Consider the following 144179-nt stretch of genomic DNA (forward strand, 5'->3'; position numbering starts at 1 on the left):
AACAAGAGTCTGCAGCCATGCTAGCAGCGGTCAGGCTGTACTTACTGTAGGTACAGCTGTGCTTTGAGTCAGCATGCTACCATTTAATTAACACTAAACACAAAGTGCTGCTGAGGCTGATGGGAATGTCATTAGTTTTGTTTCAAGTACATACATGAAATTTGACCTCTGCATTTAACCCATCCTATAAGAGCAGTGAGTGACTTGGGGTTCAGTGTCTCGCTCAATTTAGTCATGAACCATTGGACAAACTTCATGATGATGTTAGATGAAAAGTTAAAGGATCACCAAATTGATTACAATTCATCTGAAGAGGGACGTGAATATCTGCATCAAGTTCACTGCCATTCACCCGATAGTTATTGAGACATCTCACTCAAAACAACAAATGTGAACCTCATGTTGGCGCTAAAGAAAAAGTCAGAGAATCGCCAAAGTCAGTAGGTTTCATCCTCTGGGAACAAATGAAGGTGTGTACCAAAATGTGTGCCAATAGAGATATTTCACTGGCTAAGTTAAAACTTTGACTTGCATGTGTTGCTAGATGAAAAGTCAGGGGATCATAAACTAAACTGGGAAAAAGAAGTTCTGAAACTTGTGTTTGGTGGATTATTTCTCTGTTGTTACAATGCTAATTGGCATTGTATTTTACATCGTTGGAAAGCCTGTTTATTTACCTTCACAATGATGTCCAACTTGTAAGGATCATGCATTTGTGGGATGAGCAGCACAGCTGATTATCTGGGTAGCACCCCCAAATTTGCCAAAATGCTGTGCCAATGGTAAACAGTGTATTCTCCTGTTGGTGTTGACTCTTGTTTTGAGTTGTTTGGTGGATCGGATGATTGAACTCTCTATCAGTAACAAGGAACAAACAAGACATATTGGCTATTTTACACTTTATTCATTTAATACACCGTCAGGAGCCTCAGTAGCGGTGGAAGATCCATACGCAGCCACAACAGCCTGGCACCTCCTCCTCATGCTGGTCACCAACCTGCACGACTGATATCCAGATTTCATTGCAATTTATCTAATAGTTGCTGGGATATTTCAGTCTGGACCAAAGTGGCGGACCAACTGACAGTCACACAGCCATCATGGCTTAAAATAGTACTAACAGGAGTCAACAGCAGTGGATTGAGTTTGAGTTTGAGAAAGAAATGAAGGAAAAATAAACAAGTTTAGTACACAGTAAAATGGAATCATGTATTCACAGAAACTTCATTTATTCTAGTAGATCCACAGTAGTAATTATAACAGTAGTAGTGAATTGTGTCATGGAAGCTTCTCTGAACGTGAACTACCATACTTTAGGATACTTAAACATATAACCATGTGAGTTATGAACCCTTGCTGGTGGCTCACAGACAGACAGGCAGACACTAGGACCTGCAGCCCTCGGCAGGCAGACGGAGCCAGCAGCCTCTGGGACGCTTCTCAATGACTTTCAGAACAATTTTCAAACAAGTGCAAGACTCAGAAAGGACTGTTTGGGATAATTGACAGAGATATTGTTCTTCCCCTCCCTGGCATCTTGTGGAATTGGACACAAACTGGAATATATTTCAGTGATCCTCGGGAGTCTTGTACATCAGTGGAGAGAAGAGAGAGCTTTTGTAGAGGTAGACTATTTTACCTTCACCTATACTGCATGAATCTACTGTAACTTATACTACTCTATATAAAAAGCAAAGCATTAAAGAAGATTAACATATTTTGCATTACATTAAAGTAATTTACAAAGAAAGGAAAGCATTTTTTTTTTTAATATTGAATAGTCATGGATTTCAAGTTACACTAAAACCTCTGTTAACTATAGGTGAGAAAAAACACTTAAATATTTTCATACTTTCTGTATCTATATTTTATGATAGTTAGCTGCTGATAACTTTATTAAAATAGTTCTGCTTTAGTGAGCTAATGAGGGTTTAGGGTTGAAGATCAGACCCAACAGGGAGCTGATCATCTCCTCCATCCCCTCAGAAACTGCTGGAGCTTAGCCTCGGGCTCATCAGGTTACAATAGCACCGATCAGACCTGCAGCCGTCTCCTTGGGCTAGGTGATATTCTCAAAGCATTCCTGCACACTTTTTGTTATTTGTATGGTATGTGTTGGGTTGGAAACAAGGAGCTGTATAGCTGCAGGGCAGTTTTTACTCAAATTATGTGTACCACACAGAGTTACAACACATTATTGCATTCTTGACATAATAGCAGGTGATTATACTGGAGAAGACTTGCTATGCTATTTTCATAGGTACTTTTTCCAAACTGTAGATTTGTTGTTATGGGGTCGGAATTTAAACACACCTTTTATATGACATGTTCAACAAGTGTTGAATAGTTTCCAAGTATATAGTGAGTTTACAGACAGAGAGAGAGTCTGTGTTTGAGCTTCGTAGTAAATATGGGAACAGAGCAACTCATTTATAAGCTAAACCATATGGCTGTTATCAACTGGCAGGAAAAACAAACTGCCAGATCAATAGGGAGGCTTCTCTGCACTCAAACAAAAGAGGCAGTAGTCAGTTTACAACAACAAAGAGAGTGATGAAATCTGAAGGGGGGTGAGCTGAAGGTAGGATGTTGGTCTTGGTGCTTAATTAAAAAAAAAAGGAAATAACAAAAGAAGATTTTTCTCTTATACACCTCTGATGGTATCTGTGGTTGGGCTAAAGTTTTTTACATCTATCAAATGTTCATCTTCATCAATGGCAGCTTCATTTCAAGGCCAATTCTACTCTCTCTGATCAGGGGCGGAGTTTGTCATCCAGTCTTTTGAGGTATCTTTGAACTCGCGGTCACTTGTTCTGTGCGGTTGATGCTGCCTTCAAAGGGAACCTGCGGTCGTGTTTTTTGACATGGGAAGTTGAACACACAGTATGCTTGGCAGTTGTGGTTAAACTTTCGACTGAAAAAAAGTAAAGTGGACTCTACATGACTCATTCTTGTTTTCATTTTTTTAAATGGTAAATGATTTGGGGTTTTCTGCATTTAAACAAAGGAAAAAGAAAAATGTATATGACAACTTAAAGGCTGCTTTGTAAAAAGGAACTGCTTCCGATGTTTTGAACTGCACAATACACAACAACATTTGACAAAATGAAAGCAAATCTTTAGGAAGCCAAATTTTGCGAGATGCCATGCGAGAAATATAATATCCACAAAACTATGCTAAGTATGTGAATTTTGAAAATACATTTTTTTTTAATCAAAAACATTAGGGCTGTCCACGACCAAAGGAATTCTTAGTCAATTAACACTCGTATGATTTTGTCGACTAATCAATTAGTTGATTTCATCGACAGATCTGTGAAACTGAGTTTCTCCACAAAGAATCACACAAAAGCACCACTTTAAATCTTGTGTTTACCAGAGATGTGCTCATTAATTTCTAGGAAATAAGACATTCAATAAGAAAAAAAGCATAAAAAATGACTAATCATCTAAAGAAATCAATATCGATAATCTGAGACAAAGATGACCGATTAGTCGACTAATTGACTAATGGTCTTTGCACCCCAAGTCCGTATTTGTCATATGCGTTTTTTTAAATCTGTCATTCGATAAAAAACCTTACGCACGGAAACCTTGCACACTGAATCCAATGTGTTTTATTGTTCTATTCATTGTGAAAATCGCAGTGCAAAACAAAACTGAATTAATTACGTAGGTGCAATGGATTGCTCTGGACCAAGACGGGGCTAATGAATGAATGACATTAGCAAGAAGCTATCATTTAGCTGCCTAGAGGACAATCACTACGGTCCAATCTTTACTACATCCTTTGTTTTGCGACCATTCCCGGTTCCAAGCTGTTCTGCAATCACCTGCCACAATCGATCTTTAAATTCTGCATCTCTGTATTCTTTTATTTCCGCGTAAATATGCTAGGCTCAGAGCTAGTCAAGTAGAATAAAAAGTAAGAAAGACCGCGTATGGCGGCCGGGTGGGGAGGTGGATGGGTCCAACAAACACAGGACTCTCAATCAGACCGATGTTCTAAACCAGTGTTATGTTTTGTAAATTATGTTAGTGACGTTTGTCACGTTTTTCAGTGACGTTTGTAACGTGTTTTCAGTATTTATGTTATGATGCTTCAGTACGTATTTTACTTAGTTTACGTATTTATTTTAAGCCCAACCATGACATTTTTCCTAAACCTAAATGTTTTTATTGCCAAAACCTAAGTGAGTGGTTTTGTTGCCTCAAACTAACTGAGAACGTTACCGTAGTTTTATTGCATGGCGTACAAATGACACACAAAAAGTGTCATACCAATGACATGCGAAAAGCTTAATATGCGTCCTCATGACATGCGGAATGTCTGTGTAACGTGCTATTTACACGCCGCCTTCCCGTGAGACCGGGTTGTTTGGTGGATGTTTATCAGATGCCATTGTGGATGATGACGTTTGGTTCGGAGTGCTCAAACAACCCTCTTTTGTCTTTTAACGGATGCAAAAAACGCAGAAAATCAAACCTGTTCTGAAAACTTTAACGACGGACGAAAGTTTCAGAGTCGGCGTGTAAACGTGATTTCAGAAAACGTGAGGTCATATTTATATTTACACGTTGAAGGACTTGATGTGCAAAGAACTTAAGAGGGGGCAGCCCTATGCTGTATATTTCACTACATGTTTGATTTATGCACCATGACTACCCAAAAGCCACACGGGTCTACATGCATCTTTCTGTGTGTCGTGACTTATAATACTGTGTTGCACATTACTTGAACATCGAGTAGTGAAATATGCCTAACCCTCCCAAACTAAGGTGGTGGGGCTTTGGAAGGTGCTTTCCAGTGGCTTATCCTCAGCTGACATGTCTTCCTGACTCTTCAATTGAGAGGATATTGAGGCATAAACTCTGTCGATTAGTTTCATGGAGTCTGCAAACTAGGCCTGCACAATTAGTTTTTATTATATCAGATAATCTCTGGATTACCTTTTCAATTAAATGACCAATTGTTTAGTCCATATAATGTAAAAAAATTTCCATTATAAGTTCCCAGAGCCAATGGTGAAGTCTTCAAAATGCTTGTTTGTCCACCAACAGTTAAAAACTCAAAGATATTTCATTTGCAATGATGTAAAACAAAAAAGTAGCACATCGTCACAAGCTGAAACCAGAAAATGTTGAGACTAAAGACTAAATCTTTCAGCACTACAAACCTTCCTCTCCTTAACAGAAGTGCTGCCCTGCAAAAAGAGTGAATTAATATCTTTGCTCAACTATATGTGACTAAAAAATTATTATCAGCTTGGCCAAATACCGCAGCATTATCAGTCTGGAAAATGTGCATTATACTGTATTTACATATGTGTAACTTCTTAGTGTCGTTTGATCCATGCTGCCAAAATTCTTCTGTTTTGGATCTGAGAGAAATGTTTAAATAGCGACACATGAAAAGTGTCTAGTGGAAACAGTAAAGACTGTCAGTTCTGGTTCTAATTGAATTTAAGACCACACATTGTAACTCAGATCTGTTCACATTTCTTTTTTTCTTTTTTTTCTTTTGTTTCATGAACAAAATGTGATGTATTCAATGTTAGACTTGAGCTAAAAGATGGAAAAAGAACTGGTCTTTGACCATCTCTTCTGGTATGCAGAGCAACGATGTACATCGGTGGAGCTTTTCTACATTCCTCATTGCTGGACAATCTGTTCCACAGGTGGATGATCCGGGTCTGGCAGACCAGACTCGGACTCTTAAAGACAGGTTACAGATGCTGTATGGTCCATCTGAGTAGAAGCAGGGTGTAAAGCCTTCCACATGCCTAAAAACAAACCTGTTCATGCAAAGAAACATAGGTCTGCATTGTACAGTCTTTGACACCTTTTTCCTTTTATTTTGTAATACTTCTCTTTTTTCCATTCATCTGACAGACACCTGACAGTTTGTCTTTGGTTCTGTTAGGCTGTGCTATGTAGGAGATATAATGAGGTCCAGCCCTTCCTTGCAAGACTTTTTTCCAGAGTTTGAACTACAGTACTTTTATCAAGCAATAGATTTATATGGTTAAAAGATAACCTTTGTGGTTGTTTAACAAGACAGACGGCCATCAACTCCAAACCTCAATAAAAAGGGTCTTTACATATTAACAGTGCTATATCTTCTTTCTTGTAATGTTTTTTTAATCTACATCTTGCACCACTTAAACATGCACTTTTTTATTCTGTTCTCACATGCCTAACCTGGTGGCCCACTGGTCATAATCAACACTTGCTCAGCAGCACCCCAATAAAAGCTTTTATAACACATACAATACGTACAAGATGGATAGTTTGTGCAAAGTTATCACAACCTTTATTTTCCTCTGATATTTTCTACCATGTAGAGTAAGTTACACAACCCAAGGAATTCAGAGATGCCCAAAATTAACATTAAGTTAAGTGGACAACAGCATATTTGAGGGTCAAAGTTCAACTGAATTCAAAGTTCAAATTTCAATTTAGTTGAATTTTGGCAGCAAAACCTGGCAGAAATTCAGTTAGTGCTGGTCACTATGGCTCTCTCCGTTGTAAAGGATGGCAAAAGGGAGCAAATCAGAAAACAATAACGTGCTGTTCGCATGTTGCGTCTAAAAACACGCGGAAAACGCCAGCCGTGACGCTTTCATTCTTTTATCCAAGGTGCTTTGGAGGTTGCGCTCCTGTCGCGTCTGCCGTTACTGAGCAGCCAATAATGCATTGCATTATTGCAATGAAGATGAAATTACAGTAATTTAGCAGTAAGCTAAACAAAGTCAAAACTAACAAATGGATTTCCAGCATCGTAAATCACACATAGTGGCTTTACTGCTCGATTTGTCTGTCAATTTCTGTCACCTTTCAACCCGATGTTGGAAAGGGTGGAGCAAGTACAATAGTCCGTGGGACAGATCATAAAGCTCTGGGTAGCCCTGCACTAAAATCGTTGACTTCTCCTCCATATATTTACCGTAGACCGATATTTACAGAAGACAGAAAAGATATCTGCCAGCTGGGATTGGTTGTTTGTCATACTTTTGTCACACGGGTTAAAAAAAGTTTTTTATCTCAGGGAACAGAATAAACAGCGAGAGTAGGAAAACTTAAGGTTAATGTCAACTACATTTTATTGTGCAATTTTATATTGTATAATGACAATAACACCTTGAAATCAATTCAAATCAATCTATTGAAAACCTACAGTTTCTTATGTTTAGGCGTCATAATAGATAAGATGAATATTTTGATAATTGTCCTCCTCTCCATGTCCCCCAAAAGAACAGGACTGTAATTGCCTACAATTACAGAAGCTTGTGTTATCCCTCCCTTCACTGGCATCAAACCCGATTAGCCACCCTTCATGTATAATTGCATCAGCATCTGTGCTTCCATGCAGACATGTCCCATCATCTCTTGCAGCCTCAGGCACAGGTGAACATGGTACCCACTTACAAAACTTCGAAAGAACAACAAACTACTGTTCAAACCAACTGCTGCATAACGACAGTGTTATCTCTCTTAATAACTCAGGAGGAGTACCTCTCTGATATCACAGTTGACATTATTTTGAAAATCTGTCCATGTACTAAATTTATAACTGAACAGAGCTGATTAAAATGTCATATAAAACGTTGTAAAAGTGAATATCTGTGATGATAAGCAGCAGAAATACAACAAGCCTGTGCTTGAGCTGTATTACCCCTCTCTACTGAAGAGCCCTGCTAGCAGGAGTACCTCATCATCTGAGAGTGTGAGTTACAATAAGGCCACACACACAGTGTGAACTGTGAATCACTCTCCTCATCCAGCACGCCAACCACAACTCAACCCTGTAACCCAACTATCCATCTGTAACTTCAGCTCTTTCAGATACGTCTCGACGCCACGTTGTTATGAGAAGGGAAATTCTCATAACATTTGCTGCAAAACATACAATTACTTTTACATTTAAATAAGTGTTTCAAACATAGACTGTATATAAGAAGTGGACGTTGTCACTGTGACGTCACCCACTGTTTTGTGGACTGCGTTTTTTTTAAGACTCAAGTTTGGTATTTTGGCCGCCGCCATCTCTTTTTTTGGCCATCGCCATCTTGTTTTTTCAACCAGAAGTGACACGAGAGGGTGGAGCTAAGTACAACGGAAGGCTGAATAAGACATTTTTAGGCAACCAGAATATTAAAAATAAACTTTTATGAGCTGAAAACACACTTTGAAAGAGTTAAAGTTGTAAGACGAAAACACGGACATCTCCCAGACCGGACAACGCCGTGGTAGTGACCTGTCAATCACAAGGTAGCCACGCCCTAAAGCATACTCTGCTTTATGGTCTATTTGACTCTAAATGGGACCATAATTTACTAAATGAACATCATGCTGTATTGAAGAAGACTTGAAACTAGTGATTGAGACCATAAACTCATGTTTACTGAGGTAATAAATCAAGTGAGAAGTAGGCTCATTTTCTCATAGAATTCTATACAATCAGACTTCTTTTTGCAACCAGAGGAGTCGCCCCCTGCTGGCTATTAAAAAGAATGCAAGTGTAATGTACTTCATTATTGGCTTCACTTTTCGGACCTGGAGGTTGCCCACTGTTTTCAAACCAAAACTGTTTCCACAATCTGTAGACTGCTACACAAATCAATGGGCTTGCCCGGTATCCAAATTTGTATTCTTACTCCACTTTCTCAAGCATGTAATTTCATCATAGGGATAGAGTGTATACTAATTGAGTAAAGGAATCTTCTTTTTGATTTGAGCCACTAAAATCAAATAAAACAAAAGCCCAGACAACCACTAACTGCAACCGGATACAAACAGTCAAATTTGCTTGAAACAGAAAATCTCAAAAACAGCACACGTATGCATTTTCTGCATACACACCGCCACTTCCGTGGCGTCATTTTATTTACCCTATCATAACAGCAGGGGTGAATTTATTTGGAGAAGGTGTAACCATAATACGGAAATTGCAGTGAGGAAAACAAAGGCTGCAGTAAAATAGAGCCACAAAGGTGTCAGAGGGTATGTGAGAAGCTGTTTGATTGGTCGTAAAAGGTGCAGATGTATCGCACGCTCAGTGAAGCGAGACTTTAAACAATCAATTTGGAAAGAGTTTCCCACAAAATGTCAAAGCAGAGATGGAAACAAAAAGTAGAAAAGGAAATGGAGTCCTGATTCCACAAGGAGATAGTTTAGATTGTGACGTACTTGAAGAACTGAAATAGTTCAGCTAAAGAGGTTCAGCACTTAACAAAGTCCAAAGCCAATATGTGGTACTTTTACTGCAAATGCAAGCTTTCTTCTATAAAAAACTCATTATGAGCCTCTTTGGTGAAAATGAAAACAACAGTATTTAGGACATTTGGTCACAGAGTCACCACAACGGAACAGACCACAACTCAATATCTTACAAAACAACACAGGGACTGCTGGATTGTTCTAATAACAGGAAATAACTGGGGATAAGGTTTTCAAACCAGCATGAAAACATATAAACAACATATTCAAAACAGTTTGAACTGGTGCTCTTCTATAATACTGCTGACAGACACAAACAGAGCTGTAAACTTGGGAAGGCTCGATACCACTTTTTCATTCCCGATACCGCAAACTCGACTATCTGCTGATATCGATACCAATCCGATACCATCTTATTCCCTCTCTTAAACAACTAAGCTTTTAATAATACATTTGTATCATGCACTTTGCTTAACCTCACCCAGTGGTCTAGTGGAGGGTATACGCAGGTATACGGAGTATACAGTACAGTATACCCTCCTTGGTATACCCAACATCATTGGAATATAGGAGAGTATACCCACTTCCTCCTGAGTAACCTGTAGGCTACCATCTAGTACACCCACCTCATCAACGACCACTACACCACTGACCTAGCATCTAAAAAACATCATGCTCAAACTGTGAAACAAAGAAATACATAACCCCCAACATTACAATTATGATTCCAGTGTGAAATACTGGATATAACTAAACACTCAATGAGCCTTTACCTCAATGGCAGTTGTTGACAGATCGTTTAGGATAATGGATCGTATCGGATTATACTTTTTTTCTGATATTTGATCCAGTGATTTTGGCCAGTATCAAACCAATATCGATAATAAGTATCGGATCAACACATCCCTAGTTTACGAGAACTGATACTGAACCAATACAGTACCAAGTTAATGCCAACATTTTGAAAATGTGATGGTACTCGTTTTTCTACAGTATCGCAGGTACCACAGGTACCAGGGATCAGGGCTCAGGACTAACGGCGTACAATAAGATGTGTTAAAGGTAAATTGTAACGTTATCCTTGTGGTGTGCAAATGTAATCTGGTAAAATTTAGTTTTTGGCAAGAAGCTTGAGGCTGATCATCAAAGATTAATAATAAATTTGCAAAAAACAGTATGCAAACAGTAATAAAGGAGTGTATGTTGAAGTACATGGGATTTATTGTTTAGTTTTTTACCGTGGTGTCAAATTGGGTATCGAGAATTGTGGACTTTCACTGGTATTGGTATCAGCTACTAAATTTCTGACAGTGCGACATCACTAGTGTAAATTGATGAATCCTCTACAGCAAAATAGTTGAACTATGAGGAAAAATGTCTTTAATGTTTTTCAGCAGAATCCCTGAAATGTAAATAATGTGTCTGGAGCTCCGTTTTGAAAGGATCTGCATGATTTTTGATATGACAGTAATACAATCAAGATCAGCCAAGTGTGGACACAGGAGGATGTAAAAGTCTGGCCAAATCATGTCCTTAAGTGATGGGAGAAATCAAAGCTGCTATTCTGTACCAGCATTGAAAGCTGTATCTGATCTGGCATCTGCCGTTGTCCCGTCCTCCAATAACGTAATTGGCCGTAATCCTTAAAAAAACTGAAAAATCACTTGGATTGCACTCATCTTGAGACAGCACCGGGTCTCCGAGGCTGTTCAACTCTTAAACTGGGCCAAAGTTAATTCACAAGTAAAATATAATGTAAAGTTCATCTCAGGAGACCGAGGTGAGGTCTGCCGAGGTTTGATCATAAACTGCACGACAACACACGTCGACCCCCTTTGAGTCCTCGTTGTAAGAATTTATTTAACTAATTTGAGTGCTAAAGCGGAGCCTGTTTCTCCGCTGAGCCTGTTGTGTTTACTTACGTTGTGTATAGAGACTGGGCTCAGCTGTGTTTCCTCAGCGCAGTGAGACCAAACACAGACATCAGTGAGTAATGAAACTGTCCTTGTTAAATCTGGTATTTACCATTCTCATGCGGTGGTTTCTGTCATATTTTGCATAGTTGGGTTCGGGCGATATAAAGAAAGTTGACATTCTTTCTTTAACTAATTTCACTTGACGTTGTGAAGTTCAATAGACTTTGTGGCGTGTGGTATAATCTGAGTGGTTAACAGGAAGTTAAGTCCTCTTGCGGGAACTGTTTATGAATACTAAATCATAAAAGCTCCATTATAATTTCTGCAGGTTGCGTATCCGATCTATCGCAGGAAAGATAAACAGAGTTAAGCTGCTATTGTAATCCAAATGTTCGATTCAGAGTATCCACTCCAGTTTCTATCTGTTGCATCACTAAAAGCTTTGGATTCCAGTCTTTGAGCCTAGATGTTGAATGACTGGCCCTCCCTGATCCGGCTCTTTGGCATCACTCAGTTCGGTCTCAGTTTGGACCTGATGTGGTCTTCAGGTCTCAGCGCCAGGCAGACTTTCACACATCTGCCTTAAATCACAACCGACTGCCAGCAGAGGCCCCATTTCCCAACCAAAGGTCATATTTTGTTGGAAACAGTTTCCCACATAGTTGTCTGATAACAGTAAAACAGAAAATTGCCTCAACTAGATGCAACAGGACAGCAGTCGGGGGGGATAAGAAAAGGGAAATTATGTGCTTCAATTGCATGCTATTATCCCTCTTAACATGTTTCCTTTGACTTGTTGCCAAAACGACAAAATACGAGATTTCACTACAACTCGAGGACAAGCTGAGGCAGGTATGCAACGGCTCAGAACCTTAAATGTAACCTTAAATCATGTGTTGCAATTTTGACATTTGTGTCGGAGCAAACCGATCCGATACCCGGTGTGAGCATGTCTGGTAACATGAGGTAACGGCAGTAAAAAAACATTTTATGATGTAACTTAATAAACGTGTTTGAATATGTTATAGTGGTTTTGGGGCTTTAAAAATAAGCCTGTTTCCATCCTCCTGTCAGCTCTTTACTCATTTTGACTTAAGAAAATAAACAAAATCTAACTCACATAACGCCAAGTTAGTCTGAAGATCTGGTGTGGTATCAAAAACGGCAAATGATTTATCTTAATGTTAAGGAGGACATTCTTTTCACTGGAAATTTCCAAAATTGATCTTAACTGACATTTATTGACCTCATCCTGAAAGCTGCAGTCTGTTTTATTTAGATTTTATTCCCAAAGTGAAGCATTCGATCTTCTTCCACTCATGTTTCCCAGTATTTTCTGGATAAAATGGCATTTTTTGCAGATTCAACTTAACACAATCAGCCATGTTTCACCTCTCTGCAGTTTGTCTTCAACAGAAATTCAATGTCTTACTGTCTTTAGCCCATTGCCAGCTATCACCTACTGCTGCGCAGGGTGTTGGTATGTGGGTGTGCGCCGTTTTTTGTCGAACAGACTCCAATTTGAATACCCTGAGGGCTGCCTGATGCAAGATCCGTACTCTGAGAGAACATCATTTCTCTACAGGGCCGAGGGGAGAACTGAACTATCATTCACCTCTTTGCTTTGGACTACAGTCAAGAAATCCTTCAGTTATCATCAACAGCTCTCACTGACTGTATTAAACATAGGGCTGACCCGAATGTAGGGATGCAACGATACCGATACTGGATCGCATATCAAGCCGATAGTGACTCAAATAGGTGGATTAGGTATCGTGACAATGGGGCCGATCTATTCAATTCTACTGTATGTTTATATACTATATACATTATATATTGTAATTTGAATTCCTGTTTAAGTTTTGACCAATTTGTTGCTGCAGTCAGATCGGTGCATCCCTACCCGAATGCTTCAAAGCTTGACTGTTGTCATGGTATTCAGCCTCCAAATCACTATTCGAATGCTTCGATTTTCGAATACCTTTGAATATTTCTCAGTGAAGCTTGGAAGCCCAAAAAATGGTATTCGGAACAGCCCTAATTAAACTCTTCCTCTATTTAAAGTTTATTTTGTTGCCAGGGAACAAAAACATCATTATAACAAATTAACTGAACTGTCTTCACTCTTAAAGTCACCTCTTCATTCATATCTTGAATGAGCACAAATTAAATCCATCTATCATCTGCAACCGCTTATCCCGTTAGGGGTCGCGCGGAGGGGCTGGAGCCGATCCCAGCTGACATTGGGCACCAGCCTATCGCAGGGCTGACACATAGAGACAGACAACCATTCACGCTCACATTCACATCTACGGGCAGTTTAGAGTCAACAATTAACCATCATGTCTTTGGACTGTGGGAGGAAGCCGGAGAAACCAGAGAAAACCCACGCTGACACTGGGAGAACATGCAAACTCCACACAGAAGGGCCCAAAGCCAGATTCAAACCTGCGACCCTCTTGCTGTGAGGCGTCAGTGCTAACCACTGAACCAATGTCATCTTTCAGCCCACAAATTAGATCATAAACATTTATTAAACAAGCTTTAAAATAACCTTCTTGCACATGAAAAATAACTGCTTCAAAAGCCCCTTTAGCCTGTACACAACTACCTACTCAATGAGAGGAACTTATTTTTCAGTACTGACATAGCCCAACAAAAACATTTTGTGTAATTAAATATAATTAATACGGCAGCTAACAACACAACATTTAACCGGCACAAAATGAATGCAACACAACACAAACACCGGCCACTGCCATGGGTGAATTTAATCTTATTTGCCGATAAACTGATTGTAGTCAACGAGGCGAAAATCAGCCTATAGCGATGTTCGGCCGTTAAATTCAAAGTAGAATATAGCTGCACAGCTGTGTGTATACTTTCTATTGTCTCTGCCCATTTCTTCACCATGCCTCTTAAAACAATGTTTCCTCCCTTGTAGGCCTACCTGCTTGTGTGACTCATAAAAAAATACCCTCAGGAAGGATTATGCTGTACGGTTCCCACAGCAACAAAATTATGCTCTATTTACCTCTGACTGAAAACACTCTTCAAGTTAAGAGATGTTTATCATTCCTGCGTTTTCCTGTCTGTCCTTGTGTATCTATGAAATCACCACAGCACAGCTGTGTGCACGGTTAATTGATGGATTCCTATCCGTCAATTAAGATGCGAGTGGCTCAAGAAACGGGACGTCCTGTAACAACGGCAGAAAGGCTGAAACCTAAAGCAGAAACTGAAGTCTAATTATAGCGGCACCCAGCAATACGGTGACAGTCTAGCAATTTGGTCACAAAGGAGAGAAAATGACCAGAAAGTTTCAGCATTTTTTTTCAGAAATGATGGTTATGATTGACGACGGCACGGTGGTTAGCACTGTCGCCCCACAGCAAGAGGGTCACAGGTTCAAATCCGGATTGGTGCCCTTCTGTGTGGAGTTTGCATGTGCTCCCCGTGTTAGCATGGGTTTTTTCTGCGGGTTCTCCGGTTTCCTCCCACAGTCCAAAGACATGCAGGTTAGGTTAATTGTTGACTCTAAAAGTGGTTACAGATAATGGATGGATGGACTATTGAAAATAACACTTGCTGTGTGTTATTTATTATCAAATGCAAAACAATTATAGAAGCAGTTGTTGTCAATGAAAATCTTGGGTCTCAAGAACGATGCCAACAATGCTATAAAAGAACATCACACAAGTAAAAAACTAAATGAGAATCTAAGACATAAAATAGTGCAAGTTAGAGTTTAGGGATAAAAGAGATCTACTACATGTCCAGCCCGGTCACACGAAAAGGTGTATTGCTTTAGGCGTGTCATTTGTACACCATGTAGTCTGTACTGACTGCAATGTAAATGCTTCTGTGTTAATATGCTATACTCAGAGTTAGTGACATAGAATACAAAGTGAGAAAGACTGCTTATGGTGGGCGGGAGGGGAGGTGGATGGGTCCAACAGACACAGGACTTTCAACCAGGAGACCGGTGTTTTGTTTTGTAAGTTACATTAGTGACGTCTGCGATGTGTTTTCCGTACTCATGTTACATTGTTTCCATACGTATATATTACACTTAGTTTACGTACTTATTTCAAGGCCAACCATGACATTTTTCCTAAACTTAAGTGAGGTTTTGTTGCCCCCTGCTGGTACAGCACCTTCATGCATGTGTGTAATAATCACGCCTCTGCGAGGCAAAACGTGACACTGAACCGCTATCCTCTGGTGGACAGGCGGGTTTATTACACGCTTTGGCGTGATATCGCGTTGACATGTCATCTAAATTTGAATAATTAAATTAATTGAAAGTTTCATTATAAGTTAAAGGTATAGAATCAAAGTCATGGACAATTTGCACTATGTTGCAGTTTCAGTTTCTCCTTTGGACCTACATTTTGGTAAAACCCTCAACGCTGTAGCACAAATGGCGAACTGTTTATGATTTATTTTTTTTGTTCTAAAGTTTGAATATTTGCCATAACACCACCACCAGGAGAAATGTCCCTTTATTTGAGCATATGCTATTCAGGTCCAGACTACATGGGAAGGGAGTTTGGAAGAAAGGAACGAGGGAAAAGAAAAGAAAAACAGAAAGCTTTAAAAAAAAAACATACTAGTTTCTATCATAATCAGAGACGACAGCATTCATGTATTTCATAAAGATCCCCACATTTTACTGCGGCTGTCATTCCAACAACCTCTGAGTTTGAGGGCTTGAATTCAGCACAAAGCTCTGCAGTTTTGCATGAATGACCGCAGCAACGTAATGAGCAGCATGTCATTCAAAGCCCACTGGTGGCTTTCAGATAAAGTCACCTGCACCTCCCGTCCTCTCTGAATGAGAGCCAGCCCCGGTGGATCGGGTTACTAGAAGGGCTGTGTGACTTTTACCATATGAATGAAGCCACTGCCACGTTTTTTCAGAGGGAGGTAGATTGTTCGTGGTCCTGCAGACTGGATTGTGTGCCACCAGGCTGCTTGTCAAGTCATCCCAGACGGGGCTCATTAAACTGACTCCATTAGAGCTAATGAGTTGTAGGTCAGTGGTTGTGGGTGGCCTCTCCATTCAGGGCTAACAGACCGCATAACTGATTCAGTTAATTCACACCGGCAAGGGAGGAACTGTTTTGTCTGCCTCCACTTCCGTATACCTGCATCTACAGGAGCCTCACAAGCAAACACCGAGCTCAGAACAACAGGCTCAGCACAGCAGAGATAATAAACTCCCCCAGGAGGACTTGGACTCTGCAGGTGGATGCTGGGCTGAGGCTGAAATGTTTTATGAGCAACAGCAGAGTGAGCAGGGCAGTGACCGTTTAAATAGACCACAACATTGCAAAGTAGGGCCGCAACCAGTGTTGTAATCAAGACCACCTAAACCGAGACAGAGTCATGACCAAGACCAGAGTGTATTGAAACAGAAACAAGACCAAGACTATGAGGAGTTGAGACCGAGTCAAGACCAAGACCAGACCAGTGCGAGTCCCACACTGCATGACACACTTACAATAAAATGTGGAACATGCAAACACTCCTCAAACCTGAAAGATCCACCTTCCCATAAACACACAAATGCATAATTCACCTTTTTATTAGGGCTGAATCTGACAATACGATACGTATTGTGATACAGGGGTTACGATCCAATATATTGTGATATACTGCGATACTGTAAGCAAGGCGATACGTATACTGCAATTTTTTTAAATCTAATTTTAGGAAAGCTGTCGTAGTATAAAAACACACAACCATATGCATAAAATCTGAGTAAAAAACGGTACTTTTTCATGCAATCATAACAGTTTATCACAGTCCCTGTAACTTCCAACATCATAGCATTACTTTGAGAAGGCACATACACTAAGAGGGCGCATCTCTTTGCAAAAGAAATAAAGTATTGATTGAGTTAATCTTTACATGTAAACTATTAATTAAAAATCAATTCAGTATTTTTGAGAATCGATACAGTATCACAAAACATAATATCCCGATATTCGATATTTCTGATAATTTCTTACACCACTACTTTTTATTGCCATATATACAGTATAAATGTGTGTGTATCTATGAGTGTACCATGAAAAATGTCAGACAAATCAGACACTAAACTAGCAGTTTAGTGATATCCCCGCAGTTGTGGTCTTGAAATTAAATCCCAAGTCCTTGTCAGTAAGTGCAATCGATTTCTGAGACGAGACCTTCAGAAAGTGGTCTTGAGACCGATCTCGAGTACTACAACACTAGTCACAACCAACGATTTGTTCCATCGATTAACCTGCCAATCATTTTCTCAATTAATTTGTTGACCAAATGATTAATTTATTAATCAGAAAAAAAAGAAAAATGTCCACTACAATTCCCCAGAGAACAAGAAGATGTATTCCTATTCATTGTTTTGTCAAACCAACAATCCAAAGCACAAAGATATTCAGTTTACGCTTATAGAAAACAAACAAAAGTAGCAAAATAATCTTCATATTTCAGATGCTGGAACCAGGAAATATCTGGCATTTTAGCTTGAAATATGATTAATTAATTATCAAAATTGTTGCTGATTCATTTTCTGTCAACCAACAACCAACTAAATATTCCAATATATACCATATGCATAAAATCTGAGTAAAAAAAGTTTTACTTTTTTTATTCAATCAGAACAGTTGGATCTGCATTTGCATTAATCACAGTAGCTCTAATTTGAGAAAGCACATATACTGAGAGGACGCATCTCTTTGCAAATTAAATAAAGTATTGACCGAGTTAAATCTTTGCATTTAAACTATTAATTAAAATATAATACAGTGTTTTTATGAATCGATACAATATCACAAAAACATAATATCACGATATTTGATTTTCTTTCAATATTTTCTTACACCCCTAACCTCACAGAAACTGGATGTATTATGTGAAGACAGAGTAAAGACTAGATATTTGGCATCTAAGTTCTGATTTCATCACTTCATCCAAGCATACACCAAGCTCAGTACAGCAAAACATGTGCACAACTAATACTACTAAGCTTCATCCCCTAAAAACATATTAGACACAGCAGCTATTATGTGGCACCTATTAAGTGGACTCAACAGGAAAACTCAGACTGAGGAGATTGAACCTTTTAGCCACTAGGCTATATACCCATCAAAACATCTCCAACTATTCCAGAAATATAATATCTACTTAATCTAGATGGATCTAAACCCAGTCCCAGACCATGTTCAAGGCTGCAGGTCCAGGACTATAGGGTATTATTGTGCATCATGCTTGCTGAGTGGCTCACTGGGCACTTAAATGCAACACTGTTATGGTTAAAGTGTTCACCTGACACATATATGCAACAGAGCTGAGACACACAAGACTTATGAAACAAACAATAATGATATGAATAATATTAAAGAAGTTGTTTCACATGTCCATTATTAATCAAGTGTGTTGAGACCAACAACAACAACCACAAAGGAAAAAGCTGTAAAAATGAGTTCAGCCCCAGGAACACTCATGAATATTCTCATCTCTCAGCAGCATTAAAATACTTGTTGTGACCAACAACAACCAACTAAAACTGAGCTCAGAAACAACAAGTAATGAATGCACAATTAAAAAACAACATAGCAGATATCAGCAGCCTGGAGGCCTCATGGCTTGTTCATTTCCAAGCACACAAACACCAACCAAACAAAGCCAAAACATCAATAAGCATGTTAGCATCATAGGTTAGAATAAGAAGCAGTTACTTAGCTGATGAAGAGAAGCATTGATGGAGTTATTGAGCAGCCAGGAGGTCCAAAAAGTTTGTTTCCAGGCCTGAAGTGACATTTAAGGATTACAGTTGCAGCTGAGAGTGTAGTCCTTGAATGCAGCACAATAATCTCATAATGCAGCATGATGGCTGTTGGCAGGGGGACTAATTTATGTTATTAAATGTTATATTAGTAGACTAGTCTCTGCAGCAGTTAGTAAATCAGTAAACAGTGAGCAGGGCGGTGACAGTTTAAATAACTTCTTTCAAATATTGTACTACCCTTGAGCCTTAGCTGCAGAGATGGCTGTGGAGATTACATTGTTTTCATAACCTCCCTGTATCTCCAGATTTGGTGATTTTTATGGAGATTTTTTCTAATAAACTGAAGGATTAAGTGTTCTTTTATAGGCTGAGAAATTATTCTACTTAAACAAAATATACTGTTTTTTAAAACCCTTGGATTAGCTGGAAAGAAGGCTACAGCTTACTTTTTATTAGAGATAGGCCTTTAGTTCTCACAGGACAGCGGCACTACAAACATATGATCTTATAGAATATAATGCAGTAGATTAAACTACCCAACAGCAGACTATTTAAGGTAGTTAAAATTAAAAAGGCACATTAAACATCAACATAGGCCTTCACATTAATGCAGCAGTAATATTAATCAATACATATATATATATATATATATATATATATATATAGTATACTGTATATTGGACCTTTTGACCATATCACATGATCCTGCCAAGTACTTGTAAATAGATGTTCAAATGTATTTATTTTTTCCTGACCACTCATCAATTTTAGCTAAAAAAGTTGAGTTGAAAAATAAATTATATTATATAAAATAATATAAAAATCAATACAACTGTCATGATCCCACAAGTATGAGAACAGACGTACACAGTATTAATAACTAGACAAGGCCTACTATATACATTAAGAGCATAATATAGGAAGTATGAAATATGAAATATATAATATGTCCATTATAGCCTATACACTCTACATATATATTAACTACACAGTGTATTGAGACATAATTATAAATAAAGTGAGGATATAGGTTAAAGAAGTTGTTAGTAAAGGACTGTAATTATAGGCGTTGGGTATAAGGTGTCTTGTAGCAGTGAAGCATGAAATACAGTTCATGCACTCAAACACAAAACAACTCTCTTTGCTGTATATTTCTCAACTTTTGTCCCAAATAAAAGAGGAGAGCCCGACCCCAGAACGGCCAGCAGAGTTTTAACAACGCTTTGGAAATGCTCCAGAAGGATCTTGTTCCTTCTGATTCAAGATCTCTTCCTGCAGTGTTATCATTGGCACATTGTGCATCAAACATCCTGTTCAACATCATCCCAGTTGTGTTTTATTGGATTAGGTCTGGGAAGTGACAGGCGTTTTCAGGAACTATTCTATATACTATACACAGAGGGGGCTTCACGGTAAGATATCCCACCTCCCTCCTTGTTCAGCATCACCGTTATCTGACCAAGCAACATTTTTCCAGTCATCAGGTGGTCGTGAGCTGCTGTAGCCCATCTGCTTCAAGGCTCAATGAGTAGTGCGATGTGAGATGCCCCAGTGCACACTAATGTTGTACGGCACAGCGACGTTATGTGCATATTTGTAGCCCACCTAGTAGCTTGAATGAATGTTGCCATTCTCCTCTCGCCGCAGGACGAGACTGCTGACTGCACGTTTCTTAACCACTGAGTGGCTGTTACAGCTGTGTGTCGAGGGCCAAAAATCAGATCCTCAAAATAACTGAGACATTTGTTTTCTATTAACATGATCGCTCTTTTGCATGTAAATAATGTTGCAGATTTTAAATAACAGAATGAAGCAAAATATTCACATCTTGTCATCTTCATAAAACACAGATTGTGCTCTTTATGCTCTGAGTTTGTACTTGTGTATTTCTCTTCAGCTGTAATGCAGTTGATCTATGACACATTCATTGCTTTTTCATAGTGACTTTCTCATATTGATTCATATTTGATCAGCTCTGCCTGGTTTGACTGTTTAATCGGAGTTTGTGAGTGATTGAGAGCTGCCTCTGTTGAATGAACAGCCAATAGGAACGCTCTTTCTCTCTCTCTGAAATTACCTGTGATTGGCCAAAGTCTCCCGTCACGGGCTAGATTTTTTAAAGTCTGAAAACAGAGCCATGAGGAGGTGCAGAAGTCTAGCTATCTCTCAGAAGACTTGAATTACAATATGCTGAAAGGTTATTATGGCATTTTTTCCCAATGATGTCAAAAACGTTCTGCCTACTGCAGCTTTAAATCTCGTAAATCATTGAGGTTTCCCTCATTTGCAATGATGAGGGTAAACAAATCAAAACAAACCGAAGAAGGACAATACTCAGTGAAAGCAATTGCACACTGAGGTGAAGTGGTTTAAGATCATCATCTTGAATTGTCCAGGCGTAGTGAGAGTGTCGATTAAATCACGGATATCACTTTTAACATCACACAACATTTAGTAAAACTAAAAAAACGTTTTGTGTTTGTGCCAAAGTGTGCACAAGATTAGGTGACTTTAACAACATTGTTTTTTCTTTCTTGTACACTACTAGCCTTAAACGAATTATAGTTTGAATACTACATAGAAGGTGAGCAGTCACAAAATGTCTTCTTCCAGTTTATCCTTTTATTAAATTCTTATAACACTTACAGACGTTTTAGAGGCCGACATACGTGTGTGCTGAGGAAGGCAATTTCCAAAACGTCCTTGGGTATTATGAACTTAGGCGAATAGGCTAATCTAATAAAAAAAAAAAAATGTGAGAGGAAAATGTATGAGTTCTTTGCCTGTATGTGAATTCAATGGATTTGTATGGAATTATTATAAAAGGCAATGAGTTGAGCCTGTTTCTCCTTTGTTTTGATCAAGGTCTATGTACAAGCTTTATATCAGCTTTCAACCACATCACAGGGCGCATGGAGTTTCCTCAGTTGTCATGAAGATGGATCTGTTGACAACAAATCCGTCTCCATGACTACTGAGAAAACATCATCCACTGATGAAGACTGTGTGATACAGCTGAAAGCTCCAGAAAGAGCCAATAAGTCAACCCTGATTGTGTTGTCAAACTATTTCCAAGGTAATAAAATGAACTTTAATGCTTAAAATATATATTGTGTGTATATGTAGCTTACTACTGTATGCATGGAGGCTTTTTCTAAAGACTGTTTTTCAGTTATGTTCCTTGAACATACTCCAGTAGTGTCAGTGGTGAAAAATAAACATGGAATACACAGCTGGAGTTGACGTCTTGTTAGTATCAGGTTTTACACCAGCAGCAGTTTGGTGAGTCTTCAGTCTTTGTGGTATCCAGCAGTTAATGGTTTTGCATTCTGCAGAGAAGATGAAAATGGCTTACAGTTAGATTCCTTTACTAGATTAGAGAGCACAGACACAAACAGTCATAAAAGCAGGGCAGCTCGTTGGTTAAACAGCCCGTCCTGCGATTGAAAGGTCACAGGTTTAAAGCCCATGACAGCGAGAGAGACCACCGTTGTTGAGGTGCCCGTAAAGCGAGAACACTTCCTGTGCCGGCGTAGATTCTTTACAGGAGTACACCGGTGTCATTTAGATTTACAGCCCATTTACCTCTGTTTATGTATAGCTTACATTCCTGTCATTTTGCAAGCAAGCCATATAACATACTCACTGTTTCTGACCTCCTCAGCCACGCTCGAAAGTAACTATACTTGCAAAGATATCCTGAATTTAAAGAATATACTGTATATGAGTATGATGGAGTTTTGTAAGGCAAGATGTTTTCAGGGGTTATTTCGCAGCTTTTGTTCCCGTGGGTGTCAGGTGATTGAAACTAAGTAAGGTGTAACATAACACCGAGTCTGATGACACTTAACTCAAGCACATTTGAGCACAGTGACACGGTGCTAAAACAAAATGACAAAACAAAATGAAGGCTTCTGGTTAACTGTGATGGATTGTCTTCCTCGAGTGGTGGCTGCGTTTCATCACCGCGCAAAAATGAATGATGGCACTCTGGATGAAGGAAATCAAGCCTGATGGAATCATTTAACAGATGGAGACAAAAGCAGCTGACACCGGCCGAAGGCGGGGTACAGAGGTACAGAGCTGACACATAAAGCAGAAGACACAAAACAGTTCACTCTCACATTCACACCTACGGGCAGTTTAGAGTCAGCAATTAACCTAACCTGCATGTCTTTGGACTGTGACTGAGGCAGACTCCACACAGAAAGACCAAAGCTGGCCAGTAGGGTTGAACTCAGAACCCTTTTGTTGTGAGGCAACAATCCTAACAACTAGGACGAAAAGGCCAAAATCTCCTGTCTCAACATACTGTAGGTCATTTCATATCTCGATAACAATATATACTCACGATATAGCACGTTTTCGATATGGCATTACTAAGTATTCTAAGTTATCTAATAAATAAATAGTCTATATGAAATAAGCACATGGTAAAGCCTATTTTTGCATTCTTCTGTGTGAATCACAGGTACCCTGTGTAGGATTTGACAGCATCTAGTGGTCAAGGCCTATGGAAGGAGGCTGGGACACGGGTCCTGGGGTATGGGGTATAACACATGTGCAGTGTAACTGAAGCTGCGGTCGTGCGTTGCGATTGGTTCAATTTCGGCGAGTGCAGACCAGATTTTACTGAGCATGTGTTTTACCCCAAAGATATGACGCGTTGATGACGTGTGACCCAGCCTCTTTCAATAGGCCTTGCTAGTGGTATGGTTGCAGATTGCAACCAACTGAGATCCCCTCCGCTCACTCCTCCCTTTCCAAGACTGCGATAACGTGAGCCGCCAAGTGCAAAACCCTGGTAACGCCATTCGCCTCCCTCAGAGGCCATCCTTAACCATATTAACACTATTTTAGGAGCAACGGGGGTCAGATGGCGACTAGCAGTACCACGATTTTGCAGTCTGCGGCTCACATTACCACGGGTTCACAAGAGTGTCAGAGAACTATAGTGGCTTTCAGGTAATGTAAAAACGTGAAAGGCTCTCTCTAGAGCCACTGTTTGGTTCGTCCGTTCTGGGCTACTGTAGAAACATGGAGGACTCCGTGAGGAGGATCCGCTCTCTATGTAGACATGAAGGGCTCATTCTAAGCTAACGAAAACACGACGATTCTTATAATAACTATATAATATTATATTTAATATCTGCTAATAGATCCCCGATATGTTACACACAGTTCCTTTAAATACTTGACAAATGACAAAGTGCTGAGTACTTTCTCATTTACTTGAGTGCAAAAGTGCAAAACAGTTCCAAGTGAAATTATAGGGAACAAAAAATAATATTTCCAGCTAAACTGACTATGTTTACATGCATGGACATAAATAAAGAGTAATCAGATACAATAGTTTGATTTAACTACACTGTGGTATTCACATAAGCACAACTCTAATCAATTCAGATTTTCTGAGTAATTTGAGTTAGTGCCTGTTATTATCAATTTAGTCGATGTAAATGTGTATCACGATATCTCGAAATATGATTTCATCACGATACGATTCCATTGAAAGACGATAAATTATCATATTGAATTATCGCCCAGCCCGACTAACCACTGCACCACCGTGCCGCCACAACAATGAACAGCGATATCAATATTTAAGAAAATGTAATGTTGAGAACACCTGTGTGTGTGTGTGTGTGTGTATGTGTGTGTGCCTGTGTGTGCGTGTGTGTGTGTGTGTGTATGTCTTGCTACATATCTGTTAAGGTACAGGAGTGTTTAAGTCTCAACAAACCTGTCAAAACATATTAAACTAGCCGCCATGTAGATAATCTACATTATGCAGGTCTTCTTTATTTCAGTATGTTCGGTATGTGAGGATCTGGTGAGCGGGAACAACACACTGTTTTAACTTTCTCTTCCCAGTATCGGCCTCACAGAGAATGTGTTTACAGTGGGTTTATGAGCCGGGTGAGACACTTTTTCTGCTTGTCTCTCAACAGGGATACAGAGCGGAGGAAGAGGAGGGCAGAGGTGTGCTGGATGGGGGCCACAGCCGGGCCTGATGGCAGGAGCCCAGAACACAGTGAGCTCTAATCACGTCCTCTAGAAACCGCTGAGGTGCTACAGTTCACGTGGAGACACTGAAAAGGTACAGAGACAGATGGACGGTAGCCTCCAAACAAAGATCCGCAAAATGAAAAAGTAGTGTCCTATTAATGGATGTAGCAGCAGATAGACCAAACCTTGTGTTGGGTCACAAACACAACATCAAACAAGTTGTGAATTTGACCTAATTTTGCCACGATTAAAATATAACTAGACTGTGCTCGCTCACAGAATAGTTTTGATTTAGGGGAGACTCGCCTTGGTCGAAATTATATATTATAAACAGAGTTTCACAAAATCAGACTCAGATCTAAAATAAGGAAATGAATGCTGCAGAAATTCAAATCAACCTCATTGTTCATTCTTAAAAGTTTTGTGTGAAATCCTTAATAACTCCAGGGTGGCAATTAAAAACAACCAAGCAGGGAGCAAATAATTCTACTGCTGGTAGATGGGTTTATCAGAGAAATCATATAATAAGGAGAATTTAAACAGGACCTATTATGCTTTTATGCTTTTTCCCTTTCCTTTAGTGTGTTATATCGGTTTTTTTTGTGCATGTAAAAGGTCTGTTAAGTTACAAAGCTCAAAGACCAGGCCAAAGGGAGTTACTCTCCCCCACAGGAACGCTGCCCCAGAACTGCCTGAAACGCCTTGCTTGAAGTCCCGCCTTTTCTTCTGTAATGTGGTGATGTCACCAAGTAACACAGCGGAGCTGGACTCCACTCCAGCTCCGCTGTGTTACTTATTTGCTCCCCTGATAAATGCAATAAAAAAACAAGGATAAGTGGATGAACTGTACAAATCGAATGCAAGTAATTGGCTAAAAAGACCATAGTCTGTATTATAAAAGAAATTCACTTTAGGCAGTTTGATAAATACAGGCCTTGATGGGGGGGAATGAGGTTATTGCAGGGCAGCTGGGAATGTCCGGATCTGAAATGACATGAGTTAGTGATATGGCAGGTAAACACAGAGCAAAAACATGAAAGGTGGTATTGAAGTCATTTTTGCTCACACAAATCTCCAGTGGGCCTCTACGATAATAACTGACATATTTGCCTTTCATATATATATGATGCATGTCCTATATAGTATTAGTGAAATGATTCAGGAAGCAATTTAAGCATTAATTTATTTATAATTGTCAAACTAATCTTGGTAAATTGATATAATTACCTATTTAAAAAAAGAGACCATGGATCCTTTGTATCCTCTGTCTCATCACTCATTTTTGTCTCCGTCTTGTTGCTCGTTACTTCCGTTTTCATAAGAGATGTTGCCACTGGGGAGCCACTGCGCTCATTTAAAGTTGTCTTTTTTTCCTTTTCATCAGCTTTGTGCTCGAATCCAAAAGAATTAGCTCTTTTTCCGCTGGATGAATGTTTCCTGCTTCCCACTGTAAAGCAACCATCCTGTGTGTCCTAAAGCAATCCAGAAAAAAGAACAGACACCAGCCTCCCCTGCAGTCGGCTCGTCTGTTTATGTCAATTATACTAATCATGCTGAAATTGATGCAGTAATGTTTCCCCGCACACAGGAAGAGGGAGCCGAGAGGTGAGCTGTGAGGATTGACACTAAACTGAGTTGGACCGACCTCACAAGCATTTATTGATGTAATCATAGCTCACATCATGTACTTCTGTACAGGCTATGATTTTTCTTTGATTTCTGTTGTGCCAACAATTTTAATCCACAAGCACTCGCCCTGACACCTGAGGCAAACACGACGTATAATGTACCGACCTGACAGAGCCTGCCAGCAGAGCCATCGCAGGTGTTAACACGCCTGTTGCACTGTGTTAAATGCAGCACACACATTTATGTAGGCCGGTGAGGGGGACAGATGTTGTGATGTGTGGAGTCACAGTGTGATGGAAAGGATAATGATGGGATGTCACAACAGTGTCTCTTAGATTATCCTGTGGGTAATGTGACACCTACTTCCATGGATACATGTACAAGATCTATTATATATATTGTATATAATATTCCTTAGTGTTCAGCTCTGTTTCTGGAGATTTATACTATATTCTTCCTGCTTACCCGGAGACAAATCATTTGATTCCCTTTTCATGTCTGTGAACACAGATTGAAGATTATATTAAAACAGATCAGATCGTGGATTTGGTATCAAGACACTTCCACAAAAACTGATCAAGCTTCAATTTATTCATCCTTAAAATCATGGAAATGATGCTGAATACAGAACATAATACATATCCATAAAATAAAAACAGAGTAAAAACAATAGCATAAAAACAAAATGTACATGTTTCATATCCCCTGTTAAATAAAAAACAGATAATACCATTTAGTGTGTGTGACACAATGTCTGAGTCTGCCGCTGTGTTCAATAACACAATCATTTAAGATAAGATAAGATATACTTTATTGTCCCCAAAGGGAAATTGTGCTTGAGCAATAGCGCTGCACACAGCTGCAATTAGCTTAGAAATAATACATAGCCAACAAGACAGTACATATCTGTCTGTCTGGGAAGTGGAAGCTGAAATTCCAAGAAATTCATGTAAATCTCCAGTAAAACTGTCAGACACATAATTCTGTCTGTAGTGTATTTGTAAAAACAGTTACTGCTAAGCCAATGAGCAGTAAGTATCAAACCCTCAGGTGTGTTTACCACTTTAAAGAGGAGCTGCTCCTGTTAGGTCAGTCTCACTGTTCAACATGTTGCACCTTGAAACTGAAGGGAAAATGGGGAGTATCCACTATCCACTCATTGGATTAAAGACAGTTCTGCGCCACAAGTGTTTGAAGTGTTAATCCAGCGTTTAAACAGTCTTCATTGAATCTGTTACTTTGCGTAAATACAGAACGAGATGTGCATACAACTACCTGTGTGCACCAGAACATAAAAAACTGTTAATTAGACTGTTATTAAATCATTAAATGGAGCGTTATCAGTGGTTATAATCCTCATCAATTTGGGTCATTAGCGCCCTGCTACACCCAATAGAGGTTTTATCATCGGTTCACATTACAGCGTCCTCTAGCGGCCATAGAAATTATTACAGGAGCAAAAGTGGAAGTCAGGCGCTGTAGTAGTGCAGCCCGTTCTCATTCCCAGTGCGTCAAATACAGATGCTTTATCGCGGCCGTCAGTGTTCGATACCACCGCACAAAGCACCCTTTAGTGGCGATATGCGACGCACCGGGCTTCCCATCAACTACAATGTAAACCCATCCGCAGCAACAGTAAACACTCAGTGAAAGTGCTGTGGTGACGTAGTTTAAAGAGTGGAAAGACACACACGTGTGGGTGGGAGTTTCCAAATCTTTTTTATTGTTTTTTTTGCAGACATGGCAAAGGTCATCTTATCAAATGTAGAACATAACTCAGTGTCCGTGACATGAAATAAAAACAGAAAAAGACCACCCTTTCCCCTCCACCCCACCCCACCCGTGTGTTACGTTTTACTTTCACTTTACAATCAGCTGTTTGTTATTGTCCCGTTTTCACATCAAGTCACATTTGCACTGTAAAAAACTGGTAATTTTAAGCCCAACCATGTTGTTTTTCCTTAAACCTAACTAAGTGCTTTTGTTGCCTAATCCTAAGCAAGTGTTTTTGTTTAATTCACAACATTAAGCATGTGTTTACTGCGACCGAAAAGTGACACTGAGGGGTCTGACAAAGCGTCAGTATGTGACAAGTTGGGATGAGAACATGTTGAGTATAGATGGTGTGAAACTCCATATGTGGTGGAGGTCAGGGGCGATGGATGGGGACTCACATCCTTCGGATGGACCAGGGTTCATATTCTGTGTGAAAACAACATGAAGTTATCTTTGTGTTCACAAGCGTTTAGTTTCACTTTTAAAATGTAATTATTTTAAGCCGAAACACAAGGTTTTTCTGTGGTTTTGTTGCCTAAACCTCAAAAGCTGTTTTGTTGGTGTTTAAAACGTAATGTTTCATTCAGATTTACGTGTTAGAATGTGTTGCTTTCACTTTTTCAATGTAGTAGGCGTACTAGGCCCCTACTGACCCACATCTATGAGGCTTATAGCGAGCAATAACGCACATGTCAAATTGGGTGCAGCAACGGAGTATTAAATTAAAGCACTGTGTGAGAAATACAACATACCAGTACAAGTGAAGCCTACTGTATATCTGCAGTAACGGGAGTGTTTTCTGTACTTCTTGACGCCCTCAGGTGGTGTGCCCATGAGGTCGTCCATGCTGGTCCTGTTCCTCCTCTTCAGTGCCCAGGCTGTGGCCGCCATCGGAGGAGCAGCACAGCAGCAGGGTCCAGGCAATAACTCCAACTCCATCCCCTCAGTGGACCCGAAACTCTTCACCAAGCGCCGCTACCTCTCACCCCGAGTGCTCTTCAGTGCTCAGCCGCCTGATGCAGAGCCGGCGGAGTCCCAGGGTGCCGGCAGGAGGCCCTGCAGGGCAGCGGGGCAGCCTCAGCACCGTGGAGTTTACTCAGTGTGTGAGAGCATCAGCGTCTGGGTGGGCAACAAGACCAAAGCCACAGACATCTCAGGCAACGAGGTGACAGTGCTGCCAGACGTGAACATCAACAATGTCAACAAGAAGCAGTACTTCTTTGAGACGACGTGTCACAGCGCCCGCTCTGGCAACTCCGGCTGTTTGGGAATCGACGCCAGACACTGGAACTCCTACTGCACCAACTCACACACTTTTGTACGAGCGTTGACCTCGTTTAAGAAGCTGGTGGCGTGGAGGCTGATACGCATCAATGTGGCCTGTGTGTGTGTGCTGAGCCGCAAGTCATGGCGTCAGTGAAGACTTTCCATGCACCGAACACACTCACACAGGATCACACACTCAGTCAAATACAGTACAAACACAGACACACTCATCACCAAAGACTTCTCACCCTCTGCACAAAGTAAATTATTGGTATATGTCAAAGTATCAGGACTGCATGTATATATACACACCAGCCCTGGGTCAAAGAGTATCTGTTTATAGCTGTTGTTTTTACCTGTTTAAGAGTACCAGACATTAAGCTGTTGCTGCTGTGTCACTGAGCATCGCACCATCTCAGCTACGGTTTATAACAGGCTCCGTTTGCAGAGGTTTAAAAGGCACAGGGCCCGTGTTTATCAAACTTATAAAAATTACACTTAAAGGCGATCCGATTTTACCCATCAAAGTCTGTTTTCAGTCACCTTCTACTGGGCAACCTCCGGGTCTGAAAAGTGAAGCCAATGCTGAAGTGTCTTAAACTTGCATTCTTTCTAACAGCCAGCAGGGGGCGACTCCTCTGGTTGCAAAAAGAAGTCTGATTGTATAGAAGTCAATGAGAAAATGAGCCTCCTCCTCTCTTGATTTATTACCTCAGTAAACATTGTAAACATGAGTTTATGGTCTCAATCGCTAGTTTCAAGTCTTCTTCAATACAGCATGATGTTCATTTAGTAAATGATGGTCCCATTTAGAGTCAAATAGACCATAAAGCAGGGGATGCTTTAGGGCGTGGCTACCTTGTGATTGACAGGTCGCTACCACGGCGTTGTCCGGTCTGAGAGTTGTCTGTGTTTTCATTTTAGAACTTTAACTCTTTAACAGTGTGTTTTCAGTTAATGAAAGTTAATTGTAACACTTTGGTCGCCTAAAAATGTCTTATTCAGCGTTTGGTTGTACTTAGCTCCACCCTCTCGTGTCACTACTGGTTGCAAAAAGCCAAGATGGCGACGAGCAAATTGCCGAACTCAAGGCTTCAAATCAGCAGTCCACAAACCAAAAGGTGACTTCCACTGAGGTTAGCAACTCAAGACTACATTAGTGTTGCAGCGTGGGTAATGTAGGCACCAGGTTTTGATAAGAAAGAAGAATGCATTTAATAAAAAAGACGATGTCTCTGGTTCTGCTGCATCGATTTTGGTCCTTTTTATTTTAAACTGTCCATTGTGAATCTGGAGTGCAGTGCTAAGAGTGGAGTACTCTTATTACGAATGCCATAAAAGGGAGTGTGAAGAATAAGACAAATTTATCAAGCGACTTACTCCAGTTTACAGTTAAGTATACGAGTAAACTACAAGAGCAACTCTGAAGTGATTGTCTGAAATTACTATGTGAAATAACAACAATCAAATATATTTATAATAGCTAGATAAATATAGATCGATACATGGGGATTGAATAATAAAAAATTGGCTAAAATTAAAACAAAAAAGAAAATCAAACTAGAATAGGAAAGAAAATCTGATGCTGGTTTAACAATTTAGGAGAATCTAGTACCACATTGAAGATGCATGAAAAGTGAATCCAACTAAATCAAAGGCAGCTTTATACTGACATGTTCAGTACAATCATGAAACATGTCTGTGCCCTAACCTCTGTTTCTGTGCTGCAGTCGTCCATCTACTCTTAAGAGACGTCCTGAGCGCTCTTAAATTTCAGATCATTTTAAAGTAGTAAAATCTTTTTCTCTTTTCGCATAAAGATAACAACCAAAGCACAGTCACAGCTACAAACGTTTACGAGACAGAGACCATCAGACACTTTAACGGTTTGATAAGTGCAGGCCCAGCTTCAGCTGAAGCACAGCTAAACTGTGAGAGATCAGCCCTACAGCCACAGGTTGTAATTAAGAGGAAATTAGTTTCAGCTGTCTGATTTTCCGTTATGACGAACTGCTAAGGAAATACATTTAAAACACCACTGGAAAGTGCATTTGATCAATTATCAGGCTAGTTCCACATGACCTTTGACCTCCTTTTAACCTCTGCAGCACATTTAATTCAGACCTCAGATACGATGACCTCAAGTGGCATTCACGTGACCACTGCAAGACACAGGAACAGAAACTGGACTTAAACTAAACCACAGGTGCATTTTAAAGTGCAGCTGGTGAAGACGCAGCAGCTGGTGTTCAGGAAACTACGTGATTTTGTTAAAGACATCACAGGTTTAAACCTGTCTTAAACCGCAGCTGAGCTAGTGACAGAGTTTCAGCACCACAACTACCACCCATTATATATTCCTATAGCACACCCCACTCACATAGACTGACAACACAACGCACACATTGTGGAAATACAATTTGACCCAGGTCTGATATAAGCAAACCTTTTGTTAAAATGTTGTTGTTGATTGTTATTTATTAAACACTTACATACATACACTGTGTGTTTTATGAAGTTTATTGTACAGCCTGTTGTTCCTCAGAGACTGAAGACTGAGTAACCCCTTAACACTGAAAAGAAATTTACTTTTTTGGCCTAGATGGAAAAAAAATGAAGAGAAAACCCATATGGCTTCATTTTACTGGCAGTAATTTGGTGTTTTGGCTTTGCTTTGTGTTTTTCTCCTGCTCTTTATTCTACAGGAGATATGAAAGAAAAGCACAACGACACATAAACATGAGATTGCCTGTGATTCGTCAGCTAATTCAGCTGATAACATCACAGCTTTGCCAATGTCTTTGTTTTGGCAGTGACATTTCAGTGTTGTCACCGTACAACAAATTGTACTTGAGGAATCCCGTCAGTGTCTAGGGATTTTTTTAGGCTCAAAGCCCAATCTTTGTATCACGGCTGACATTTAAGATGTCAGATAGCTTGGGAGGTAAAACAGAAACAACAACGCTGCTGACTGAGGTTAAGTTTCTGGAAAACCAGACTTTTAAGAGAAGTATCTCCCTTTGAGGCGTCTACCTGCCAACTGTAAATGGCATTTTTCAAAGCCAACTTGTGTTTAGTTTACTTCTGACTTGTTTACTTCAGTCTCAGGCGTCTCCAAAGCACTGCTCCAAAATAAAGTACAACACTGCCCTCTAGAGGTCAGAGGGTGGAACATGTCAAATATGTCTTCAAATAAAACTTCATAACATTGGATCAGATATTGTTAACATGATATATTTAATACTTCCAGTCAGACAGGCAGATCTATTCAATTACTTTTTATAGAAGGTCCAGATTTGAAAAAAACTGTGCCAAGAGGCCAGATATTTACATTTACTGATCTGCAAAGCAATTTAAATGTGAAAACAATACACTAATAAACAAACTTTTGCCTTTAACATATATATTATATTCAGGTTGACTCTCCTAAATTCCCTCTGCTTAAACAGCTTTTTAACAAAATAAGTATTTCTGCTGAACAAGACATAAATAAGGAATGGGCTAATTAACCTACTAATACAATTATGATTTTCTGATAATTAAACAATGTAAACACCCATAAACTTGGTGTTATTTAAATAAAAACACAATGATATTGCTTATGTTTTTCATGAGTACTAACCGTGTTTTACTAGAAAAATGTTATGAAGCCTATCTAAACTCAATTTGTGACTATGTGTATTGTGCATGCATCCTGATGAGTTCAAGGTCCAGGTGATGTACTCGGACAAAACATCTTTTTTTCCAGAGGTAGAAGTAGTCTACTCTGATCTTTTACAAGTAATTTTGTATGTAAATGTTACTTAAGTAAAAGTGTACATGTATTTGCATCAAAATATAGGCCTACTTAAATGATCAAAATTAAAAGTAGGATATTCATTCAGCAGAATGAGAGATTTCAGAATCATGTATATTATAGCTGGATTACAATTATCGGTGCATTAATGTGTTCATCACTTTAATGTTGCAGCTGGCAATGCTGGAGCTAATTTTAACTACTTTATATGGTGAAGGGCAATTAATCTATATTAATACATCACTTGATTATATTTTGTATTATAGATCAATAATCTGCAAAGTACTAAAGCTTTAAAAACAATGTAATGGGAGTAAAAACCACAACACATTTTTAGGGCAGATAAAGTGAACGTAGAAAGTAAACAATGATGATTAATTGAGCGTGATTCTTGACCTTGGATATAGTTTGACAAAATCTCATGTCTTGAAGACCGCTAAATATGGTTGAAAGCTCCAGAAAAAGCTAGACCTTGTGCTAAGATTGCTTTTTGAAAAATAATGAAAGTGTAATTATTAGGGCAGTCAAACGATTAAAATACTTAATCGAGATTAATCACATGATTGTCCTTGATTAATCGTGAATAACCGCAAATTAATCACACATTTGTTATTTGTTCAAAATGTACCTTAAAGGGAGGTTTGTCAAGTATTTAATACTCGTATCAACATGGGAGTGGACAAATATTATGCTTTATGCAAATGTATGTATATATTTATTACTGGAAATCAATTAACAACACAAAACAATGACAAATATTGTCCAGAAACCCTCACAGGTACTGCATTTAGCATAGAAAATATGCTCAAATCATAACATAGCAAACTGCAGCCCAACAGACAACAACAGCTGTCAGTGTGTCAGTGTGCTGACTTGACTATGACTTGCCCCAAACTGCATGTGATTATCATAAAGTGGGCATGTCTGTAAAGGGGAGACTCGTGGGTACCCAGAGAACCCATTTTCATTCACATATCTTGAGGTCAGAGGTCAAGGGACCCCTTTGAAAATCACCATGCTAGTTTTTCCTCGCCAACATTTAGCGCAAGTGTGGAGCATTATTTAACCTCTTTCGCGACAAGCTAGTGTGACATGGTTGGTACCAATGGATTCCTTAGGTTTTTTCTAGTTTCATATGATGCCAGTATCGTCACTCTAGCACTCTCTCCTGAGCGTGAATGCGTTAAAACAAATTTGCGTCAACTTGACAGCCCTAGTAATTACTAACAAATAAGTGCAGACAGCAAACAAATTATGATAATTTAAATATTTATGATTTAATAATCATATTAATTTCTATGTTTACTTTGTATGAAATGAATTAAAGTAATAAAATAAACATTAAAATTGAATGGCACACGAATGTAACTGGTCACATTTGGGAAAAGTAACAATAACACCCATAAATCCAGAAAGTCCACAATATAATACAACATCATACAGCTAACAACCAGCTCTCCCTGAACGTCTCAAAGACCAAGGAGGTCATCGTGGATTACAGGAGGGGGGGGTTGCACTCACCCCCCAGTCACCATCAACGGCACAGCGGTGGAGAGGGTGGACACCTTTAAATACCTGGGTGTCAACATCCATAAGGACTTTGACATGGGCTACCCACACCACCGCTGTAGTCAGGAAGGCCCAACAGAGACTATACGCTCTGAGGCGACTCAAGACTTTCAGACTGAAACCACAAATCCTCAGGGACTTCTACCGAGGCACCATAGAGAGCCTCCTGACAGGCTGCTTCACCACATGGTACGGCAACTGCACCAACGTGGACCGTAAGGCGCTGGGAAGGGTGGTGTGATCAGCCCAACTCATCACTGGGTGCAAGCTGCCCGGCCTGCAGGAGATGTATACCCAGCGGTGCCTCAGGAAGTCTCTGAGAGTCATTAAGGACAACACACACACACACAACAGCCTGTTCTCCCTCCTGCCCTCTGGTAGAAGATACAGGACCCCCAGGACTCTCACCAGGAGACTGAAGAACAGTTTTTTCCCCCAGGCCATAAGACTCCTGAACAGATAACTCATACGACTCTCTCTCTCTCACAAAAAGTGCAATTCTTAAATCAATACAATATGTGCGATATATATAATAAATACCAATGCAATATTTTTTATAGTATCCAACTCTGCTTCTATATTTATCTCACTGCCTCTTATATGCAGTACATACTGTATATATGTTCTTAATATGCCTTTGTACAAAGTATTTCCTTTTATTATTGTAATATGATGTATTCTTTTTAATGGAGCTTCCCAGCAAAAAGTATTTCTCACGATTGTACTTGGATAACCGGTGTGACAATAAACATCTTGAATCTAATTGACTGTGTTTGTAGTTATCTGTCTGTCCACTAGATGGAGACAGTGATATGACCAAATATTCAGTCCCATAATGCTTCAGTGTGTCTGTCTAGTCCTGGTAACTTCCAAGTTTTCCATTCGGCTACATTCTCTTGGTGATGCAAATAAACAATCCTAATTTTCTGATGTTGATGCACATTGTCAAGACACTGAGGAGAATTGTAATTTATAAATTACTTACCGGCCTGTATTTCATAATAGTCACAACCACAATGATTTTAAACTTGTTTAATTATTTATATTCATCTAATTAGCACGGCCTGTCCTCATAAAAGTACAAAATTCAATAAATTATTTTTGATTGTCTGTCACGTCACCTCTGATGTGTCTTGGATCATGAGGATGACAGTTGCACCGGAGATCAGGTTACGTTATTGCACCAGATTTACATATCAAGCACAGCAGAGGAGGGTGAGGAGAGGGAGAGTGCTGCTGTGGAGGGATAATGGGATTTAGACTCTATTATATGCAGAGGATATGGTTTCAGTTTGGGTGTACTTCCACTGTGATAATTACAGCTCTGAATTCATGACAGGATAGGATGACCAAACTGATATTAGGTTAACATCGATGCAGTTCAGTGATCTCATTCAAGGTTACACGGAAACTATTAATCATTTGTATTTCAACAGGGTACAATGCTCTATCCATCTATCCATGTATCCATCTATCTATCAATTTATCTATCCGCTGACTATTGGTGGAGTTGTCATCTGATGAATAAAGAGGTAGGCAGTCAGTGATGTGATGTGTCTCATGATCTGATCCTCACTGATACTCTGGCAGACAAACAGGGGGTCGCTGTTTCCCTCCCACATCAGTGCAGCAAACAAAGGCAGCACAAACATGAGAAGCTTGACTGTGAGAGCGGCTGAACCCGAGCTGACCCCCCGTCCGACCCGCAGAGAAGACACACAAGAGCTTCGTATGCGGCCTTCGTTCATGGGAACTGGTTTACATATAGGATACCGAGTACAATTTGCATATTAAACAGGTATAAAAGCCGACAGGTCACTGTGACATGCAACACAAAAGAATACACTACAACTCAGGGCTGTAAGGACACTGAGGTCATGTTCTTGGTTTTGGTAAGCTTACATTTTACAGTTAAAACTAACACTTATCTTTTTAAGGCTCATATTTCTTTTGAATATTCGAATAGATTTCAATACACTGTATTTACTTTTAGGCCAATTGTAAACAAATCAAAGATTCAACGGATCCCCTGAAGTCCTGACATTTTTTTTTAATCATGTGTACACCGATCCAAAACAAAATACTAATTTTAATTTAATAATACTGTAGAATAATCCCAACTCAGGAGGACTCTATGAGGGGTATGCTGATTACCAGGTGCTGTGATTAAAACTATGGATGTGCATTCTGGCACAGTGAGACACTGGAAGAGTCCATTTACTTACCAATTATAGACATGGACAGGTGGTAGGGCAGGTGAGGCTGGCACAATCGATGCTGGTTTTATCTAAACAGAAAATATGCACCACGTATTATCACCATACACTAAATTAAATACAAACAAAGAAAATATCTGGCTACCCTATAACTGACAGAAATTAACACAATGTACATCATTCAAACTTAAAGGTGCTAAATATGAGATTGGGAGCATTTCTAATGCCTCCACACGGCTCTCAATATGGAGATGGCTGAGCTGGTGGCTCGCAGCCAATGATGCTAGCGGTGCTAACAGTGGAAACAAGGCAACGCTGCCTACAGAGCTAACAGTGTTTATCTGGGGGGGAACCAAAGGATGGGTGCTAGGCTTCCATGAAAACACCGTCGGTCAGGACGGCGTTAGCAGTGCAGAGCAGCGGCAGTGAGCTAGCCAGTGGGGCACGCTCACATGCACTAAAAGGCACGTGCGGCTGGCCCGGCGTTGTCAACAAAGCACGGAGAAGGTCAGATTACAACACACACACACGGAGGGAGAGTGACTTCATTTTCTGCTCAGGTAGACATTAGCATGCATTCACACCAGATCGGGCGTTGGGTTGGCAGGGTTGTGTAGCAGCATGGGCGAGTCAATTTAATGGCCCATTGAATGAGACGATTAACGTATTTTGTTCCCTCATGGCTGGGTTGCACAGCTCTGGATCTCGGGCTACATGATTGGCCACCGCAGCGTGACGTCGGGTTGTGTTTCTCCAAAAGTTGATTCTGGCCGCAGCAACCACAGCCCAAACACACTACCCCCATTCAAAATGAATGGGAAGACTTCCGTTTTTGGCCCAACGTCTGATCTGGTGTGAATGCAGCCTAACTCCGCTATATCTTTAAATAGCAAATAGTTGTTTGATGCTATTTTAATGCACTGAATTTCGTATAGAGCACCCTTAACATAAATAAGTCAAGCATCAAGGTACTGCAAACATAAATGTTCTAAGAGCAAGGAAACTCACGTTTTCACCAACAATTGTTGCCAGTAGAGAGCCCAGGGTTCCCCTCAGACAGCTCCGCCTCCAGTCCTGCTCTTCACAACAAATAATGTGTTGCATATCCTGTGAACACAAATTATTATTATGTTTTTCTTACAAGATAACAAGACTCAGTCTACAGCCATGCCAGCAGCTCCATAAGACTGTACTCTGCACAGTGGTGCTTTGAGCTAAACACTAACATCAGCATGCTAACGTGCTCACAATGACAATGCTAACATGCATGTTGGCATTTTGAACGTTACCATGTTCACTATCTTAGATTACTGTGACATGAGGCTGATAGGAATGCTTTGCAGGTATTTAGTCATAAACCAAAGTTTCAGACACATTTTAATTTTGAACTGATGATGGTCCTCGATGAAATGTTAAGGGATTATCAAAGTTTTAAAAGTTTACAATTCATCCTGAGGGGATCATGAATGTGGGCACCAAATTTCATGGCAATCCATTAAATTGTTGTTGAGATGGTGGAGAAGTGGTGGACCAACGGACAAACCGACATTGCCATCCATAGAGCCACCAGCTAAAGAATATCATGTTTCAGGACTTTAGGGCTCCGTAAGATTCAGCATTGTCTCCACTGTTAAGAAGTCTTTGAAACTTAACACAAACAGTATATATATAAACAGTTACTGATTAAACAAAGAAAAAAGAAAAACTGTAATAATATAAATATAGACTGCTTTTTTTGTGTCTAGTCGAAATCTTCTTTCGAGTTGGGAGGGACTAGGCTTCAGTATTTTTAAAATGTAATCCGAGGCCCTGGTGCAACTCATTTGAATTGTGCCAGACTTATCTCAGGCACGATGTGTTTTAGGTGCATACATACTTTACTCAAGTTCCCATATTTCCATAACAAACACGGATACCAGTGGCTCGATGTAGGGTGACATGCAGGTTTAAAAGCGTTGATAAGCATTTGTCCAACTTCTAATGTTAAGGTCACAGAGGTACGAGAAGTGAAAGTGAAAATGTCATTGGCCTTAAGCGAAGGTTGTCAGAATATTTCTGGCATCAAAAATTCCATAATAACTTTCCAGCATATTGTAATTCAAGTGTTCTGAGAGATAACTAGACTTGTGCACCTCCTCATGGCTTTTTAGAGAGAGAGCGTTCCTATTGGCTGTTCATTCAACGGAGGCAGCTGTCAATCACTCCCTAACTTTGATCAAACGGTCAAACTAGGCAGCGCTGATCAGTGCTTGTTATATCCTCAACTGGATATTGATTCATATTTGATCAGCGCTGCCTAGTTTGACTAGTTTGATCAGAGTTGGCGAGTGATTGACAGCTGCTCAGAGACGGCGAGGCTCCAGCTCGGCTCTGATTGGTTGTTTTCCTCCGATCTGTGAAATCTTGCAGATGCCATTAGGACACGAAGGCACATGATTTTCCATGCCCACTGTCAGAAAATAGTGACCGTTTTATAAAGATAACGTTTTAAATCATATTTAATCTCGCTTATACTGCTGCTTTAAATGTATTGCTCAGTCCTGCGGTGGTTCCTAAAGACCCTTACGAGATCAACGTGGAGGCTCTGGGTGTCCTCAGCACAGTTTAAATTCATTATATTTACTCAAAAGTAGCAGGAAAAAATAGAGAGACTGCCAACAGATGGCCGTTTTTCTACACCAGTTTCACATCTCCCTCCCACATGGATTACATAATTTGGTATTTACTCATCTACACACACACATTTCCTTCACAAATTAGGTTTATTGGACAAAATGTAAATTTAAAAGGTTCCTGCTCGGTGGATTTTATCTTAGACATAACATTTGCTTTAAACTATGCCCTTATGAATGAATGAACGAATGAAAGACTTTTTATTTTGAACATAAAAATAAATAAAAAAAGATACAAAATAATAACGAACAAAACAAGAGTAACAGTGTCCGAAAAAGGAGTAGGTAGAAGTAAAACTTATATTTCCCTACCCCTTTCTCACTTCTCCTCTATTAACTCATATATCATAAAATGATAATATAATATAATGTATAAACTATCCCAGATTTATTTACATCCCAAATTAAATATATGAACAGCATCCCAAGTTTATTAACAACCCACATATACATCCGGAGTTAAAAAAGTAGATATAAACCAACCCTTAACGCAACTAATCACAACTCTTCCTCAACCATATACCTCCAAAAAATATCTTTTTTGTATAGCTTTTGAAAGTGATTCATATTTGTGCTCTGCATCAACCCATCACCTAACCCATTCCACAAACCCACACCACAGACTGAAATACACATACTCTTCTTTGTTTTGTACGAACACAATGCTTTTTAAAATTCAATTTTCCTCTTAAATAATAACCCCCCTCCCTGTCACAAAACATTTTTTGAATATTGCCCAGAAGTGAATTATGTCTTGCTTTGAACATAATTATTGCAGTTTTAAATTTGACCAAATCCATGAATTTCAATGCATGTGACTTTAAAAACAGTGTGTTCGTGTGTTCCCTATATCCCACATTATTTACTATCCTGATTGCTCTCTTTAGTAGTATGCATAATGGTGTAAGTTGCTTTTATAAGTGTTACCCCAAACTTCCACACAGTAATTCAGATATGGTGGTACAAGTGAAGAATACACAATGTGCAGTGATTTATGGTCCAGTATGTGTCTTGTTTTATCCTAAAACTGCTAAGCTCTTTGCCAGCTTTGTTCTTACATAATTTATCTGAGGTGTCCAGCAGATTTTGTATTGTATTATTATCACTACCCCAAGCAGTGATATTACACACTGAACTGAACCTGTTCCTTATGTTGTTGGGGGACTTCCCATTGTCCCTGAACCCCACCTTGGGTACCACGACACACACGCACACACACAGACACGCGGATGGGCGGTGTGAGTGAGCGTGCAGCCAGCCAGCCTGTGCAGCAGCTTTGTGCGCATGTTCTCATGTCTCGGATGGTGTAGCTGTGTAGCTGTGTGCAGGTCAGCATCATTGCATGGTTGATGTCCAACTGGAGGACGCGAGGAGGATTTGCAGAAGAATAGCAGCGTTCAAAGATCATCGGAAATATCGACACATCAGGTGGCATCATGGGCAAAGTGACGGGAGGGATGAAATGCGTGAAATATCTGCTCTTCGTCTTCAACTTCATCTTCTGGGTAAGTCACTAAACGGTTCTTACTGTATGGAAACGTTATTGCTATTTCTAAATCACCATAATGTGGACATCTTTTATTATTTTTATTTCTCAGTTAGAGGAGCTTAGTGAAGGATATGTGTTTGATTTATTCATTTAAATCTTTGTTTGCATGTGTAAAACCTGTTATTGTAGTGTTTACATGTTCAACACACTGCAGGCTGATGTTGATGTTGTCAGATATGGTTTTTAATAACCTGCATGTGGACTTGATGGTGCAGATTGCTTCTATATCCACCTGCTTGGAGGAAAAAACTCCTCTCTGACTCCTCTCAAAACCAATCCTTCATTATGTTATAAATCACCTTCTTTCCATTTAAATCCAGTATAAATACCACATTACAGCTCTTAAAACACCCTCCATCTGTTAAATGTTTCTAATAATTAGTGAATAAATCAAATGAGAGTGTGTGAGCCACTCATCCTTTTAACACTGGTGTGATTTATGTTGTGTATAATGTACTGTGGTCTTCCATCCTGCAGCATCAGAGCTGCAGTGTGTTGCCACTTTTCCAACACAGCCACTGTTCAGATCCTCTCTCATGATCTGGCATTGTGCTGAGACTTTCCTGCAGCAGGTCTGGGATCTGGGAGTGAGCAGCAGGATGTTTTTTAACAGACAGGGGTTTAATCTGTTTTGTGAACATCAGGTTTTGTTTTTGGTCTGTTATGCTACATTAGATCTGCTCAGATAAGGTTACCTGTGGCTCCGGCTAACTGTGCGGTAACTTTGGATTTTCTGTGCAGTGACTTATCATCTGACATGATGTCAGGTTGTCTATATGATGGGAATACATGGTTTTGGCTTTGGCTTGTAACCCCTAAAACAAAGCTATACTGTCCATGGGTTATGGACACATGCAACCTGTTCAGCTAAAGAGTGAAAGGAAGATTATTCCTTTTCAGGCTGTTTTATTTTGAAAGAAGTAGAAAGATTATTAATTATCAGACAGTTTTATTTTGAAAAACTAGAAAGAATATTAATTTTCAGACCGTTTTATTTTGAAAAGTTGAACAATCATTCCTTTTCAGACTGTTTTATTTTGAAAAAGTAGAAAGATTATTTATTTTCAGACTGTTTTATTTTGAAAAGTAGAAAGATAATTCTATTTCAGACTGTTTTATTTGGAAAAACTAAAAAGATTATTAATTTACAGACTGTTTTATTTTGAAAAAAGTAGAACGATTATTCATTTTCATACCGTTTTATTTTGAAAAGTTGAACAATTATTCCTTTTCAGACTGTTTTATTTTGACCAAGTAGAAAGATTATTCATTTTTAGACTGTTTTATTTTGAAAAGTAGAAATATAATTCTATTTCAGACTGTTTTATTTTGAAAAACTAGAAAGATTATTCATTTTCAGACTGGTTTTTTTTGAAAAAATTTAACAATTATTCCTTTTCAGACTGTTTTATTTTGCAAAAGTAGAACGAATATTCCTTTTCAGACTGTTTTAATTAAAAAAAAGTAGGAAGATTATTCCTTTTCAAGTTGTTTTATTTTGAAAAAGTAGGAAGATTATTCCTTTTCAGGCTGTTTTATTTTGAAAAAGTAGAAAGATTATTTATTTTCAGACTGTTTTATTTTGAAAAGTAGAAAGATAATTCTATTTCAGACTGTTTTATTTGGAAAAACTAAAAAGATTATTAATTTACAGACTGTTTTATTTTGAAAAAAGTAGAACGATTATTAATTTTCATACCGTTTTATTTTGAAAAGTTGAACAATTATTCCTTTTCAGACTGTTTTATTTTGAACAAGTAGAAATATTATTCATTTTCAGACTGTTTTATTTTGAAAAGTAGGAATATAATTCTATTTCAGACTGTTTTATTTTGAAAAACTAGAAAGATTATTCATTTTCAGACTGTTTTAATTAAAAAAAAAGTAGGAAGATTATTCCTTTTCAAGTTGTTTTATTTTGAAAAAGTAGGAAGATTATTCCTTTTCAGGCTGTTTTATTTTGAAAAAGTAGACTCACAACGCTGCAGAATTGTCCTGCAACCCATTGGGGTCCTGAGGTTGCAAGCCATTGCAGGATCTACATGCATTCTGTTTAAATGATTCCTTTGTGTTAATTCAGCACTAGTTTAATTTGCAACAGGTTGAAATAAATAAATTCAATTAGATATAAGCAATAAATGAAAGGGCTGCAACTAGCGATTTTTCTCAATAATCTTTTGGTCAATAAAATGTCTGAAACTAGTGACAAATTTGCATCACAGTTTCCAAAAGACAAAAGTGACATCTTCAAATTGTCTGAAACACATGTGAAAACACATCATCACGTCTGACAAGCTGGAAGTAGGTCATGTTTGTCATTTTTGCTTTAAAAATAACTTAAATACTGCATCAGTAGTTACAGATTCAAACTAGATGCTATTATAGACTAACAGTTGTTGTGGATGGGTGCTCATGTTTTAACTGCTGAATGATACAGTATATAGTATATGGATCTGAACGGCTGCATTGACTCATCTGTGCTCTGTAAGACGATTACTTGTGTCACCCTCACGGACAGCGGCCTCTTTGTTTTTTGGGAGTTTGGGGACTGAAAGCAGATCCGTTGTGGTCGCAGCCAAAAAGGGCGTACAGTAGGTACGCTGTCATTTTGGGGTGTGGAGCCAAACAGGCAACCAATGCCAGCGTAAGTTACATCACCCAGGCACTGTGAGGCTGGCACAGCCTGTGGCTGAAATGCACCATGGGAGATGGAGCACTGATGCTGTGATGGTGATGGTGATGGTGCCATTAAGATCTGATATTCTGATGGTTCATATGGAAACAAGAGCTGCGGTCTTCCTACTCCTATCATTTTTACTCTGGCATAAGTCTCCTCGTTTGATATGTTTTCCACACAGAATTTGATGTTTTTCATAGAGTACACTGTTAAAGGTTTAAATATAATAATATAATAATATATAAGATATAGATAGAGAAATATGGGTTGTAATTTACTTTTCAACTAGTTAATTATTTGTTCACATTTGGATTTATTGTGTAAAATGTTGTAAAACTGAATGTCTGATATCCACCAGTACACATTTAGTATTAAAACCTTTCACACGTATCTTAATCAAATACAACATTGTCAGTTTAAACCAAATGATGCTATTTCGGAGCATGTAGAAGGTCAGAGGGATTAACTTTCTCAGGGTGACACCTGGTTTCAATCGATCGGTTTATTTCGGGTCAAACTCTCCCAGGGAGCGATGATGTCGTCTTAATGTTGTGACAAACTCATCAGGCACATCACATCGGATGCTAAATCTTTCAACGTAGGCTGTACTTCAGCATATCACCACTAAAAAGAAGATTATTGAAAAAGTTCCATTGAAAAACAAGAAGTTTAAACAAGTCTAAAACTTTCAGTAGCTCAAGTGTTGATGCATTTACATCCCTGGCAGCAGTTTGTTTGGACTAAACAGAAGTAAAAACGGACAGCGAGCATCAGTAGCCACCCTGCTGACGGGACAAAGACGAGAGTGCCACCTGCAGAATATTAATCAACAGAAGACCCAAAGAAAAAAAACTGGATGGGTCTCAATGATTTCTGGGCAACAACACTGAGAGCTTCTCACCAGAGACATCACTTAAATCCTAAAAATAAATAGGGAGCACAATTCAAGAAGGTTCAAACATTGTCCATTAATATTCTGCAAAAGTGTGTTATTATGACATGAATATTGATTATGTGATGGTTCCTCAGCTGTCGGGCCTGTTGGTGCTGGCTGTGGGACTTTGGCTCCGGTTTGACCCAGAAACAGTGGAGCTACTGACCGGTGACGGCGCCCCGGACACATTCTTCATAGGTACGTCCTCCAATCATCTCACATCTACAGATCCGAAAATATTGTGCAAATCAAATGTTTAATTTACTATATTGTGATAAACTGTTGGATTATCTTGATTCAGTGAAGGCATTGTAATAACTCAGTGGTGCCAGTTCTGTGTAGATCGACAACTCAACAATGCAACGATGCAGATATGGGCTGCAGCTACTTTTCATACAAGTATGAAAGATGCTCAAAGACATGACTTTTCTGGAGATTAAGACACGTTTTCAGCTATAAAATATAGAGATGCACCGAATCCGATATCGGGCCGATACTGACTCAAATAGCTGTATCGGGTATCGGTGACAATGGGGCCGATCCGTTCAATTCAGGTCTATGTTTATATACTATATACCCTATACAGTGTGCTGGAATTTTAACTCCTGTTTAAGTTTTGACCAATTTGTTGCTGCATTAAAAAGGTTTACACCTGAATTGTAATTCCTGTTAATTTTGAAGATTCTTTACCAAGTTGCTGGTGTACGATTTATTATTTCAATAATAAATAAAAATTCAGTACATTTATATCTATGTATTTATTTGTTACATTGTGTTTTACAAAATTAGAAAAACAACATTAAAGTGAAGCCTGATGTTGCCTTACACATAAAACAACGATCCCAGTCACTTCCACACAGTGAGGCATACAGCTTATTAATTAAACACTGGTATCGGCCGATACCCAAAGCAAACGTATAGCTATCGGTACTGAAAAGTTGTATCATCCCTAATAAAATGAATCAAATGTAGGCGTAAAAACAAAACAACCTTCATGTCCTCTTCAGAGAAACCAGAGCAGCACCAGATGTCATGCCGGATGACCTCAGATTTAATGGAGCATTGTAATAATCATTTAACAAACTTCCCCGGGGGGATTCCCCACCGCCATTTTAACTGAAGGCCCTCTCAGGGGCCGCAGGTGTTACTGAGCGGTAATGAACGCTTAACGGGCACATTTTACCCTCAATGCATTGTGATGTTTCATCACTTCCTCCTCGCTACGCACGATGGAAGCTCACTTTTCTGAGTGCTTTTAATCATCATTTACATCCTCACTTATTCGGCCCGTTTTGAAATGTGCCACTTCGCTCTGAAGGGCCGCCGCTCACGTGACGCGTGGTGCTGAGGGGAAGTGAAAGAGGACATGTCAAACCGTTATTGACATGCACCATTAGTGGTAGTGCTCTGTTTTATGGGGTTATCGAGAGAATTGCTCATGTTTACAAATATTGATTAGATTTTCCTTTTGCTGGAATAATAGAAATTGATCAATCACAGATGCTCGAGCAGACAGAGAAATGGAGCAGCTCTGTCTCTTTGCTGAAACATCTCATAAGTTTGTATATACGATATTGAATGTTGCTCTGCAGAGCTCAGAATAAAACACACACAGTAAAGGTGATTAAAACATACAGTAGAGTCAACACACAAACAGCCGTCAGTGTGTAGTAGCGGTGCAGTATACTGCATACAATAGGCCCTCTCTCTCTCTCTCTCTCTCTCGATCTCTCTCTGCGTAGGAGCAGATGATCAGAATGAAGCCTATTCTTGTTACTCCCGTTTAGACCATGACCTAAAATGGTGACTTCACTTCATCAGCTCTCTGCTGTGCTTTCATGGGACTGGCTGCCTCCCTCAGGACATGAGGAGCAGGTTGGGTGGGGCAGGTGACAGGAGTCTATCCTGATAATCATGATACTGTACCATGCAGTGCGTCTTTATAAGCAATAAAGCAATGCTTCATACAGTAGCTTGTACAAATGTGAGGGGGAAAGGCAGATAGGGTCAAAATACTACCTACAAACATTACTGTAAATACAAAACACACAATATAAACTGGACATTAATGCTGTCATACAGGATGTTATTCAAGAGATCACTGAACTGAAACATACTTGTGTTCTCACAGTTTTTCATCCGCTTATGCAAACTACTGTGGGTGAGATAAGTTCCGTTCAGTTTCGCTTCATTTGACATGCAAAATGATCACAGAGCCTCAACTTGTCACACATCTTTAATATGTACAGTACATTCACTCAAGTACCTCATTGTACTTCACTACACATTTCAGAGACAAATAGTCTACTTTTCACTCCAGATGCAGTTACTGTGCAGATTAAGATTTTACATACAAAAGATATGATCATCTTATAACATACAGTATGTCGCATCTTTTTATAGACTGAACTGTCCAGCAGGATATAAATCGGTCAGACTAATGTCCATGGTGCCCAGCTTTAACATTAAAGGAACAGTGTGTAACATTTGGGGGATCTATTAGTAGAAATTTAATATAATATTCATAACTATGTTTTTATTCAGGTTGTTCTCATACAGTTTGTTACTATACCTACAAAAAGTGAATGTACTGTAATTGGTATATATATCCCACAAAATCAATTCGTATGGACGTAATTGTAAACCGGGAAGTATAAAGAGCGGCAAACGTTGTGTATGGAGAAGGTCGGGTGGATGAGTAGGTTTAAAAACTCTGCACTTTTGCCCAGGAGACCGCTGTTTGTACCCTGAAACCAGAGGTCAATGTTTACTTATTTGTCACGTAACTTCCGTCCTTAAGTTACGCCACTTCTAGTGTAGCGTAACTTGACCACGATCTTTTCCTTACCCTAAGTAGTTTTGTTGCCTAAACCTAACTAAGTAGTTTTGTTGTCTATTCCTAACGAAGTTGTTTCCTGTGAAGACGGAAGTTTATTTTGAAAAGACTGGAGCGTAAATTGATGGTGGACATTCGAAGGAAAATGAACGAAAAATGAGGAATAACTTTTCGTAAGATATCATACAAACTGTTATATGAGGATACGTTGTTTTATTAATGTAGAATCACCTGAAACTAAGAATCGTTTTGTTTTTGTTAGCTTAGAATGAGCCCTTCATATCTACATAGGGAGCGGGTCCTCTTCACGGAGTCCACAATGTTGCTACGCTGTGTTTCTACAGTAGCCCAGAACGGACAAACCAAACACTGGCTCTAGAGAGAGCCTTTTGCGTTTTTTTACATTACCTGAAGGCCATCGTAGTTCTCCGACACCTTTTTTGAAACTGCGGTAATGAGCCGCAGAGTGCAAAACCGTGGTACCGCCAGCTGCCGTGAGACTTCCGTTGCTCCTAAAGTAGTGTTATTATGTTATGGATGACCCTTGAGCGAAGTTTACAGCATTACCACGGTTTTGCACTCAGCGGCTCACGTTACCTCAGTCTGGAAAGGGAGGGGTGAGCGGAGGGGTACTCAGTTGGTTGCAATCTGCAACAACACCACTAGGTGCCGCCAAATTGTATCGTCTTTCATGCATCAGCAATAATAATCCAGTAGCGTATAATGAAACACTGAAAGGGGAAAATCTACAAAATAAATGTCTGAATACTTCCTGCACAGGTGTTGATCAGCTCTTACTGTTAGGCAACAACAGAACAGAAGTTCACATCAGCGTATCTGTAATATATCTGAATGATCCTGCAGAGAGTCGATGGTCTCACAGAGGAGCCTTAGCAACAAAATAAACATCATCATGAGCAGAACGGTGGAGCGCTGCTGCCTCAGTTCACCCCCAGCAAAGAGCCTTAACACAGTGATACCATAACAAGTCAAAGTGGAGGCATTCCCTGTGGGTGAATCACTTTCCACTCTGCCACCTTTGTTGCTCTGGGCTCCACCATGTAAACAGCTATTATGTGCATTTATGAGAGAAACATAAGAGACAGCGAGATGTATACTCTAACATGTATCGCTACCTGCTATACCAGCATTAACAAGCAGGAAGTGTTCTGCGAGATATCACCAGTTTCACAACGAGGAAGTGCTAAAAATATCACCAGCCAGGACCAGTTGTGTGTAGACACTCTGTATACAGTAGAAGCTGTCTTGGCCCATTATATTTTCCATTGCTAACCCTCTGCTTTGAAGCGTACCAGCCCTCCTTTCAGCTATTCGCCTGGTCTTTACCTCCCCTTTTGTTCAGGAAAACAACAGCTTGCAATCCCCCCATGTGGATTAATTAAATTGCTGCAGTGGTTGCCGTCTCTGTCACCGACTAGACCCTTAGCGGGGACCTCGGGGACGGGTCCGGTGTATGGTTACAGTGTGAAGGGCTCGGTAGTGAGGGCTGGGAGCAGGGGAGCAGACCGGGGAGGTGACGACATCGAGACTCGTGGGGGTGGTTGTGGGGGATGTAGTCTAATTCTGCAGCAATCAAACACCCTGAAAATTAGATTTTGCCTTTCTACCACACAGATGGCATCTGTTGGGCTGCTTCACCCTGCAGGACCATGAATGCACAAGTAATTGGAAAATAACACCGACGTATCAAAAGAGTGAGCTTGAGGCCTGGTTTCTCTATAGCTCCATCAGCTCTAATTCAAATTCAAATGGTGATACTGCACAGAGTCTGACAGCACCTCTGAGACACAGATGAGTAGGATTTCCAGCTATTTGCAGCTCGACTGCAGCAGGAAAGAGTCCAGCGTCTTTTTTTGTTCAGCACACTAAGAGGGATGGACAGATGGTATTTATTTTCAGGGGGTTTCAGTTATTGGACTGTCTCAACAAACGCTCATCCATCCAACCAATATATACATAATTTAGACACAATGACCACGAAGCAAGGACACAGCATATGCACCAACTCTAATCTGACAGATTAAATGCACTCATTGATCACTCATGATACACCAAGAAGAGGCAAAATGACAAAGACAAACTATTTTAAGCAGCGAGCCGAACGAAGAAAAGGTGCCGTTTTTGTGAGAGATTCTTTTTTTGTGCTTCTGACTTCTTTCATCTCAAAAGCTTTCAAATTCACAAGTGGCCGGACTGAAGGAGTGGGCTGATAATCGGGCTCAATTGTGGGCGGCGATTCTGAGCTTTTAGGCAACTAAAAGAGTTCCCACCTACACTTTTCTGCTGCCAGTCAAACACAACAACAGTCCTTTTAGACATTCTGCTTCAACAAAGACATGGGAGCAGTTGGATCATGCTGCCATCCTCAGTTGAAGCTGTGAACTGCAGTCATGTGACAGAGCACACTGTGATTACATTCTCCAGTCTATTTAGGCCAGTGGTTCCTAACCTTTTTCTTTAGGGTCCCCTTTTCTGTCATTGAGTAAACTGACTACCCCTGACTAAGTGACATAATTATGAATATTTCATATTATATTCAATGCATAACAATAACAGTGCAGAACAACTGATAAACTATACAATTAACCTAAATAGTGAATGCAATAACTGCAGGAAGTTTGTGTAAAATGAGCTATTTGGATGAATTTTGAGCAGATTATTTCCTGTGAATATTGCATCAGAGATTAGTTTTCCTGTTATTTTAGGAACTTTTAATTCAATTCTCTGTTTGTATTGTGTATTTTTTTTTTTTTTTTTTGAAACTTCACTTCACCATGCCCTTATAAGATAAGATAAGAGAAGATAAGAGAAGATAAGAGAAGATAATCCTTTGTAAAATGTGTAAATGGGGAAATTTATCATGTTTATATCTTAAATAATCCAAACTTTAAAAATAACAATTTCATTAAGTTTTCTTCACATAAATTAATGAAATCCTGAGATATAGGCCAACTGTAAATATTTTTGAAAAAAGTTCAATCAAGAAGGCCTCGCGATGCCCCATGAAGCTTTGGCGACCCCTAGTGGGGGTCAGGACACCCTGGCTGGGAACCAGTGATTTAGGCTATTAATTCCTCTGTCGTCAATATGAGAGGATTGGTGTATTGTTCATTTCCTGATTTATTTCTACAGAGTAACACAACACTAATCTATCTGCCTTTTCTCTCCTCAGCTGTGTACATCCTTCTCGGTGCAGGAGGGTTGATGATGATCGTCGGGTTCTTCGGTTGTTTCGGGGCCGTACGTGAGTCTCAGTGTCTTCTTGCATCGGTGAGTTCAAGTTCTCTAGAGTGCCCGCTCTTGTGGTTTTATTCACGTAATACAGTGGCGTGTTTTTGATGTTCCTTTACTGGTGTTTCAAAGATATACTATATGTGACATAATCTCTCTGAATTTTGATGGTGACGCTTTATTTTTACTGATCTCTCATTTTGAAATAATTTAGTTCTAATAATTTCCATGATGTTCATTGGAAACATCTACAGTATGTTCAATTTGGTGCTGATTATGGGGAAAATAGAGTTTAAATTGGTGTACTTCCTTGTCCATACTTTTTTTTTATCATTATACTTTTTTATTTATTGATGTTGTTGATGAAAAAGGAAAATTAAATTATTATTTTTTTGTTGATATACTTCCAGTTCATTGATTCCAATGAACTGTGAGGGTAACCGAGAGTCTTTTAGTCAGTTCACAGCAGTTGAAAACAATATGAAGTTTGTCTGCAAACAATTTAACAAATATGGAAAATAAAGTTTCTAATGATAAATAAATAATGGATGAATATTTCTTTTGGTTTACATGGATAGTTTTTCTTCAAAAGGACATTCCTATTTTCCCTATAAGTAAAGTAGTACCAAATTACATACTTCTTTCCAGGAAACTTCCTAGGAAATGATTGGCCCTCAATAGAAGGCAATGATAATAATAATAATAATAATAATAAGCCTCTCTTCTGTTCTGCAGTTCTTTGCTTGCCTTGTGATAATCTTTGGAGCAGAGATTGCAGCTGGTGTGTTCGGATTCATAAACAAGGAACAGGTAAGTAATTAATTTATATAAATCAGATTGTAATGTGTCTTCTAAATTGCCAGAAGCAAAATCCATAAGTATCTGATTTCATCATCATCTTTTCTCAATAACAGATTGTTGAGGAAGTCCAGAAGTTTTACAGCAGCTCCATCGCTGACGTCTCTAATCCAAATGACACCGCCATCGCATTCATTTACCACAAAACCGTGAGTAAAGCTTGTCCTCCTTCATATGTTTATCACAATTAACGCCACTGGAATCACAATTTTTTTTTGTTTTTTACTTTTCACATCTACAGCTGAACTGTTGTGGAGGTTCCACATCAGACTTGTCTAACACACTTTGTGCAGAGGCTGAGGACAACACCCAGGTAAACCCTCGGGCCTGCTATAAACCTTTATACCCACATGGTGGCAGTATAGCGCTGATTTAACATTACACGATTTGCTGCAATTTAGTGTTAGTATGCTATTGGATCAGCAGGATTATAATAACAATATGAATGCTTTATTGTTGTTTTTAGGACTGTCTCACTGCAATAACAGACTTCTTCAATGAAAAGCTGCATATTATTGGATACATTGGGATTGGCATCGCAGGAGTGATGGTGAGAATTTACTAAAACCTTGAATTTAAAATTCATAAACCCGAAATAGGGATTCCAGTTCGCAATACTTTCTAACCATTTAACCTCGCTGATAATTTGCTGGCTACAGACCTTTTTATTGTCATTCTGTTGCTAGGCAACAGCTTGGGTCCAAGTTTACTTCCTGTCAGCTACTGCATTAACTAACATTGCAACAGGAAATACAAACGGGCTTATTTAGAAGGTTTATGTTGAATGTATGAAAAGGTTTATAGAGAATGGGTATGTGACGTCATCAACAGGAAGTCAGACTTTTTTTTTTAGGGTATAGTATAAGAGTGCCACCCACTGGCCGTTTACTGCAAGTGTCAAAAGATAACAAAACACCGCACAGTGAATAAGATTCAAAAGCCGAATTGTGAGTATTGAGTATTCCATTAGCATAACATTAGCTAGCTTATCTTTGTCCGGATGATTGTGTAGTTGGCATTTGGCTTGTAGATCTTAATGTCATATACTTACCCGTTGGTAAATTGGACATGAGCCTCCAAAGATGAACATATTTTGAACTTCTGACAGGTAACGGCAAAACACATCAGTGCCCTTCCCAAAAAGACGTTTATTCAAGTGTGCTATTAGTATACTTCTTTTAAACTTAAAATAACAGAGTATAGTTTCAGTTTGCTTTTTATGTACTTATCAGAGATATACTTAACAAAAGTATGCACAAGTATACTTGGCTCATACTGACAAGTATACAGAAAAGTCTAAGTATACTTGGCTTATAGGCCTACTTGTACCTAATCTTTTGATCGAGATATACTTAAGAAAAGTATAATTAAGTATTCATGCCGTATAGGCCTACAGAAAGGTATACTTGGCTTGTAGTTGTGCTTACTTTTTGATAGAGTCGCCTATTTAAGTGTGTGACTCTAATGGGTGGCAAGGTCTTCCTAATTGTTAAGGATTGATTATTTCATTATTATTATCATTAACTAACTTCAATGTTGTAATATATCGCCCCTTTGCCTCCGTCAGCTTTTCCTTGTATGGGTTTCTGTCTTTTGCACATACAGTACTTTATACATTTCTAATGATGAACGACTACCGTAGCTCCGTACGCTACCCTCCAAAAATAGCGGCACACCCCCACGATGCTCTGCGATTCCCATTCCCTATCGACCATTTCACAGTTGTAAACATTCCAAATGTGGCCCGGTTTATTTCCTGTTGCAGTGTATGTGAATGGCATCAGCTGACAGGAAGTAAACATGGACCCAAACTGTTGCCTAGCAATGCAATTCCGTCGAAACGGTCTATACTGGGTTGTGCTATTTAACATGAAGCTCTGTAAATGTTTTAACTTGTCCCCAAACATGTGTCTGATTTCAGATCATAGGGATGGTCTTCAGTATGGTGTTGTGTTGTGCCATCAGGAACAACAGGGAGGTTATATAGACGGTGAGTTGACCCCCCCCACCCTCCCACCCCCCCACTAGCCAGCCAGCCCACTGATCCCTTCATAATCAAGATGTCTGCATAAAGAAGGGAAACACCAAAGTTACATTTCAATGTCATTCCTCATAGTCCAGATTGATCTGGTGGGGGAGGTTCAGAGTACAATACATCCCACTCGTCCACGGGCCAAATTCAACACGATACGCTGGATCGTCATCTTCACACCTTCTCCTCTACTCCACCAGCACTGAACATTTATTTCTCTGCTTTTTACGACGTAACACACGCTCTGCTTTTTGGCACAACTCTGTGACATTCCTCAGTTTTAACATGTTTTTGTTACACAGCTCAGTACACCAAGCCTTCTTTGACACAGGAATGTTGTGACTGCTGTAAATATAGAACAGCTATTTTATGCACCTGCTGTTAACACTATTTATCGTGCCCCTTTCTAGCCAGTTTTTATGTAATCAATACTACTACTGTGTGCTTAAATGTTTTGAGGACTAGCCTACCTTTGCTGAATAGATTTCCATCACGTGCCTATTTAGTCACACAACAAGCCTCCAGCTATACCGCACTATTTACCTATTCCTTGTGTTTTCAATATGTACATAAGCTCCCTGCCACCACTCTCAAGTATTTCTACTTTAAAGCACAAATAGAGGAAGTGTAGATATGATATCAACCCAAAGGGTTAGGGAAGGTCTGATGATAAACTGCCACTCTGTGATTCTCCAAATTCACCTAAAAAGGTCATGAATAACAATACTGTAAGTCTCGAGAGCTCCTCTGGAGCACGTGTGAACTGTAACAGTGAGCTAGTTTGCATTTTGTGTGAATTATTTTGGATGTAAATTTTGTTGGTGTGCCAATAAGATGTGAATTATAGGATAATATAGTTTATGCCATACTGTTAACCGTAATACAAATAAAATGGGTGCTTTTATTGATGTTTGGTTGTTTCCCACCGTTGAAGGGTCGGAATCACAGGGTTTTTGCATCTTGTGTGGTGTCAGTGATTGGTAATAGACAGACAGACAGACAGACAGATAGATAGATAGATAGATAGACAGACATATAGATAGACATACAGATAGATAGATAGACAGACAGACAGACAGACAGACAGACAGACAGACAGACAGACAGACAGACAGACAGACAGACAGACAGACAGACAGATAGATAGACAGACAGATAGATAGATAGACAGACGGACAGATGGTATGATAGAAGCAGAGCAGTGGTGTCTAAATTCAGTCAGAGCTCTGTGACAAGAAATGGCAGCCATTCAGATTAGCAGCACAATGCTAAACATGAGTTAAGTAATGCTGGCAGATGCACACATTACCCAATAGAACACCACTGACAGACAGACAGGGCAGGCCAGGAGACAAAATCATCTCTGCAGGAGGCCACTCACTTACTCATATGCATTAACTGTGATTTCTTTATATTTCTTACCAAACGTTTTAAGCACAATGTTGACATCAAAGACCTTTGACTAATGAAGTCCATTGACAGTTCTTTTCACTATACATTTTTGATTTTATTTATTTATTTATGGTTTATTTGGTGGGGACTGATACAAAATACAAACTGAAAACAGCTATCCAATGCAATGTATCACAGAGTTTATAGCGAATGCCAATTTGCAACACCCGTCCCCTAGAAGGGTTTTTATGAAACTAGAACAGTGAGATAAAAAAATAAATAAGAGGTTTTAACAGGATACAGTGAGATACAATACAGCAGCACACACTAAACCGTTGCTGCTTTTATTATAGGGGCTGTACAGGCATTAGCTTAGCAGGAGTTTAAGACCGGTTTAAACTAAGAGTCTGCAACAAAGTAGCAAGAATCTTCATATAATTTATGTGGAATAGACCTGCAAACTCCAGTGGGATGAAAAAGTTGAGTTGTTTGTGATGCACTGTTTACAGGGCGTCGTCGCTGGAACAAACAAACGAAATGGCTATTTTGCATATTCCCCTCGTGTAAACAGATACTGGTTTCTCTACATTTGCATTGCTCTTGTTATACAGTCAAATCAATCCACGAACACAGAATGAGTACATTGCAAATTTTAATGTTTATATATACGGTATGTACAAAAAGGATCACAATCACAAAACATGGTCAGTCACAGTAGTAATGCTTTTTTTTTTCTGGCCAAGCGTGTTAAAGCATAAACCAAGAAAAAAAAAAATGTTGCGGTTCAGTTATGCATGTTAATATCTATACTGAGGTCACGGTGACAAACACATACATATATAATGTGCATGAATGCATCTCAAGTTTTTGCAGGTATTAAGATACAAACACTGCAGTAGACTACTAGACAACTGTAGGGCTAATATCAAGTATATAACAGGACACAGTTTACCGTTTGGCAAACCATATGGTCCCATGTCAGTAGGAAGGTTCATGATCAGTGAAATTAAACACTCGACAAATCTCGCTGAAAATGTATGTTAAAAAAAACAAATTAAAAAAAGATCCCTTTGGGTCCCATGTGTCTCCCGTTTGAAGCCTTTGTTCCAACTTGAAGGCTTTGTAACATGAGACAGCGATGGAAAAGGAAACATACACAGTACTGCAAGCTGCTGCATTCAGCAATTCAAAAATAAAAACTAGCATACAAAATAATATGAAAGATGATAATATGGAAGAAAACACAACAATAGGTCTGTCTCTTTGATGGAGTGAGCTCCCCTCCCTCATAGAGGGAAACAGAACAGGACTGTCTCGGGGACAGAGAAAGAATAACACTGCAACTCTGAGTCCCCCCCAGACCTGTTAGGCTAAACAGCTCCAAGTGCAAACATTGGCTACAGCCTACTGAATAAGTCACAAAAGTGTTTAAGTGCAACACAGCTGTCAGAGGATGAAATCATAGGTCTTCATAAGCCTTTCTCTGACTGTCAGAGAAAGGCTAGTGTGATATTTTTGTTGTTTTTGTGAGAACTGATGGTATGTAGCTGCCAGTTGTTCCGCCATCTACGCTCAGAAGGTCCTACGCATAGCCAGCGAGTTGATGTGCTCTCATGCCGACAGGATGTTCAGAGGTGAGTTGTCCAGGATGTATTCGCCAACTCCAGCGAAGTACATAACCTGTGCGATGCCGAACAGAGGAGCGATGACCAGAGCTCGACAGCCTGCTCCTTTCAGGAAGGCAGAGGGCCCCTCCTTCCGCATTATTTTACTGTGGAGAACCAGAGGGAGGAGTTTATGTATACGAACACACACACCAAAAAAGGAAAGGTAGTCATGTAACAATGAATCATTCAAGTGTCTTACCTCACGCAATCCACAACTCCACTGTAAGTCTCCTCACTGGCTCCTTTGTTCAGTGACTGCAGTCTAGTCTTCACAACTGGAAAAAAGAATGACAAATATTAAGATTACGTTCCCACTCTTTACTAGGGATCATTTTCAGTGACGATCTAGCTGGTATGACTAACAGGGATCGCGCCGTAAACTCATATGTTCCTCTCTGTGGAAGTCTGATTTAAAAAAGTGTTCACAGCGTATATTCTCTCCATACTCTCGTCCATAAACTACCATTTGAACGTTAACATAATCCTGAACATAACTTAACCCTTTCGCATGGCTCTGATAGATAGTAGTTCATTTTTTGGCTGAAGGAAAATAGGAGAACGTTGAAATCATTTTCCTGGACTACACAAGATTTTCCTGGACAGTTTACTTTTTTTCTCTCATTTTCCACATGTTTTCAATGACTACAAAAATTGGTCAATTGTTTTCTAGGTTTTCCAGGACGTGTGTACTAATAAACAGGACACATCGCGCCTCTCAAAAAACTCACCGTCACAAGGGTTAACAGCCACAGCGGCGGCAGATCCTGCAGCGCAGCCTGAGAGGAAAGCCCAATAGATGGGCGACGACTCCTCGGGGCTGGGTTTGCCCAGGCGGTTCAGGTTGGCAAACAGCGGGAAGTAGACCATAGAGAAGGGAACATCCCTGAAAGAGATGAAACAAAAGAGTTGTTTCAGACTGAAAACCTGATACCCAGAAACTGGTCTAACATGTTAATGTGGTTCCTCTTCAGGAGGGAAATGTTTTACCTAATCAGCGTTGCCCCTAGCCCTTTGTAGAGCCCCTGGATGCCCTGCGTGCGGAGGAGTTCCTTTGCGATCTGTGTGGCAGATACAGCTCGTGGTGCCGACACCACCGTGCCGGAGTTGTAGGAGCGGCTGAGCATGGTGTTAGTGGCCACCAGCTTGGTGGGAGACATCATGACAGGTTTTTGCTGCTGGGCCGCTTTGGACAAAAGACAGAACATGTTAATATACACACACACGATGGCAGTATTTTTGAGTTAAATGTACATATATATTGCACACATATATTAAACATTGTATTCTTCTCACCAAGTCTGCCTGCATCCTGTAGCTGTATCTTGAGCATTTCCATGGGGGTGGTGACAACGACCTGGCACATGCCGGCACCACAACCTGCCAGCATCTCTTTAATCACCGTCAGCCCCTTTCTGTTAACAGATAGGAGTAATATTAAGGAACACAATTGACGAGATGCTGCATTTTCCTAAGATTCTGTTTTTGATGATTTCATGAGATGATTTTGCTTACCCGTCCTTGGACAGGTGATGTCTGAAGAAGTCATTAGCAGCCAGCTTGATCGCCTTCTCTGGGGTGACCAGGGTCAAATTTACAGCAGCGCCTGATGAAGAAAAGAAGCAGAGTTAGCATTGAAGTCACAATCCCGTTTTCATTCAGCACATGTAGAAAAACATTCCCTGCCACTATCATTACAATGTAATTAGTCCATCGTATAGCCAATCTACACACAGACAAGACAAATGCTCAATTTAAAAGTAGCTTCAGTCATAATGATGGAGGGAGATTATGTCAACAGAAATTACAATAAAAACATGTTTCAAAAAGGAAAATGACAATCAATCAAAAAATACACAAGACAAGAGGAGAAATGAGGAGGGTGATGAATGTTCAGAGGAAGATGCAAACATCAAGTCTATGAAGTACAGTGAGTACAGTGAGGCCCACTTTGTGCAGAGAATTTTAAAGAAAGGAAATATGTGTTTCTATTGAAAGGCCACAAGTCAGTAGGTTAATGACAACAAGAGAAATAAAGATATGTTAGTGAAAGGACAGACTGAATCCTGGACTATGTACTGTGTGTGCAGACTTCAGGCAAACTTAAAAACTCATCTTTGAGACTGTTGACCATGTAAAATAAACTTTAGTTCACCAAAGATTCATTTTCAAGATCAACCAAAGTCTGCAAGGACACATCTTCATAGTCTAGAGAATGAGGATCCACGACAAGTGGACAGGACAGTGAAGAGACAGCCAAGTAGTTATTAATGAGAAGTCAAATTACAGAACAAAACAGATGGCAAAACAAAAACTTGTGCCTATAGTTTAAATAGAGCAATATAGTAAGAACCATTAAATGATTTGCCTCCAGCGTGGCTGCGCCATATCGGCTAGCCTTCAATATCCCAGGGGGACCCAAGTCTGTAATATGAAAAACACAGATGCAACAACAGCATTCCTCACACAAGCAGAGACCCAGACTAAAAGGTCTCCATTTTCCTAGTATGCAACTATGTTCCACAAGATATCACTTTTTCTTTTAGACATTCAATGAACAAAACTGATAAATAAACAATGTGTTTTCTTACTTACTGCATGAATGCTATTAAAACACCAGCTTAAAGCTGTAAAACCATTTTGAATGAGAGCAGCTTTGGCCACTTCAGTTTCATAACTTATTCTGTTATTCTCATTACTATATTTTAAATAAGCAACCCATCATGCATTCAAAATATACTGTATCTGAACCAACCAACAATGTTCAACCTCAGCATAGAAAGATCTTACTCTCTCCGACATTTAATCCTGTCCTACACGTTTGAGCCTACTGGTTCTTAATATTCAGATGTGCATAACTCTTACCTCTGTACATGCCAAAAAAACCCTCTGATCGAACTGTCTTGACAAGGCAGTCCATCCTACGGAAAAAGAAAGCGAGGGAAATATTAGTGGTCTGGACTATTTAAAGCAGCGTTATTCATCACGATGACAGCCTAACAAAAGTCAGGGATCAGTGACTGCTCTGAGTAAACATAGATGCTCGCTGCAAGAGCAAACGGAGCAGTACATTTCCACCCTTCAAAAGCATTTGGACCATCTCACTGGAGAGGAATGACGTCAGGAATGTCACTAATCTATACATTAATCATGACGTCCTGCTTGTGTAATTGTGGGTTTAGCAAGAATAGTACTGGATAACAGTATGGGTGTATTAGTTAGAGTGCAAATAGATTTGGCAAACAGGGTGTTGTCGTGCAAGACAACAGTAACCAGCGCTTAACAATGCAGCTTAACAATACGGCTTCCTCATGGCAAGTAAATTTCCACGTCGGGATAGTTGCCCCATCAGGCAAGTGGTAAATGATGATGAAAGTATAAGGAGTGAGCCTTCTTATATATTGTTGTTTTACCACCGCACAGCACTTTGGTCAACTTTTGTTGTTTTAAAATGTGCTCTATAAATAAACTACTTCCCACTTCCCTCTCATCTCTGTTGAGAGTTGCACATGCAGTGTATGGATCTGGCACGAGCATTTCAATTATCCTGGAAACAGGGTTTTAGCTGGGTGGCATGAGAGAGGATGTGGATGAAACTCCAACTATGTATTGTGTAGTTTGCTGCAAGTTTGAGAGAGAGGCGGATAAAACAAGACCATTAACTTTAGAACTTTTAAATGAAAATTGACTTCGGGCAAGTAGATTTCTGACCCACTTGCCTGGCCGGGCAAGTTAAGAAAAACAAACAAACTCTGAGTAACTAGAAACACTTACATGCTCTTGTAGACCTGCTGTCCTTGTCTCTGATTCTGCAACCTGGTCTTTACCAGGTCAATGGGGAAGACACAAGTAACCCCAACAATACCAGCAATACCTCCATTAATGAGCTTGGCTGGGAGGCTGAAAGGAGACAACAAAAAACATTGGTAACCCTTTAATGTGGAAATTCATTATGTCATCGGGAAAAATGAAATGAAGGTAGGCCTATAATTAGGGCTGGAATGTTTCTAATCACTGATTAAGATGCAAGCCATTTTCTAGATTAATCACTTGAACAATAAAATCCATGTTTTCCTAAGGCCCATGGTCTTTAAATGTATTGTTTAGTTGAACCAACAGACAAAAAACATTTTTACTTTTAATTATGAAAATTTAATTATCTATCTTATTATTATTATTATTATTATTATTAATTAAAGATCACTGATTATTGATTGAGAACATACAGTACATATGTAAATTGATTGTAATGTACAATGTTGCATTATTTGATTTTATGTAAGATGTGCTATTCTATATTTATTTTTTTTAAATGTATTTTCTTTTTCTTAAAAGCCTAACCAGGGACATGGTCTGCAAATTAGCTATGGCTATTGGCTATGTAATTAAGTGTAACAATGCCTATGTATTGTCCCTGTCAAATAAACTAATAAATAAACAAACTCACCTGATCTGCTGCTGAGACATGATGACTTTGAAATCCGTAAAGATAGAGGTTCAAAAATGTAGTGATGTATGTGAATAGTCCTAGACAGAGAAAACAGGGGGAGTTAACTTCAGATAAATGATGAGGTTCCTGAGAACACACAGACTCTTATATGCACAGATCTTATCCCACCCACACAGCAGGCATTTGGCTTATGCAGGCGCCTCTCAGGGTCACAGGACCGTGAAGCAGCAGCCCTGCTAGTGGGCGGGCTCTAAACTCGCATACCGGAACACCATACATGGGCATGCCATTCATTCTTGATACTAATCTTTCGTGCAGGCTGAATTTACAAAGAACTGGAATGTAGCGGCACGAATTTGGAATTTGGAATGCGTCTCATAACGGTTAAAGAGACGTTGCTTTCACATTCGATAACTTGTTTAAATAGCTAACGGTCGGCTATGGTAACCAAAAGCTCACATTCAGAACAATAGCGTCCCTAAAAGCGAACAAACTGGCTACCGAGAACAACTTAGTGGGTTTAAAACACGTAATAAATAAGTCAAACATAAATGAAAATATTTTACTCACCAAAAGATTGTCTTGTGGTAGTTCTGTAAGGTTGTTTAGAGCGGTTAATGTCTGCCTCTGTGCGCCTCGCCGGTCTGCTGATATATACTAGAGAGAAGAGAGAGTGGAAATTTCCATTGAGTTTTAAGCAGGGGGCGGGACCACCCAAGTCTGTCCTACCATCAACATACAACGCTTCACCGCACAGCTCATTTGCATATCCGGAGCTGATTGGCTATTTTGGACGTCTTCTCTTGTTTCATTGGAAGACCCGTCAGTCAATCCGCCCAATCCACCAATCACACAGCTGCAAAGATGATGAAGGGTGGGAGATGAAAGACACCATTGTTCTGTGAACACTTTCAAGATTCAAGAGTTGTATTTGCCATTGTCACCTATAATTACATTGGAATTCTGAGCAGTTTACACCGAGTCAGCTTTAAGAAAAGAAAAAAGGTAGAAAAGGCACAAGGTAATTACAGTACACAATTACAGTAGCACATTCAACTCAAAACAATAAATAAATACATTATTAAAACATAAAGCGCCCTCCTGTAGTCAATAAATAAACTAAACTACCCTCTGCATAGGAACGATACCCCCAGAATACAAATATACAGTATATATGCTCCATGACCATGTTAAAAGAACTTGTAGCTCTCATACAAATATTATATCATACAGCTGCAAAGATGATGAAGGCTGGGAGATGAAAGACACGATTGTTCTGTGAACACTTCTTTCAATTATCATGGTTAAAAGTAAAATGAATACTTACATTTATACTTTTTTTTTTTTGGAAAGATTATCCTTTAGCAGCTCACAACAAGAGCATGCTCAGACTTGCCAACAGCATCTCTTCTGATCCCTTACATGTTTTAATAGGGGAATATATTTTGTACTGTAATTACCTTGTGACTTTTCTTAAAGCTGACTCGGTGTAAACTGCTCAGAATTCCAATGTACTTATAGGTGCAAATGGCAAATAAAACTCTTGAATCTTGAATCAACTTCTGCCCTCCAAGAGGCGATTCAGAGTCCCTACATTTAACCGCATCAGGTTAAAGAACGCTTTTGTCCATCAGACTATCTAAATAATAATTAATGTGCTGCAAAAGACATGTCAATCCAGAGGACAGATGGTCATTTTGTAATGGGTTATGTATGAATAATTGTGATGTGTTTTGTTTTTTGTCTGATGGGTCTTACTTGTATGTCTGTCTATGGTAACAGTATGTCTATTGTATGTGTACTTTTTCTCAAACTGAGCTGCCTATGGATGCAAAATGAATTTCAGTGCAAACTGACAATAAAGTTGTATCGTATCGTAAACGGCTGAAGGGGTCAATGCACTGTGTGCGACCTTTATTTATATTTTCATTGCTGTCCTTTCTTCGTCCAGCACAACGGTTTAGGATGCGCATGACCACTTTACATTGTCAGGTTTTAAACGCAGGAATTTACTTGTAATGGAGTATCTTTTGTTGGTCTCAATGCACTTACACAGAAATAAACGTAAAGGTAAAACAAGGACAACGAAGCTGAACAAATCTCCTCCCCTCTCTCATTCCTCGAAAGATGTCCTCGAGCAAGACGCTGAACTCGCTTGTGCGTTTCTGTGGAACTGTGTAGGTTAAAATGTTGCCTGGTAACCAGACAAACCTGCAAGCTCCTGTTTTATTTGCTCTGGGAGATGCCATTTAATTTGCATTTGCGAATTGGTCTGGGATTTTAAAGTTAAAATAATCCTAGTCCCATTAACTTCCTATTAATTACCACTTTATGGACTGCACATATGTACATTTATATTACATTTATTTATTGTACATACTTCATTTATTTATTGACGGACTGTACACACTATGTTCACCCATTCACTCTGTATCTTTTATATCTTTATTATTGTTTTTATAATTTTTGTTTATCTTTACTATCTCCTCTCTTTCACTCTGTTTGCTGATGTTGCTGCTTTGACACCTGAATTTCCCTCCGGAGATTAATAAAGGTTCATCTCATCTTATCTTATCTTATTGTAAATCTATGAGGTAAGATCATCATGGCATTAAGATCTTTCCAGATCATTCTGGTAAACTTGTTTGAAACACCAGTGAGATCTTTCCAGATCATTCTGGTAAACTTGTTTGAAACACCAGTGAGATGACATCATCCTAATCTGTGCTACTTTGGGGTGGACAATTACTGACCACACCTACTGTAATCAAGTACAATTAAAGTACACAGAGTGACATAATGTAGGCTATTGTGGGAAAAATACAGTACACTGTTAAAGATGAATTACGCAACAGTACACCACATAGTTACAATTAGCTCCCTCTTTTCCTGCATTATGAGTACTTTTAGTTTCGATACTTTTAACTGCATTTTGCTGATAATACAAATACAAACTTTTACTAAGGTAGGTTTTAAATTCACTTGCGGATGTGCAATTAAATTGCACTTAAGGGAGCTACAGTGTGCGGCCTTTATTTATATTTTCATTGCTGTCTTTTCTTCGTCCAGCACAACGGTTTAGGATGCGCATGACTACTTTACATTGTCAGGTTTTAAAAGCAGGAATTTACTTGTAATGGAGTATCTTTTGTTGGTCTCAATGCACATACACAGAAATAGACGTAAAGGTAAAACAAGGACAACGAAGCTGAACAAATCTCCTCCCCTCTCTCATTCCCCAAAAGATTTCCTCGAGCAAGACGCTGGACTCGCTTGTGCGTTTCTGTGGACCTTTGTGGGTTAAAATGTTGCCTGGTAACCAGACAAATCTGCAAGCTCCTGTTTTATTAGCTCTGGGAGATGCCATTTAATTTGCATTTGCGAATTGGTCTGGCGATGTCAGGTTATACAAGAAGCAGGTTTTGCTGAGAAAGAGAAGCACGGCCGTGACCTCACCTTAGGTAAATAAATGTCAAAAAAGTATTGATGTGGTAATACAAACATGTTCTAACAGAAGGTTACCTATTGAATTACTCAAAGGGATTTGTCCAGGGTTTTATCAGACCATCTGGTAAATTCAATATGTTTCAATTGCAGGTGCTCACTAAGTCTTGGGTGCTGACTAAGAAAAATTACCAGGTGTATGCCAAAGGCAAGAGAGCACTTGTTAGGCTTGAAACTGGTTTAACTGTGATGTTGGGTTTTCAACACATTCCAGTGCATAGAACCTGTCTTTCACTGGCACGACTTAAACTGGGGAGTTGTGTAACAGTGGGTGCTACATCCTTTCCCAGGGGCAACATACATTACATCTCGTACTTGCATAACTATTCTATTCTTTTTGATTAAATTCTATTAATTCATACTTGGGTTATTTTGATCAGTATCTTTTGTAGTTAAATGTAGCTGAATCAGGAATCAGATAATCAGGGATCATATTAACATTCATTATAAACCCTGTTGACGCCAAAAGACGAGCAGTAACTCAGATAATTTCTCCAGGGCTTGGACAGTCTGTGTTCAGGATCTTATTATAAGCTGCATAATATAAAAATATTCAGTTCACTAGGAAAACTTACAATGCTGATACTGAAGAACATTTACAGTACAGTTGTGTATGCGCTTGTACCAGTTTGTTTGGTCTTTTTTTATTATTCAAACAATGCTGGAACTACTGTGTATGTTACAATGAATGTTGCAAACATTATACTTTTGTCTTCAACAATATCTCTCTATCTGCTCTTGTGAATGTGAAATCTAGCATTTAAAGGTGCAGTGTGTAAGATTTGGTGGCATCTAGTGGTGTGGTTGCAGACTGCAACCAACTGAGTACCCCTCCGCTCACTCATGCTAGTAGCTCTTGAAGGAACTGGCCTTCTACCTCCGAGAGGTCAAGGCCCAGTTACGTGCTGGTTAATCTTGTGTGACAAAGAGATTTTCCAAACAGACGGGTTAAAGCATAATAATACAATTTATTCCGAACAATTAATGTTGCATAAGTAAGATAACAGAGTTTACAGAAATCTGGATCCAATCAACGTGTCCCTGACAACATACAATGCATGGGTCAGTTCGCGAAGTCTGAACCCCGAGCTATCCCTGATCCAGCGTTTTTATGGTTTACACAATATCAATAGTCATGAGCTTATGGCACGTGATGTTTTTGCTGCATATCTTCTTTTTTGTTTCTTCTTCTGACTCCATCCTCCCGTGACCTTCTGAAAAGAACAGAACATGCAGTCCCGTGTGCCTCCCCCCTGTCCTCGCCCTTGAGTAGTTCAAAGCCTCTCCAAATGCTGCCGGCGATTATTACAATGTGACTATATAGAAATCTACAGTCACCGAATCACCTCCTCAAGGAACAAAACTGAACAGCCCCAAGTCCTTCATTCCTTCACCCTGAGTTATGCCCTTAGAAGCTAATAATTGAGAGACGGCGGCGGTAGACGGTGACTACCCTCCAGTTCCCGCTCTGGTAAACACTGCTACCTCTGTCAACACTTTCGCCATTGTTTGCACTGTTAGCACCGTTGGCTGCGAGCCACTGGCTCACCATCGCCATGTTGAGAGTCATTGAGAGGAAATGGAAATGCTCCCAATCCCATATTTAGCGCCTTTTAAGGTATCACCAAAGTTATTACAATCCATCCTGAAGGGACCATGAATGTGTGTACCAAATTTTATGGCAATCGATGAAATTAGTTGTGGAAACATTTCACTCCAAACCATAAATGTGAATCTCATGACGCTAGAGGAAAGGTGAGTGGATCATAAAGTCATTAGGATTCATCGTCTGGGAGTTATGAATGTTTGCACAAAATTTTGTTCGAATCCATCGGGTAGGTGTCAATGTTGAGATATTTCACAGGGTAAATGAAAACTTTGAGCAGTCATTAGGACAAATCGCCGGGGCACCGTGAATATCTGTAACAAACATCATAACTATCCATCCAATAGTTTCCAGACAAGTCACTAAAAACCAAAGACACTAAAGGCAAAGTCGGAGGATCATGTTCATGAATGTATATACTAAATTCAATCTTAATCCATCCATTACTTGTTGAGATATTTCAGTCTAGACTGAAGTGGTGGACAGACCAACCAACCAACCAACCGACAGACAGACAGACAGATCGACAACCCTAGTGCATGGCTGGAAAAAAAAATGGCCCATTTTTTCTAGTTGAATAAACACAACACAAACAAAACTGTACGGTTTGTCTGAATGAAAGAGTGATCGGTATGTGCGTCACATGGCTGGTTCTCTTGGACTGCTGATGGAAGCAAATTCCATTTCATCCACTGCTTTTTCCATTTGGGTATTCGGGTTTTCAAAACACCACTACACGGGGAATTTCAGCTGGGCAATTCAAACCATTGTGCCATACCAGTCTGATGATTTTAGAGTTATATAAGGTCAACCGTTCGTATAAAGTTATAAAGTATACACCCCAATTAACCCTCCAGTTATGTGGGTTTATGAGTAAAGCCATGCTCGATCATATAGACTCATTGTACTCATAGGACTCCTTTGCATAGTTATATACTACTGAATTATATATTGACTAAAATTAAGGTATGAACAAGCACTAATTACAAATGCATAACTTGATGTGAGGAGTAATGCAGATGGTGATCACTCCTGTTGACTGATGAAAGCGAGACAGAAAATAATCCTCGCCCTTTGTGCTGTCCCTTCAAAGTTGATGTTTTCTGGCCTTTAGTTCACCAGCTTTCTATTCTGTTTTATATTTTACTAAATGTGAGAAGCTATCAGAGCTGCAGAAGGCTGAGTTACATATAGTAACCATTAGAAAATAGTTTTTTCATCAACACAGAGACACTTTAATATATAAACTGTCACTGGCAGAAGAATGCTGTATATACAGAAGAGACAGAATATAAAATTAGGTGATGACAGAGCAGTGTCACCACATGATGGACTTCTCATACATTCTCCCACTCTGAACTGCTGCACTATTAATAAGCTCCAGCTGTCTTCCCAAATTCCCCTTGTGAATGGGGAACTACACATATAAGCTCTACTTGGGATGAGACAAAATGACTCAACATACAAAGTCACACTGAAATGATGGTGTTTGGTGACTCTTCTGTGAGCTTTGTGCCTGCTCTTTGGGGCTCAACACGCTCGCTGGTAATCCATTTAATAAGAGGAGGAGTGTCAACAATCATGTGCCTTCCAGAATGACTGCTGAGGCAAATATAGCCAAGTATCCCGGGGTGACATTGAAGAGCGTCACGGCCTCGTGTGTTTATGTAGTAAACAGAAAGCTACAGTATGGTTTATGCGATTAAGTCAAGCACGGCTTAGTCAGAGAGCTATTTAGAGACTTCAGCTTTAATTGAGTTGCATTCAGAGTATCCCTTTCACAGTAAACATGATATGTCTGGGAGTCACACACACGCACACAAGTGTACAGGTGGATAAATAATGACGCCGACAAAAATACGCACCAGCATCAACCCCCCCCATTGTAAATTGAGAAGCAGAGCTGCAGCACACACGCGTTGGGCAACAAAGACACAATAAAACAGGCTGGTACAATAGGTACCAGTACAGACAGTGTAGATTTCACTGTATCTATCACAGATAAAGGATGACGTCTGTCTCTTCTAAAAACATTCACGGATCATGCAGTTTCAGCTTTTTAACAAGATGATAACAACAGAAGAATCAGAAAGGGATCATGTAGTTGCTCTGGCCAGGGTATGGGTAGATGCGTCTTACTGGTTTGGTACACCTCGCTCCGTCCACGCTGGCCCGGTGCGCGCACTCGTCGCTGTCAGTCCTGCAGGCACCGCAGTGGCAGCTGAGAGCCATGGGGTAGGTGAAGACGGCGTTGGTGTCAATGGGACAGCCGGGCAGTATGGCTGTGCGGTATTCCACCTTGTCATAGGTGCAGCCTCTCTGGATGAGGAAGCGTGGGCCGATTATATCCCTCATGTTGCTGTCCTGCTCACCACATACACAAACAAGAGTGAACTTATAATACATTTCAATTCCTTGAGAACACAAACATGTATTTAAGGTGCTTGTTTTCAACTAAAAAGGGAACTAAATGGGCTCAACATAGTTATATTTTTATGTGACTTGTACCTAATGTTAAACACAACTGTGAACTTTTCATGTTGTACTTATGGTAAATGGACTTGCTTTTATACAGCGCTTTTCTAGTCTACTTTACACTACATGTCAGCATTCACCCATTCACACACTGATGGCAGAGACTGCTAAGGTGCCAACTTTGCCCATCAGGATCTAATCTAAATACTATTCACACACCGATGGCTATGCCTTCGGGAGCAATTTGGGGTAAAGTGTCTTGCTCAAGGACATATCGACATGTGACCCAGAGCAGCCGGGGATCAAACCACCGACCTACCGATTTGTGGACGACCTGCTCTACCCTCTGAGCCACATCCGCCCTTATGTCAGGGATAATACCCAAAACGTTGTATGTTGACACGGGGACTTTGAAAAGGTTTGCTGTATTGTTGGTAAAAACTAAAATGAGTCAATAATCTTTTTGTTTACGATTTTAACTTTACTTTACTTGGGCATAAAACTGCTATTCGTACAAAAAATCTAAACTATCCTATGGCTGTTTATTACAATCAAGCAAGACATGGGAGTCAATCTTCACTGAAAACTGTTGCCCTCAAAGTCATACCTAACCATATAAAAGGTGGCGATAAACTAAGAAAACACTTCCAATGAGAAACATTTTGGATTGTCAATTTAAAGGCTACTAAGCCTCCAGGACTGAATGATGAAGTAGACTTTTTGCCATTCCGGTAATATCCTCTGACTTTCTAAACATCATGTACATTTAAAGTCCAGTGACTATCTTTTAAACATTGTTTACAATCTTTTTACATATCAACATTCTTACTATTACTTATTTGAGCATTATGCAATACTCCTTGACCTGACAAATTGCGATATGCCGATTTATTTCTTATTTATGCCAATTTTGTATTTACAATATAGCATAATCTGGTTTGATTATCTGTATTAATTATTAGTTATTGTGTTTTGTCCTGTTTGGGAAAATGTCTCCATTTTATTGCCTATGCTCCGAAAATAAAATAAAATAATAATCACTATACTGTATATTTTTTCACCTGAAGATGGAGCGCCTTAGGACGAGTTATCTAGCAAGACTTACTCGATTCTGTCTCTTATAATATATTTAAATTCCGTGAGATAACAAAACTTTATTTATGGGCTTGTTTTCAACTGAAGACGGAAAGAAATGGACCCAAAATATTTACATTTTTATGTCACTTGACCGTATGTAAAACACAACTGTGAACTTTTCATGTTGTACTTATGTCAGGAATAATACCTGAAAAGTTGTCTGTTTGAAAAGGTTTGCTGTATTTTTGATAAAAAATAAAATGAATCACTCTTCTTTTTTTTTTTACAATTCTAACTTTACTGCCAAATTTTGGTCAGATTTTAGTCATTTTCAACATTATAACCACATTTTAAACCTTCTGTTAAGAAGATGTCATAATATATTTTAAACATAAAGACCCAAAATTAATTTTGTTGTAAATGTTATGATTTTAATGGGAACATTTTTGTATTCATTAATGCAGTTTATCTAAACCACATACCTATGTTTCACTCTTTCATTTTCCATATTTAATATATTCTAAAATGTAATAAAATAGTACATATGCTTTTATAAGTTACAACTAAATTTTTTGAAAATACTTTCAATGTTTATTTTTCTGTATGATGGTTTTTCTGTCTTCTTTTTTTCCACCTGAAGGAATGAGTGACAATCTAGGACTTATACGTACCCTTGAGTAGCAAAATCCCATGCAGATGGTCGTGTTGATCGCCACACAGTAGTCGCACTCTGGCCTCTCCACGTACAGGGTGAAGTCGGTGGGTAAACACATGGGAACAGCTGGGCTGAACAGCAGAAAGAGGAGCCAGCAGGTGAACACTGCCGTCTCCATGTTAAGCAATGTTAATTTTTCCAAATCAATTTGGGACCTGTATGGGGAGGAAAGATAAAGAGACAAATTGACAACCATTTAACAGAGAGGATGAAAAGTTTTAAATATCATATGTGCTCCCCTCTGCATGTGTGTGTGTGTCACCTGCTTGAGAGATGCGGGCACCTGCAGGCCTGATGATGCTGTGAGTCTGAACATCCCTGCTGAACGGTATTTATGCAAACATTTTATAATCCACCTGCATCCAAGGTAGCAGTTATCTTCTATCTGTGACGAACAGGAAAAACTGAACTCTTAGTCCATTATATGGATGACATGAATTAATGATTTCCTTCAAGAACAAAGTCCATGCAATAACCAAAGGAAATTGACGCAATGGATTCTGCACCAGCTGAAAGCCTCTCTGCAACTTGTGTATCTGATTCGGTCCAAAGTGGTCTGAAACAGTGTCCACTAGATGTCTCAAACTGCCCAAAAGCTTCATTTCTTGCTTGAAAGAATGCATATTTTTACATAGAGCCTCTCAAATTTTAACTTGAGTTTTACTTCATTTTTCCAAAACAAACCTAATCTGTCTCTAATTTGGATAAAAATTAACTGAAGAAGCACTTATTTTACAACAAAACACGTCAGAGCACTTCCTGAAGGTGCATGTTGAAATGATGCTTCGGTGCATTGTAGATTCTACACCAGTCAGCAATGTGCACAATAAATGATCACAAACTGTTCCAGTCCAAATTTGTAATGAACACGGGTAGAAAACATCCAGAGTAGGCTTATCTAATCTGCTCTCATAGAGAGTGAATTAAAAACTGTTGCAGTAGCATTCATCTCTGAACACCACATTCTTCAGATACAGGCGTCAAACTACTGACAAGTCAGTACCTGGACTTAAAAAGTGAGGAGTACAATTTTCTAGCCAACTGCGTAGGAATTTCCTTATCTATATTTTTGTTTAATGATTGTCGAGGGTAGTCAAAGTACAGTAAAGCGGTTGTTTTTAATGCTATTGTTGTGTTTGTTTTTATCTCTTTATCTATAATTTAATAGAAATCCTACAAACACATTTTTGTTGGCATTCATGGGGTCTGTTATAAATACAATGGACAGACTGATTTTCTTCTTTTTCATTTCAATCGCAGGCTGACATGTGTAGTCACGTGTGTAAATGCTCGCAAAGAATATTACAATACAGTGAGTCAGTCATTGTCCAGTTTAGCAGCTCATTCCTTCGCCCAGCTCTTACTCATCTTTACAAACATTAACAGTATGTGCCATTTTACATTAACTTGTTTTAAGATTTGACTGGAACTGATGTTCTCATCAAGAGCGACTTAAATGAAATCAACCATAAAATCTCTATTCAATAGATTTCTAATATTACAAGTAATTAGACTTAATATCTGTTGTACTGACATAAAGGCACCGGCCAACTGCTTACACCTACTTTTCCACTATTTATTACCGTAGTTGTCACATATTTCCCTCGACCCCTACGTTTTTGAAATAACATGCTTCCCTTTGCATTACTGGAGTGATAATCAAAGATAGAGATATGCCAAGTAAAGCAATGTAATCACATTACCCCGAGTTACCCAACCATAAAGGTTTAACCGGTCCTGCCTCCTGAAATTCCTCACATAATGAATGACTACTGAGTAACCTGGAGTTGTATAAAGACCCCTCCTGGGTGTGAATGGAGACCCTTTGACAGCAGAAAATGTCAGAACAAACCACTAGATTATCACCTTTTACGATCACTGTAATTATGGCTGACTTCAGTACCGTGTGTCCTTGATGGATTATTAACTAAAGCGAACTAATCTTTAGAGTCTGCCGAAAGCATCAGAGTGGACCAGATTCCTGCCAATTGCAGGACTTGTACGGTGGTTGAAGTGTCTCATTCTTCTACTATCAGTCGGAGCGACTCTGATAGTTGATGGTTGGATTGGAAAAAGCCGAAAACAACCGAGGGAGGACTAAAACCCTGAAATCTTTGGATTGATCTATTCTTTGTTTGAAGGTTTGAAGGGAAACTTTTAACATGAGAGCAGCTGATTTAAAAACATCTCGCAGTTGAAGTCTGAAATGCACTGATAAGAATTTTTCTGTTTGTCTTGAGTGTGTATTTCTGCTGTTGGTATTGGTATACAACTGGAGTTGAGGACAATTTCAGGATAAGTTAGAGGGAAGAACATTAAACGTTAGCAAGCTTGCATAATACAGAAGTATTCTTAACGACAGTTCAGAGAGAAGCTCCTTCTGCTGATCTAACCATGGTTGGTACAGGTGGTCAAGTGGCCACGTTCTCTGTGTGGGACTATGTGGTGTTCGCTGGCACAATTGTCGGGGCAGCTGGCATCGGCCTTTTCCAAGCCATCCGAAGCCGCAAGGACATCAGCAGCGCCGAATTCCTGCTGGGAGGACGGCAAATGACAGCTGTGCCAGTTGCCATGTCGCTCACTGCCAGCTTCATGTCTGGCATCACTGTCATTGGCACACCTACTGAGGCCTACCGGTACGGAACTGCCTTCTGGCTCTTCGGCTTCTCCTATGCCATCATGTCTGCCGTCACTGCTGAGATCTTTGTCCCGCTCTTCTACAGACTGCAGATCACCAGCGCCTATGAGGTGAGCAAATGTCACAGACTGTAAATGATTATAATGGTACAAAGGCTGGCTAAAATGTAAGGATCAATAAAGCGAGGACGCTTTAATGATAGCTCCAATAAAGCAAGCCAGACTTTTACAAGTTAATGTGGCTAATGATCCATCCACTACAGTTGATTTAAAGTGATCTGGGGTTAATGGCCATCAAAGGCTGTACAGAATCCAACTGCTACAAAAGTATTTCCTTCAAAATGGAGAAACAAAAACAAATTGTAAATAAGGATGTTTAAATTAAACTATTGTGTGTGAACCAAATCGACGTTTTTTCTTTCATTTCTAGTACCTGGAGTTGCGTTTCAGCCGGCCCATTCGGATAATCGGGACATCAATGTACATCGTACAGACGGTAACTAAAACATTTTTCTAATATTCAATGACCTTTTGTGTTTAGATAATTAAAAATAAAAGTTCATGAAGAATGGAACAAGCATTCGTAATCAACATGTAACATGGTAAAAAGCACCTGTTCTTTTTCTTTTTGACTTTATGTAAAATTGATACCAATTCCAAGATTAATATGAATCACAAGCTTGTTGTGTTTCCATCCAATTAAACTAATGGTGGCATCCTTCGTCAGGCCCTGTACACCGGTCTGGTCATCTATGCTCCAGCTCTTGCGCTAAATCAAAGTAAGTTTATACATGGGCTGTTCCCGCAACACTTATGAATAAAAAGTACTTTATATGACGCTTTAGTCTTCCAGAGGTACCTGTGTTAGTGGTAATTTGATTTGTCCTGATAACAAAGTTTATATAATACCAAGTTGTTATAGCTGTGCTTCTTTCTCGTTAAACACAGATTGAACCTAGGTGGTTCATGTCACGGTGACCATGTCACGCTTGCTTCTGTTTTAAATAAAGGGAAAATGTATCGCTATTGTCAAGTAAAAAAATATGGATCAATACATCATTTCAGAGAGGTTATGTGGATACTTTGGCTTGAATTTACTAAAACTGTCACATGTTATGCCTCAATAGGTTTATTTTGAAATCATAATGGAGCTTGTTTTTTGTGATTTCTCAGTCACAGGACTTGATCTATGGGGAGTGCTGGTGGCTACAGGAGCGGTGTGCATCCTCTACTGCACTGTGGTTGGTATTGTGCATTTCAAAAAGTTAAGAAGAATTAATAATCTGCATGCCGAGGAGTATACAATAGGGCTGCACGATTTAATAAGAAAAAATATCTAATTGCGATTATTTTGACTGATATTGCAACTGCGATATGATTTGCGATTTTAGAAGGAATGATCATTTTTACATCATTATTCTTATTTTCATTGAAAAACATATTAAAATGATTGTGGTGTGATTTTTGGGGGGATCTGCAAACAAAGTCTGTAGAATATGATGCGTAGGCCAGGACATCTCTGCAGCACCACAATATTTAATTTAAAAACGCTATTTTGACACACATTTCACCTTTAACAAATTTTGCGATTTTATCCTGAGATTTGAGAATTGCAGTAGGCAATCTTGCAATTTCGATAACATTTGGATTAATTGTGCAGCCCTAGTATACAAGTATGTATACCTGTATACAAACATTGACTGAAATCCTCGAGTTCAAGTGTGCTTGTATTTGAAAAATAGTACACTAAAAGCAGTCTGGTAATTGGCTTTTAGGACCAATTTTTGGTACCACTTTGGTATCATCATCCACCTATTTTACTGTCTGATTTGCTTGTGAAACTAAAGCAAGTTGTTCTCTGCATGATAATGTGCAATCGTACACAATTTAACATCACAGCAAGCCTCAACTAGCACTAAATTGGAAAGACTTCACAAATGGAAATGATAAGCTGACTCCGACATGGGTTTTGTTTCAGGGCGGTTTGAAAGCAGTAATCTGGACAGACGTGCTGCAGATGGTGATCATGCTGGCAGGTTTTGTGGCTGTTATAGCTAGAGGAGCTGTACTGCAGGGAGGCCTGACGAAGATCTGGGAAGACGCCGGCCAAGGAGGCCGACTAGAGGCGTTTGAGTAAGTGCACAAGCAGAGTTGTCCAAGATAGCATTTGTTGTTAGTTTGTTTCAAACCATTAATTATGATACCGCATTGGGTGGGGCTTCCTGAATCAGAAAAATTAGATTGCAGCCACAGAAGAAAAAAATCAGCTTTACTTTCCTATAATTGTTTTCTGTGACTCCACAGTAATTGCTCTGTAGAAAGAAGGTTCACTGTAAACTGTTCTGCACACAATCATCAATAAAATTGACTATCAATTCTGCTTATTGCCCCAAAAGTGTCATCTCAAACTTTTACACGTTTTATCACAGTTTTGACCCGGATCCTCTGAAGCGGCACACTTTCTGGACTATCGTAGTCGGTGGGAGCATCATGTGGGTGTCCGTCTACTCAATCAACCAGTCCCAGGTGCAACGCTACATCTCCTGCAAAACCTTGGGACATGCCAAGATGTGAGCGCTCCCATTATGCTATGCAATTGGTATTTTATAAGCTGTGAGCAAAGGTTCGTGCACCGACATGTCCTCTTTTGTCCCTCAGGTCTCTGTATGTGAACATGGTTGGCCTGTGGGTGACTGTGAGTCTGGCTGTGTTTTCTGGCCTCACCATGTTCTCCATTTACAAGAACTGTGACCCATTTACAAACGGCGATATAACCACCCAAGACCAGGTAACTGCAGCTGGAATTGTCTTTTTACTCATTAACACATGGGCGTCATTCTGTTCGTTGTGTTAACAGTAAAAATGGCTTATATTTGCAAACCAGCTGCTGCCCTACCTTGTGATGGATATTCTGGCAGACTACCCAGGAATCCCTGGCTTGTTTGTGGCTGCTGCATACAGTGGGACTCTTAGGTGAGACCTGAGACAAGCAAACAAGGAAAAATTTATCATTTTACTTCAGAGTTAGAAATGCTGTGTGGTAAGGAAATGATCTTGTAGATAAGGTGTTATGGTAAGGAAAGAATAAGCTGACAATACCTGGCTTATATTGTTTCCTGAGAAAAGTCCACATCATTGTTGTTGTAGTCATTTTATTCATGCATGATGCACAAAACGACCATCTGCATGCTGCTACCTGAGACTTATCTTATCTGTAATCTATTCATTCAAATGCATCAGTCTTCCTGTTCTGTCCGGTGACTAAAAGCTTACTTTTGCATGTTTTCCAGCACGGTGTCCTCCAGCATTAACGCCCTTGTTGCTGTCACCATGGAAGACTTTATTCTTCCACTGTGCAAAAACCTCACAGAGAAACAGGTGTCCTGGCTCAACATGGGTCTGAGTAAGTTTAAAAAAATGCTCTCACAGTAGCCCAAGAATGAGCAGGCATCAGCAAAGCGTAAAGCAATGAGTGACTAATGCTAAGAAAAAACTGTTACGGTACATTCTGATCATAAATATCACAATATTGTACAGTACGACTCCTGGAAGCTCACAAGATACCAGTACACAATAAGATAACCAGTATCTTATCTTGTTATTTAAAGTGTTTCCAGTTGCACCGTACGAGTTACGACATGATTAGAAGCGTGTAAACAATAGACGGCCTGATAGCTGTGAAAAAAGAAAAACTTGTTACTTTAACGACAAAATGAAATCATTATTTGTGAAGAGTTTCTAAAAGCAGACTTCAAAGGGCTCAATGTAAAAGCAGTAGTTAATCTGTAGTGTTTCAACAGGTAGATTTACTGAGAGAAACATGAACAGGCAGGCACATCTACCATATGTCTTTTGGGAGTAAGATCGAGGGTGTGGCTCCATGGTGTATTTAAACAAGATCATAATGTTCTTCTTCATTTGTTGATTAGAGTGTTATTACATAACACTATTTAATACCTGTATCACAGCTAAGAGTGAAAGTTTGATGGAAAAAAACAGTGAGGATGATTGGGCCTAGGAAAGGGACAAAAAACAGATGGAGGGATTAAACACTTAAACTGTATTAATTTCATTTAAGTTTTTGCTAAAAGTGACACTTGCCTGTATTGGAAGATGAGCATCCTAGCAACTGCAGCAAACAGTAGTAACAGCACTTGCTATATGTCTGATAGTGCTGATTGAAACGTCACAAAAAAGATCTGTCTCCTGCGCACACAGACCACTGTCGCAACAATCCTACTTTCAGTTTATGTATGTGTCCCGGCAGCCCGTAATCGGATACAGAAATACTTTATAACTAATAGGGCTGTCCCGAATACCATTTTTTGGGCTTCGAAGCTTTGAGGAGAAATATCGAAGGTATTCAAAGCTCCGAGGTGTGGTAGGCTGACATGTTCTTCTGTCTGTCTGTCTCCATCTCCCCCGTTTCAGTGCCCGGGACAGTGCCGCTGCCACACTACTGTACACACACACACCTCTACACACAACAAACAGTGATATCCGTCTGAAAATTACTAATAATAATTCATTCTGAATGTGAATAATGAATAATGTTGTAGGATTATTCCATATTTTATGGGCTATTTTGGGATTTATACATTATTATTACATACTTATAAAAAAACAAAAGCAAAGCATTTGAATACTGATTTGGATGTTGATTACCATGGCAACGGTCAAAGCTTCAAAGCTTTGAAGCATTCGGGTCAGCCCTAATAACTAACACGACTGTCTATGACAGGTAAGAGACCTTTGTAAGGCCTTTTTAAAAACTGAATTCAATGTATTTTAAGACTTTTCAAGACCTGTCGATAGCCTGGATAAGCAAGAAAAACGGTTTTTAAAATGCACTGAGCCCAAAAAGCACTATTTACTATCAACCTCAGTTATAGCCATCACTACATTTTCATGAGAACATTTAAATGTCGAGAAAACTTAAGAAAATGTTTAGCTAACCTGCCATATAATTTGCACCAAAGAATGTTTGGATCTACTCTTTGAAAGCTGCACTTTCTTTTATTTCAATATTGTTGAATTTATCATCTCCCAGGTGTATTATTTGGTGCCCTCTGTATTGGGATGGCTGGAGTTGCTTCAGTGATGGGAAGCGTTTTGCAGGTAAGTACTGTTATTGCTCTACAGCACCACCTAGAGCTGAACACTAAGAACTACAAGCCTGACAGTTTTCTGTTTCCAGGCAGCTCTGTCCATATTTGGCATGATCAGCGGGCCTCTTCTTGGTCTTTACCTTTTAGGCATGCTGTTCCGCACATCGAATTCAATAGTGAGTATTTTCTTTTACTGGAACATCTGCTTGCCAACTGCACCCTCTGACGGCACAAAGAAGTATAGCTAATAAAACAACTGTGACACATCCAGGAAGTATTTGACTGCAGTTGTATTGACTTTGCAGGGAGGGCTTGTGGGAATGATCATTGGTCTAGTGTTGACCCTGTGGGTGGGGATCGGAGGCCAGATTTACCCACCAACAGTTGGAAAGACAAATCCTCTCCATGTCAGCACGGCCGGCTGCAACAACACAATGGGCCAAAACTACACAACGACAGCTCCGTGGACAAGTGCAGTGCCTGAGTGAGTCATATTACATGAAACATACGACCATCTGCTGTCACTAAAGCACATGATATGGTCACAGTATGTTAGCAATTTAATGTAGCAAATGAATACAGAATTATTTAATGCTTTAAAAAATGGCCTAAAAAGACTTACATTTGTCAATTCATCACGAAAAGAAAAACTTAATAAACATATAAGTAAAAATTAATAGATTTTGCTGTCATCAAGGTAAAACCCGCTTACACAGGGAATACTCCCATTGGAATGCTACAACGCTATATCACTATATCCAAAAACTTAATTAAACTAGATCAAATATGCAGCACCCACTGCTTTTCTGGACTACATTTCAGAAATGTATTTTTGTATAGGCTTTAAATGCATTTCAAAATAAATTCTGAAACACAATTGATGTGCACAGTGATCGAGTGAAAATCCAAATCCAAAGACATTTAATCTAGAAGTATATGTATACCTGAGCTGCAACAACTAGTTGATTAATCGATTAGTCGATCAACAGAAAAGTATTCCGCAACTCATTTAACAAGCGATCGATTCCTCATATAATATTTTTAACATGGTGACGGCGAGCCAGCGGCTTGCAGCTAACGGTGCCAACAGTGCAAAAAACAGCAAAAGTGCTGACAGAGATAACAGCGAGGGGGAACCTGAGGGTGGGTGCTACACGGCGTTATCAGCTGTAACCGCTGTATAAGAGCAGTGCAGAGCAGCGGCCGTGAGCTAGCAAGTGGGGCAAGTTCACATGCACGAACATGCACTAAAAGGCATGTGCGGCCGGCCCGGCTATGTCAACAAAGCACGGAGAAGCTCTGATTACAACACACACAGATGGAGAACGACTTCGTTCTCTGCTCAGGTAGACATTGCTCCTCTATAACTTTAAATAGCAAAGTCTTCTGCTTTTTCTCTGTTTTATATCATTGTTAACTAACTATCTTTGGGTTTTGGACTGTTAGTTGGACAAAACAAACGATTAATCAAGATCTTAATCTGCAGATTAACTGATTAAAAAGATAATTGTTAGTTGCAGCCATGCTTCATACAGTATATCATCAGAAAGAAGTGGCAATCATGTTGGTGTTACAACAATGATTTCCTGTGTGTGTCAGTGTAAGGCCTCCTCTGGCAGAGACCTGGTACTCTCTGTCCTACCTCTACTTCTCTGCCTTGGGTACACTGACCACAATCGTGTTTGGACTGCTGGTGAGCATGATCACAGGTGAGACATTTCCTAACATCTACCTCCACTGCAGACATATATAATATGGAATATCATAATCTAAATCTACCATAAAACAGTTATGGGAATATGTCTTTCTTTTTAGGAGGATGCAAGCAAGAAAAAATGAACCCTGATCTGTTTGTGAAGACGAGTGACCTGATCTGCTTCAGCAGATGTAGTAAATCAGAGGTAGGAGACTGACACTCTTGTGGATAATTGGTAACAAAGTAAGGATATATTACATATATACAGATATATAGATTTTGTCATATGTTATTAATAGTTTGTTCTCAACCCACTACAGGCATCAGATGTCACAGAAAAGGCTGCAACAGATTTTCATATGGAAGCTGACAACCCAACATTCACAGACTCTGACGTGAAGAGTAAAGATGCTGAAAAAGCCACCAGACTGTAACGCTGCTATTATCGATACATTTTTCCTTCGTGGATACAATTTAATGCAATTGTTTTTATAAACATATAAATGACAAGTCACAATTGTTTTGCTGCTAAATCCCTGTGGTGCATTTGATTTGCAAAAACAAATAATTGTAGCTCCATTAGCAGCATGTGCCTATTTATGTTGATATGAATTATGATGTTTGAAACATGTTGCTTGAATTAAAACACTAAATAATTCAAATTTCACATTAAGAGCTTGACAACTACTGATAAAGGTTGGCATAACTAAAACGGAAATTTAAAAGGATATAATTGAAATTACAGAGCTTGCCTATTTATGTTGCTACTCTACTGAGGTGCTTAAACAACAGAAAAAAACAAGAAATGTACAGCAGGAAAATCTTCTGCAACATATGGTGGGATAACATAACCCATTAATTAAACTACAGCGTTTCAGCTATCATAGCCTAATATTCATTAGAACAACGGGGGAAAAAAAGCTTTTAAAATAACACAAGGTCACCACATCATTTGCCCCACTATGACTGAGCTGCTCCCATTTCCTGTTCAGCAGCCATGTGGCAACTTTACTTTTATTGCCCCTTTGTTCAATTGTTCTCCCTGATAGCAGCTGCTATGTTGTCTATGTGAAACGTTTCCTCCTTCATGTCACGCTGACACAGACAAGCACACTGTTTGATATTTTACAATATGTGTGAAGGCATTACTGTATTGAAGCAAACATTGAGTAACTGTTTGAGTTGTGTGTTTATTTGTTATTTTTATATGGAAATTGCACACAAATTTATGAAATACCTGTATGAATTAGTCACAAATTCTACTTGTTAATAAACATTTTGTACAAAGTTCAACCGTGTTGACTGAAAACACATACACAAGCATACAAATTCAGCACAGAGAACTCCAGTGAGTGTAGTATGACCTTTGTATGTTTCTGAGATAGAATACAGGAGAGTGAAGCCAAGAAAAATAATTTTACAGTGCAGTTAATGCTTTGGCAACGCAGTTACTCTTCTACTCAGGGCTGTAAAATGTATTTGAACTGAGCAACAAGGGAGAGGCCGACAGAGGGAGAGAGAGATTGAGCTTTGGTCGAGGTAATAACCGTGTCCTTTGTCTCCTTGGCAACATACAATAGAGGAAGTTTACAAAGACCTGACCTGCCCACTTTCACCTGCCACTTTGCCAGCAAATCAACACGAGCTGTTACAGGTTTATAGGAAGTGGAGAGTCGTCCGTGACATGGAGGCAGACTCGCTGACAGGGAAGTGAACTGAGTTACTGTTTTCACTGATTCGAACAAAACAAGGTGAGTCTGATCTGTCGTTTACTTCTTAATCGAGGTTTGGACTCGCTACATATTTCGCATGAGAGGAAGATTAGGAATGTTTCCATCGACGTAACTACAAAAGACTAGAAAAGAGTTATGTGTTTTCTTAGTGCGTACACAGTCATGTTTAGCATGTCTGAAGTTGTTTCCTGCAACAGAGCTGTTATGTAATACATGTGACCTACTTTTAAAAGGTCATACACCATATTTAAGGTATTGTTTTCACTGCACAGTGTTTAGGTTCAAACTGAATATTACTAAGATAAGGGAACAGTGCATTTAAGTGTTTTTCAGCCCATGTCTTGTTTCCATGTACAGAACTAAATGGCCATGGATTCCACCTTCGCTACCCTTGCTTGTTACCTTCTGGCCCTTTCTTTTGCTGTGGCACAAACACAAATTGGAAATTCGACCGTCGCACCTACAATAACAACCCCTGGCTTAAACCTGACTCAGACAACGATATCTTCATCCAACTCTACTGTACGTGTAACAACTGTTACCTCAAACATGACTGAGAACACGACTCCATTTACCAGCACGACCAGGGACAATGAAACATCCACCGAAACTACAGCAGTTACAAATGAGAGCACAAGTCACCTCCAGACGTCTCAGTCAACAACCATCACGACTCCTTTAACAAACAGTACATCACTGACGACCACAACACCTGGCACTCCAACATTTACTGCACTGACGACACCAACAACACAGACCACAGCAGGTAACATAAGTACAACTGATACTACAGTAGTCACAACTGCAAATACATCTCACACTGTCAACACAATCACCGATTCAACGGACAGAACCACACATGGTAAGCATCAAGCTTCGGTTTTATTAATTATCTAATTGCTCAATGTAAGTTAATATTTAACTTGTGAATGACTTTAATTTGTTCCCTTTGACCTGTGTTATTAGGTTTGGGACTAAACGCTTCAGAAAAGAATATGACTATTGTCTTCAGCGTTGCTCTTGGAGTGTTTGCTCTGGTATTGGTTGTGTTTGTGTTTCACAGATGTAAACATAAAATCCAATACTTGCATCAACCTCTAAACAACACTGGTGACACGGGTAAGGACCTCCCCTTCATCACACAATCAATACCTACTATTTCGTCTGTCTATTAGCAGTTCAAAATACCTATTTCATTTTCATCAGATGAATTTGTGGCAGACGATGACACACTCGTAATTTCTGGAGGACTTTATGACGGCCATCCAATATACGACAACGTGCCAACAGCCCCAGCAGACCAATCTCAATTCCGTCTCCAGTTCCTTCATTAAGGAGAGAGAGTTCCTGCAGTTTGAGGTGTGACCTTTGGCGTCTGACAGGATGGACAGAACCCAATTTTCCTCATCCACTAATTAGTACAATTTCAAGACTGTGAGATTTAAATTCTTCATGAGAGGCTGACGGCAGAGAGGAAGGGAACATTACGATGGGAAGAACATTCAAACAAGGACAATGCTGATTGATTTGAACATTACATTTACTTATATCACTGTCTATACTAGGATACATTAATATATTAAATCTCTTAAGATAGTAATAAATAACTACACCGTTTTCCAAACCAACAATATAAATTTGTGCAGAACAAATAAGATTTCTTGTGAACACCAGTAAAGATAAATTATTCAATACAACATCGCAACAACAAACAGATTTTTGTTCAAAATACTTAAAAGCGTAGAGGGTGACTCTGTAGTCACTTAAAATCTAACTCCAAACCCCAAACAAACTGATACCTATATCATTCTGTTGTTAACACTACTGTTTAACTGATCCATAACAATACGTTCAATGCATGTTAAGAAATAAATTGGCCTCTTATTATTATTACTACTGCCTATTTGATCCCTAACAGTGCCTTATATGCATGTCAACAAATTTGGAATATGAACATCTGAACCTTTCTAATAGTATTGTGATTACAGTTTATCTGACCTGTAACAGCACTATTTATGCAAAGATCTTCTCATTGGTCGTCTTCTTTTTTTTGTCACAGCCAGTAACAGCGGTCCAACCAGCATCTCTCATCCTTTTCATTGCAGCTAATTTCAAGGAGTTCCCTGGTGATTTCTGAGTGACAGGGCTCTGGATCTGAACAAAATGTTGATCCAATTTTTTTAAATAAAAATTACCAGTCACCATTATTATTTGTTTTGTCCATGAATACAATGCAATGAATCTCATTTCTCAAATAGCATGTTACCTTTTTGAAGATGTTGAGTTTGCAGTGTGGAGGAGAGTAAGTGGGTGCGGGTGCACTTACAAAGGTCTGCCAAGAAGAGAAAGAGAAGGCCAATTCAGCTCTGCTGGCAATCTTGCACAAATGATAAAAAAACAACCCACACAACCGAGGATATTGCATTCTTTTGACAAAAAAAACATCAACCTATAAAAATACAACTCACCAAGAGATCATGTTGATCAGAGCTGTCAGACTTGGGGTCAAACTCTATGATGCCCTTCCCCCAGCGTGCTGCCTTTTCAGCAGCAGGAGGTGTCCTTATTCTGTAGGACTGTAAAGGAATTCAAAGAGTAAATGTCAGCAAAAGTCATTCATGTTTTCATTCATTTTGGAAAATGTCAGAATAATACTGTATATTACTTTGATTTTTGATGTTCCGCCAATCCTGTTTGTAATACTTCTTGGGGTTTTCAGGTCCTCATTGTGAATTTCCTATGATGCAAAGTCAATGCCAGTCTGAGTTTATGAATGCTATAGTAGTAGACAGAATCACGTAGACTAAACTCTGATGTTATACTGGTCTCTATCATCATATCCAATCAACATTTACTGTGTAAATAGATTAAACTGTCATCTACCTTGGTCTTTGGTGTTGTTCCACGTGATGTTCTGATGGATTCAGTGTCAGATTCCTTAACCACAGAAGACATAAAATGTTATCATAGTTTAATTTATCTCTTGGCAACCCAATATCATTCAGTAATAATGTATAGTGACTCATTCACAGCGCTTTGACATACAGTGCATAGTGAGAATGACACTTTTCCTACACATGGATGCACATGAGAATACACAGTGGTAGAAAGCAACTAAGTACATGTATTCAAGTACTGTACTTAAGTACAATTTTGAGGTACTTTTACTTTTGAGTATTTCAATTTTATGCTACTCTATACTCTATACTTCTTCACTACATTTCAGAGGGAAATATTGTACTTTTTACTCCACTACAGCCATCTGACAGCTTTAGTTGCTTTACAGATGAAGATTTTACAAACAAAACATGTGATCAGTTTATTTATAAAATATGATACTGTACTACAGATTAAACAATCCAACTATCTGAGTAGTTTAAAATGTGCTCCACCTCCACCAGCTGTCACATTAAAATGCTGCTTATGTGTTAAAGCATCAGTCATAATATTCCAATAATATGATATGTAATAATATAAACTCTCTGAAAGGGAAAATTCTGCTCAACAAGTACCTTTACTTTATGTATATTTTGATGCTAATACCTTTGTACTTTTACTCAAGTAATATTTTCAATGCAGGACTTTTACTTGTTAGAGAGTATTTCTACACTGTGGTATTAGTACTTTTACTTAAGTAAAATATCAGAGTACTCCTTCCACCACTGCAAGTATACGGCCTTTGTGTGCACATGCACACACCAAAACATCTTCCATTATTTTTCTTCAGACACAATTTAGGTGAATAATGGCAGTGTGTCTGTATGAAAAGGGCAAATACTGCTGAATGGTTATAAGTCGACAACCCTGATGGGAAGATGGTCTGAATGGGACTAACAGGTGAGTTAATACACAATGTCTACAGTATTTTTACCCAACCTGAACATCAAAATTCATCAAAAATCCAGAAATAATTATGTAAGAATGTAAAACGAGTTAAGACAACTTTATTTGATTTCCAACTCGCCTCAACAATTATGAATGTGCCTGAAATAAGATAATTTTCTGCATAAATCTAAAAACATTTGGTAGATTAAACTCACAGCTTTCCTCATAACTGCAGTCCTTCCATCATCCTTGCTGTAGGAGGGAGTTTTCCTGGCCTTGGAGAAGTCAAACACGTGTCTCTTTATAGAGCTCTCTTTTGGAGTCTCGGAGCATCTCCCTTGTTTATAGTTTGAGACGGGAGACTGGAATTTTAAAGATTAATTCTTGGTTAAGTACATGTGATGTCATCAGTGGCAACCTATTTGCTTATGTACAGATTTTGTACCGGCTTGTTCTTTGCTTCTGACAGCTGAGCGTTTTTCATTGATGACATTTCTTTCTTCAAGTCAGTCAGCTCCTTCTGTACATTTTTCTAATAGCAATGAAAATTGTTTAAAAAAGAATGGACTGTCTCTCAAAAGTTTAAGTACAAGCTGTTTCAGTAAAGAGAAAAAAGAAAACTAGAACATACCTTCTCTGTTATTTCTGTCTTCAGCTGTTGCTTCAGCTGATCATCATCTGTCTTGTGCTTCGCGAGATCCAACTCCTGATTTAAAGAATTTAGATTTGGATATAATTATTCATTATCTAATAATATATAATCTGGTTTCATATGTTACTAATTGGTAATTCATGATTTTAAAGCATCTTACCAGAGATCTCCTATGGGCAACAGCCTCTGCCTCTTTCTTCTTGTTCTCCTCAAGCTCTGCATCCTTTTCTTCAACCATCCGGTCATACTGGCTCTATTAATAAAAAGTAAAGTTCCTTCCAATGCAACATGTGTTTGGATTGACAGTCATGCTGAAAAAAGACCATTTTCAGAGAGTAAAACATATACTTTATGATGACCTTACCTTGTGTTTTTCCATCAGTGTGACCATATCTGCTATCTTGTATTGACACTTGAGTTCTGTGTCTTCCTTGTTCTTGATGGCCTCTGCTGCTGTTAATCTGAGCTTTTGTACCTGTAAGACAAGGCGTTTTTATCCTTATTTTTTGATTATGAAGAGCTAAAAATATGGTAAATAACATAATATATAAGTAACCTCATTCTCAAGCTCTGCTGCAAAGGTTGATTTGGACTCTAGATCCTTAAGCAACTTCTGCTGGTCTTCTTCGTTCAGTCTTTTAAGGTTCTGGGACTCTTCGTGAAGATCGTTGATCTAAAGACAAAAACAACCATCTACATCAGACAGGGTTATACTTGGTAGTTTAAATGTTTTATATAAATATTAAGAACTGGAAGATAAAAAAAAAAACATCACTATACCCCAATTTCAAGTTGACTGGATTTTGCATTCTCCTTTGCTATTTGTTTCTTAAGCATTTTATTCTGAAAATATACAATTCAACTGTTAGCTGAATACATAACAATACCATTACAGTTTCATAGTCATCGCTAACCTCTTTCTGGTATTCCTCCTGGGCTCTAAGTTTAATTTCAAATTTCTTCCTGAGATTGCACAGCTAAAAAACAAAAAACAATTTCTTGTTATTTCAATAAAATCAATAATAATAGCATTTCACATTTTCAGCGTTATAATCACCTTTGTTTCCACAGATTTGATCTGTTTCTCTTTTTCTGTAATTTCCTCCTGCAGATGTTCACACTATACACAAAAAAATCACAAAGAAATCATCATTTCAGAACATGCATCATTATGAAGTATTGTGTTACTATTGATAATTGGTTTAGTTGGCATACTTACATTTTCTTCAATTTTCTTCTGCAGAGTCTCCGTCCCTTGGCTTTTGGTTTTAATGGAGTTTACTTCCTCTCTATTTAATAAAAATATAAAAATCTTAATCTCAAAAATGACACAATGTCAAACCTCTTTAGGTCTCTAAAGTCCACACTCACCGTAAACACTGGTTTTCTTCTTCCAGTCTTTGAATTTCTCTTGTGAGATTCAGCGCCTTCTTCTCACTTACCTAATCGGTCAAAACAGCTTTCAGAATGTGTCATTCATATGATAGTCAGTAATAAAAAAATTAAAAAAACTGACACCTAATGCAAACAGCTAATGTACACAATGAATATTGTATATCACATTTGATTGGATAATTCAAACCTTTATGTTTGCCTCAATAGCTTTCACATTAGAAGATCCACTCTCAAACTGCTGTTGAATGGCCGTCTTCTCAGACTGCAGCTCATTAAAGTTGGATAATAGCTCTTTGTACTTTACTCTTAAGAATAACATAAATAAAACATTTAGATTACAATAGTTTAATATAACATTTGATATGCTAATATTATGGAATGGCTGGCTATTAAGAACTCACTTGTGCTGCGTGAAGTCTTTCGTCAGTTGCTCCATCTGAAAGGTCAGTTCTTTGTTCTTCTTTGTTTCAGTAAACAACTGTCCCTCCAGCACCTGCACTTTGATCTGACGGTATATAAAAAACATAACGCAGTGACGCTATGTACTGTGTATAATACACCATATTATTGAATATAAAAAGTTTACCTAAAAAGATCTCCACAGTGGGTAAGAGATGATGAGTGCAGTAAGAAAATCATGTAAAAACCTCGGTCTCTGTGGACTTCTCCTTTAAATTGTCTAGTGCATTTTCAGCAGCTTCACAAGCCTTCTTCAGTAGATCTTTTTCTGCTTTCTCAACCTCTGCTTCATTCTGTATCAACAAACAATGTTATCTAGGTATCTGTAATAATGGAATAAACACCTCTTTTCCTTCTGAGATGAAGCATCTACTTGTATCACCTTAAACAGCTGGGCTTCTTCAGTTTTCCTTGAAAGCTCAGCTGTGAGATCCTCCACTCTAACTTCAGTGACATCAATCCTACCCTTCATGGACTGAACGGATTTAGATGTTTTGTCCTAAGAACAACGATAGCATACAGTGAGTGTCTTCCAGTTCTATTCTGTAGTGTTCGGACTGCGATGAATGGTTGAGAAGCAAAGAATACACTCTTCTATAAAATTATAATGCACCCTACCAGTTCATCTTCAAGGATTTTGATCTGCCCATCTTTCTTTGCACTCTGCTCCATGCTCTCTCCTGTTAAGTAAAACATTTTCTTTCAGCTTAAAAGAGCATCAAATAAAAATATCTACATACTTCCTCAGTGAGGCTTACCTAAAAGTGTGTTTCTCCTTTCAAGTTCCTTGTTGTTCGCCATGAGTTTATCCTCCAGTTCCTTGGCCCTTGAAAATCATTCATAACAGGAACATAACGTAATGAGGACATTTGTATTTTGTTAGAAAAATGCTCTGAATTTTCAGGAGCTAATTATACCTCTGTATCTCTAAGGCGAGTGAATTCTGTAGCTCCTGAATGGTTGTCTGAATCTGCTCCAGCTTCTCCGCTTGTTGATTTTTAACTCTGCTGAGCTGCTGCAAGCTCAAGTCTCTGTTTTGAATCATCTCTACGTGTTCCCTTTTGCTTTGTTCCAGCACTCCCGCAATAGCTTCACGATTTTTCTGAGGGATAGAACACATTTTTAATCAAAGCAGTCGATGCACGACAGAGCCCAGCTTCACTTAAAATGACTAGAATCTCAACACACTCACCTCAGTCTCTTTACAACACTGCTCTGCAGTGTGCAGCTTTTGAAGAAGGGATTCTTGTTCAGTTTTTGAGCTTTTAAGAAGTTCATATTGCTCATCTGTAAAGTTAGTAAATATTTAATGATATCATCTTTGGTATCTTTCTCTAGTGTTCCTTCAAATAACGTGTACTAATACATGACAAATGTGTTAGAATTTTATAGTAAGGCCTACTTTTTCCACTTTTAGTGTCATTTTCATAAGTAGTTATCCCAAAATACTGATACATTTCACACACAAGAAATAAGAACCATTATAACATTAGTAATAATTAGGGCTGACCCAAATGCTTCGAAGCTTTGACCATTGCCATGGTAGTCAACCTACAAATCACTATTCGAATGCTTTGTTTTACATTTTTTGTAAATATATATATATATATATATATATATATATATATATATATATATATATATAATAATGAAAAAATCCCAATAACCCATGAATAAGGAATAATCCCACAACATTATTCATTATTCAACATTAATAATTATTAGTTATTCTCAGAAGGCTATCACTGTTTGTTGTGTTTAGAGATGCACGTGTGTACAGTAGTGCGGCAGACATAGCCTACAGAAGACCATGTCAGCCTGCCACGCAGCGCTGCTCCGCAAAGCTTCAAATACCTTCAAATATTTCTTATAGAAGCTTCGAAGCCCAAAAAATGGTATTCGGGACAGCGCTAGTAATAATATTTTATTGTTTATTGATGTCGCAGTCAAAGCTGCTGTAACATATAAGACAAAACCTAGAGAACCTAGTCATGGGTTCACACTGTGACCTTCATTCAATCATATTGTTTACCAGATGAGAATTCAGTTATCACTATAACTATTATTATTTTTCAACTAAACCTAATTGATCCTTGAACATTTGCATTCTCTTTCTTACAACTGCTGGGAATGTTATTCAAAACATGGTTGACAAAAAACATTGTTGACAAAACACTGAATGTTGTTTAACAGGAAACACTGTTTTGGTAAACAAAACAATGTTTACAAAACAAAGTTCATCAAAACTTATTTTTTGCAAAATTCTGAATCTAAAAATATACAGCTATGAGCAGCTAATCTTGAAATCTAATCATGAGCTTACTTGTTGCCTCCTGAAGTTGTTTGCAGTGGTTCTGGGTTTCATGAAGGTCAAGCAGCAGTTTTTGGAGTTCATTTTCCTTATCTTTAATCTTTGTTTGAAGCACCACAACCTGTGAATGTGAGTGACAATACTTGAGCTGTTTGTTTCAAAAGTTCCCAAATAAACAGATCTGAAGAGAGTTTTATTTTACGAACCTCTTCCTCTTTCGTGTTATATTCCTGATGGTATTTCACTTTTAGATCTTCAAATTGCAGCAAGGCCTCTTTGACTGGAAAAAGATAAAATGATTAATTTTTCTTGCTTACATGTTCTCTTAATTGTAATTTATCCTATGCCATTTAATTGTTATTTCTGTCTGATTAAAATATCTTAAGAATTGGAGTTATTGTAGTGAAAAGGCTACAGTAATAGTAAAAAAAAATAGAAAATAAAAAAACCTCTCTGCATCTCTTGTTGATCAGCTTCTGCTCGAATACGAAGGCTTTCGAATGCTGCAATCAGTTTCTACAAAAAAAGTTACATGTAAACTGACTATCAAATCTTTTGTAGTACTGCTTACGGACTCCTGTCCAAAAAATTATTATTAATAGTAAATACTTCATTATGATGTAGATTTAGAGGTGTTTTACCTGAACACTTCCAGAATTTTCCATAAAGAGGTGATGTGTTTCTTCTCTTTCGGTTTCAACTAGAAGAAAATATAAAGATTTGTTATAAAATATGCAGCAATGTGTCCTTATTTTCAGCACTTTAATAATATGGCTGGATAAGACATATATTGGGGCAGAAAAATGTGAAGCACGTTTTACTTACATAAATGCATTTTATCAGCTGACCGCTCAAAAGTATCCTTGAGTATATTACACAGGTTCCTTGTGGCGTTGTTTCTGTATTTCAAATTTGATATTAACAAGACATTATGTACAGACAAAACATGTATATTTAAAAATTAGATCGTCATGTTTGTCTGGCTTCTACAGAGTATGTCTAGTGTGTCTCAGAGCATTTTTCAAACAAAACCCATACTTGTTCCTCAAATCCTCATTTTCACTGATCTGTTCCACCAGCTTTACGCTGAGACTTTCATTTCCAAACTGTAAAAACAGAACACACACAATAGATACCAATATACTAGATATCAAAGGGTTTTAGAGTATGCTGCTCCTCTATTATCGATAATCTTTTGATAAAAAAAATGAATATGTGGTTAGAGAGACAGAGAGAGAAAAAGACAGATAAAGAAAACTTGTCACTGAGGTACAAACCTGCAATTCTTGAATGGCTTTGCGCTGAGTTTCAATTGTTCTTTTGTTTTCTTGGAGTGTCCTTTCCTTTTGCACAGTGTCAGAGTCAACTTTGACCTTCCAACACTTGACTTTCTCAACTTCATCAAACAGCTTGGAATAAAGCTCTCCAGGACTGCAATTATACTGAGGGAATATTCACAATGATGGGAAATAAATTGACATACCATTGAATAAACACCTAATCACCAAATCAATCCTATATTCATGCTTCACATTTTTGTACAATGAAAATATTACCTCGCCTTTTTCCATTAGTGGCACAACTTTCATCTTGGGGAAGTCTTTAAAGGGGGGACAATAATCAGTTTATTACAACGTTTAAGATTCTTGCCAACTTTTTGTGCTGAAATGATATAGCCAGAAAATACCTGGTCTGGTTGGTTTAGTTGGTGCAACCACGCTTGTATTGGGGAAAGGCATGCTCTGCTCCTTTTCAAAACCTTTACTGTAACCCTAGGGGAAAACAGCAATAATGCTTAGTCATCAAATGATAATGACTACTACCTCTTAGACAGCCTACAACAATGAAAACAATGGATACAAGTGTACATGTACAGGCTGCTCCACCCAAGTGTGTGAAGGAGCACTATCGCAGATCCTTCCTTTCTGCAGCTGTCAAGACTATACAACCAGCACTGCTCCCAGTAGACCACAAACAGCACTGCTCCCAGTATACCACAACCAGCACTACTCCCAGTAGCCCACAACCAGCACTGCTCCCAGTAGACCACAACCAGCTCTGCTCCCAGTAGGCCACAACCAGCTCTGCTCCCAGTAGACCACAGCCAGCACTGCTCTCAGTAGACCACAACCAGCACTGCTCCCAGTAGACCACAACCAGCACTGCTCCCAGTAGACCACTTACACGCCAAAAAACTGCCAGTAACCTGATATTTTCAGGCGGAATTTCATTCATTCTCACTGTGCAATATCATTTTCCACTTGTGCAATTTTGTTAATAGTCTGTTTATTGTCAATACTGTATATACTGCTCCTATTTTTATACTTCCTTCTATTTAAATGGTTCATATTTTGTTACACTTTGTTTAGCTCTTTTTTTTTACTGTGTTAGCTGATGCATCTTGTTTTTTGCACTATCCCCTTTGCTGCTGTACACTGCTAATGTCCCCACTGCGGGACTAATAAAGGAATATCTTATCTCTTATCGTATACTGTATGTTTAAGACTCTCATTGCTGGTAAGAAAAAGAAAAGCTGTCTTATTACTGTACTCTGTCAGAAACTGAGCTAGCATCAGCGTTTTGTCTTGATTGTATTCATTAATATGTACTGGAGGTTATTGGTAAATGAACCTGTTACCTGCTGTACTGTACTCATGAAGTCACCACAGCTCTCCTCACAGATCTCCTGAGGTCGGACAGCAGACACCTGTCCGTTACTCACCCTGGGAGGAACCAGCAGCTTGAAGTTAAACCCTCTGTCTCTCTCCATCCTGAAACCACAGACAGTGTTTACACGTGTTATGTCAGCCTTATCTAGCTAGTTAACAACGTACAGTAACATCACTGAGCTTCACTAGATAGTAGCTAGATAGTTAACTTGATAGCCTGTTAGCTATCAAGTTAACCGACGTCACTCGACGATAGCTTATTTAACGTTAACATATAACCGCTAATTTACATTCACTTAACGTTAATTCCCTCCAGACAATCACAAAACAGCTGCCAGGCAACACATGTAACGTTATTTAGGCAAACAGCGGCCGACTAGTCACTAGTCACCTACCTATCGACGGACATGTTCAGAGTTTAAAGCATTTAACGTTACTACGACCTGAGCCGTTAGTTAACGGTTAGTTAACGGTTATACACTGACCACTGTATGCGGGCGCGTGCAGGGACTTTACTGTTGAGTTCAAGGAGTGAGACGTTAACGGTTTATTTCAAATGCAGTGAGACCTTAAAGGTTTATTTCAAATGCAGTGAGACATTAACGGTTTATTTCAAATGCAGTGAGATGTTAACGGTTTATTTCAAATGTAGTGAGACGTTAACGGTTTATTTCAAATTCAGTGTGACCTTAACGGTTTATTTCAAATGCAGTGAGATGTTAACGGTTTATTTCAAATGTAGTGAGACGTTAACGGTTTATTTCAAATTCAGTGTGACCTTAACGGTTTATTTCAAATATAGTGTGACGTTACCGGTTTATTTCAAATGTAGTGAGACGTTAACGGTTTATTTCAAATTCAGTGTGACGTTAACGGTTTATTTCAAATTTAGTGTGACGTTAAAGGTTTATTTCAAATGCAGTGAGACGTTAACGGTTTATTTCAAATGTAGTGAGACGTTAACGGTTTATTTCCAATGTAGTGTGACGGTAACGGTTTATTTCAAATGTAGTGAGACGTTAACGGTTTATTTCAAATGTAGTGAGACGTTAACGGTTTATTTCAAATTCAGTGAGACGTTAATGGTTTATTTCAAATGCAGTGTGACGTTAACGGTTTATTTCAAATTCAGTGAGACGTTAATGGTTTATTTCAAATGCAGTGTGACATTAACGCCCAACTACCGGGAAGATTACAATACAGTAAGTGTCATGTTATTAAAAAGAAGTGTCATATCAGTATAAGTCTAATGCAGTGCAAAAGTGAGCCAAAGTGAAAAATGTACAACGGAGTATTAGGGCCACATTGAGGGAAAAAAATCTGAGATTTATAGAATAAAGTCATAACTTTACAAGAAAAAAAGAAAATAACGTAAAATTATTATTTTATAATATTATGACTTTATTCCAGAAATCTCAAGATTATAATGTTTTCCCTCAATGTGGCCCTAATACTCCTACCGACGTATGGTACCGTCGTACCATAGACCTACAACAATGATAAATAAAAATGAAAATGTAAACAAAAAACAGTTATGCATTTCCATTTTTATAAATCCACAGGGAGCCCCTGGAGAGGAGCTAAAGAGCCGCATGAGGCTCCGGAGCCGCAGGTTGCTGACCCCTGGGTTAGGGCATATGAGCAGGACATTATGCAAATTCAGCACAGAATGGGGAGCATCTGCACAAGCCGACACATGGAACTGGTAAGGGGAGGGTGAAAACAAGTTTGCTGTAATAAGTTAGTTTAGTAAGTACGTTTTTTATTTGTCTACAAATATATTGACTGAATCATTATTTAAAAGTTTTCTGAATCTGCTCTTTCAGGGCAAACATTTCCAGAAGAATGAAATGTTCAGACGAAGGCTGTGATATGTGTTAATAATAAAACAATAATTTAACTAGTTATAATAATGGTTCAAAATTATGTAAAATTGCATAGTTTTAAGTCAAAAACCTTCACATTTCCTTGGGGGAGGACCCCTAACCCCAATATCTCCTAGTATCTTTTATTCACTGTAGAAACTCAGAATAATATCTCTTTATCCTGCTGCATAATATGTAGGAGCATCCTGACTGGGACACTGCTCCTAAAACCTGAATGATACCCTGCTATAGGCCACAAACAACACAGGAAAGCACTTTAACTATTAACACTAAACACACCACCTTAACTCTGTAATATTATTATAGACCTACTATGCATAGTATAACAATATAGCAATAAAAGCACAACTGATTATGATTGACACATTATAACATGCTTAAAGAAGTGATGAATAAATAGGAATAAGTCGCAAAAGATTGCAGATAGGGGCCGATACACACGCCAACATGTGAATAAGGGGAGTAGGCCTACTGGCACTTACTTACTATTACTGGTACTTTCCACTTCAAGCATGGTACAGATCTTTTTATATATATATATATATATATATATATATATATATGTATATATATATATATATATATATATATATATATATATATATATATATATTTCTCAGATGGAAAAAGCGTGACTGAACTGTTTAGCACAGAACAATGCATCAGATCTGGTAGCATGGCCTGACTAATCCTTTCTGAATGTATGATGGTGTGCAGGTGTAATATTTGTATGCAGAGGAACAATAATGAGGTCCTTCACAGCACTTCAGTCTCATCGAAAGCAAGATACAACTACTGCCCTTCTCTTAAAACATTACTCATTATAGTAACAATAGGAAGGTGTGTTTTCCTTTCTGTCTTTGTTATATAATTACTAGAAGTTAGTTATTATTAGACACTCATAGGACTATTCTGTCACATCCTACATTTTCTTAAATTAAGTTATGCTGCAAGAGAAATACTTGATTACTGCTGAAAAGTTGATTCCTAAGTAGACCTTTGGCACCAAGTGACGTCTTAGTTCTGCTGGTTGAATGTCATTCTGTTTAATGAGAGGTGCAGTATTGTACTGATTTGTATCTTTGAAATGATCAACAATACATAATTAGCTTTGAACGTTAAGATTACAATGTTCAACCAGCGAAAAATAATGTCAGAGGTTATTATTGTCTAGCAAATGTTATATTAAGCCTACTTTATATATAGAGATTTTTTTTTTTTTTTTACTTTGGCTGTTATAAAATGGCAAGAGCATAATTTGATAAAATAACTTAATGCTGTGGAGGCATTTGTCTTATGAGACAACACAAATGACTATGCAGTAAATCAAATAATGCACTTCCTCCATCCAGTCTGTTTAATAAAGGTTAATGACATGATACTGGTATAGTTTCTAAGAAAATAGAGTCAGTGCATCTCTAAAGAACAAACATTTTTCGGATCTCAGATTTATGAGAAACACAGAATACAGACGACTTTTGTGTTCTTGTCAAATGACAGTTTATTCCATTTTCTGACACGTGTTCAATATACAGTAACTTGCAGTCAGTGGCACATTTTCATATCATGTGAATACACAAAGCTATGCGACGAGGTTTAATGCCCTCAGAATTATAGATAATTCCCGTCATCCATCATCCAAAATGGACCAATAAGCAAAACACGTTTAAAAGAGAAATAGAGAATTAGTATGAATATATTTGTGGAATATATAAAGTGATAGTGGCACCAAGGATGTTTTTAAACCTTCCAAAACGGCACTGAGTCAGCAGGTCCTTGTAAACAGGAAAACTTCTTTATAAATGTGTTTTGAAAGTATAGTGAGGTGAATACTATAATTATGCACTTTCACAGAGAACGTTCGCAATCGTATTTAATTTTTTTTTAGCTCTGCACTTTGCATGTTCCCTATTGAAAAGTAACTATTTGACGGCACATTTTAGAAGGTTAAAATGCCAGAAATTGTGTACTTCAGAAAGGTTATACTGATACCATCGGAAATAAAAAAAAAATACCATTAATATCCTTACAATATAAGTGACATAAAAGCCTGAGCAAACTTGAATAGTCTTCCAAACAATCCCTATAACAATATTAGAGGTATTTTATTGGAGTTTAAAGGGCTTTAATAGGTGTGTAAATGTTTTACATTAAATTCCAGATGAGGCTTTCTGTGGTGGTCTTCAAAAACAACTAATCATGAAACAGAAGAAGAACGCTGTCCTGTTTCACTCAACCATCGGTTCTTCACACCCACCCACACACACACACACACACACACACACACACACACTTGTATATATGCCTCACAGACAAGATTAAATTGAACAAACATGTAACCTAACCTGGTACAGAACATTAGACAGTGTCTTCTGTGTTCCTAGCTTCTGCCATCTCCTTGGAAGCAATGTCCCTGTTGGACTTTTGTTCTCTACCTCCCACCCTTGCCTTCCTCTCCTCCTCTTTCTTCTCTTTGGCCAGCAGGTGATAGTTGAGTCCCATCCCTGCAAACAAGATGAAACTGGAAACGATGAGGAGGATCCCGCAGCCCTGGTACGTGTATTTGTAATCATGATAGACGTCTTTGAACTTCCCTGTGAAGAGAAAGAGAGTTGCATCATTTTTAGACACGACACGGAAATAAAATCAAATGGGTGACCGTGAACTTCATATAGAAGGTGATGTACTCACCAAGCAAAGGGGGTCCTAACAAGACAGGACCACACTCCACAATAGTGACCAGCCCGACAGCACTGGAGAAGCGCTGGGCTCCCACCAGGTCCATCAAGGTCTCAAACAGCACCGAGCTCAGCCAGCCAAAGGCGAACCCAAAGAAGATGGCATAAATCACAAAGCCCTTGTAGTCTGTGGATATCGGTGCTAGAACGTGGCAAACGCCGTTGTACAGCACGGAGGCAGCGAAGAAGTACTGTATTCTGGGCCGGACCCACTTGGTGTTGGCCACGATGCCCATTGAGGGGCGGGCGATCATGTCCACAATAGCCAGCACAGACAGTAAGAAAGCAGCCTTGTCTTTGGGGATGTCTTTACTCTTTGCATAATTACTGAGGAACACCAGCGGCGCAAAGAGGCCGAAAAACATAATAATGTTGCCAATGATGTAAAGCAAAAAGCCTCGGTGCTTGAACAAAGAGAGGTCGATGAAGCTGTTGATGGTAGACGATACAGTCCTCCTCTCCGTGCTCTTCTCTGCAGGTTTGGGTTTTGGTCCTATGGGCCGCATGAGGGAGCCGGCAACACAGCAATTGAAGAGCACGCCGCCCAAGATCAAGAAACTTCCTCTCCAGCCAAACTTGTCAAAAAGCCAGGTGTTGATAGGAGCCATGGTGGAGAGAACGACGGGGCTGCCGGCCATGGCGATCCCATTAGCAATGGGCCGCTTATGGAAGAAGTACTTTCCAATCATAGTGAGGGCAGGGTTGAGGTTGAAAGCCAATCCCAAACCTAAAAGAATAAATAAAAAAAAAATGCGTGAGTGTACTTGACATCTATAATTAGTAAAAAGGGAAGATTAAATTGGAGATTCAAAGCATTTCTTGGTGTTTTTATTTTTGAAGAACACTAGATGGCAACAGTGCGCAGTACAAAAAGAAATAGGTGACTCATGACCAGACTCAAAAATATAGAAAGTTAAATTTAGGTACCTCCCACCACACCAATACAAAAATACAGTTGTTGGACAGTATTGCAGAAAGAGGCAGCAATGAGGCCCAATCCAGACAGGCACCCTCCCGCCATCATGACAGGACGACTCCCATATTTATTAACCAGCATGCTACTGATGGGACCTGAAGAGCAAGAAAAAACAATGCACAAACACAGATATTAGACAATGGTGATTTCTATCCAATCATCAATGCACAGGTCACTATATTTAACCACCAGAGGGCTCTAGTGCCACAGCTGTGGCTCGGCAAATTCAAACAACTTCTGCAATCATTTTTGTCAGTGCTGCACTGCAGTAGATGTGTTCTCATGCCATTAATAATGCGATGTGTCAGGAAAAAACACCAAAGCTGGAATGAAATGAGCATTTATTTGGTTCAGAGATTCATAAAAATTGACAGAGGAATAATTTGTTGGTGGATTCTTCTTAAATGGGCTTTAAATGCATTTGAAATGATTATTGGTCAGTTCAGATAAGCGGGTGGGTGTATAAGTGTGTGTTTTGAAGGGACTGGTGTGTGTATGGGGTTAAAATAACAACTGGTATCTTCTTAAGTGCAGTTTTTGGCACCTGGTGCATTACTTTCACAGACAGAGTGACAGAATGAGGTAACAGTAAATCAACTTATTAATATGCATGCGGCTTGGATTCAACATCAATTCATGAAAATCGGTATGACTTGTAAATAAATGACTAAAAATGTTCAGGTCCCCGAAACACCATCTCCATCTACGGCTTATAACAACCGGCCTAAATGAGTATGAGGACCCACATGGAAGACACTTCTGCCTTCCTGCCAAATCCCGGCACCGCCCGATGAACCCAAATAGAAACTGACAGTTTTTGTTTAGAGGTTGTCCAGACTCATTTGCCAGCACGGTGCAAGACAAAGGGTTTTTAAATTGTAATGCAGGCAGTCTCCGCACCAACAATGAGTTCTTTCCTTCCGCCTCGCAGGGAGAGTTGCTCGGGATGAAAAAGGTTGGAGACAAACCAATGTAGAATATTATGAATGTAATGAATCAAAAATTGAAGGAGTACAGAGGTACGCAACAGTAGCTTGTTAATGAACTTCTCCTGCCGATGTGCTCAGAATGTTTAACGCAGACTCGGCTGTCATCTACTCACAGCGCTGACAAACATTTCCACGCTTTAACTTTCAATTACCATGCGTAGCTTGCTTTCAATTGTGTATATTTACATCTAAACATTAGCATTAATTAACAGTGTTACACCTGAATATGCATGTTGAGTACACTGTGACTCATAACTTGTTAGGACATGTGCGTATCTCTTTTCTACAGCCATGAAAAACCCACACAAGCTGATAAATACTGCTATTAAACAAAGACAAATGAGCAACTCGGTGACCTTTAACCACTGCAGGGAATGTTTTGCTGAACAATAAGCAGCATTGATTCCTTTAGCATACTTCTTGTACAGTAAGGACGGCTTAGTTTTGCTCGCCTTTGACATGTAATACTGTTAATGTTAAAGAGGACCTATTATGCTTCTGTGCTCTTTCCTTTAGTGTATTATAGATTTTTGTGCATTTAAATGGTCCGCAAAGTTACAAAGCCAAAAGTCCACACCAAAGGGAGTGAAGCTTGGTTTATGGTCGCCGTAGTGAAGCCGGCGCGAGGTGCGTGCGCCAGAAAATTACGTCATCACGGCTTTCGCGTAGTGGGCGAAGGCTCCACAAGTTGTTACAGCACTTGGTCGTGCATCTCTGAATTTCTGTAACTACGCGCCCACTGCCCCAACATGGATTCCTTCGAGGTTCGCCTGTACAGACAGCTGTTCATTGAGAGACCACAGGGACAGTCACATGACATTAAATTCTTGGAAAGAAATAGGCAACACACTGGGGAAAGAATTTTTTTTTTTGACGCGGACTGTGAAAGAATATGAGATTGTTTTGTAAAAGCTAAAAAAAAAGGTCAAATGGAAAGAGTGGTGACCCGAGGGGAAGCACCGAGACAAGGAAAGTAATTTTGACTTGGAGATAAGCGACAGTAATAATTAGAGTACACAAATGCAATGTTCATGTTCATGTTCATGTACGTCCACGTTATCCACCGAATATTTTGCTTGTACGCCCCCTGGCATTTTGGAGCATATTGCAACGAACAATGCGTTGAGCATAAACGCCTCTGTGCATGCTTGTAGAGCGCGCGTGCGGCAGCTACGGAGGCCTGCTCCGCGGTGTCTCGCCTTTTTTTCCGTAACGTGGTGATGTCACCAAGTAACACATTTCTATAGTAGCTGTCTTATGGCTAGTTTGGCACGCCCTCAAACAAGCATTTCAGAGAGCTGCAGAAAAGTAAAGCGTCTTTTGAACAATAAAGCATGTAAACATGTTCTAGTAGAAACCCAAAATACAAGTATGCACCTGAAAATGAGCATGATAGGTCCTCTTTAATAGCAGACATTTGGCAACTTACTTTTATAGAGGTCATGTAGCAAAAAAGATAGTTTAGATGTAATATGTTCAACATTATGCACAGTTGCAACACTAGCAATAAAATACCATATCCACTTGTATTTTATTGCTTGCAGATCTTGTAAATATATTTCACGCTCAGGCCAGAGTAGAACATTTGATATAAAGTAGTTTTATATTGTGTAATAGTTTAGTTTGGCACACTGAAGCAACTTTCCTAAAACTTCCCTGAGATTAGACAAAGATGCCTAAGTCATAATTTTTCCAGTTTATCACACGTTAGAGTAAAGAGAACTGCAGCGTTTTGATTTCAGAGCAGACGGTCTGGAGGGACGAGGACAGCTCCTTTGAACTCTGTTCTCTCCGTGTTGAATATCACGTACATGAATAGCGCCTTATCATCACCTGACCGGCCAGACCTGTGTGACATCACACAGCGCCATCTCATCAGTGCTGGGACACAACCAAACCCCTGGTGGTCTCCCACTCTCCAAGCACAATGAGAAAACAATAAGCGGGTATTCATGTGTTCCAGAGACAGATAATGCTGCACTTTCATAAACAACACTTCAATAGAGGAGTTAGAGTATTGATTTATCTCAAATGTTTGATTGAAACCGCGCTATAATTCAGAGAATGTCTGGCCTCAGTCTTTGTGGACAGACTGAGGCTGAAAGGCTACAATACAACTCTGTATTTGAGCAATAGATTGACTTTTAACACTCCGGGAATAAATCTTTTACAGTTGTGCTAAGAGCCAGAAATGGATTCCATCTATAAATCATCTTGATGTCCTAAATGTCAAGTGTTAACAAACCCATGTTTGGCAGGTTGAATTTTGGGTCGTAGCTCACCTCCGCCGTACATCACCGCTAACATGATGGAAGAGATCCAGGACACCTGGCTGCTGGTCACATCGAAGATCGCCTCAATCTCTTTGAAGAAGACAGTGATGGACTTGGGGAACGCATAGGAGAAGCCGATAGAGATGAAGGCTCCGGCTACCACCATCCATCCCCAACCACCCTCGGGAGGTGTGTAGCCTACAGGACCACCGACGGCGGGCGCCATTTTCACTCACAAAACTTCTCTTCAGTTTCAACACGTAATACAGATACGAGGACCTGTTCAGGAGAGAACAAAACAGTAAAGAACATAACTTTAGTTACTTAGACTTGGTGTTTTGTCCTCAGCTTTGAAGCATTTGACATCAACAGCTCTGAACGTTTTTGGATCAACTCTGTGAATGGAAAACATCAGCAACAAATTAAAGGGGCTCTATACGATATTCAGAGCATTAATATTGCTGCGAACAACTATTTGCTATGTAAGGGATAATGTGCAGCGAGCCGGTCATTGTTGTGAAATAAACCCCAACAGGGTGATGCGTCAGACCTCCACATGAAGCGGAGGGGTCTTGCATCGCCCTGTGAGGCTTTATTTCACAACAATGACCCATTAACTGCATTTATTACACTGCTTTTTACTTCAAAAATCAATAATTTGACACAAAAATTATCTCCCAGAGTCCGAGATCAGAATTGCATCCATAGCAACGATCTGTTATACATAGCAGCGCTCTGCTATAAAGAAATAACAGACTGTAGAACGCTGTGATTGACCAATCAAAATCAAGTATTCAACAAAGCCGTATAATAAGTAAAAATATAGAGGGCCGTGCGTGCATTTTAGTGCATCTGAGTCTCTCTGTTTTGCCCCACTGGCGAGCTAACAGTCGCGATTACCAGCACTGTTGCCATTGTTTGCACTGTTCGTGCTGTTAGCATCGTTAGCTGCTAGCTGCCGGTTCAGCTGTCTCCATGTTGAGAGCCGTGTGGAGGCAATAGAAATGCTCTAAATTCTGTATTGAGCACCTTTAACCTGGTAGTCAAGATGATCTTGTCACACAAAATGAGCCTTGCAAATGGTTATATAGCCTTTCATCAACTGATATCTAATTGGACAATAAAAAGAGGAATTAAAGAAACTAAATACATAATAAATACATTTTATGACAATTTTAACATGCAATGAATGTTATAGCTGAATTCAAGACAATTTATACAGGTTTAAAAAAAAAAAAAAAAGATTTATTTTAACCAGTGGGTTTTCCATTTATCTTGTCTCATTAACAGTGCACTGTGGGTGTTTTCTAGCAAAGGTGTGTTAATATTGATGCTACAGTCTGATTGGTGGTATACAAACAGGAGCTCTTATTGGCTATCACCTAAATGCCTACAGACTCAACCTTGAACTTTCCATGATGGTAGAAAATGTATCACAGCTGTGATCTGGGGCTCAGATGTTTTTATTTTTTTCTATTTTCAAGGTTCATTGAATCCTAACTTTAGCTTCCCATTTGAAACCTCAAGGTGAATGACTCAATGTATTCATTTAGGTTTTAGATAATTTTCTACAAATTGTGGAACCTTTTTCCAGTGAGTTGCCTTACAGCTCCCAGGTTCCTCCTAAAAGGGTATACATGTCGTGTTTCAATGAGCATGAATATGGGCAGATGACGCACACCAGTTAAACTGTGGCTGGAGGTTTTCATTTGCAAATTTGATACAAAGCTGTTCAGAGCTGCTGAATGTTTCAAAGCCGAGGAGAAAAGACTGTCAAACAGACAATGAAAGAGAAGCAGTACAAAGAATAACAAAATTGCTTCCGTATAAGTAACTATGTTCACCATTTATTATCTTTTTAACCCCCGGTGAGTGCTTGTCACATCGTTTAAACTCTTTCAAAAATGTTTTACCTACTATGTTGAAGATATCTATGCTGATTGTTGTCAGTATTAATCTTTGTCTTTTTCCATCTGTCTCATGCCGTCTGACCTGTGTGTCTCATCTTCAGTACTAACTGACCAAACTTTTGCTATATAAATTCTCTCTCAACATGTGCAAACTGCAGTACATGCTCTGTATACTGACCTATAAGTACCTCTGAGTACTTCTGCTTTGCAGATACTGCATTTGGAAAGAGATCAGATTTGTCTAAAAATATTTCCCCAACTCGATAAAAGAGTTTAAGATTAAGGATGCCGTTTTTGGCCTTGTTCTCTGCGTGTATCCACTGAGCTCCCACCCGCTGAGCTCCCACAGTCTCACTTTAGAGGTGATGAATAAGAGTCCATCTGCAGAGTCAAACAACTTACTGTATTGTTTGCACAGGGGAGACTATCCAGAGAAAGCATCGATCACACCACGAACACTGGTTGAATAGCTCAGGGCTATGCTCAGTAGTGGGGGATGATATAGTGTTTTTCAGCCGAGGAGGACTTGATTTGGTTGATGAATTGGTTTAGTGCTCTGAAAACTTATTGGCTAAGCCAGTTGTGTGCAGTGAGTAGTGAATATTTAATGTGCTAAAGAACTTTTTTTATTGAGCTGGGATTTTAGCTGCTGCTATGCAGCTGTAAATGTGCCTCCTGCATTATTCTACAGATGCAATAGGTAATGGAGGTGAAATAAGAACGTATGTCTTTTATTTATTCATACAGACAACAAGGGTCACTCACAGTAATTAGATAGTAACCACTAGGATGTAACAAATTACATTTGCATATAGATAACATATAAAGAATATTTGAATACAAAGTACTGTGTGTTTATACAAGATTACGTAACAGAGGCATATTTGCTGTTTCAGGCTTTTACTTTTACACCATCATCAATACGAGGTGGTTGTTAGGAACAACAGCTGACACATGCTCTTTGTTCAATAACGTAATAGTGTCACAGCCTGGTGATTTGTAAGATAGAGCAACATAAACAATTAACAACTGTAGATGCTTTCAGACCAGTGTTCAGGAAAGGTTTGTACCTACCAATGACAAAGACTACTAAGAAATAGTCAATTACCCTTCAAATCAACGTAGCAGGATGGTCAAATTGGCAGCCATTTTTATGCGTACCGTTGCCATCATCGCAACCGTTGCAGCAGACTAACCTAACTTCTGCATAAACCGACTCTGGGCAAGTCACGGACTCACTCATGCCGGCTTGACGTTTAAAACAACAGCGTCTGCTGCCCACTTAGCGGCGAAGCGACACACTTTCACCATAACAAAAATTGTTTCAAAAATGTCTTTTGTAGTCAAATTACCACAGCAAACAGATCAATGTCCGTTCTACTCCTTTTCCATTTCTATGGTTGACATCAATCTGTGTGTTGAGTTCTGACCTGGTGTAGCTAACTTAGCTTAGCATAAAGACTGAAGCTGGGGTAAAACAACTAGCATGTCTCCGTCCTAAGATAACAGTAGGAAATACAACAATATGTAATCCACATGTATTTTATTTGTTTAATCTGTACAAATCTGTAACATCCAACTTCCATGGTGTTAAATGGTTTCATTTCAAATGATTAGATTATTTAGAAATTACCACTCTCTATCAGTCTATTAACTGATGTTATTTAGCAATCAGCTGATACACCTTGGAGCTGTCATTCCTGTACCTCCTTCCTGGTTTTAACCAAGCCCCCAGGAAGAGCTCCAGACTTTGAAGTACATTTTTGTAGTGGCCAAACAGCGGTACTACAACTTCCATGTCCATCACGTGATGCCATTGGGCCCAAAAATACTTTTTCACATAGACTTACATTGGGAAAGAGACGTCTGTAAAACAGCGGGTAATTTTTTTGTTGCGGTAAATCAACTTTCCAGTACGAACACTTGAATAGCCCTTATTTAAATCATTAGGTCCTAAAAGTTGTAAAATGCACTAATAGCCAAATCCAGAGTTATTTCCCTTCCTCTGTTCATGTGAATGATACCCAGACTGAGACCAGCTCTACGGGCCCAATGGATGAAGATCTGGGTAGTTTTATACTTGGTAGTCAAACGTTTTTTGCTTCATGCACCACTGAGCAATTTAAATGAACGGGGCCTCGTCTCCGATGCTGTATCCAGTTCTCTTAATACATTCATAGTTTTAAAGTTAAGCCAAAATATTCCTCTGTCAATGTTTATACTTCTTGAATATCAGTGGAACCACTGTGTATCTTTGTTGGTTAACATAGGCTGCATTAATGTATGAATGTGATTTTTGTCATGTGGTGGTTTATTGTAACAGTTATGAAATTGTTATCACCTTTGATAAATAGAAGAGCTGGATGTTCCTTCACACCTGTCACGTTTCCCACTCTGGAAATGGAGGTTCTGCACAATCACAAGAAAGGTCAGTTTAAAGATTTTCACTGTCTAAGAATATAGTGACCACACATCCAGCAGGTGGCCTCTCAATCAGGACAATATGCTGGGGAAATGTTCTTAACTGGCAGCAGAGACAGCGCTGTGTTTTTAAAAGAATGACAAATTCAGGGGGTTGACTTTAGATGATGAATGGAGGAACGAGTTAAGACAGACAGGACTCCAGATAACACGGCAAAACCTCAGAAATAATGAATAAACCGGATAATTTCATACTAAGGATTGATCGCTTGGCTCTGAAATGGAGAGAAAAGCATCAAACAACTGTGTGAAAACTGCAGAGTCGATTGAATTATGCCAGGTATTGGAGAAGGAAATAAGTAGACAAAATGGGCAGAGGCACCAATGCTAACCCCCCGTCACATTGTAAAGGTCTAAATAAAGCAGTCAAGTGCCACTTGACGACACAGACATACCAGCAGAAAGTATTGTGGGCTCAGCAGGGGAGATTGCATACAAGAAGATTTTGTGTATAACCTGCATAAAAGAAACATCTTCTTTGGGATAGATTTGACTAACATGGGTCACTTAGTCACAGCACTGTCGAGACCCTGAGCTTTGTATGTGAAGCGATGAAACCCTGTTGTTGGACCCTCCATATAGAAATATCGTACTAAATCTAGCCCATGACGGGAGACTTTGGCCAATCACAGGTCATTTCAGAGAGAGAGAGAGCGTACCTATTGGCTGTTCATTCAACGGAGGCAGCTGTCAATCATTCACAAACTCCGATAAAACGGTCAAACTAGGCAGCGCTGATAAAACATTAATCAATATTCTGTTACTTTAATGTCTATTTCTCACCTCAAATGTTTTCACAAACATCTTGTAGTGTACTGTTTAGATGTAAATGAGAAAGTTTGCTCCAGCTGGTGGGCAGTGCTTGGTATTTCCTCAACTTATCTCAACATGGTGGACGGGTATGCCGGGTATCAATGAAATCTTGAGATGCCATTAGGAGCAACAGAGGACACCAGAGAACATGTTTTTTTTTTCTCCAGATTACCTGTCTCATGCACTACTGTCAGGATATAGTGACCATTTTATAAAAACAACTTTTTTTTAAATCATATTTGCTCCATTTCTACCCACTGCAGCTTTAATCATGAACTACACTGAATTGGATAGTCAAATAAAATTGTGTTGGAAAGAATCACAACAAAAGTAGCTGTTGAATGAACATGAAAATGTACGTCTTTGTGCTTCTAGCAAAAGAGTTTTCATTCATTCTCCCTGCAGCCACGCTCTGGGCCTTTTACGACCCCAGGTTTTTCTTATACCACTTATTAGATCTGGTAAATTTGTCAGATTAATTATAGATGCGAGTAGCTTGTTAAATATTTGCTCAGGGAAATCACACTCTCACATAATAAGTATTGTTAGAACAACTGACAAAGCACTGCATCTTTCATGAGTATCCAACTGAAAATAGCCTACTAATGTGAGTAATTACTTATAGGGTGATAAATGTTAAATGTGCACAGTGTCAAATGTCTTACCTTGACAGGAGCTCTTGAACAGGGCCAGATGAGCTCTGCAGATAAACAGCAGTCTCGGAGGCACGTTAAGTCGCTGCAGACATCATTGAAGGGGACTGAGCGTCTCTGAATATGTATGAAATATTAAAAAAAAATCGCTGCATATGTTTCACAGATACTCCAGGTGTTATCTGTTGGTCTATGTCCGCTGTGACAGTCCAAAAGTTGCCAGTGGCACCTCGGCCTCTGACTTAATCTAAAGTGACTTCAGTGAAAAGTTGAGTTCATTCTGTGCCCACATCAAACAGCTGGACGATCTGGACACTATGGTGCTAAACGCTGAGGTCGGTCAAGCTCTTATTGGCTGTGGGAGGCTTAGTGACATGCCCCTACAATACTTTCTCCACCCCTCTGTCATGTGCTGAGCTCACACTCAAAAAGGTTAGAGTAATTCACTGCACAGCCCCTATAGTATGTGTGAGCCGAGAGGATATCGAATAATGTCTGCACTCTAAGAGATAAGATGCTTTCTGAGACGCGGATTTCCTGCATTGGCTGATTTATCAGTGCTATTCAATTGAATATTGCGCCTATAAGAAATCCGGACATTGTTAACCTCATCCACCTGAAAGAAAGATTTCTGAACACTTCAGGGGTCAGGTCTGGTTGAGCCTTTCTCCTAAAACTCCCCGAGGTGCCATCAATGCGTCTGTATCAGGGCTTGGGAAAGGAAAGGAGTACAGCGTGTACTTGCAAAGTGACGTCAAATTCTTGACACCCTTGAAACATTATTTCTCTTTGTTGCGTTGTTCTACGTTGTTCCCCTCATTTTTTTTTCCACTCCAATAAGGACTTTTATTGCTTTTCAAACAGAGGATGCAGTCGAGCACCACCTACAATTCAGTGTTTTCTCCTGGGCCAGCATTTATTCACAAGTGCAAGAGTGTGAAGAATGGAAAGGCATTTGGGACACGCTCACTCAAAAACACACACACACACACACACACACACACACTTACACACAGGCATGTATTCATGCTATCTGCAATTTCTAAGAAACTTTTATTACATGCTTAAAAATGCAGGCACCTTTTCTTAAATCTCTAACTTCTAATTTTTAAGCCATGCTAGCGACAATGCTCTACAGATGCCAATGTTGCTCTGTTGGTTGGCTGGTCAGTTGGTCCAAAGTGAAATATTTCAACAACTATTAGGTAGATTGTCCTGAAACTTTGTACCATAGACTGTATATAAGAAGTGGACGTCGTCACCGTGACGTCACCCATTGGTTTGTGGACTGTGGTTTTGAAGCCTCAATTTGGCATTCTGGCCGTCGCCATCTTGTTTTTTTGGAACCAGAAGTGACACGAGAGGGTGGAGCTAAGTACAACCGAACACTGTGTTACAATTAACTTTCATGAACTGAAAATATACTGTGAAAGAATTAAAGTTGTAAGACGAAAGCACGGGCAACTCCCAGACCGGACAAAGGCGTGGTAGCGACCTGTCAATCACAAGGTAGCCACGCCCAAAAGCATACCCTGCTTTATGGTCTATTTGACTCTAAATGGGACCATAATTTACTAAATGAACATCATGCTGTATTGAAGAAGACTTGAAACTAGTGATTGAGACCATAAACTCATGTTTACAATGTTTACTGAGGTAATAAATCAAGTGAGAAGTAGGGTCATTATCTCATAGACTTCTATACAAACAGACTTCTTTTTTGCAACCAGAGGAGTCGCCCCCTGCTGGCTATTAGAGAGAATGCAAGTTTAAGGCACTTCCGCATTGGCTTCACTTTTCAGACCCGCCGCCTGCTTTGTACAGACATGCATGGTCCCCAGAGGATGAAGACCTTGGTGATCCCCTGACTTTTCCTCTAGCGCCACCATAAGGTTGACATTTTTTTGTTCGTTATTGCAATATCTCAACAACTATTGGATAGATTGCTATGGAATTTGGTACAAACATTCATGGTCCCTTAAGGATGAAATGGTTAAGGCACCATGAATGTTTGAAACTTTGATCTAACAACTTTGCATGTAGCGCCATCATCAGGTAAAATTTCAAATTGTCCAATATTTTGGTTTATGACCAAATATCTGCAAAACTTCCCATCAGCCTCAGCGGTACTTTGTGTTTAGTACTAATTAGAAAATAGTAGCATGCTAACACCCTAAACTAAGATTGTGAACATGGTAAAAATTATACGTGCTTAAGATCCACATGCAGCATTGTTGTGTGTTGTTGTTTGCATTTAGCTCAAAGCACCACTGTGCCTAGATAAAGCCTCACAGAGCTGCTGACATGCTGTAGACTCAGTCTAGTTTGCTCCTGTTAGCTACTTTGTTGCAAGAATAAGGAATGCAGCACACGCAGATTGAGTGAGGAAGGTGCTTGTGACGTAGTGTACGATGACGTACTTTAGTTCAAAATTATTATCTTGCAGTTGTGGCCGAGTGATGAGTGAAGACAGATGCTTATAAAGCTTAATAATTATCATTCAGCTTTTTTAATGAATCTTAATATTTTCTCTCTGCCAGGGAGCAGTTCTGTTCTGAGGTCTGCTTCAGTCTGCAGCTCTGTGGTTCGGAGCCACTGCTGCAAATGACCTCATAGCGTTGTCAGAAGGATTAAAATTGATTAGCTCAGCTATGCGAAACACAGCTCCTATACAGTATATAATAAGCTAGAGTAACTGCTATACGTTCTCAATCAAACTAGGACATTCACAGTCAACATACACCACCAGTGTTCTTTGTTCATTACTAGGAGCTGCCTTGATCTCCAAAGCAATGCTTTGTACTGTATACCCCACCTCGTCAAGTGCACAGCATGCACCTCCTCTTTTACTCAGATATTACCAAATAAATCTGCCATATAATAGGAGCATGAGGTGTCTCATTTCTTTTAGTTATTTTACAAAAACAACACCAGCAGTGTTACCAGGAACCAAATAAACATCGCACCACCTCCAGCTTCGACTGGTCTGAGCGTAATTGCACCGAGGCCCACCGAACTGACGCTCACAGGTCAAAAGTCAGTGGCAATTACCTTTTGCCCGGGCATGGTGGTGCAGATGAAAGTAGCATAAATCCTGGCTTGCTGAACCGAGAGAGCGCGGGGTCTTCATTAAGGGTCAGGGTGAGGGCACGCCGTTGCAAAAGCCAATTAGCTCACAAATACAAGTAGGAAAATATCTATTCCAGTTAGTGGCTGCAGTGACAATAGAGCTTTCACCTGCAACAGTGTATAAAAAGGCCGTACTTCACACATTCACATAAACTCTCAGTGTGTTTCTCGCTGTTCGTCTCAGGACAGAAAAGCCGTTTTTGGCAGACATTTTCTCCTGTGGAACAACGCCAAGGCAACGGAGTCACCGAGACACTGAGCCTGAAAGTGACTGAAGGTCTGTCCAGCTCCGGCTTCGACAGCAATGCATCATTTGCTCAGGAAAGCAGTTCAGGGGACATTAGTCTCTTGAATGGCTTACTAAAGAATGTAATGCACTTATTAGATCCTTGAGAGTGGAGACAATACACTCATCATACTTTTTTTTTTTTATCTCCAGGGACCAGCACTAGAGGCTGGATATCGAACTAACCCTACTTTTTATGTACATATTGATCAAAAGCTGTCAAGTACCAAAAGTTAGCAATGACCTGCTTTGTTAGGTCTGGTTTACATATTTAGATATTACCTGATTTAAGGAAATATCGAAATATGCTGCATGCCCAATAATCATACCTCCAGCTGTTTATTCTCTATATACTGTCTTACTTACTAACTGCTGCACATGTCCATGCTGTATCTATCTTAGACTATTCATATCTTCCCCTTATTGAATATTCCATATACTGTATTACCAGCAAGAGCAAAAATAGCTAATCCAGCAGGGCAAATTTCTGTTTATTTTTGGACAAGCTTTTTAAATGAATTATGTAAAATTTAAACCTACATAAATCGATTTTTTTCACCACTTCAGGACAGTGAAAACAAGCTCTGTGTACACAGCATTCACAGAGCATCGCCTTTTAAGTTTAAGTGATAAACCAAACAGTTTACACATTCAGCAGTTATAGAGCAACATTTGATTTGGAGTTGTGTTTCTGACTACCCAATGAATGTAAGTCTAATATTAACATATTAACACAGCATGAGCTATAGGAGGCTCTAGGCTCTTGCATAATAATGCAACATTTGCATGAAATCAGTCACAATCAGAGACCAAATGAACACCCACCAAGTGCCAAAAGCAGGCAGATTTTCCGTTTGGTGAGTAAATCTAGGAAGCCTATCCGCCACACTAGCGGGTAAATGTTTGTACCAAAATAGTCATGTGTTGTAGCCAGAGACTCTGTAGGGCTGTAGTAGCCCATAACTTGCAATTTCTTTATTTATGCACTTTACAACCACAACAAAGCAGTATATGTTGCTTCCAGTCTGCCAGCATATTTTCTCTGCTGCTTAAACCCACTAGGTTTGTACCAAATCCAGATCTTATTATACATCCATGGCTGCAACATAAAACAACAACAACGGAGGAAATTGTTCTTCTTCTACGCCTTGTGCTTCAAAACTCTCACCTTACTCAAAAGCACAACCTGGTGGCGGAAGCCGTAAAACACATCGACAAACATTAATACAGCATAAAATACTAAATTATGAACAGTGGATCCTGGGAAATATGTTAGATCAGTACATGTTAGAATATAGCTAAACAATACCTGGATAGAAAAGACTTTTTTAAATTAACCCGTTCAGTTAATTAAATGGAATTCTACTCAACAATAAACTGCAGGTTCCCTGATAACCAAAACAAAACAGAAGGATATACCCCATGATAATGAACATAAACAATGTTGTAAATATCAGTTGACCTCTCACACATGTAATAAAATATGTGGTACGATGGTTCGGAGGAAATTACTTATGTTTGAGAGCTCGAGACGGTCTGAGGCTACTGCCTACTTTTTGCTATAAAGTAGATATAGTGAAGTACATTATGTATTGAAACAAATGTATATGTACACAAAAAGGAAATTTATTATTTTGGCTGTTAAAACATTTTCTTTTTCATCTACGAGTCCCCAAAAAATACATTTTGGACACTGGCCACAATTCTGAGAAAAGGGTGCTTCACATTAGGGACCCGGGGCCCGGATCCAAATACACTTGTCCCCAAAGTCCAGTTCGATTGATTAGTGTGAAAGCTCCGTACCGTACTCGGGCACGGTTTGTCGATCCATACTTGAGTCCACTTGAAAAGGTGGTCATGAGTACGGTTCATGTGGACTCGGGTATACGGTTCGCATCAGGTGTGAAAGCCAACCGTACCAAAACACGGAACTGGACTGCTATTTAACGCGAGTAACATTAGCAGTTAGGGAGTAGTTTTAAAGGACAACACCGCCGGTCTCCTCCGAAACCTGTATACATAAAACTGTTTCATATCTTTGTCTGAATATGCACGCAACATGCGCCGATCTCATCCTTTGAACTGCACTGCTGGTGATACAACAGGAAGGTCGACTAGAGGTTCCTTCAAATATAGACAATAGGCGATGGGGTTGAGGGATGTTTGTTATTTTATTTAGCTGACTTAATGGCCTGTCTGCGAAGAACGAGAGCTGCTCAGTTGCTCAGCGGGGAGAGAGAGAGAGAGAGAGACTCGGTTGGGGGGGGAGACAACGTGTAGAGTCGGCCTATTTTCACATCAAACTCTGTGAAATAAGAGTTTATTTCAACCAAACCAGAGTTGGTGATTGTTGGAAAGACAACAACAGTATTGGTGAGTTTTATTTTCTTTTTGTCAAGTTTGAATGAAGTGTGACAGCTGAACTCATCATCAACAAATACACGTGGATGATGACGCAAGTGTACTCGGGTACGGAACAAATTTACTAATGTGAAAGCTGAGCGGAGAGGGGCGGGCAATGTACTCGGGTACGGTACGGATCAATCGTACCTGATGTGAAAACGCCCTAAGACCAGGTTGAAAAACACTTTTTTTCCCTTCAATTTTCCTTTAAGTGTTAAAATCCCTCAAAGTAACAGTAGTAAAAGTAGTGCCGACACCAATACTGACGAACACGATTCCTAATAATTTATTCTCAGCATCAAACTTCAAATTTCATGTCACGATTAAAAACCTGGTGCCCATTGCGATTTTCAAATTAACCTGGTGATGTATCATAACAGCCAGCTGTGTCAACATTTAGCAGAAGGGGCATCGTGGATAATAATTACAACAGCTACAGCACTCAGTTATTTTCTAGATACACCTGAGTGCATTAATGCCATTACACAATTTAATCTTTCTAATTTGCACTGTGTTGTGTGGCTAAACACCAGGTTGACCGTGCATCGTGATGTGACCAGCATGCAGGTCTCTGCCAGGGCCTCTGCATCATGCACGGAGGTATTTTATCAAATTACAAAGCGGGGGTACTAAAATGCTTTTGTTACATGTCAGAGCACATTTCAATGTTATCATGCAGGCTTTGAGACACACATGGTGCGCAGTGATACACACAAAAGGTGGCCGGTGAAAGGATCGGAAACTACAACTCTGATAAATACCTCGGTCACACAAGCTTTGTTTTGATCTTTTGTTTGTTTACAAGCCTTCTCCCCTTCCATCAAACACCCACAGTGGATGCTTTCGCTCATAAAGAGCACTTCAAGCACTCCTTTGTGCTGTCAGATATCCGGCTACACAATACTTCCTGCCATTAAGGCATCAGCCCACTAGAAGTTGTGCAGAACCGACGCCACATGCACTCATTTACAGCTCTGGACTGATTTTCTCCTCTTTTATTCATGCTCTGGGCTTTTAAGTACATCTGCCGTGTTTGCAGTTTTCCAGAGCAGTCTACTGTGTCTGGGCTGGTATGTTTTTATGAACGTGAAGTATATTAGGATACTTCCATGTTACAACACAATCGGACGATGCACACTATAGACACAACACCTACATTTTGCAGATATTGTAAACAAAAGCTGTGGTTACAAATTTGTTATAACGCCACTAATTTCTTTAACGCAACTTTTTCTTTAGCGATTTTTAGGTTGTAGCGGGCATTTAAAGCTAGAGTGAAGATACTGGCTTCATATAAAACTAGAAAACCTAAGGAATCCATTGGTATCAACCAAGGAGGCTAAATAACGCTACAAACTTATGCTAAATTTCGGTGAGGAAAAACCGTCATGGCCATTTTCAAAGTCTTGAATTTGTTGCAGGTCAGCCAGCGTGGTTGTGTGTTCCCTCAATGATGTCACTGGCAAAACAAGGCTTGTCATCATTGAAGGCCATCTCAATGCAGTGAGATATCTGGATGAGATTCTGCAGCCAGTGGCGATCCCATATCTCCACAATCTGGGACCTAACTTCATCCTCCAAGAAACAACGCTCGCCCCCACAGAGCCAGGGTTATCACAGACTACCTCCACAATGTGGGAGTAGAGAGAATGGACCGGCCTGCCAAGAGTCCACACCTCAACCCAATTCAACACTTGTGGGATCAGCTTGGGCGTGCTGTACGTGTTAGAGTGACCAACACAACCACGCTGGCTGACCTGCAACGAATCCTGGTTGAGGAATGGAACGCCATCCCACAGCAACGTGTGATCAGGTTGGTGACCAGCATGAGGAGGAGGTGCCAAGCTGTTGTGGCTGCTTATGGATCTTCCACCGCTACTGAGGCTCCTGACGGTGTATTAAATGAATAAAGTGTAAAATAGCCAATATGTCTTGTTTGTTCCTTGTTACTGATAGAGAGTTCAATCATCCAATCCATCAAACAACTCAAAACAAGAGTCAATACCAGCAGGAGAATACACTGTTTACCATTGACGGAGCATTTTGGCAAATTTTTCTTGGGCGCTACCCACATAATCAGCTGTGCTGCTCATCCCACAAATGCATGATCCTTACAAGTTGGACATCATTGTGAAGGTAAATAAACAGGCTTTCCAACCATGTAAAATACAATGCCAATTAGCATTGTAACAACAGAGAAATAATACACCAAACAAGTTTCCAAACTTTTTTTTCCGAGTTTATATATATGCATATAGCATTATACTTGACAAATCTCCCTTTAAGGCACATTTTGAACAGATCAAAAATATGCGATGAATTTGTGATAAATCGAGATGAACTATTTTAATTGGTGAGACAAATCGACAGCCCTATGTTTTGAATAATTTAAACTGTCCAAGGTTTACATCCATGCTTGCTAGCTTGCAGTCTGCTCCATCACCTCCTTTGCTGATGCATTGCTGTGCTTCTTCTGCATGTTACCAGCATAATGTAAAACCAGTGGCAGGAATGTGTATTGGGTCGCCCGTGTTCTCATGGGCATGCACGAATCACACAAAACCCGCTCATAAAAACATTGCTCCATAGCGCTGCTAGTGGTCAAAAAAAATATAAAGTCTAAATCTGGAACAAAGACCATGTATCTTTGTTTAGTTACTAGCTGTTTTATCTTCAGAGTTCATGTTCTTTTGTTGTACCTATTTGTTGCATTATCTTCAATATTCTCTGTTGTTGCTCCAGTGTTATCTATAACTGATTTCCTGCAGCTCCAACAACCCAATTTCCCTATGGGGATCATTACAGATTAATCTAATCTAAAAATAAAAACCTAATCTAATCTAAACACACACCCTGCACGAAACAAAAATATTTGTCTGGAGAGAAAAAAAATAAAGTTAAGATGAGTTTGTCTAACACTGTGGGGAATGTACGGCCTCGTGGTGATTTGTCACACATCAAACACGCCTGTGGTTCCTGTGGAAACAGATAAAACACAGACGGTGGGGTCCTATTGTCTGATGAAGAAGCATTTTAGGAAATGAGACGAGGACCCCTGCAATAGATGGCCCATGGTGACTGAACACGTAGGAGAAGGCAACAAAGTCCCTTTTGAAATTTGTTTCCTGCTCCTTTTTACACAAAATGATCGGCTTTTGTCTATGAACAACAACACATGCTATCACAAATCATTTTAAAACAAGAGAATAAATAACACTTTCTCCCTCTTACAAGCAAACACACACAATAAAACACACTCGTTTAATTCAATACGTTCAGGGATGCACAAAAGTGCCATATTGTTTCTGCAATCACTAGTTGCAGCACTACAAACTACATCGACATATGAAATAATAAAGTTAACTTAAACATTGCTTTCCTAACTTTGTAAAACAAAATGTAACAAATAAATACATAGATATAAATTAAGTGAGTTGTTATTTATTATTAAAATAATAAATGTTACACCAACAACATGGCAATGTTGATCTTCAAAATTAACAGGATTTACAATTCAGGCGTAAACTTTGCAGAAACAAATTGGTCAAAACTTAAACAGCAATTAAAATGCCATTATATAATGTGTATAGTATATAAACATTGAATTGAATAGATCGGCTCCATTGTCACCAATATCCGATCCAGCTATTTGAGTCAGTATCGGCCCGATATCCAATCCGGTGCATCCCTAATCGCATGATTGTCCAAAGCTAATCGCGATTAATCGCAAATGAATGAGAGATTTGTCAAGTATTTAATGTTCTTATCAACATGGGAGTTGGAAAATATAATTTTTTTATGCAAATATATGTATATATTTATTATTGTAAATCAATTAACAACACAAAAAAATGACAAATATTGTCCAGAAACCCTCACAGGTACTGCATTTAACATAAAAATATGCTCAAATCATAACATGGTAAACTGCAGCCCAACAGGCAACAACAGCTGTCAGTGTGTCAGTGTGCTGACTTGACTATGACTTGCTCCAAACTGCATGTGATTATCATAAAGTGTGCATGTCTGTAAAGGGGAGACTCGTGGGTACACATAGAACCCATTTTCATTCACATATCTTGAGGTCAGAGGTCAAGGGACCCCTTTGAAAATGACCATGACAGTTTTTCCTCGCCAAAATTTAGCGCAGGTTTGGAGTGTTATTTAGCCTCCTTCTCTATAAGCTAGTATGCATGTTCGGTACCAAGGGATTCCTTAGGTTTTTTAGTTTCATATGATGCCAGTATCTTCAATCTAGCTTTAAAAGATCCCGCTACAACCTAATAATCGCAAGTTGCGTTAAAAAATGCGTTAAAGAAATTAATGGTGCTAAAAACAATTTGCATTATTATGCTGTTGACAGCCCTAGTTATAATCAAAACTCATCTGAGGCGTCACATGCATTCTAGAGATAGTTGAATAGTATTTCTAAACCCTGTGTTTCCTTGATTTGAAGTCATCCTGTGCTGTCAACATGTTCCTCTAACCCCAGCGGGGCTGCAGGAAGGTGGCTGTAGTCATTAAGGTATCTGAAATGTGATTGGAGCACGGGGGCAAAGGGGTGGAGGTGTGAGGGCCGGGGAGCTGGATGCGAGGTAGGCAGGCAGTAAGAGGAGAGCTGTTCTGCTACTTTGTCCAACAGCACGGAGAGCTGACCTTGAGGGGAATGGGGAAAATTGACAGGGGGGAGAGCGGTAACAAGGGCCAGCTATATATCAGGGAGGCAATTTGGAGCGGTTTATCCGATGAGGGTCAATTCCTGCTGCAGTACCATAGATCAGAGTTTTCAAGCCCGAGCGTGCCTTCGTGGGGAGAGGTTAGGATGGATCCATTTTCGAATGACTGAGCCGCTGATCAAGCCCCAGCAAATCATTCACACAAAACACATAAGACTGGGGTAATCATGAGGATTTGTGTTGCAGGAAAACGTGCATCAGCAGATTTATCTCCTGCTATTTGTGGCCTTGCCGCTCTGGCGCTGGTCCAAATCAAATCTTTTTTAAGAGGCAATTTCACAACGTTCCTTTCAATTATTTTACATATCAAGGACATGGAACAGGTTATTATCTAGAGGATACAGGCATTAATGTCATTATTATTACCGGCGGTAAAACTGAACATCCTCATTTGTGACCAAAGCATACTCCTCCTCTTGTATAGAAAAGACATCAAAGATTTGTACTAAATCTGTCAGAGTTACGCTGCGATGCCAAGAGAGAGTAATTTTACAGATGCCTTTACTCTGTGTCTGACCTTTTCTATTGCTGCTTCTATTTTGGATCACTGTCTCTCTGCACCTCTGAGACTGGCCAGATGGCAGGTCTATTGAGTGATAAAATTTGAGAGACAAGAGCACTGTTGCACCACGGGACTCTTTGGCTCGGGCCCCAGCCTCAGTGAAGGCTGGAATGAGCACATAACTCCAGCATAACATTTGAATTCCCCTTCATTATCTTCTCCTCCTGTGTGGCCAACAGACTGAGCCCAGCTCATATGCTCTGCACTCCGAGTCAATATAATGAAGATGGGGACTTATATGGGACACACATATGCAAATTGTTCCAAACTGAATGGACTATTTTGTGGAAACTAAGGTGCTTGTAACATAAAATTCTCATGATAAAGCCAAATTATGAGACTCATAAACTTAATAATATATTAATGGGGACATCTTGTGGACAAAGTTTATTTTGCACCATGTTGATTGTTCCAAATATGAAACTGGAGCACTCAAAAAGCTATAAAATAAGGAGAAAATTCTACATTAAATGTAAGATTACCCACTTAATTCTTCCTTTTTTTCCTACTCACAACTATATTCAGCACCACCTGCTTATAGATGGGTAGGAGGGTGTAGCTTAGCCCTTTATTACGTTAATGGAATCCCAACGCAAAAGGCTGAAGGAGTAGTTTTAACAAGCCATCCCTTTAAATAAGTTATGGTTGCGAGACTTATTACTCTTTAAAATAGATATCAACTGCTAGTTAACACATTGTGGGGGGGTGTTAACATTTACAGCGTCTTTTAACATTGAGGTAAATGGTATATATAATGTGTATAATGTGTATAATTTAGGGCTGTCAATCGATTAGAATATTTAATTGCGATTAATCACACATTTTTTATCTGTTCAGAATGTACCTTTCAGGGTGATTTGACTATGACTTGCTCCAAACTGCATGTGATTATCATAAAGTGGGCATGTCTGTAAAGGAGACTCGTGGGTACCCATAGAACCTATTTTCATTCACATATTTTGAGGTCAGAGGTCAAGGGACCCCTTTGAATATGGCCACGACAGTTTTTCCTCGCCAAAATTTAGCGTAATTTTGGAGCGTTATTTATCGTCCTTTGCAACAAGCTAGTATAACATGGTTGGTACTAATAGATTCCTTAGGTTTTGTAGTTTCATATAATACCAGTATCTTCACTCTAGCTTTAAAACTGAGCCCGCTACAACCTCTGGAATATCAATTGCGTTAATGTATTAATGAAATTAGTGGCATTAAAACAAATTTGCGTTAACACGTTATTATCGCGTTAACTTTGACAGCTCTAGTATAATGTATAATATTTTGTCTTTTACAATACACAATGTTGAAATATACTGTGATTGTACTAATAATTGTACTATTTGTGTTCAAAGGCCTGTTTGAGGCTATATTCTATAGAACGTTCTCTTTGTGGCTGCCATTTACGTGAAAGTGATGAAAATAAATAAATAAATAAATAAATAGCTGTCTTTAAGTATGTTTTTGTGCCAAAACATTGTATTTATATGGAATTTATTTATTCACATTTTAACCACTTTAACAAAATGTAGTGCTCTTTGCAGATGGGGGAGCTGCAAAAAGCATATAGTTAACTGTTAATAAATACAAAATAAATGACGTATTCATTTTGATAAAAGGTGAAACAATGACATAATAGGTAAGTTGAGTTACAGTCAAAAGGCTTTTATTAACTTTCTAAAAAGTCCATGAACTGTTAAGTTTATTATAAGTGCTTATAAATGTCTTATAATCTAACAATAAACGTGTTTATAATGCTAATATTAACACTTATAGTCTTGTTACACTTGCATAATAATGTTAATGAGCATCTTGTAAGGACTTATGGAGGCCTTACTACCTATTAACTAGCACTTATTATAAGGATCTTAATATAGAGCGTTACCGTTGTGGTATACACAGAAGTTTGCTTTGTATTATTGTTATTATGTTTTGTATTCATTTGTATTTTCTTTTCACTTGTCTGCATGTGTTGATTTGTGCTATTCCCCTGCACTAGTTGTGGACAAACATTGGAAGCGGACATTATATATTGCACATCAAATCATGCTGAGGGGAACACAAATGTGTGAACCAAATTTCATGGCAATCCATCCAATAGTTGTCAAGACATGTTACTAAAAAACAGAAATGTCAACCTGCTTGTGGCGGTGCAGCAGATGAAAGCTCAGGGGACCAAACTCATTAGAATTCATACTCTGGGACCACAAATGCCTGTTCTAAATTTCATGGCAACCCTTTGCATGTGTAGAGGTCTGACGCCAGTGTGGCTAACAAATTCTGACTACAGTTAATTTTTTAAAAACACATAAGAGCATGTTTTCCATTTTTCAGCAGCTATATTAGTGGTGGAGTGCCGATCCAAGCGCTGTACACTTAACCCCCTTTCTAATCTTATTATAATTCAAATCTCATCATTGTGTGATTGCTTGGGTCAATGACTCGTTCATTAGGTGTTGCTTTTAAGTGCATCCATTAGTGTCTTTGCGATGCCACGGCTGCATCACAAGCATTTATTCAGAGTTTAGTAAATCCAATTATCCATGAATTCGTGACTATATACAGTAGCTTTGTCAGCTTGAAGACTGAAGTGAATACATGTACTGGCTAATACCTAATGAAAGCACAACAAAACAGAATCTGAGGCAGAAATGGTCGGATGAGCCGGTCGCATTACCGCAGAGTTCACGAGAGAATATTTATGCAATGTGATTTGAATTACAGTCGGTTTCCTGCTTATACAGGATTTTCACTGTATGCCATCATAAAGCAGATATACTACACAGTCGACAATGCACTCTCGCATCTTATCTGTGCTCTGCTCATTTTCCGCTTGAGGACGTTGGGAAAATTGACTTAGAATTGCTCCATGCAAAGTAGCTGCACTTTGCACTCACACGGTTAGACACAGGGCATCGGAGTGTGGCGCAGGTATGCATGGTTTTCAACAACGCAGGGGACCCACAGCGTCCGTGCTGCAAATAAAAACCATCAGCACTCCGCGCTCTTATTAATGTACTGAGGTGTGTAGAGGAATTTAGGATGCAGCTTCTTTCCCGTGGAGACGCATAAAAATGCTGTGTATGCTTGAGTAAAATAAAGGATTATGCAGCCGAAGCGCTACCTGAAACACAATTTGTTGACTATTTAGAAAGGATGACACAGGTTGTCCTTCTCTTGTGCACAAAGGTGTACTTCTTTTGATATAAAACACAATCTTGATGTATACAACGAATTCCCACGTTGCTCTTTATGTGAACAGCCCACTCTTTACACCCTGCACTGCAGCGGTCAGCACAGTAATTTGATTAAAAATCCTGAATGCATCAACACATCACTTCCTCGTGCAATGTGTGTTCTTGTCCTCTTTAGGTAAAGAGCGGTGGCATGCAAAGCAGCCACATCCATCATAATAATTTCACGTTTTTCAGAGAATAAAAATGGTAATTTGGAGGCAAACACAGAGAAAACAAAGTTCTGAGGAAGTGAAGAAGCCTGTTATACAATACCATTTGCATTTCATACATCTGTTTCTATGACAGGTACATACAATCCTTTATTTCTGCCTCCCAGAACTTTCTCTGAATGCTAATTCTGCGTTGCCATCAGAGGCTTTGTCAGGGAAGGTATGTAGGCCTTGGCTGTCTGAAAAGCTCCTAATGAATAATTAATTGGTGCCACCGCAGTTAGGGCATAATTTACCTCACCATTTCACAGTGATTTTATTAAGCACTGCGGCTGGCTGGCCAGTCAAGTTGGAGTCCATGCAATATTCATCAGAGAAAAGATGCATGGGACAGCAGCTCATAGCCTGAGGATTTATTTAGAAAAAAACAACAATAGCATCAACAAATCCCACCCTCTTGTAAAAGCCTGGCATGCTTCGCAGCTCCTCCAGCTTGTGTGCGGGGCGGATTTGTGGCAACCTTTCTGCGGGAAGCCAAATGGAGCTGTTCAAATGGAGAGGAGCTGTCCTTATACTTAATAATGCTGCGGTAGCCTCCAGGGAATACGGCTGCATAGTGGCGGTGCAGGGCAGGGGAGCAGTGAACGCACCACCATGCTGCTGTCCTGTGTGTGCAGTACATACTGTATGAGCCAAAAAGTTACCAAGATATCTTTACACATTCAGGATTGGAAGCGACTACTGCTACTACTACTACTGCTGCTGAGTGGTGGAAAAAGTATTCAGAATATTCAAGTAAAACTAGCAATACACTATACACACTAAGGATGTCACGATACCAGAAATTACGTAGTCGATACCAATGGCAGTTAAATTCCACGATTCTCGATATCAATTCAATACCACGGTAAAAAACAAAGCTGTACTTCAACATCCACTCCTTTATTACCATTTGCACACTGTTTTTTGTTAGGAAGTTAAACAGGTCATAATTCCCTCTCTAATATCTATTTTATATTGCTGTGAAATCATCTGATCAGGAGAAGCCCTCCAAATTTCGTTCTACCATGTACAATAACAATAAAGCTTTTGGCTGTGGCTCAGAGGGTAGAGCAGGTCGTCCACCAATCGGAAGGTCGGTGGTTTGATCCCCGTCTGCTTCTGTCACATGTCGATGTGTCCTTGAGCAAGACACTTCACCCCAAATTGCTCCCGAAGGCATAGCCATCGGTGTGTGAATGAGTATTTAGAGTAGATCCTGATGGGCAAAGTTGGCACCTTAGCAACCTCTGCCATCAGTGTGTGAATGGGTGAATGCTGACATGTAGTGTAAAGCGCTTTGAGTGGTCGGAAGACTAGCAAAGCGGTATATAAATGCAAGTCCATTTACCATTTTATTTATATTTCTAGCTCCTTCAAACAACTGGATTTAATCATAAGTTTCTCGCCAAAAACGACATTCTACAAGATTGCATTAACACATCATGATAACATTAGAATTTACCTTCGCCCAATAATCATTTACTCAAAAGAGCCTCAACCATAATGTAAATCAATGGCACCTCCGGTGTTGACATCGGCAGGATGAGTGCTAGTTAACGTTAGCTGTGAGTAGTTGGTACGCAGCACAGTCCTGCATGGAGCTAACAGCTGACATTATCAGGGAAAAAATAGGGTACATACCACACACATTTTCTATCGTCGACGGGATCCCGTTATTATTGAACCCTGACGGTACCCACTGTACCTGCATAGTACCAGACTAAGGGAAATTAACATGTTTATAGTGGGTCATTTTTACTTATAAGAGTTTTTTGTTTTGTAAAGTTGATCATAAATAAACAGAGTTTATTTTCAATATCACATCTGTAGTGATCAATTTAATCAAAAACTGTTGTTTTATTTTGTTCAATAAATTGAAATCCATGATTTTATTTTGATAGTCAAACAAAGGGTCAAATGCAGCTTCATGACTGATTTGCGCTGGTGAACAATCCAAACCGTAAATACAGGAAGCACCACGAACAGCGTTTTAATGCCCTGAACACTGTATGCAGGCAGGCAGGAAAGGTTCGGTACGCAGGAGGGATGAAATATTCATCCGTTGCTGTCTTTTGACAATGAAGCTACATGACTATGGTCTCACTTTCAAATGTCTGAGGTGCACAAATCCAAAAGGGAACTTACCTTACATCATTTCTGCTTGTTTCATTCAGCGCTCAAGTGCCAACGCAAATTAGACACTTGAAATTCAACAACACAATTAAATAAGAGTTAGTGAATCAGCGTGATAAAAACAGTGCCCTTGAAAAAGGCTCACCTGCACAGAATAAAACACATTGTATGTAAATATGAGGAAAGCAGCCCATGAATATTTAATTTTCTGGCAATGTAGCACAGAAGATAAAAATAATGCTTCCTTCAAGTGTGCACCTCTTTATGAAATCGGGGTAAAAGCTATTCTGTGTTATCAGATTTTCTATGAAGCCAGGCATTTCTTTTGAATTGCATCATCTTTTATTTAAATGTCAGGATCTGGCTTTCTGCTGCTGGTGTTAGATGATGATTCCTGCTTTTCACAGCTTGCTGAGATCAGGAGGACGAGGCGGACCCGGGAGTCGTATTTGATTGAACTTGGATCACAAAAGGTCATTGTAAAAAATGCAGATTTTACACATTTGTTATATTGAAGGATTTTTTTTCACTTAGATATACACCATATAGGGGATTGTTTCCTTCCAACAATAAGCATGGCACTCTGTATTTAAATCAGAATACTGATACTACTTTTACTGACCTGAAATCCATTTAATATCTGATGTCAACAAACAATAAAACAATAGGATGGATCGAAATCTAGATCTACATTATGGTAAGCCCTACTTTCTACAAACACTGACACTCCTGATAGACCATCTGATACTGTAGATATATAGACACCTTAATGTCTTGTGTCTTGCATATACATTCATATAGGTCACAGAGTATAAATAATTCAAACTGAGAAGCACATGTGAGGGAAATATTATCCTTGATATCGGTCTGTTGGCGACTAGATTCTGACCTGACTCCAAAAACAAACAGAAATAAAGCATGAAATAGTAAATAATAAGTCAAAATGGAAAACACTGGAAACAATCTAAAATGTTAATAAAATAAATTATATTCCTGAGTGAAGTTGAATGAACTAAAGTCATTCAGAGCAGAGTAGAGCAGAGTAACCATAGCAGCGGTGGATAAGAGACAGAGCAGATTGAAATATCGCTTTTCTACAAGATTACATCATGTTTATGCATGTTGAACAGGTGTATTGATAAAGTATTGGTTTTATAATTGCAAAGCTTTTATTGCACTTACTTACAGTAACAAGCGTAGTTGTCGTCAAGTCAACTTCTTCTTCTCTGTCTGCACCGCGACCTCTCTGATCAGCTGTTCACTGACTTCACTGTGTGTGTGTGTGTGTGTTAATTTTAATGTTACCGTCTTTAACCCCGAGGCCCATTTAATACCAGGTTTCAGTAACCATCCCTAAATAAAATTATTTCTCTTAATCACTGTGTTTCAGGCAGCCTTTTGCGATGTGCGATGTGCTCATATCGTGATGACGATGAAAATATGATTTATATGGCATTTAATTAGTATCAAAACTCGCACGCGCACAGAACAGTATCCACGAGCGGAAAAGCGTCATCACAGCCCCAGCGACTGCATTGTGCACGCAGAGCAGAAATGTTTCCTCGCGATGATGCTTTTCCGCTCGCCGATAGTGTTCTGTGTGCGCGCGAGTTTTGATACTAATTAAACACCATATATTTATCAGTCAGACCTAGTTGACATGCAAGCTCAGTAGCTGTTATGAGTTCCTCCTATGCTATATGCACTCGGTAATACTAAGGTTCCTCTCTTTTTACACCACTGAAGGTGTTTGTATTGAGTTTGTTGATATATATAAATATCTGGGCATTTGGTTGGACAAAAAACTAAATTTCAAGCATCACATTGGAACTCACAGGAAGTTCACACTGGGTGTCTCATATAGATTAAAGTTATGTTTCTCTCTATCCTCATGTGAATGTCTGGTTAGAGGCCTATTCCCGTCTCAGATAGACTATGGTGGTGATACCATTTACAGATTTGCTTCTCCCACTACTTTGGCCTTACTTGACCCACTTCATTATGTTGCTCTGAGATGTATTTCAAACTCAGACTATAGGACTCATCACTGCACAATGTACTATCTTGTCAGATGGTCTTCACCTGCTATGCAGCATTGGTATATTTAAATGTACAAGGCCATTCTAGTTAGATTACCCATCTTCATATGCATTAAGTTTGTACATAAAATACCTACAATCTTAAGTCCAACAATTATAGGCTTTAAGATGCCACCTGTGTGAACTGAGACTGGAAAAAGAGTCTATTTTATTATGGCCCTCGGTCTTAGAATGATCTGCAGGCTAGACTCAATCTAGAGTCCCTCATCTCAATAGCCAGTTTTAAACAAAAGTTAACAGTTTACAAGTTTTAACCACAAACTGTTCTCGCAACAATGGGTAATCATTTTGTCATGTGTTGCTGCCTTTTTGTCTATATGTATTATACACTATCTGTGTCTATTTAACCTCTCCTGTTGATGCATGGACGTTAGGTTTTACTTGTATGTATGAAATTAAATGCACTCGATGTTGAACTTTGTTGCCTTCTTGCCAGATCACCATCGCAAAATACATTTTATCTCAATGGGCTTTATATGGTTGAAAAGTGATGCGTTTCATTCTGAAAAAGTCAGCTTTTTCAAAAACCAACATGGCTCAGTTTAAAAAATTTCATTTCACAATAAAACTCCTCATCTCTCCTCTGACATCAGATGATTTGCTGCCACTTACACTTCATAGTGTTCAAACACAGAGAGAGAGACTGAAGTCTCATCTGTCACTGGATTTAAATTAATGCCTCTGACTGCAGTAAAATGCAGAAAAAATTAAATAGTGTCCAGGTCCTAACATCTGTCATTAAAGGCATGTATAAAAATAAGATGCATGATCTGATTAATCTAAAAAATCTGACTTTTACTTTTAACTTTGTTGCCTTCTTGCCAGATCACCATCGCAAAATAGATTTTATCTCAATGGGCTTTATATGGTTAAATAAAGGTTAAATAAAAGCCACAGCACTTTTAGGACTCAATGACAACTGATGAAGACCATGTGATGTTGAAATTTAAAAAACAGACATATAGTTTTTAGCTTTCCAAACCAGGATCAGATTTAAGATGATGTGCTCGTGGCTGGGGCTCTTAAAATGTCAAAATTAGTAAAAATCTCACTAGTTTATCTGAAAATAGAGAGAAATACACAGGGATTATTATAATAAAGTATTTCGGCCTTGACTGCATTACCTTGCCACATGCGGGATGTTGTTATTAAAAATGCCCTTCTTGATACCTTCTATTGCTTTTAAATTGCCTATTTTGAAGGTTTTGGGAGGAAACTGAAGATGACTCCAGTTATTATACCATTTCTAAAAGTGTATAAACTATGAAACTGTTGTTATCTTTGTAAAGAAATTGGGCATTGCTGTGAAAAAAACAGCACTGCACTTGAGACCCTTGTGATGAGTTTGGCATCATGTATAGGCGATGCTCTATTCATTTCTTTCTTTGTTTTAGGAGCAAAGGCGCTAAAAACAAAAAGGTCATGCGCTGCTGGCCGGAGATGTCAGTGCTGATGCAAAACTTGCATATTATCTTGCAATTGCAGCTCCCGTGAGGCCAGTGCAAACAATACAAGTGGGACTTGCCTCCTCGTTGCTAGAAGAAAGTTCTCTCTCCACAAATCACAAACGTTGACAAGCGTAGAACAATTATGGCTTTGTTTAATAAGGATGACTGTCAGGAGCATATATTACGCATTTTATGGCCTGCAAAAATAAATGGGTCCACTATGCAGCATACTGAAAGTTAATGTGTTGTTCATTATTGAGGCCAGTAGATCATGAGAGGTTCTCCAGTATACTAACACGCATGCATATGGGATTTTAATGCAGAGAAACTAACAACCCAATAAAGACAATATATTATTTAAAGCTCATCACCAACATCACATCGATGAGCTGCGACAAATCACTTCCAACTGTGACGACAAGTGCTTATACTAATTTGTCCAAATTAAAATCTGATATTAAACCAGAATAAGGAATAAGTGAATGGATGTTTATGGTTAACTCTTGTGGCACTGAGGTCTCTTTTTTGTGCTGCGATGAACTTTAAGGTCAAATTTAGTTTTTCTTCATATCTTCCACACCTGTGAGAAGGTGACATCAGCATTTATTTGGTCACTGGTCCCCATGCATGCTGTGTCTTTGTTATCGGCAAATCTATTTATAAAATTACCAAATTAAATGTTTTGGTTTAGCTGAAAGTAATTTATCAGTACTTTGTCAAGAGAGTTCTTTTTCCTTCTAACTTTTCAAAAAAGAAAAAAAGAAAATGAGTAGTCAATTTAGGACTAACCTTTAAAAAGGGATTTTTTTCCACTATATATTCACTCTGAATGTAGGAGCATAGCTGCGCAAGCTCAACAAACTTCCAGTAAAGGTTAGAGACGGCAGAAGTTTTTACTGGAAGCTTTTGTGAAAACAATACTGGAAAACAAATTCAATGATAGTGACCACAAATCATAAAACAATGAGATTCTATAAACAAGAGGGCGTGCAATGTCACACGTGAGTGCACAGAGTATATGGCTTTGCAGGCTGTACGTGTTACTACGGTGTGATGCGGGCTGTGAGGGATGTTGCAGGCTTTAAAAGTTAGTGTATCACAAAGAACCAGGGCACAAGCATTTCACTCTTTTTGTACATATGACAATAAACTTGAATTTGAAGAAAAGTTAGACGAAGCGAATTGTAAAAAAAAAAAAAAGTTGGTACAGTTACAAGGAAACTGGATTAATAAAAGTATAAACTAGCTGTTAAATTAGTTACGTTAATGCCAGGTAGAAACAAAGTATTACCAGTGAAGGATCAACATCGAGTCCCCATAAGAAGTACAGCACAGTAATGAATCTAGTAAACATAGACAAGTCCACAAGAGTAAAAACAATAATGCAACCCTTACTCAGGACTTTGCATTAGCAGCAACACAGTAGCCTCAGAGAGCTATTATAGTGGCTGGCTTGGTTAGCAGCAAGCTGATCATAGGAAATCTTCTATGAAGTTCTGCTGAGTCACAAATCAACAATCAGAAAACAGCTGTAATTAAAAAAAAAAAAGAAACTACATATGATACTCCAATACGAACAGGGAGTATGAAAGATGGTATCTGACAAAATGCTGGATGTAACAACGTCAATTAAACCGCTGTGGAGCTGTGTCAGTATGTTTAACTGAAAACTGCTGATACCACAACTACATGCAACCTTTATCATTTCTTGAGTAAAACAAAGTAAAGGATTTTGGCAATCAATGGATTATCAACATAGTTGCCAATTATTTTTTCGTCACCTGAATGATCACTGAATCTATTGTTTCATCTCTGCCGTATTTTTCTTGTAAAGGACCTAAAATCGAACCTCGGTGACACAAAAGATGAAAATGCGGAGAACGACCTGCCAGCGAGGTCAGGATGAACAATGGGCCTGTGGCGTCAACTAATTTTTTGTCAAGTAAAATGAAGCAATCATCTGTATCAAAGGCACTGATGAGATAAAGAGTGATTAAAATAGAGCAATCTTCAACACCAGCAGCCAGTAGTAGATCATTAGTGAGTTTATGGGGAACTGTGAAGGACTTTAAAGTCAGATTGATTAAAAAAGTGCAGTGATTCTTCAAAGCAGTTACTTAAGGGGATCTAAATTTTCTAAAACCTCAGATAAAAGAACTTGGTCTAAAATTGTTGACACAAAGTAGGCTTAAATGATGCGCAGGAGATCATACAGGCTTTGTTACACTTCTTTCCATGTGATACAGAAAAGTGAAAACAAAAGAAAGCATACAATTAGAACAACAGTTGAAAAGGTTAAAAAACACACTCGATATAATACATGTTTGTGTGTTACACAAGCTTACACAGGGTCTTTCATGGCCTGTCACACAAGACTTTCTGAAGAGACCTGTGTGACTAAGATACAGCCGACTACGGCTCCTTGGCTCTGGTGAGTTTATAAGACATGTTGCCAACAGATAGAGATTGATGATAGCAACTGATGCAATTTACTCCATGTCCAGGGTTGCTGGTTCACGTTCCCCGGTTAATGGTGAAAGTTCAGGTTGCAAAAGAAAATCTCCTCTGAATCTGTCAGCTGGAATTGAACTGCGGGCTTAAAGCAGCAAAGCCGCTGGATTGGATTTCTTGTTTATCTGCAAATGCAGATGGGGAAATTCACGGGATTTGTGTGCCGGCGTGTAAATGACAACTGCACAGGGTTCAAATAATTATGCTCGCTGACCAAACAGGCACAGTATTTGCATGTAACTAAATGTTAGGGCTGTCAAAGTTAACACGATAATAACGTGTTAATGCAAATCTGTTTTAATCGCCACTAATTTCTTTAATGCATTAATGCAACTTGCGATATTTAGGTTGTAGCGGGTTCAGTGTTAAAGCTAGAGTGAGGATCCTGGCATCACATGAAACTATAAAAACCTAAGGAATCCATTGGCACCAACCATGTTATACTAGCTTGTCGTGACGGAGGTTAAATAACATCAAAACATACACAATTTTGGCACGGAAAAACTGGCATAGCCATTTACAAAAGGGTCCCTTGACCTCTGACCTCAAGATATGTGAATGAAAATGGGTTCTATGGGTACCCACGAGTCTCCCCTTTACAGACATGCCCACTTTATGATAATCTCATGCAGTTTGGGGCAAATCATAGTCAAGTCGGCACACTGACACACTGACAGCTGTTGCTGCGTGTTGGGCTGCAGTTTGCCATGTTATGATTTGAGCATATTTTTTTTATACTAAATGCAGTACCTGTGAGGGTTTCTGGACAATATCTGTCATTGTTTTATGTTATTAATTAATTTCCAATAATAAATATATACATACATTTGCATGAAGCGAGCATATTTGTCCACTCCCATGTTGATAAGAGTATTAAATACTTGAAAAATCTCCCTTTAAGGAACATTTTGATCAACTGTTTTGATCAACTGACAGCCCTCCTAAATGTACATATCATATAATGACTGTGTATAATTTAGAATTTGTGTTACTGAGCTGTTTTTCCAGATGCAATTCACTCACAAGAACAACAAGAGGAACTATTTCGGTACGATCGATGTGGCTGGCTCTCCCATTTAGAACAAGGAGTGTCCGCAGACAGGAAATGAATCGTTAAAATCTGAAAAATTACCGTGTTAACTAGATTAGGCAGGGCAACTTATCAAGTAATCTCTTGATAGGGCATCTGAACAGTGTGATGGATTGCGTGCTGTCCCTTTTTCTCTGAAATGTATTCTTAATTGCTCGTTACAATTACGCATGGTCCCAGAAAAGACATATTAGTAGGTGTTCTGTTTCCCCATGGATGTTTTTTATTTGAATGTGTTTTAAGGTTCCCAGCAGTGTGTGCCACTCTTTATGCATATCATTTGTGGTATATAGATATATCTTTACATCTAATAAAAGCCTGGTTTGCTGTTAAACTGCCATCTTCCTGCCAAATTTGCATCATGTCATGTTTGCATTAGAGCGGAACTGATAAATTGGTTGGATTATATATCGAAATGCCAAAGATATGTAATATGTAGATTTGAAAGTGTCAACACATCACTTGTCCAACAGACAGAATGGACACATTTTTATTTCAAATGATCTTGGACCCCATTTACACTTCATGCATCTTTGGCGGATTGGATAGCTATCAAATATAAAAATAAAGCTACGTGTCAATGAATCCAAATTTAAATCCGCTTGCTTGAACCACCTCACGTTCAAGCCAGATGTCTGTGGAAGGAAGTAGCCTCTGCAGGGTCTGTCCCCCGTGATAACAACAGCCGGAATTACACTGAAATTAGCCGTCATTCTCCGTCTCATTAAAGCAACAGAAAAAAGACACAAATACAGAAGACACACTGAGCTGTTTATCTGATCCCTGATTCCGGTTTGACTGCTGAATGATCAGTGTGGGTGAGTGAGGTGGCGTAATTGAAAGCCTGTGAAGAAAATAATACTTTTGGCTCACCCGTAGTAAATATGATTCATCTTTGTATTTGTGTTGTTAGCTGACTAGCAAAGCTTTAATTGTCATAACTAAACTGCTTCAGTTGCATGAGCTCATTTGCATTCAGCCCAGGAAAACCCAGATGGATTGCTATCTGATTTGTGATCAGGCCAACAGAGACACAAATACAGTATGAAAGTGTTTTAAACCTCATCTGAGTTTTAAGCGTATACGAGACCCTTGAGATGACAAGTTTAAATGCAACCTTGGTTAAAATGGTTTAAAAACAAATTTGTGCTTACGTAAAAAAAAACAAAAAAAATATTGTTATCAGATTTTTTTTTTGGCTGCCAAATATCTATATCTGAATTAGGCTCAAATATCCAGTATCAGTCAAGCTATAGAACCCTTTTCTGTTGTTATTTCTGTGGCGGAGCGCAGGTGGACGAAGAATAATTCTCTGAACACGTTAGCTAACGCTAGCTAGCAAGTTTTGTTGGCTTGTTTTTTTAACAATGGCTGAAGAAAATACTAGTTTCTCCGGGGGCCGCAAGTGTAACTTGAGAAAATGAACATTAACCAACAGGACCAGATTGGCCAACTCCTACACGCTGACTCAATGGCCAGACACACCTGATAGAGAAACCAAGCATGCATAGTAAAGAGAAAGTAGGGGCGTATAAATCTTTGGATGCCTTTTACTATCCTGCAGAAAAAGTTACTATTCCAGCTTTGGCAACAGCTGCCTACAAAGCAAGCCAAAAAAGTCAGTGAAAAAGAGAGTCTTAAAATATCGTCGGAGCGTTTCAGAGATGGAGAGAAAATGTTGCTGATAGTTTCGCTTCTGCTAACCGCAGCCAAAGGCTCACGGCTGTGGTTAGGAACATTTTCTCACCATTTTTCTCTGAAACGCTTCACTAATATTGTAGCTCGCTAGGGCCTCGAATCACAGTTTGTCATCTCTAAGGTACGCGATACAATTTCAAGTTGGAGCCATATTCCGATTCTGACACCCAACAACACATGACATTTTTGATGTGTAACTGTTACTACTCTGAGGTGATTTGTGTTTGCCTCCAGGCTTTCCTTTGTTTGTCATGCAGCTAAACGGCCTTTCACACAAAATGCGGTTTGATCTGCACTCGGTCGTGGCATCGCACAATTGGAAATAATGGCTTTCAGAGTGCAGTGGTGCTGTCGTCATGTTCTGTGTGAAAGGCCGTTAACACTATGATGTAATCAGAACATCGACACTAAATGGGTCCTTAAGCACACGTGCCATCATTGGCACAGAGTAGCTTAACCAATGGCAGCTGACAATAAGTTTAGAGAGTTTTTTGGAAATGTTGCCCTCTCATTCGCGAATTACTTCTTTCACAGCCACTGGCGCGGTGTGTTATTTAGGACTGCAACTACAGATTATTTTCATTGTTGATTAATCTGCCGATTATTTTCTCGATTAATGAATTAGTTGTTTGGTCTATAAAATGTCATAAAATGGTGAAAAATGTTGCGTGTTTTCAAAAGCCCAAGATGACGTCCTCAAATGCCCCGTTTTGTCAACAACTTAAAGATGCTCAATTTACTGTCCGAGAAGACCCGCCCTACTCTGCCTCCGATTGGCTAGTACTCATTGCCTTCTTCGCAGAATTTGATACGTTTTTTTTTCACAAGGATGGCAGCCTTCTAATATATCGCTCTCACATATAATTATTATGTCTTGATTATGGGAGAAGAATTTTTTTTTTTTTTTAGATGTTACCATGCCCGTTGCTCATATTGATGGAATAAAATTACAGATCTGTTGGAGATTTGAATTTTGATGTGGTGTTATAAAACTTAATATTAACTTTCATGTTGAAAGACACACTGATTAACAAGAAAACTTTAAAATGGTACTTCATATCAAAAAGGTTGCCATCCCCTGGTCTATAGTTTGCATGATGTGATCTGACTTTTTCCACAATATTGAATGTGTCCTTTGCTGCAGATTGTATTTGATGTAAATGCCAAAGGTTGTAGCTGTGCAGTCAGGAGAAGAAACGAGTGGAAAATCAAGTAAGCTCTCCCACAAGACACTGTCCACGTGTTGACATGTGTGCTAGACAGAGATTAGATCTTTGTTCTGAAGAGAAATTAGATTTCAATGACGGAGAGAGCTAAAGACTCAAACAGAAAGTGTGTGTGTGTGTGTGTAACAGTGTGTGTGTGTAGGGACTGAATAATAGAATAAAACGCTACAGAAATAACTGTGTCTGCCCCTGTGAGTGGAAAACTCTGCTTCTTAAATGCCACTTATTTTAGGTGCATTAATTTAATGTCAGTCCTAGTTTCTGAAAATGAGAATGAATTACACTGACCTCCTCCTAAGTGAATTAACACGGGTGATTGTGGATGTAATTGCTAATTAGCATGACTCACTGATTCTACAGTCTCACAGGTGGATCATTTTCCCTCTCGGAGGGTTTTTAAAAAAGCGAGGAAACCTCATGAACAAGGCCATTAAATTAATGCCAACTTTTCTTAAACGTGCGAGCCACCGCTCCCCTTTTTGGAGATAACGTATTTTCAATGAAATGAAAAGTGACTCGTGATATAACGCCGTGCACAGAAGTAGGTCTGCGCCAGACAGAGCGAAAATATTCAATTCCTATCACAAAAGGTTAAGGGGATCATTTTTCTTTTGACAGTGTGAACTGCAACCCTATTTTTCTCAATATCTGGCAGCACACACCATCTCCCCGACCATCAAATACTTCAGAGACAAAATCATAATGGGAGACACAAACAACCCTCTTGCCCCATGACCTCGTGATCTCATAAAAAAGACAAAAGCCAAAAGCTCCACTGCTCTTACTGTCACTCTTTCAGGGAGTGGAAGTAGGTGAGCACCTTTGTTTACTTAAATCAAAATCCAATACACTACCCTGGCAGTTTCTTTCCCGTTTTTTTGCTTCCACAGCACTCAGCTGTGGCACGGCTCAAACAGATGCCCTTGACTTTTCATTAGGTTATTAACCTTTCGGGAGGTGAGCTATGATTCAGAGGGTGGGCATGGAGTCCCTGGAGGCGGTGCTGCAACACTACCAGATGACTCAGGCAAAGAGAACAGAGGAGATGTAGCGAGAGAGAGAGAAGGGTGGATGAGAGGAGAGCAGGTAGGGCAGGTGTTTTCTGACAAATGGAAAACAACACATGTTTAAAAAAGTCTTGTTGTGTTGAGTCCCACTGTCACTGCCTGAATGCATAAAGCCCACGAATATGGCTCACAGAGGAATGAAAAACAACAAATGCGCTCTTTTGTCTGGATAGATATTAGTATCGTCGATCACTGGTTGGATATCAGTCTTGTACAGGAGCTGCAGCCTGGCTTTCTAATGCAGCACAGAGCTTGTACACTTTAGCTGGAGGTTTAGCTGTGCTTTGTCAAGTCTGCATCCCGGGTTTTATCTCTGTGACAGACACAAAAACTCTCATGAGGGCAAAATGACGGTGCAACAGGTTGTGCTCTTAGAGGAGTATTTTTATCACAAAGCTACAGTGCATGGTAAAAAGAAGCCTCAGTTAAAGGATAACGCTGGTGTTGCAATGTCCATCTCTACTTTCAAATGTTACCTGCCCTCTCCAAAGCCCATTCATTCATACTTAATGACATAAATCTCATAACACAAAAATATAGAATTTTTTTTAAAAGGCTAAGTAATTTGCTGGGATCTGTAGTTTTTAACAAACGTTACTCAAACAGGAATACATGGAACATTTGTCGGGGACTACTTTCAGCTGCAGACTGATACACTTTTGATGCACAATTGACTGTCTACGACCAGAGGACGCATGTATGTGTATGTGGGATTGACTCAAAAATAGGGCTGTCAAAGTTAACACGATAATAACACGTTAACACGCACTAATTTATTTAACGCATTAACGCAACTTGCGATTGTTAGATTGTAGTGGGCTCCGTTTTTAAGCTAGAATGAAGATACTGGTAACATATGAAACTAGAAAACCTAAAGAAATCATTGATACCAATCATGTCATACTAACTTGTCACGAAGGAGGCTAATTAACGATCCAAACTTATGCTAAATTCTTGCGAGGAAAAACTGGCATAGCCATTTTAAAGGGGTCCCTTGACCTCTGACCTCAAGATTTGTGAATGAAAATAGGTTTTATGGGTACCCACGAGTCTCCGCTTTACGGACATGCCCACTTTATGATAATCACATGCAGTTTGGGGCAAGTCATAGTCAAGTCAGCACACTGACACACTGACAGCTGTTGTTGCCTGTTGATTTGAGCATATTTGTTATGCTAAATGCAGTACCTGTGAGGGTTTCTGGACAAAATTTGTCATTGTTTTGTGTTGTTAATTGATTTCAAACAATAAATATTTACATACATTTGCATAAAGCAGCACATTTGCACACTCCCATGTTGATAAGAGTATCAAATACTTGAGAAATCTCCCTTTAAAGTACATTTTGAACAGATAAAAAATGTGCGATTAATTTGCGATTAATCACAATTAAATATTCGAATCAATTGACAGCCCTACTCAAAACTTGTGACAATGAAGGGCAGTGTAATTATGTGGCTCATTGATGTGTTTTTAACCGTTTTGTGGAGAAATTAGCTGTGTTTCCATTCACATATTTTTACACACACTATGAAGTATCGCATTAGCAAAGCTGTATGGAAACGGCAGAATTCCGTAAAACTTCCTCAACTGCGAAAAAACGTTTGTCATGCTTGCTTATGGTGGTTTTTGGCTTTTGTCGAAAAAGACTCGATGCACTAAATGGATTATGGAAACGCCTTTGCCGAATAAATTCTGACGTAGCGAGCATTTTAAAAAACATGATTGATGAGCTGTTTCCACTGTTGGCATCTTGTCTGATATTCCCATAACGTGTGAATGCTTGTCTTCATCTCCGGAGAGGATGAAACATGGCCAATACTAGCTGACATGAAAGAACCGATTTGCCTCAGGGGGCTTTACAATCTGTAGAGGATACAACACCCTCTGTCCTTTACAATGCGACCCTCTCATCTCAAATGTGGTTAATACTGTTATATGTAACCTCTTTAAAACCTAATCTAGATATCTTTTTATCTGCCCATCACCAAATCAATGCCTACTGGTACAGTATGTTGGTACAAAATGAATGAAAACGAAGGAATGCTTTTTTTGGGGGTCAGTTTTTTGCATGCCACGGTATCACTATGCTCTTACATCATTTATATGTGGAAACATTGCCGCCTGCAAAGTCTGATCCCAAGTAGGAAAAGATTAAGCCAGATGTACCCAGCTGTGGAGGTAAATCACACGTATTAAATCCCTATGGGCTAAACTCACAGTGTAAGGAAATGGGAAGAACACGTGAGCTGTTTTGAATGTGCAAGAAGATGGGGGGAAACCTCATGTGTGTATTCAATGTTTTGACTCAATTATACCCCGAGGTATCTTTATCAATCCTAGAGGAAAAAAACAAATTCAAAACGCAGCCTTCACTCATTAAAAAAGCCGCTTTACACATTCACCATGTGACGACAAACAATAGTGAAAGCCAGCAGTGATCCATAAATCCAACAACAAAAGACTATTCACAATCATTTAACCTTCATGCCCAATTTCATGCATATATAAAATAAGAACTTGACTCTTTTCTTTTGACTCCTACACCTGTACTACGTGCACACCGGCTCCCGCGGAGCTTCAGGGAGCAACAAAGGAGAGTTCCACATTAAATAAAAAATGAGCAAAGCGAGGGAAGTTTCATTATTCATCTCACACTGGCATGCCCAACTCCCCAGCTTCCCGAAGGGAACACTATGAAATTTCAATTGGCATCATTCTATGTGTTCAGTTTTAATGTCAATATCGCAGACAGTCTTCAACAGCCTCTCAGCCTCCCTTCTGACTCCAACAAGAAACTTCAAAGGAGCACTTCTCTGAATCCCTCAGTCTTGCATCAAAAATGTTAACCTTGGAGACATGCTAACTATCCGGCCGCATACGTTCCCGAATTCCAATGAAGATTCGGATCATTCAAGAAAAAAAGAGGAGTCAACCATGCCCTCCGCCTGTTGCTCCGTCCATCTTTCCATCTGACCATCGGCCTGCTTCTCTCCTCAAATCCCCAACGTACTCACACGCCGTCCTCTTCACTTCATTCTTAGAAAAATTGCTGAATCAAGTGCAGCTCTTAAAAAATGAAAAGCTCACTCTGAAACACTACTGACATTTACTGTAAGGACTCAGCAGAGATGTACACTAAGCTCTCGTGTTTGCACACTTTGACGCAAATAATCAAATGTAAAGCCCTGGAAGAAGAAAGACGCCTTGATTCGATGTTGTCAGAAGACTAAAAAAAAGCAACAACAACAACATAGTAAAGCTGAGCTGCTCTTTGGGGGGCTTGTGTGGCTGCTGCTCACCAGGCCTCAGGTGTGGAGCTCTAATGGTTGGCAGCGAAGAACCACCTGAGTGCCAATGTGCCCGTAATGTTGCCAAAGCTTTGGAGGTAGAATCAGAGGTACACTGGCAGGAAGATTTGTGCAGGTGCTGTACTTACACTTTGGTATAGTGACTGACACGCTACCCTCCAGCAACATCTCGTGACAAGACATGAAATCCCACAAGACGGAGAGAAAACTTTTGTAAAATCCTGAAAGTTCAGTATTTGCAGGTTTTATTTATTTATTAAATCTCCCCAATATGTAATATCTAATTCCCCTACAGTCAGCACTTGTCAATGCTAACTTCATGGTTAACCTGGAGAGGGAGTTCTCTCTTTCTCCCACCTGTGATTAGCGTTTGATGTAAATATTGTAGCACGGCTAATAAACAAAAATGCACAAAATGATTTGCAAACTCACCAGCATTTGATCCCGATGTGATCATTGTAAAGACGGCTTTCCAGGATTTAATCTTCAGTGTGATGCCCTCAGGGTTTTGAAATTAGAAATAGCTGGAGTAAGCTGTATGGTCATGAATTATGAATCACTTGTACGACAGAGACCATTTTTATTCAAAGGAAAAAAGTAAATTCAATTGTTAAAAAAGCTGAGAATGTGAAAAAAGTTCAGCTTTGTTGCAATAGTATACTCTTTATAATATTAAATGTATTTTGGTCGGGTGGGTACATTATGCTGCAAGCAAAATTCCTGCTTTTTCTATTAAAAGGTTCAGTGTGTAGGATCTGGCGGTATCTAGCGGTGAGGTGAGGAGATTGCAGCCAACTGAAGCCTCTCCCGTGTGCCAAGCGTGTTGGAGAGCAGCGTCGGCGTCGAGCGCGAGTAACGTTATTGACTCCGGTCCAAGCAGGAAAAGTTAACAGAGTTTGGTTTGTCCGTTCTGGGCTACTGTAGAAACATGGCGGTGCAACTTGATGGACTCCGTGGAGAGGACCCGCTCCCTATGTAGATATAAACGGCTCATTCTAAGGTAACAAAAACACGAGTCTTATTATCAGGTGATTATACACTAAAGAAAACATACTTATTAATATTATATTCCATTTATGCCGATAGATCCCCCTACATGTTACACATTGGTCAGTTAACTAGTTGCCCCATCTGCTGCAGTTCATGAAGGGCTCAGTAGTAGTAAACAGAAATCTGTCTGCCTTCATTTCATCTCAAATGAAATCCAAAGAGAAAGAGAGAGAGAGAGAAAAATCCTCTTTTCCCCACTTGCCCTGACTTAATATATGGAGGGGTTTGAATAATCCTGATGAAGTTCATCCCATGCAGCTGGGAAAAGCATTTACACATAATGCGAGCTGTCCATCTGATAGACCTATAAGGAATAGATAGTCATCATCATCCCCGCACATTTGGAACACCCACACGGTCTCTCAATCGTCTCATTTACAGAGGGCATGAATGGGAAGGAAAATGTCATTAGCGAGATAGGTAATCTGTTTCTGGAGAGGAATCAAAGATCATAATTGGATTTTCTTCAAGGCTGCTCAAAGCTTTTCAGAGTGTCGGCCCACTATCATATTAATGATTGTAAGCCGACTGATCTTGAGAGCGAGGCTCGTTGAGAAACGGCCTCCTCTGCAGGTGCCCACCTACAACTTAAGTCTGATTGCAGAAAACCCTCCCAAGAGTTGTTACAATTTAAAAGGATTCAGTACATTGAGCATTATGTGAAAGAGGACAAAAAAGAAGGGAGGAGTAGGAGGGGGAGAAAATTATTTTACCACAAAGTGAAAAATCTATGTTAAAATGGGCTTTCTCCTCTCAATGGACCGTTCACCAAACCCCTCAACTGAACAGCAATTGTCCAACCATGACTGAACATAGCAGGCCAGTCAAGCTTTACATCTCTCCACAAGTGGCGAGCATGGGGCGGTAGAAAGAGTGATAGAGTACTTACTATAGCATTTAAAGAATTAGGAGGGTGTATTTGTTTTAGCCTTTCGAAAACCAAGAACACAAGTGCCAAAGTGTGAGGAGTGGAGTAAACAGTGTGTTGGTCTGCTGTAACGTGAGCTGCATTCGATAGCATGCCCAGCTAACTAGCTCACAGTACTAACCGGGTGTTACTTCTAAGGCCAAGGAGCATTTAATGAACTAACTAAATCAGTTTGTGGTGTTACAGGTTACATTAAAAGCCCACTTTACAACTAGCACAACCACTGTGTAATATTGCACTGTGCGAGTTAGTCCTGGATGTTATCAGAGTTAGGCTAATGTTAGCAGCTGTGTCCTGCTTTTTACTGTATTTGGGGAAGTTGCACTCGAGCCAATGTTACCCGAGATCTGTTATGGGGCTTTTTTCACTTTTGAGTCAAACCATGGCGCGCTGATGTGCATTTCCATTACCAGTTTTAGTGTGGCGAGTTGTGCCGAGTCCAAGATGGACCACCTCTGGAGTCGGGGCCAAAGTGCACCCAACCCGCCCCCAAGCGAGTTGCGGTGACGTCTGCGGAGACGGTGGCCAACCCGTGCAGGATACCAGAGAGAAAGAAGTTTTTAAAAGTCTCTGTGTGTTCAGCTCTCAGTAGTTTTGTAGCTCCTAACTGAATCTCTGTGGTTTGAAGATTAGTTTCTCTCCTGCGTCCCCGTTTGTGCTTTTAGATATCTGCTTTATTTGACTGTCATGTTCACTGTCAGCTGTAAAGGAGTCGTGTTAGTTTCTGCTGATGAATAGAGGGTTACTAGTACTAGTACTGATTGATCATATATACAGGGAATATGAATAACTGATTTCTCTGTGCTCATGTAAACGTCATATCATCCCGGATATGATCGGAACTGGGATAAGCCTCATAAACTGGTCATTCATGTCCATGTAATTGTCATCATTGAAACTGCATTACGTGCCACGCTAGAATGGAAAGCTTGACAGGCATAGCAACAGTAACTACAGGGGGTGGGGCTTAGCGAACAGCGAGTCAGTCGCTGTAGAGAACCGCTGCTCAGAAGAAAAACAAGTGAACACTGATAACACAGATTTGACAGAAAGACTGATCATCACAGGTTGAATCAAACATGAGGAGCCTGAGAAGTTAACACCTATAGTCTATAAGAAGCTGACACTTCAAATCCCTCAGAATACATCCTGCTAATGAGCTTCACTTTGCTGCTAACATGCGCTGAAAGGGCTCACAGCTGGAGCACTTCACACAGCATTCACATTTAGTATAAGGAATAATTAAGTTATCTGGTTACATGCTGAAACTGACAGATGTTTTAATCAAGCTGCTGGATGACATTCAAATGTATTAGTCAGAGATGACAGATTTTCTGTTTAGGATAAACGTCTTCATGTACAATGTACACTTTTTGCATTTTACGCTTTGTTTCTGTTTGCTTTAAAGCATTTAATAAACCGTAAACAACTCTCATTAATAATTCATTGTGAAACTTGTTCTGCATTGCAGCACTTTGAACTAGAACTGACAAAGATGTAATTGCATTGCAAGTCTTATATAAAAGCGTAATATTTAAAGTGTATATTGAATCCTGTTCATGTTTATATTAAATGTGGTCAAAGTGTGAAATAATGAGGTAAACCTATGAAAAGGTATTTCAGACTGGCTTCTGAACGTTGTGAACACTCTGTTTCCAACGTTTTTTTCTACTTTCTACTGCTAAAAGCTTATGTCAGTTTGTGCCGGATTTCTATATATGGTCCGGTTCTGCATACCGTGGTTGTAACGAGTGGTTATTTGAGTTACTGTTGCCTTTCTATCATCTCGAACCACTCTGCCCATTCTCCTCTGACCTCTGACATCAACAAGGCATTTCCGTCCACACAACCCCCGCTCACTGGATAGTTTCTCTTGTTGCTGCCATGTGATTGGCTGATTAGCTATTTGTGTTAACAAGCAATTGAACAGGTGTGCCTAATAAAGTGGCCGGTGAGTGTATATGTCCATTGATCCATCCAAAATAATGTTTCAAACACATAATTGGTGAGATCCTCAAAGACAATGACAATGAGAAAAAGATGTTGTATGCACACCTTTACAACAAAATTTCAAGTAATGAGCAACCGACTAGTATAACAGTCTGGCTACATTGAAGGCGGAGCGGATGTGCTGCGGTAAGAATGAATGACTGGTATCATGCTACGGAAGGCGACTAGAGCGTCTGGTTGTTTCTGACAAGTTTTAAATATTTTTCTAAAACATTTTCAATGCCGAGATAGCTTATTATTTACCCGCGGCAGTTTGTATTACAAGTGGCACACTTACCCAATAAGAAAATCCCAACTCACGGACCACTTAACAGAAAACAGAAAAATAAAACTGTACACATTCTGAGTTCATGTTTCTCTCTTACACCAAACTTAGACGGACTTAACTGCCTTGTTATCTCAACATAAAACACACTTCATTCAAACTGGACAGAAACAAAATAAAACTCACCAAACACGGCTTATGTAGTCAACCAGCAACTTTAGCTTGACTACTACAGGAAGTAGGGCAGTAACAGGAGTGTGTCTTATGTGATTTGGGCCCATTACACTTCAACAGTGTCTTTTTCTAAAACCAAACTTAGCACATTTATGCGAAAACTCGATTGCAAATGATGTCATTCCTCAACATGTTACTTTCAGCCAGTCTCATCAGTAAGCATTTTGTAAAAGGTCTGATGGATGTGAATGTGCATGTAACAAGACGGTGTGTGAAGCTGCATCATAACGCTGCTAAAGTCTACTGGTGTCTAAGCAGATGGTGGTTCTGCAGTTATGGAAGAAGGTAGCTATAATGTGAAGTGCTACCAATCTGAAGTGCTTTGAAAATTGCTGTAATGGTGCAACACATGGGGCGCTATTACAGCAGTGTAATTTCTCAAACAGTTGTGGTCTCTCAAACTTGTGTTTTATTACAATTATACAGTGAGCCTCTGAATCAAACTCAGGGAGAGCAGAACAGATGTAAATACAGAAGA

General features: G+C 39.3%; 7 protein-coding genes and 2 long non-coding RNA genes across 14 annotated transcripts; 5 read left to right on the plus strand and 4 right to left on the minus strand.

Moving 5' to 3' along the window:
- The first annotated feature begins 1482 nt into the window (after positions 1–1482).
- On the plus strand, positions 1483–32080 carry ngfb (nerve growth factor b (beta polypeptide)). Its single transcript, XM_074640636.1, has 3 exons — positions 1483–1625; positions 24867–25015; positions 29151–32080. Exon 3 carries the CDS (start codon positions 29162–29164, stop codon positions 29747–29749), a length of 588 nt encoding a protein of 195 aa, XP_074496737.1. The 5' UTR covers positions 1483–1625; positions 24867–25015; positions 29151–29161; the 3' UTR covers positions 29750–32080.
- Positions 32081–41072: 8992 nt separating this feature from the next.
- tspan2a (tetraspanin 2a) lies at positions 41073–54890 on the plus strand. Its single transcript, XM_074640913.1, has 9 exons — positions 41073–41353; positions 45104–45206; positions 51038–51135; positions 51832–51906; positions 52011–52103; positions 52196–52267; positions 52421–52504; positions 53876–53944; positions 54071–54890. The coding sequence occupies exons 1-8, from the start codon at positions 41285–41287 to the stop codon at positions 53939–53941; spliced, it is 660 nt and encodes a 219-aa protein (XP_074497014.1). The 5' UTR covers positions 41073–41284; the 3' UTR covers positions 53942–53944; positions 54071–54890.
- Positions 54891–56017: 1127 nt separating this feature from the next.
- On the minus strand, positions 56018–62149 carry slc25a55a (solute carrier family 25 member 55a). 3 transcript variants are annotated; one of them, XM_074640882.1, is made up of 10 exons: positions 62063–62149; positions 61490–61569; positions 60817–60942; positions 59908–59963; positions 58558–58648; positions 58339–58457; positions 58033–58228; positions 57774–57928; positions 57245–57320; positions 56018–57149 (listed from the first exon to the last, which is right to left on the minus strand). In XM_074640882.1, the coding sequence occupies exons 2-10, from the start codon at positions 61507–61509 to the stop codon at positions 56990–56992; spliced, it is 999 nt and encodes a 332-aa protein (XP_074496983.1). In that variant the 5' UTR covers positions 61510–61569; positions 62063–62149; the 3' UTR covers positions 56018–56989. The 3 variants fall into 3 exon arrangements, with proteins under 3 accessions (XP_074496983.1, XP_074496999.1, XP_074496990.1); XM_074640898.1 differs by lacking the exons at positions 59908–59963; positions 60817–60942; positions 61490–61569; positions 62063–62149 and adding an exon at positions 59411–59874; XM_074640889.1 differs by lacking the exons at positions 59908–59963; positions 60817–60942; positions 61490–61569; positions 62063–62149 and adding an exon at positions 59396–59874.
- Positions 62150–65944: 3795 nt separating this feature from the next.
- On the minus strand, positions 65945–78802 carry tshba (thyroid stimulating hormone subunit beta a). 2 transcript variants are annotated; one of them, XM_074640928.1, is made up of 6 exons: positions 76403–78802; positions 73263–73610; positions 71136–71254; positions 70826–71024; positions 68742–68966; positions 65945–66207 (listed from the first exon to the last, which is right to left on the minus strand). In XM_074640928.1, exons 2-6 carry the CDS (start codon positions 73263–73265, stop codon positions 66130–66132), a joined length of 624 nt encoding a protein of 207 aa, XP_074497029.1. In that variant the 5' UTR covers positions 73266–73610; positions 76403–78802; the 3' UTR covers positions 65945–66129. The 2 variants fall into 2 exon arrangements, with proteins under 2 accessions (XP_074497029.1, XP_074497039.1); XM_074640938.1 differs by lacking the exon at positions 65945–66207 and having other exon boundaries at positions 68332–68966; positions 76403–78799.
- Positions 72788–81597, plus strand: slc5a8l (solute carrier family 5 member 8, like). The gene is made up of 15 exons (XM_074640832.1): positions 72788–73617; positions 73937–74002; positions 74234–74285; positions 74680–74747; positions 75485–75639; positions 75936–76076; positions 76165–76294; positions 76391–76479; positions 76797–76909; positions 78557–78624; positions 78704–78790; positions 78920–79098; positions 80214–80323; positions 80430–80515; positions 80631–81597. The coding sequence occupies exons 1-15, from the start codon at positions 73264–73266 to the stop codon at positions 80742–80744; spliced, it is 1812 nt and encodes a 603-aa protein (XP_074496933.1). The 5' UTR covers positions 72788–73263; the 3' UTR covers positions 80745–81597.
- Positions 81598–81927: 330 nt separating this feature from the next.
- Positions 81928–84444, plus strand: LOC141771047 (uncharacterized). 2 transcript variants are annotated; one of them, XR_012594650.1, is made up of 4 exons: positions 81928–82061; positions 82401–82905; positions 83010–83162; positions 83250–84444. It is a non-coding gene; the product is annotated as an uncharacterized LOC141771047 (long non-coding RNA). The 2 variants fall into 2 exon arrangements; XR_012594649.1 differs by lacking the exon at positions 81928–82061 and having other exon boundaries at positions 82256–82905.
- On the minus strand, positions 84006–93885 carry sycp1 (synaptonemal complex protein 1). Its single transcript, XM_074640822.1, has 35 exons — positions 93750–93885; positions 93324–93456; positions 92373–92457; positions 92242–92285; positions 91963–92127; positions 91724–91791; positions 91511–91584; positions 91327–91385; positions 91135–91201; positions 90892–90965; positions 90698–90806; positions 89567–89661; positions 89292–89476; positions 89133–89200; positions 88993–89054; positions 88757–88873; positions 88563–88667; positions 88317–88420; positions 88103–88220; positions 87892–87962; positions 87740–87809; positions 87578–87640; positions 87435–87497; positions 87301–87363; positions 87077–87193; positions 86885–86995; positions 86681–86773; positions 86500–86574; positions 86314–86400; positions 86084–86230; positions 84927–84980; positions 84709–84780; positions 84512–84619; positions 84310–84375; positions 84006–84197 (listed from the first exon to the last, which is right to left on the minus strand). The coding sequence occupies exons 1-35, from the start codon at positions 93761–93763 to the stop codon at positions 84057–84059; spliced, it is 3147 nt and encodes a 1048-aa protein (XP_074496923.1). The 5' UTR covers positions 93764–93885; the 3' UTR covers positions 84006–84056.
- Positions 93886–94539: 654 nt separating this feature from the next.
- LOC141771051 (uncharacterized) lies at positions 94540–98596 on the plus strand. The gene is made up of 4 exons (XR_012594651.1): positions 94540–94556; positions 94921–95059; positions 97725–97793; positions 98457–98596. It is a non-coding gene; the product is annotated as an uncharacterized LOC141771051 (long non-coding RNA).
- On the minus strand, positions 96707–108401 carry slc16a1a (solute carrier family 16 member 1a). Of its 2 annotated transcripts, XM_074640862.1 has the most exons (6): positions 108086–108401; positions 106468–106535; positions 102226–102495; positions 98906–99049; positions 97932–98705; positions 96707–97834 (listed from the first exon to the last, which is right to left on the minus strand). In XM_074640862.1, exons 3-6 carry the CDS (start codon positions 102440–102442, stop codon positions 97599–97601), a joined length of 1371 nt encoding a protein of 456 aa, XP_074496963.1. In that variant the 5' UTR covers positions 102443–102495; positions 106468–106535; positions 108086–108401; the 3' UTR covers positions 96707–97598. The 2 variants fall into 2 exon arrangements, with proteins under 2 accessions (XP_074496963.1, XP_074496968.1); XM_074640867.1 differs by lacking the exon at positions 106468–106535.
- Between the last annotated feature and the right edge of the window lie 35778 nt (positions 108402–144179).

This window comes from Sebastes fasciatus, chromosome 1 (genome assembly GCF_043250625.1).
Source record: "Sebastes fasciatus isolate fSebFas1 chromosome 1, fSebFas1.pri, whole genome shotgun sequence".
In the NCBI taxonomy this organism is placed as follows: domain Eukaryota; kingdom Metazoa; phylum Chordata; class Actinopteri; order Perciformes; family Sebastidae; genus Sebastes; species Sebastes fasciatus.

Excerpts from the sequence above, each read along its gene's own strand:
- ngfb (XM_074640636.1), top strand. The coding sequence starts at position 29,162 with ATGAGGTCGTCCATGCTGGTCCTGTTCCTCCTCTTCAGTGCCCAGGCT.
- tspan2a (XM_074640913.1), top strand. The coding sequence starts at position 41,285 with ATGGGCAAAGTGACGGGAGGGATGAAATGCGTGAAATATCTGCTCTTC. Across the intron at positions 45,207-51,037 it reads CCCGGACACATTCTTCATAG|CTGTGTACATCCTTCTCGGT; the intron begins GTACGTCCTCCA and ends TTCTCTCCTCAG. Across the intron at positions 52,505-53,875 it reads TTGGCATCGCAGGAGTGATG|ATCATAGGGATGGTCTTCAG; the intron begins GTGAGAATTTAC and ends GTCTGATTTCAG.
- slc25a55a (XM_074640882.1), bottom strand. The coding sequence starts at position 61,509 with ATGTCTCAGCAGCAGATCAG. Across the intron at positions 60,943-61,489 it reads ATGTCTCAGCAGCAGATCAG|CCTCCCAGCCAAGCTCATTA; the intron begins GTGAGTTTGTTT and ends GTCTCCTTTCAG. Across the intron at positions 57,150-57,244 it reads GGAGTTGTGGATTGCGTGAG|TAAAATAATGCGGAAGGAGG; the intron begins GTAAGACACTTG and ends GGTTCTCCACAG.
- slc5a8l (XM_074640832.1), top strand. The coding sequence starts at position 73,264 with ATGGTTGGTACAGGTGGTCAAGTGGCCACGTTCTCTGTGTGGGACTAT. Across the intron at positions 74,748-75,484 it reads GCATCCTCTACTGCACTGTG|GGCGGTTTGAAAGCAGTAAT; the intron begins GTTGGTATTGTG and ends GTTTTGTTTCAG. Across the intron at positions 78,791-78,919 it reads TCCGCACATCGAATTCAATA|GGAGGGCTTGTGGGAATGAT; the intron begins GTGAGTATTTTC and ends TTGACTTTGCAG.
- tshba (XM_074640928.1), bottom strand. Across the intron at positions 71,025-71,135 it reads CAGGTGCCCGCATCTCTCAA|GTCCCAAATTGATTTGGAAA; the intron begins GCAGGTGACACA and ends CTCCCCATACAG. Across the intron at positions 68,967-70,825 it reads TGGGATTTTGCTACTCAAGG|GACAGCAACATGAGGGATAT; the intron begins GTACGTATAAGT and ends TGTGGTGAGCAG.
- sycp1 (XM_074640822.1), bottom strand. Across the intron at positions 86,996-87,076 it reads CAGCAGAGCTTGAGAATGAG|GTACAAAAGCTCAGATTAAC; the intron begins GTTACTTATATA and ends CTTGTCTTACAG. Across the intron at positions 86,774-86,884 it reads CACTGATGGAAAAACACAAG|AGCCAGTATGACCGGATGGT; the intron begins GTAAGGTCATCA and ends TTTTATTAATAG.
- slc16a1a (XM_074640867.1), bottom strand. The coding sequence starts at position 102,442 with ATGGCGCCCGCCGTCGGTGGTCCTGTAGGCTACACACCTCCCGAGGGT. Across the intron at positions 99,050-102,225 it reads AGCGGTGATGTACGGCGGAG|GTCCCATCAGTAGCATGCTG; the intron begins GTGAGCTACGAC and ends CTTGCTCTTCAG. Across the intron at positions 98,706-98,905 it reads TTGTATTGGTGTGGTGGGAG|GTTTGGGATTGGCTTTCAAC; the intron begins GTACCTAAATTT and ends TTATTCTTTTAG.